This window comes from Silurus meridionalis, chromosome 13 (genome assembly GCF_014805685.1).
Source record: "Silurus meridionalis isolate SWU-2019-XX chromosome 13, ASM1480568v1, whole genome shotgun sequence".
Taxonomy (NCBI): Eukaryota; Metazoa; Chordata; class Actinopteri; order Siluriformes; family Siluridae; genus Silurus; species Silurus meridionalis.
This window is the reverse complement of record NC_060896.1, coordinates 18677212-18780399: the sequence shown is the minus strand read 5'-3', so window position 1 is coordinate 18780399 and position 103188 is coordinate 18677212. Positions and strand designations below refer to the sequence as shown.

Sequence of the window (103188 nt, the reverse complement as noted above, 5' to 3'; positions counted from 1 at the left end):
TGACAATAATAAAAAAAAAAACTTAATTACAATAGAACATCCTTTATTTTTATATCTTTAATTAAGGTGGTAATATATTCTGAGTTATACTTGAACTTATCTACTAAGGCAGTACCCGTAATATATTCTGATATTGTTGACCCATATTACAGATACCCATATTATATTCTCATTCTGAGAAATAAGCAGATTTTATCAGACTAATGTGACCATTTTGAACCACTGTAGGTCAATCTGAGTAGGTACCATAATTATACCAGAACACCAGTCATCTCTTTTTGCAAGAGCAGTGCCATTTCTAATAGAATTTGCTGATCAAAAGGTGCTGATCACTGCATTGTGATCAATACTTGTATTTCAATCAAAGTGTTTCATCAAAATGGGTTTTATTGTTATTGCTCAGGTTAACTTGTAGTAATTTAAATTCAATGTTTTTTTACGAACACCAAAACATGTGGTGCGAAACATAATACAAAATTATAACGCACTTATACTGTAGTTCATTAGACAAATAAGACAAGTACCATATGATCCGCTGTGGCGACCCCTAATGGGAGAAGCCGAAAGAAGAAAAAGAAGAAGAAGAAGTTAAAGTTGAAGTTTCCAGTTGTTTCCAGTGGTGTAGAAACAGTCTGAACTCACACAATGCACAGAGCAGGGCAGCGTTACAACGCCATCTACCGGACATAAATAGTACTGACACTTAGGCTTGAGTTTGCGCATGCGTGGCCTACTCTTTATTAACAGCGGGTGGGTGACGTCAGCACGCTTTTAAGGCGGTTTAAGGCGGTTTTGCCAGAGTGAAGTTTTAAAATAAAATAATCTGCTTGATTATATTAAGTCATTTATTCACAATAACATGTATTCCTCACCTACATAACCGTTATTTATATATTTAACCGTTATTAATATTTAAGGGTAGATCCTAAAAACTGCAAATAGAGCTATATTAAAGGACCGTATGGGTCTTTGAAAACGGCTTTTTAAAACCGGAAGTATGTCACAATTGGGAGCTATTTTATAAATCAAAATCTGATAGTCTATTATTAGCTAACCGTCAATGATGCACGCTGGCCTTCTAAAGTCTGTTGTGATTGGTTTGAACTTTGAGCCAAAAACCCCTTTGTGCTGTTGACCACACCCATTTACGGACATTGGATAATCGGTAGCGTCTCTATGAGGTATTAGCCAATCCCAGCAAGGAGGCGGAACTTGTTGGATTGGAGACGGGAACGAATTAGCGGGGTCGGTGGTGGGCGTGGCTTGTGTATGTGAAGGCGGGGCAAGTTTTCTCAGGACGAGAGGAAAGAGAATAAGGGGGCGGGGCAGGGAAAGGGCAGGAGGGGAGAAATGGCTTACTGTAGCATGGACGAGCTTTAACCGTTAATGCCTGAAGTAGTTTGCTGCGATTCGAGACACAGAGTTAAACTCGGGAGACTGCTTTAGGAGGAGATGGAGGTGTAGATGGGAGTCTAAAGACTAGTTCTACACTTGTATACTGTACTATTCAGGGCGCCGAAAGCGGTTAAGATAGCGGGAGAGATCCGGGGGTGAGTGGCAGATCCTGATTGGAGTTGACAACCTCCACTCTTCCAGCCCCTTTTTTCCCCTCCCAAACCAGGAAATTGAGTTTGTACAGCGAGAAGAGAATCCCGTTCAGCCCTTCGGTGGCAGGATAGATGAGGAAGTGCTCGTTATCGGCATTGTTTTGTTCACTTTTCTCGCTTTGGGACTCGGAGCAGCTGAACAATGAGGTAAAGCAGCTGAAGTCGACTTGTGTTCTCGCTTGTAATTCCTGTCCCCGTTCACACACAGCGGAGTTTGTTCTTCTGCACAAATAACACACACTTTCATCCGAGTTCAATCCGTCTGTCGTAGAGTTGCCCTTGTATGGAGCGGAGAATTGGGGAGAAATCTGAGAGTGTAGACTGGATAACAGCGTTGGGTTTCACGGCTCCAGAGTGGCCACGTCCCGAACTACTGCACTTCTTAATGTTTACGCTTAGCCATGGAGGTTTTAGCGTGCTCTTTTGGACCGTAATGTAATTAGTAGAGAAACCCGGGCTTTTTTTGTTTGTAATTTATTGTGAATGTGTGTCTGGTGGTTGGACGGTTGCTGTTGAACTTTGCTGCAGAAAGACTCGGGTGGTAAAGAGAGAAAACAACCGGGCTTTGATTTCGAATTTTTGCTTAGTTCGGCGTTTTATCGGGACTGGCCGGTGATACAAATTATTACTCGGGGTTCATTTAAAAAAATAAATATACTTAAACAGTTTAGTGGCGTGTTTTATATTTTATTTTATTAGAATAAATCGTTGAGCAGGTTTCTAACTGCAGGTAAGTAGTTACCTGTAACCCTCTTATCAGTTCATGGGAGTGGCTGAAACTCGCCTCGAGGCTGCGCGCTCAATCTGTTTGTCTGCGCATGTCCGGTGCGCGCGCGCTGTGCATTCCACGTCTTGTAGCGGCAGCGCGCGCGATGTGTAGTGACAAGCTCCGCTTTGGCTCTCCCAGGTGCGCGCGCGTGTGTGTGTGTGCGCGTGCGCGTGTGCGTGTGTGTGTGTGTGTTTTTAGGCAACCCATCTCTTCTATCACCCTTTGAATTCGCTATATGATCATAAGTGAGTTTGACACATTATAGGATCCAATTATTAATGTAATTATTACATATATGATGAAAATGTATCTCACAATCTTGCAGAATCAGTAGGAGCTTCGTATATGAATGCATAGAAAAAACTAGCACTTGTGAAAAAGGACATTTTTAGAAAAAGGTCTTTTTTTCTGTGCGGCCCCATGCTAAATGATCCACGACCCAATACCGGCCTGCGGCCCAGTGTTTGGGGACCCCTGCTTTAGTGGACAAACATATGATACTTTTAATTTATTTAATAGTAATATTTATTATTCCAATTCATACACTAAAAAACCTATAGAACACACCACTTCCATTCCTCCATTCCATTCAGGGACACAGTACATGTGGAGTATAACCTGAAATACTTGTTGCAATTTATGGATACACCGTACATGAGAAACCAATCAATCACTTGGTATCAGATGCTCTTTCATGCCTAAGGACAATTTATCATTGCCAGGCAACCTACTGGCATATTTTCTGGGAGGTGGGAGGAAGCCAGATGACCCAGAGTAAGCCTGAGTGTACATGGAGAGAACTCGGTACAGACAAAAACCTCATGCTCAAGCCTACCTGTTGACCTAAGCAATGCCATCTATGCTTGTGCATGTTTTTTTTGTCTACACGGTCAGAACTGATGCTCACTGGACGTTGTATTTTCTCCCATCATATTTTGTGCAATCTGTAGCGACTGTTGTGTATGGCATAAGAGTTTAGATCAGAGGTGCCCAAACCCATTCTAACGAATGGCCGAAAATCTAACTTGCTTGAGGGGATAAAATTCCAAAGGTAGAAATGCCAGTACTTTCAACAAACCATGAATAAACACTTAACGCATAAGGCAATGTGGTCTTTGTTTGTCCTACAAGCTTCATATCTTCGGAGACATATTTCTCATGCCAGCACGAAAATAAAATCCTCCCACTTGTTTGACTCGGTTAGATGCCCTGTGAACCTTTGTGGAAAAATGTGTAAAATAAATAAATAGAACGAATATCTATATACACACACATACATTTAATATGTATAGCTAAAGGTTCTTCTGACAGTGTGTGCATTTTAAATATTTAATTCTAGTGCCCTGTTTGGTGTTCTAATAACTTCGTCTTCTCCGGTAAAACTTTAGATTGTCGCTGGTTCTCCTTGTCTCAAGAGCGTTAATGAGGTCACGCGTGATTGTTGGGGTGCAGTCGATATTCGGTAGAGTTGACGTCAGCGCAGGTCATTCGAGTCTTTCCACTTTGGCGAATATTTTCTTTATGGACCTCGCTTTGAGCACACTGATTTTGTCATGCTGGAACTGGTACAGGAACAGGTTTAAACTTTGTGGCAACAGTCCAGCGATGAACCACATGGTTTTAATGGTTGGGTGTCCACATACTTCTGGATATATCATGTATATACAGTCATTGAGAAAGATTGAAGATAAAGAAAGAAAGAAAGAAAGAAAGAGCACAGCTCTCTGTTGCACTAGTTGGCTGTGATGATGAAAGCACCTACTCACACACCCGCTAACAATATCAGTGAGTTTCTGCTTGGTCCATGTCTCATTAGTGCCCTGCGTGTGTGTGAAAGGCGTGTGTGTGTGTGTAAGTGATGCTGGTAAAGAAGTGTTGACTTTTTTTTTTTTTTTTAATACAATAGCACACTGTTTAGTCATCTAACGCCCATCATGACCTGTGAACACAATAGAACACGTCCCATTCCTCCTTGTTATTGAAATCTGAATAAGGTGAACATACACAGATCAATCTGTTGTGTGCTGATATAAAACTTTACTACAGAACTGTAACTTGTGGTGCAGTTCACAAGATTTTTTTTGCTTGTACGAGCCTTTAGCTTATGCTAAAAAAAAATTTGGAATGTGTGAGATGGAAATGTGCCCTCACATGCTCTCCTTCAGTTTGTAAAGCCCGTTTCTGCTATGTTTCTTTGGGCTATTTTCTGCTGTTAGTTTTGGATAAGTCAGTTGTTTAGCAAGATATTTTGAAGTAGTAGATTGTGAGCAAAAAAAATAAAAAATAGACAGCCGAAACACTAGAGCTGGTAGCATTCCCAGAAATGTGACTGTAGGTGCGCCAGTTCAGATGTGCCACAAGCAAAGCCACCCTATGCTATTGAGAGCATGTCCAGTTTTTAGCCAGTGCTCTACATTAGCATTAGTAGATTTAGCACACAGCACCCTAGGAAACGCTCAATATATATTTTTTGTTTTCAGCACTGTAATCCCTATCTTTTAGTTGTTGTCAACATACTGTTTGTATTGGCATTAAGCAACATATGCATGTGCGTACGAAGAGTATTTTTTTGTGGCCTACATAAACATGTGTATACGACTTTAACAAAATAAGTGTAGCGATTGGCTAAAATTAGTGTTTGGCCTTTTTATTTTTTATTTTGTTTATTTCAGATTATACGAATTTAGAAAAGGCTGCACTTGTTTGCAACATGAAACAAAAATTAGCTACGTTACAATAACATTGATTGTATTAGCACAGCACACAATGTTTATTGTTTAATACATAACTTCCACCACTCTTTGAATATAGTAATAGCAATGAACTTGATTAATGATTTTGGCTGTGACCACATAGAGCACTGTTATATCTGTTCCATTCAGAAGGCCACACAAGGAAAGCTGATTTGTCTTTTAAACACACGCAGACACACACACATTTTATATATATACATATATCATATCTGAGAATAGAACATTGTTCAGAGTTTGTGGTTACTCAGTCATCACATCACTGTGTGTGTCACCCAGGAAGTGTGTGATGTCTAATCACTGATTGTCTGAGTCTGTGGCGTTATCAGCCCAGTCCATGCTGGAAACGAAACATCCCCTATTTTCCCTGTTAATGAGTGTAAATGAGCCTTCGTGAGTTACTGTACAGAACCCATACATTTGCATAGTTGTTGCTGGTTCATTTTGTCTTTTTTACAAAGATGTTCCTAGGTTTACCTTAAGCGCTCAGAATCAAGCTTTTAAATGCATCAGATTCATTTGCACTGTTTTTTTATTTCTTGATAAATTGGTGATTAGTCAATAGTGTATGGATTTTACATCTGTTACTTCAAGCCAAAAGCCTAAACCACAACCTTCTCTCTTTCTCTTGTGCTCAGCACATTTACAACCACACACATGCAATCACAATCATTTTAGTTTTGTCTGACGAGGATTACGATTTCCAAGATGAATTCATTTAATGGCTCTTGAATCATGTTGTCCTTGTTAAAATATCACATTACTTGAAGCCAAACAAATTTTAGAGCGTCACTCTCGAGCGTTTAAACAGAATGGTGTCAAAAGCAAAAATCTGCATTGAGCTGCATATCTTGGTGAAAATGCTTTGTTGATAAGAAAGGCCAGATGAGAATGCTCTGAGTGGTTTTGCCCTGTGTCTAAATGTGGTGAACTGATACGTGTCACTGAATTTAAAGATCAACAGCAGAAGATTGTTTGGTTCTACTTCTTTCAGCCCAGAACAGGAATTTGAGGTTTTACTGAGAACAGGCTCAACCACACTACACATTTCAGGATTGTAGATACACTGTGGCAGTTTCTGAAATAATTTGGCAGCTCTTCTGGCCCTAACAAACACATCATGTTCAGAGTCACTTTGTCCGGCGTGAACAATCATTGAAGCGCTTTAGCCGTAGCCGCATGTTTTCATGCATTTTCCTGTAACACGATTGGCTGATTTTGTAATTGCATGACACTTATTAATGCAGCTGATGAGTGTATATGTTAGTAATAGAGCCGAGGACTGACTGATTTAATTAAAAATACATAAGCTACATGTTTGGATTCTAACCAGCAGAGGAAATGGGACAGAAAACAGAAAAAGGTTAAATGAGGTGAACGCTTTGTGTAGCCTCTATCACTGGCTAGCTGAATCACAGCTGAAGTGCAAAATGCACTCTGTGTATTTTTAGTATCCAATTTGTGTTGTCTGTGTATTTTGTAATTTGATCCAGCGTTCCCCACCCTGGCTTTTAGGTAGCTCATGATGGCCAGGTGGATTGCGAGCATGAAAAATTGTAAAGCCTGAACAACGTTGATGCCTTTTAATCTGTATTACATACACTATATGGCCAAAGTATGTGGACACCTGATCCGCACGCTGACACATGGGTTTTCCCCAAAATGTTGCCGCAAAATTGGAAGCACAACATTGTGATCTACAAGGTCTTTGTAGGCTGTAGCATTACAGTTTCCCTTCACTGGAACAACAGGGCCCAAACATGTTCCTGCTTGACAATAGAGGTTCACAAAAAAAACCATGGCTTCCCAAGCAGGGTAAGAAACCGTGACTCCTGCACAGAGCCCTGATCTCAACTCCCACTTGAACACCTTTTGGTTAAACTGGAACTCTGGCTGCACCTCAGGGCCTCCTTATGACTTGCTCTTATGGCCAAATGAGCACAAATCCCCAGGTTCTAACTCTCGACTTCCCACGAATGGTGGTTATGAAGGAATCGAACGTTCAGCAAGCGCATATTAGTGTGATGGCCAGGTTCCCACTTTCTTATGGTAATATAATGCATCTCTGATGTCAGATGATTTATGTAGGCATTTGAAACCCGATCCAAACGGTATTCAAACCTGACCATAAATTACTGTTCCATGCTTGCAGAAGCCCAGGAACATTATGTTCATACCATTGAAGTCTCACTGAAACACACGCAAAGAGATTGTGGCTGTGAGGATGCCAGCATGCACAACTTGGACTTTGTGTATCTGCTTGTTTGTGTATTTTTGTGTGTGTCTGTTTTGCATGTGTCTGCCTGTGTGTGTGTGTGTGTGTGTTGCATGTGGCTGCCTGTGTGTGTACTCGCACTTGAGCCTGCAAAAGGAATTAAGTAGAAGAATCGGTGCACTCGTTCAACAGTCCAAAAAAGGAAGTGGAGGAATGCTGTTTACGCTTCTAGTGCACTAACACTGCGGGAGAAACCGTGTAGGGCACGAACACCAAGGGTTATAATTATATATCTGAACAAGTATAATACTTTCAGAATGAAGTATGGGATGAGAATGCAGAGTGACTAAGAGGGCTTTGATTTTTCGTGTTTGTGAGTAAAGTATGGCCTGCAGCCCCAGCCGATGCAAGCTCAGACACGTCAGAAGAACGAAGGAGAGAATAACAGAGGAGAAAACGGAGGAGTGTTAGTCACAGCACTGCAATTGAGTATTACACTAGAGCAGACCGCCAGTTCTGATTCACATGCTGTGTAGTTAAGGTGTGTTAACAGGACATGTCTCAATCCAACAATTTGCACTTGTTCATGTTTGCAGCGAAGTAACCCCCCCCTCTTCTGCATCTAAATGCTATTTCATATACAGTCTATTTGTACTATCTGTATATGTACAGACAGACAGATTCTAAACAGTACCGTGTAACTGTACACACACTCTCTGGCTCACCTTTACTGTGCATAGTATAAGAGAGTGAGACACAGGAAGTGTGTGTGTGTGTCTGGAATTTGTTTTAGAGCCTTATTAGGAATTCCTGGCAACAGGAAGTGGGTAGCAGGCACAAAATGATGTCACAGGAAGTGGAAGATTGGGTGATAAAAACTATTGGGCGACTGGGAGATAGAAGGAATGAGGCAGTAAGTGTGTATATGTCTGTGTCCTTATACAGTAATTTCTCCAAACACTCCACACTGCACTTCCTGTTAACTCTCAAATCACCCGGGCTTTCATTTGTCAAATGGGGAATTTGTGCTTTCACGTAAACTCTGGATAAATCCTTGTTTGAGTGCTCTAAATACAGTGTGTGTGTCCTAAAAAAAATAAAACAACATAAAAAATGCCCATTGTGTATAGCCAAGCGTTTTTCTTTTTTTACAGTGGGTTTGTGAAAGACCCAAATCAAAACATTCTTCTACAGGGTAAAAAACAAAACAAAAAAACAACGAAATTATGCATTTTGTGTCATCAGTATGGATACCAATAGAGGGCACTATGGTGGCACGGCGGGTTAATTTGAGCTCTTATAGGTTCAGGGTACTGACTGGATTCTGAGCTTGGGTTACTAATACTGCAGTTTTCCTGTGTGTGGGTTTTATTTTTCCTCCTTGAATTTCCACCCATTTCCCACAAACATGCCAATAGGTTGACGGTCTACTATAAAAGGCCCCTAGATGTTCGTGTGTGTGTGTGTGTGTGTGTGTGTGTGTGTGTGTGTGTGTGTGTGTGTGTGTGTGTGTGCATGCACAGAGCTCAACGTTGGACTTGTATTCCTCTTCAGGGTATATTTCCACCTCACACCCAGTGTTTTTGGGATAATCTCAGGCTCCACACCAAACCTGACTAGGATGAAACCAAAGCAGAATAAAAGAATCGTGTATTATTGTGTGTGCGATGCAGGGATGTGTAGGAAAGTGTGTTTAATGTTTTTGTGTCAAAACAAACAAACAAATGCAGAGACGATGTACAAATGATGGGCCAAGCACTCAGTGAGCAATGCCGATATGACTTTCTTGTTTCATTGTAAAAGGAATGCTTTTGGGTGGAAAATGGATGGCAGCTTTAATATTTCTGTCACATCAGAGCCCAGGGTTTCCTGAAAAGCTGTTCGGAATTATGTAATGAACTGGGGAAGTGATGATAAATACCTGTGTAACAGCCTATAATGTGCTACAGACATTTCAGAGCAAACATTGAACTATTCTGTACAATCTACTAGAAACGAACTATTAGAAAACTGCAGGCAGTGGCAGACTTTGTGATGCCCTTTTTGAAATGGCAGCCTATATTGTTCAGCCATATAGTGTACCTGCAGTGTGTGTTGTGAATATATGTATGGTATACATTATGTAGCACTCTGCACAGCAGGAGCCTGGATTAAATGCTTTCGGAGGTAAGAATTCAGGCATGCTATTTATTTTCTTGGAACGTCCCCGTAATTTAGGTGAGGCATTTTATTGTGTTTGAAGGTAGTATGCGATTGCGAGAGCTGACAAGATGGCGCTTGAGCAAGGCAGAAACTCTCTTATCATTCCAATATGATAACTCTCATTATATGTCTCTCCCTTTGTCTCACGTTTTTTCCTCTGTATTTCTCTGCATGTCTGTTTCTCAGTGAGCTGAGTGTATGCAGCGCGAGGGCCACAGTGATGGTGTATGATGAAACTGGAAAGCGCTGGGTGGCGGCTGGCACCGGCGCTCAGGTGATCAGTCGTGTTCAAATCTACCACAACCCTACCACCAACAGCTTCAGGGTAGTGGGGAGGAAGATGCAGCCTGATCAGCAGGTACACCGTGTGTGTGTGTGTGTGTGTGTGTGTGTGTGTGTGTGTGTGTGTGTGTGGCGTGCACGTGCAACATTCATGTTTACTACTGTGAATGAGCAGTTATGACTGATGCACTCGGTCTCTAGAAGAGGCAGTCATATGAAACAGTTTTTACAGCTTTTTAATACACTTTTATATATATTTACAGGGCGTGTCAAAAAATGGTCAAAAAATGGTCTTTTATCGTTTTTGGGACACATGCATGTTTCTCTTTTTTATATGCCACAAAGTAAGTAAAAGCCAAAATCACACAAGAACTGGATAGTGAATGACTGGAAGAATGTTTCTTAAACATATGAGTCAAAGTTTGACATTGTTGGCTCTAACACAAGAGCTCATGCAAGACTGAGAACAGGAGAGAAGATGTTAGCAGACTGCCTCACACCCACAGTCAAATATGGAGGTGGAAGCTTAATGGTTTGGGGTTGCTTTCGGGCAGAGAAGGTTGGAAACTTATTCCAAGTGAAATAAAAACTGAACCAAAATGGCTACCATTCCATACATACAACACCACGCAGTTTCGTCTGGATTTCAGATAATTGCAACCAACTTCACCATACAACAAGACAATGACCCGAAGCACATGTACAAGCTCTGTAAGAGCAAACAGTTGGCTGGACTGTTGTCTCTAATAGAATGGGCTGCACAGTCACCAACCTAAATTCTGACCGGGATCGCAAGTTCAGAATGAAATGTCCAGCTAATGAAGAGTACCTTTTGGCGAGTTTTAAAAGGCATGACAAAGTATTTCAGCTGAGTGCTTGGAGTGTGAAAAGATGTAATATCTGTACATTTTTTTATATGTTTGGTCAAAGTAAATCTTTATATGGTGAAATGACCTAGCTTGTTGCATATAAACAAAAGGAACATACATGTGTCTCTCAAAAACGATAAAAGGCTAGGTGTTTCCAAACTTTTGGGAAGCACTCTACATGACTTCCAGGATTGATTATAGGAATAATAGAATAAATATTAGAAGATAACACAGAGATAATTATGCTAAAATAAAATAAAAAGTATAAATCAAGTGAATCCTTACTGTAAGCATTTCATAGTTATTCTATATTTTTAACAATATGAGCATGTTTTATAGCTGAGCACTTCAGTTTCGCTGCAGGTGCTTTTAAATATTTATTGGTTTGCTGTGGTGTTTGTCACCTTTACATCACCTGCACTGTTATCCAGAGTCTGTTAGATACTGCTGGATTAAAGTGCTTATTATAATGAAATACAGCTGTTATATATCTGAAATACAGCAAAGCCTCATACTTTATATAATAGTTATATTAACACATTATCTCGATTTATATTCGACGTAAATAAATCCATTATACAAGAATGGGATCACATGAACCTGTGTGAAGCAAACTCAAAACATTTTGACTGTGGTGTTGGGGGATGCGCTAACCAATTAGCATTCTCTCAACGCATAGCAATTGTGTGGATAGTTTGCTTGTGGGAGGATCCGTACACTAATAAGCCCTTGAGCATCCTACTGTAGAGCTTTACCCTCAACATTACTAAAATTACTTGGAATAAAGTGGAACCAGTCAGTACCTGACTTTACTAAAACCGTTGTGAGTGAAGGACCACAAATCTCCACAAGCACACTCCCAAATCTAGTGGAACATCTCAGAATAGTGGAGGCTATTATAACTGCAGAGACAACGTGGAATATTATGATGAAAAAAACACGCATGAATCTTTTAAACGGGTGTGCACAAAGTGAATACGAAAAAAGTATATGCTAAGAACTCCTTTTTTCTTGTTACAGAAATATCAAAATACAACAGCAGGTTTCAATTTTGTCTTTTGATATTGTGATTTGTGGTGAGAGTAGGGAGCAGGTGGAGAAGAGCCTGGAGAGGTGGAGGAAGGAGCTGGAGAGAAGGTGAATGAAAGTCAGTAGGAGAAAGACAGAGTACATGTGTGTGAATGAGAGGGAGGGCAGTGGAGTGGTGTGGTTGCAGGGAGAAGAGGTGGAGAAGGTGGAGGAGTTCAGGTACCTGGGGTCAACAGTGCAAAGTAATGGAGAGTGTGTTAGGGAAGTGAAGAAAAGAGTGCAGGCAGGGTGGAGAGGGTGGAGAAGAGTGATAGCAGGAGTAATTTGTGATAGAAGAGTATCTGTGAGAGTGAAGGGGGAAGGTTTATAGGACTGTGGTGAGACCTGTGATGATGTATGGTTTAGAGACAGTGGCATTGAGTAAAAGACAGGAGGTGGAGCTGGAGGTAGCAGAGCTGAAGATGTTGAGGTTTTCGTTGGGAGTGATGAGGATGGACAGAATTTATTAGAGGGACAGTGCATGTAGGACGTTTTGGAGAAAAGGTGAGGGAGGTGAGATTGAGATGTTTTAAACATGAGCAGAGGAGGGACATGGGGTATATTGGTAGAAGAATGCTGAGGATGGAGCTGCCAGGAAGGAGGAAAAGAGGAAGACCAAGGAGGCGGTTTATGGATGTGGTGAGGGAAAACATGCAGGTAGTTGGTTTGAAAGAGGCAGATGTAGAGGACAGGGGTGGTATGGAGACAGATGATCCACTGTGGCGACCCCTAATGGGAGCAGCCGAACAAGGAAGAATGCATGTATTCATTTTAATTTATAATTAGCAGAACATCTTACATAAATTGTTGTTATAATTTCATTGTTTAAATAACTACATTTTTCAGAAGTTGAATAGGTATGTGGTTGCTAAGCCTCCATGACTCTAACCTATTGGAGAGCCTGTTAAACTTTGTTAATTTGTAAACTAACAAAAAACTTTGTAAAACGTTTTTTATTTTTGTATAATTAGTTTGTTTGGCTAGTGCTTAACAGTTTTCCAGTAAATCCAGACATGATCAAGTGGTGCACAAGATGCTATATAGATCACCAGACTCCCCCATGGATCACTACCGAAGGGTGAAAAACACCAACAGTGTTATACACTTTGGACTGCCTCATTTTTAGTGCCATGAGACAACTTTATTTATCGAGACTAACCCTGAAGAGCATGTTTTGTAAAAATTGACCTTAGAAGAATATTTATATCACATTTTTTAACAAATAAACTTAAAGGACCATTTTTTAAAAGTTAAAATCTGTATAAACATTTGTGCTTGCCATTAAAAAGCTACTGAAGAGGATTTGGTTAATTGTTGTGGTAGCATGAATACACCTAATGCACAGCTACATGCAAAAATATAACTATTTCACTAACTTCTAGTTTAACTTCTTTTTGTCTGAACAATTCAGTTATAAGTTTTTTTTTCTTACCACTTTAATCCTTGTTTATGTTTTCAGGCAATGACATAGGGATTTAATTAATCTGGGTTTGATTAAAAACACTTTTGTCCTCACTTCAGAGTATTGAGTTTTACTTAATCCAAAACTGACAGTGATGAAGCTGGTGTTACAGTCAGGCTTTTGCTTGGGACGCAGTTAACGGAATACTGTGCCCCATTTCAGCTAAATGTCTATCTCATCTGCTGCTTGTGGAATCCACACACAAACAGTTTTGATGTTCTTTCCTGTGATAGGAAAAAATAAACAGTTAACTAAATTTTAGTTATAACCGTCTGAGGGCAATTTACTAATCTTGTTAGTTTCTATGAACAAATAAAAAAAAGAACAATATTAAAGAGAAATTTATATTTATATTATGCAGTGAATACGTTTAATTTGTGGCATCAGAGATTGAAGCATATATTCAGAATATAATCAGTCATTCTTTAGTTTTTATTTTGCCATTCAGGTCAAAATGGTACTCCATAGACAGGGAGTCCTATGTAATTGCATTTATGCTAGATGGAGGTTAGATTAAAATGCATGAACAGGTTTGTCTTAATATTGTGATGTCAGACTGCCCAGTGTGTGTTCAAAATAACCATACAACACTCACCCAGATTTCTTTTAGTATCTTTGTGAGACACATTGTTATTGTTAACAGGTAAAGGGGGAAAAAACTTAATTTGTTGTAAACATGCTCTTTCTTTTGTGCGGATCAGCCCAATGTCCTTAGGAACTAAAAATTGTCATGTGTTTGTATTATTACGGGTTTAACACCCACATACATTCCTAACACAAAGGGACAAAAACCTACACACGCTATGTGGCACAGACATACACACAGTGCTAAAGGTTTAAACACTAATCTCCAGTCTGGCGATAACCAGGTCAGACCCATGTCAGTCTGCTAATACTGTAGAAGTAGACTAGAGAAGATCAGTCAGCAAGGATCTCCCCCCACTTTTTTCTCTCTTATATTTGAATCTCTCTCTCTCTCTCTCTCTTTTATTTCCCCAGAGATCAGCATCTATCTGTCCTAAAGTGGATTTTGTTTCCTGTAATCACTCACTTCACTTCCTGTTCCTGTTAGGGAATTCCCTCCATCTTCTTATTCTCCAGACCCTTTACCACCCTAATCTCTCTACCTGGCTTTCTCTTTCTAACAGGTTCCAACTTGTTTTTTATTTTATTCTTCCTGCTCAGCTGGACTGCACTGCTGTGGGTTAGAAATAACTCTCTCTCTCTCTCTCTCTCTCTCTCTCTCTCTCTCTCTCTCTCTCTCTGGAATGCAGAGTCGTAAAACAGAGTAAACAGAAGTGAACAGTCAGCATATTACAAATACGTTGCTCATGTCTTTGTCAGTGTCTTCTCTTCTCTCAGCTGTAGTGCTGCCATCTGCTGGTTGACTTCTACTGTGTCTTACTCCAGTTGCTGAATCTATAATAATGAAAAGAAAAAAAAAACATTAATTGGGCACTGCTTCAAGCAATGAGTGCCAGATCATGATCAGAGTGATTCATCCTTCCAGGTGGTGATGAACTGTCCAATTGCAAAAGGACTGAAATACAATCAGGCCACGCCCAATTTCCATCAGTGGCGAGATTCGAGGCAAGTTTGGGGTCTAAACTTCAGCAGTAAGGAGGATGCTACACTCTTCGCCAATGGCATGATGCATGCACTGGAAATGCTCAGTGGAGACGGAGGTAAAACATATACATTGACAGGGTTTTTTTTTGTGGTAGCTTCACAGAAACCCACACTAGTAATTTGCTGGAACAATATTCTATTTTTATATTAGTATTTACAATACAGTCAGAGTGAATGGACAAGGCTTTAATGTTAATAAAGCAGACAATCAATTTATCTTAAATATATAATCTCCTTATTTGATCAAATACAATTAGTAAATCCAGTGAACATTGTACTTCTGTGCCCAAAGGTAAAATTTAACTGACGTGTTTGAAAGCTGTGATACAGCTGGAAGATGAAACATCATCTATTTTGATTATGGCCCGAATCTGAAAAATAATAATGTATTTAATGGAGAAAATGAGCCTGATTTATTTATGCAATATCCTCTTATTTTGTAACAGCTTAGAGGTATGTGCTGAGTGAAATAAATGATATTGCTTGAGACTTCAGTGGTGCTGTAACTTCACAGATACTGTATAGCCAGAATCTGTACTACTCATTCAGTTATTATGAGAGGTTTGGTGTAGCTAATCTTTTGAATGAATCAGAACACCTCATCTGCTTGACCGTTTTTTGCTAACCCATTGTAATTAGACATTCATATTTGGTGTATGGTGCAGGCTTAAACTATTGTTCTCAAATAACTAGGAACCAGCACTCTTAAACACATTTTAATTATTTACCGTGTAGCTTTCGTGTGCAAAATAAATACATGAACACTTTAAAACTATACCTCGATAATACTAATGATGAAATTATACTTTCTGTAGGATTTTCTGCAAGCCCTCGTATGATGTCAAATGGACCGACACAGGAGGAGCTGGATCAGCAAAGAAGGTAGCTTCTATAAACTAAGATGGATTGACACAGTAATGAGACAGACAGTGCCTTGCATACCCCCCAGAACTTTTCAACTTTTTTATTCTTATAAATACTTATACTATAACAAATTAATAATCAGTCAGACTAGTTGTATTTGGAAGGGAGTCAGTTAATATAAAACGTGAATGAGTGTTTGACAGCAATAGCATATGTTGTCATTAACACTGTAGCCTATATTGTTTTGCTATAAACTATGTAATGTACAGTATATATGAAAAAAAGCCCATAAAAGTAATCAGTATTGATAGCAAAATTATTGACAGATTTGTGATTGTATAAGTATTTGCACTCTGTGATTCCCTGTAAACTAAAGAAATTATTCAATCAAGAAACTATCAAACAAGGTTCTGGAAAAGTCAGTTTTGGTTTAAAACAAAAAACATTGGAGTATCCTAGAGAGCACCAGTAAATCCATCATTAAAAATGGAAAGAATATTCCAAAGCTTACTCTCCAGCTTAGAGAGATGACAAAGCTTTGCTTTGAGGATGACTGTCTATGGCTTTATTGGATAAATAAAAAAAAACAGATTTAATTCTAAAGTTTAAGACTCAGCAAATGTGTGGAAAAATATTCTATGTTCTGCTGAATTCAATCTTTTGGCCAACATTTGATGAAAACCCCCAGACTCCCCTTCACACTGAGAACATCCAATAATCTGAATGTTAGAATTCCACAGTCACAGCCCTGAATCAAATTAATGATCTGTGGCAAGACTGTTCGGCAAAGTTTAATTAACAAGCCAAGAAGATTGGGTAGCAACATCAGAATCTACAGAACTGAGATGTATCCAAGAAGAACTGCAGCAGTAACTCAGCCAATAGTTTTTTCAAAAGTATTCACCAAAGTTCATTCCTTATTTAATCATTGACTTTTTTTTATCCAAAAAATAATAATTACTAACGTTATAAACATTATAAGACACATTTCAATCGTAAAAATGGTAAAAAAAAAAAAAAAAAATAAATCGCAATTAAGTCAATTTCAAATGGCCATTTAAAAACTGCAAAAGTCCTGAAACATAATGTTTTATAGAACGAAGCGTTCATGTACGTGTGTGCGCTTCTCTATTGTAATACCATGTTCTTCATATGCAGATTGGAACAACAGAGACTGGAGCAACAGGAAAGAGAAAAACTAGAAAGGGAAAGACTTGAAAGAGAGAGACTAGAGAGAGAAAGACTGGAGAGAGAGCGACAAGCTGCTTCAGGTGAGTGTGAATTTGGTGTTTCATTTCCATTGGATTGGATTTGCAGTTAGTTGAGGGGCAATATTACACTTAATTTGTTTTTGCTTTAACACATGTTTAATGTTCCCTTCAGTCTTCCAATGAACCAAGCTAACCCATTGCTACTGGCCTGTTCATTTTGAGTGTAAGATTTAGCATTCGTTTTGGATGTAAATAGTATTTTGCTGACAGCATGGTGTTAGAATTTCCCTATGATTTTTCTGCTGGTTTTGTACATGGGCATTTTGGTTTTTTTGCTATTGTAATTTATATAAATGTATAAATTAATCTGATAAAGACACACCAATCATGTAAAAGCAGAATAGCTGACTTTATGATGAGATGTGTCTATGTAGCTCTCTGCTCGATTTTGTAGCTGTAAGCAGAGCACCTTTTTTAATCGTATAAAATCTTTTGGCCACACACATTCACTTTGTTGGCAGTTACTTCATTTATATTTCCAACCATTTTTGCTTCTGCTTATGTCACCCAACTGAGGATGGGTTCCCCTTTTCAGTCTGGTTCCTCTCAAGGTTTCTTCCTCACAACATCTAATGGAGTTTTTTCTTCCCACAGTCGCCACGGCTGCTCATCAGGGATAAATGCACATCGTTCACCTTAACTGTTAAATTCTGTAAAGCTGCTTTGAGACAATGTCTGTTGTAAAAAGCGCTATACAAATAAACTTGACTTGACTTCTCTGTTTTGCTTTTGTGGAATCCGAACACCTGAGGTAGATATTAATACCCAGAACCCTAATCGCTTTTCATTGTGTTTGTTTCACAGTGATGATTCCTCCTGCTCCTCCTCTTGCACCCGGAGGCCCACCAGCTCCTCCTGCTCCACCTCCTCCACCCGGTCCCCCTCCCTCTTTTGGAGGTGCACCCCCACCCCCACCAGGGCCCCCACCTTCTGGTGGAGGTGCACCACCTCCTCCAGCACCACCCCTACCCTCTCCTTCAAGTGGGGGAGATGGAGGGGGTTTAGGGGGAGGAGGACTTGCTGCTGCTCTTGCTGGAGCAAAACTACGCAAAGTCGCCAAGGTATGCACAAAATTAGAATAATTTTGTAATAATTAGGACAAGATGCACTGATATTATGACACTCTTTTACAGCGGGTGCGGTTCTGTTCAGCGTTCGCTCTGTATTGTACTAAATTGTGTGTGTGCGTTTCCCCCAGACGGATGAAGGTGGTACAGCAGCTCCTGCTGCTGCTCCTGCTCCTGCTAAACCTGATTTGAGCCGCTGTAGTGGGTCTGGGTCTAGTGGAGGAGGTGGAGGGCTGATGGGAGAGATGAGTGCCATACTTGCAAGACGGTAAATAAGACACCAAACATGGCAAAAGGACACACATCCTTCACTTAAGTAGAAGTACAGATACTCATGTTTTAAAAGACTCTGGTGAAAGTTGAAGTACTGACTATACTTTTTCACCTTAAGTTAAAGTAAAGTACAGTTTGGGCTCTGATATGTACTTAAAAAAGTAGCCATTACTACTACCTGTTTTAGTGTAATGCTGGTAACTGGACCTCACATCATATTAATATATTAATACAAAACTAATTTAAAATGTTGTTAACTAATGAATGTATCCAGGCTGAACATCCATCATTTAGAACACAAGCAGAGAAAAGATGATCACGTGATCAGGAATGTCTCTGTTCTCAGTCATGTTTACATCGCTGACTCCCTCTGTCTCATCCACATTAACCCCATACTTCTTGTTGCCTTCTGTCTTGCTCGTTGTTAGCTTCGTAAACTCGCCTACATCTGTGGTGTGTGATAACTGGGAAATGATACACCTGTGGTAGATTGAAAAAGCCGTCCAATGACAGGAAATCGGTTGATGGACTGAAAACGGTGCACAACCAGAAGTAAAAAAATATTGACATTTTACCAAATAGATTAAAACGAAAGTAATGAGCCTGTTTTGAAAATGTCTTTCCCTTTCGGCTGCTACCATTAGGGGTTGCCAAAGCGGATTATCCGTCTCCATACCCCCTTGTCCTTTACACCTGCCTCTTTCAAACCAACTACCTGCATGTCTTCCCTCACCACATCCATAAACCTCTTTTTTGTCCTTCCTCTTTTCCTCCTTTCTGGCGGCTCCATCCTCAGCATTCTCCTACAGATATACCCCATGTCCCTCCTCTGCACATGTCCAAACCATCTCAATCTCACCTCCCTCATCTTGTCTTCAAAACGTCCTACAGGCGCTGTCCCTCTAAAAAACTCATTTCTAATCCTGTCCATCCTCGTCACTCCCAACGAAAACCTCAACATCTTCAGCTCTGCTACCTCCAGCTGCACCTACTGTCTTTTACTCAATGCTCACATACCTCTTACCTGCTGCCACATCTCCTTGTACTCCTGCCTACTTTTTTTTCATCATTCTGATTTGCCAACCTCTTTCTCCTAATGCTATCCTGCACTTCCGCATTCCACCACCACGTCTCTTTGTCTTCCTTTCTATTTCCAGATGTCACACCAAGTATCTTTCTAGCTGTCTCCCTTATCACTCCTGCAGTAGTTGCCCAATCATCCAGCACCTCTTCACCACCACCGAGCTCCTGTCTGACCTCTTCCCTGAATCTCACCCTACAGTCTTCCTCCTTCAGTTCCCACCATCTTATTCTTCTTTCAGTCTTTACTCGCCGCCTCTTCTTCTTCACCTCCAAAACCGTCCTATAGACCACCATCCGATGCTGTCTAGCTACACTGTCCCCCGCCAACACCTTACAGTCTCCAATCTCCTTCAGGTTGCATCTCCTGCATAGAACATAGTCCACCTGTGTGCACCTTCCTCCACTCTTATACGTCACCCTATGATCCTCCTTCTTCATAAAATAAGTGTTCACCACTGCCATTTCCATCCTTTTAGCAAAATCTACTGCCCTTCCACATTCCTCTCCTTAAGGCCACACCTACTATTTACCTTCTCATCACCTCTGTTCCCTTCACCTACATGCCCTTGTTTTTAAAAATGTAAAAAGTAGAAAGTACAGATTTGTGTAAAAAAAAAATGTAATGAATGAAAGTAAAAAGTTGTCAGAAAAAATAAATAGTGAAAAAGTACAGTAAAGAAGTATTTATACTTCATTTTCTCTTTCCACGTTGTGTAGATAGCAGTTAGGAATATTTCTCTCAGGTCTTTTGATTGGGTTTTTTTTGACAGTTTTTCCTGCTCAATTTATTCATTTTTAAAGAATTGTATTAATTGTATTTAATGCACGTATGTTTTCAGGAGGAAAGCGGCAGACAAAGGGGAGAAAGCTCCTCCGGCCCCAAAGGCAGAAGAGCCCAGTAATGTGAGTGTGCAATTTTAATTAATGACTGTAGTTAATGACACTAGCATGAGCGTGGTTTATTTTTTATTAATTAATTAATTTTTTTAAAGATGGTAAATAGGCAGGCAGATTTAAAACTGCTGAATCTCTCTGTAACTGTTTATAGCAAATTTAAGTTGAAGTCTGCAGTAATGTTTCAGCAAACTTGTTATTGATCACTCTTTACTGCTTTTCCAGGACGATTCCGAGTCCCAAGGCCAAAGCGGTAAGACTAGTATCTTGGTGTTTTGTTATATGCAGCAAGATAAACTTTGTACACCCCCCAGCTTACTCTTACCGTTATGGCTTCACTATGCATTTTGTCTTAACAGACACGTTACGGAGGCCGTGGGAGAAGTCTGCCACCATCCCCAGGTGAGGCAGAATTCCCTAGCATTCATTACCGCTGTAATTTTTTACTAAATGGATTCTCAATAGGGAACAGAGGAATTTAAGTGGCTCACTATTTGTTGTTCTAATGTACAGTATTTCTAGTTAATGAATACATTTTGGTGAAAGTTTTGGAATGGTACCTTAAAGAAAGGCAAACAGTTAACAACCTCCTCATCCCGTCCCCCGATTATCGTTTAAACGTGTCATATATATAAATATATATATATACAGTCATCATATATATACACAGTTTGTGTTTCATACAGGAATAACTCTGTTACCCGAGGTCTGGAGTCACCTGCCTTCACTGCTCTGACTCCCAGGTACACTAACAACATGTTAAAACTCCACACAGACATATACGCAGTTGCCCCTTACAGCTTCGCTAAAGTATATCATCAGCCTGGTGTTTACTTTTTGCTGTATGAGCTTCTCCTCGCTGACTAACAAGATCTTTGGGTTTTTTTTTTCCCTGCACTGTGTATTTACGACTAACATTATATACTACTTTTATTTCTGATGGTACAGGTCATACTGGGTTACGGCGCTCATCGCTGGTTAGCTACGTTTGTTGGGTGCTCATTGGTCTTTCTTTTTTCCGCAGTTGCCCGATGTGCCATCTGGAATTACCCCATTAAATTATGATGGTGTGGTTGTCAGAAAAACCCATTTCAGAGTCGATCTGATCACAAAACATTTTTTATCATGCGGTAACGAAAACAGGATTTACCCGTTAATTGTGGACAGTATTTTCGACCTAACAAATTAAAATATAGACAGTGTGCTCAAAGGGAGTGCACTATGAACTATGGAGACAACAATTTGTTTAATCAGAGGTAAAACAGAGTCGAAATCATCATTGAAAATGTCAATAGTGTATTTTTATTAGTGTAAATCTTGGTTCCAGTCCAAATATGAATTGCTTTAATTTGCTAAAGTCTTACTCAACCATTAAAAATCTGCAGTGAGTCAAAGTTACAGAGAATAAGATAAGCATAAATGCATGAAATAAACAGATGAATGTGGAAATTACATCATCTTATATTAGTAAATAGGATCTTCTGCACGAATTGTTCTAATCGCTTTTAGATGGGTTTATCCGAAGCAACGCTTTCCTGCTGTTTCTGTAATGCATTTATTGGTGGTTGTTTTTTGTTTGTTTTTTTTCACCCCATCTCTGCATTCCTTTCTGCATTCTCATGGTGACTGTTGTTTTTCCTTCATTCCTTCCTCTCCATCAGGCTAAAAGCAGGCGTGTCATCGAATGAGGCTGAGAGTGGAGATGATTCGGAACTGGATAGAGTCAAACAGGTCAGATTCTAATCACCATCATGACATGCACAAAAGACAGTTCTGAATAACATTGCTGACATTATTCTATACACAGTGATGTGACCCCATGAGTCACATACTAGTTCCTCTCTGTGCAGTAAAATGAACGATTGTCTATATGTTTATTGCGTTGTGGTGAGACTTGTGTTAAGTATCCGTGCAAAAGTTGCATTGCATTGCTTTAAAAGTCTGACTAAATGACAACTATTACCAAGCATTGACTCATAGTATATCAACTCTTCTGCTAGGGTAATTCAGAATGTACAGTATCTCACAGAAGTGAGTACACCCCTCACATTTCAGCTTGGCTGCATGTTGAGTTGTTTTTTTAGAGGACAGTAAATCTGTACTGCTATACAAGCTGCACATTGACTACTCTAAAATATAACCAAGTTCCATTTCTATAGTATTGCCTCTTGACATGGTGTAATAAAATGGTTTGTGAGGGGTTTACTCACTTTCGTGAGATACTGTAACTATGTTCGTAGGCAAGGCAAATCTGTTTCAATCAAAATTCAGTTAAGCTGAATGATTTGGTATTTCAGCTGGTTTTTCTAAAGGGTGTATTGGATCTTGTTTATGCAGCAATAGCATCATGATGCCTGACAAGTCTGTTAGATACAAGTACTGTTATTAAACATCACCGTCGAATGTTGATTGCACCACAATTCTTGCTGTATTATGGCTGGTGCAATATTAATAAAAAAGCATTTTACATTTTTATATACAGAAACATGTTTACAATTTGGGCATACGCAGAATGATTATATACAGAACATTTCCATTCCAAGGAAATGTGTGCTGCTAGAATATTGGGGCTTCAGGTTTCCACACTCAGTCACATATTTGTGACTCTTACAGGTAGAAGAACATGTTCATATCCTTCAGTCAGTGTTACACTCCGATTACACACAACTATACAAAGCTGGGGAGCATTACCCTCTTTTAAACTGCTGACAATATAATCTTTTTGTTTGTGTGTGCTGTAGGAGCTGCTGGAGGAAGTGAGGAAAGAGCTGCAGAAAGTCAAGGAGGAAATTATTGGAGGTACATGCACAAGTATAAAAGTCTGTTAGAATTCCTGTAACTGGCAGTCGCGAGGTGAAGAGTATGAGTGCGAGGAAAGAGGTGTTGGTGGCTTGGTCCGTTATGGGACATTTATGAGAGAGAGACATCAATTTATTACACAATCCTGGTGTCTCTAGCTGTTAGATATGACAAGGCCACTTGCTCAACAAGGCTGGAGTGCTAGAAAGAGGCCAAAGAGTAGAATGGTGAATTGCCTGTCTTTAGAAACGCATACAGTTGTGTTCAAAATTATTCAACCCCCACTGAAATTGATTGTTTTGGTCGGTTTGACATTGATTATGATCATTCAGTCATCCTGCTTACAATTAAATCAAAGAGGCACGTGTGGGTCAGACAAATATAACATAACATTTATAATGAAATAACCACAAATGTCTTTTCTGAGCTCACATCATTATCAGTTTTATTCAACCCCCAAGTGACATTCAATCTTAGTACTTAGTACAACATCCTTTTACAGTTATAACAGCTTTTAAACTTGAAGCATAGCTTGACACAAGTGTCTTGCAGCGATCTACGGGTATCTTCGCCATTCATCATGGGCAAAAGCCTCCAGTTCAGTCACATTCTTAGGCTTGCGACTGCAACTGCTTTCTTTAAGTCCCACCAGAGGTTCTCAATCGGATTTAAGTCTGGTGACTGCGATGGCCACTTCAAAATGTTCCAGCCTTTAATCTGCAACCATGCTCTAGTGGACTTGGAGGTATGCTTGGGATCATTGTCCTGTTGAAAGGTCCAACGTCTTCCAAGCCTCAGGTTTGTGACGGACTGCATCACATTGTCATCCAATATCTCCTGGTACTGAAGAGAATTCATGGTACCTTGCACACGCTGAAGCTTCCCAGTACCTGCAGAAGCAAAACAGCCCCAAAGCATGATTGACCCCCCGCCATGCTTCACAGTAGGCAAGGTGTTCTTTTCTTCATAGGCCTTGTTCTTCCTCCTCCAAACATAGCGTTGATCCATGGGCCCAAACAGTTCTAATTTTGTTCCATCAGTCCACAGAACACTATCCCAAAACTTCTGTAGTTTGTCCACATGACTTTTGGCATACTGCAGTCGACTCTTCTTATTCTTTGGGGACAGCAAGGGGGTGCGCCTGGGAGTTCTGGCATGGAGGCCTTCATTACGCAGGGTGCGCCGTATTGTCTGAGCAGAGACTTCAGTACCCACATTTGACAAATCCTTTTTCAGTTCCTCAGCAGTCACACGGGGACTTTTCTCCACTCCACGCTTCAGGTAGCGCACAGCAGTCGAAGTCCTTGTAGGATTTCATTCTGAATACAATTACAAATGTACACTAAATTCCCTAAAACCATTTACAGCTTTGGGGGTTGAATAATTTTGAACACAACTGTATGCTCTGTGGAACGGATCTCCTGTAGCTGCATGGCACTAATTATAGTTTGTTGTCTTAGCGTGTTTAGACCTTTAATAAATCTAGAATCTGACTAAACCCACTGTCCTACTTCTGGAACTAGAAAGTATGCTGGAAAAAAAAAAATAGGGACTACCTTCTCCAGAACAAACTTCTTGGATTCCAGTGAGTCTTTTGTTGGGTCTGACATGGAGTTCTGAGAATTTTATGGATGTCTTTGACAGTGGTGTTGGACCTCTGCACTTTTGTCCTCGGGATCCACTAATCTGATGTAGTCACTACCTAATAGTACTTCCCCTATGTTTTATTCCACCTGCAACATTGCTTGATAAGTCAGTCCATGTCATTATCATCTAACTGAGAGCATCATTAAAGTGTTATGATAAAGCAAAAAAACAAACAAACCACTAGTAGACATGTGGGAAATAAAATTGCAGAGGGAGAACTAAGGGACCCGACATGGTCTTGCATTAGCTGTGAAGCCACTTTGTGACCATAGCATGATGGAAGGAAAGCTAACACAGCAGCTCAGTGGGCTAGTTAAATATTGGCAGAAATAAAACTGGAATTAATTCTTGTGATCAGAAAGTGACAATCACTCTATTAAGCATATTAACTGATCACTAGCATTTGACATTACATTTTCTTTGTTGTTTTTTTGCAGTGTTTTAATGTTTGTGTGTTGATTAAACATAATATTAATAATGTTTTTTTTGTTTTCTTTTTGTCTCCATAGCAATCATTCAGGAGTTACAGAGAAGAAGCACATAGTGTCTCTCTCTCTCTCTCTCTCTCTCTCTCTCTCTCTCTCTCTCTCTCTCTCTCTCTCTCTCTCTCTCTCTCTCTTTCTTACACACACTCTCTTACAAATGCAAATATATGCAGGGACTTAATCCATTTAGCCTCATTTTCATTTGAAATCATCCAGTCTTTATTTTAATTCCCCCATTGTTATCTTATCAACGCTGTCATTATTATCATTGCCATTTCTCAGAAAAGTTTACACATCGTTTTTTTGGGTGTTAATGAAAAATTTATATAATTAACACCAGTTACTGTAAAAGCTCAGTGGGTGCACACACACACACACACATACACACACAGCAACAACACCAGAGTCGCACTCATGTGCAGGTAGGAAGTAAATGCACGACTCATAATCACTCTAACTGGGTCTGTGTTGTGCTACAAATTGAGGTGTACAGCCAATTGCAAGACTGCGTACTGCTCCTAAAGAGCACCACTAATTTCTATGTCCTGTAAATATGCGTAGGCATCAGTGCCGTAGTGAATTGTTTTATGGAACTAGCAAGCAGGTGAGGTAGCTTGAGTTAGAAGTATTTCCTCAGTTCAGGGTTCAAACTGCGCACTATGCACTCTATTCTTACACTATGTAGTCCTTTTATCAGGCAGGAACACAAATCAAACACTAGTGCTTCCCACTAAACGTGAATAACACTTCATGATGCTAAGCTGTGCCGGAAAACAGCTGCACATTTTAAAACCCACCCCAAGTCTTTTCTCCTCCTCGTATGTGTGGCGTGATGGAATTTTTGATGGCCATTTATAAAAACTGTAAACCATAAAAGGCCTCCAATGGCTGTGCGTCTTCCACTGCAGAGAGCAGACTGCAAACCACCAAGCATTAAAAGTATGCAGCATGTTGTTTCTGATCAGTCCTAGTACATCGTTCAGGTATTAATAGTACACTACATCTCACTGATGTTCCCAGTGTGCACTACGCAGTACACAATCTTACATTTGAAAAACCACAGATTTCTAATGAATAACTATATATTAGTGGCCTATTGGAGTAGATAGATATTATATAATAGTTGGCCATGTAGGCAGCCTTGGAGGGTAGTTTTTTTTACATCACTGTTTGATGCAGATACTCAGTTTGTGTAACTCGTGGCCTAAAATAGAGTTTGATACTCTGATGAGCCTGGTGTTTTCTAGACAGACATATTTGTATAAAGTTGAGACTGTTTGTCTTTGTACAGCCATTTAGACTCTCAGGATAGTGATATGATTTAGTCTTTACATATTTTCTTTCAGCAAACACTTCTATCCAGAGCAGCTTAGAGTGACACGGTGAACACTAGAGGAATGATAAGAGAGTCCGACTTGTGTCGAGAGATCAGAGGCAGCGTGTAGAAACAATCGCTGGAGTACACAGAGGGTTCTAAATTTTTGTCCCCTAGCAGTCTAGCTAGACAGTTCTCAAACACCAACAATAGTGGAGTAGGTACACTGTTACTCTAATGAGTTGATGGATAGAGACACACACCCACACACAGTCGCTCTGGGATTTATTGATTGAATTACATAAAATAAACACACTAAACCAGGCACCTTTTGCCTCCTGAGCACAATCGCACAGTCGCTATGCAAAGCTTCATTCAATTGTAATCGCAAAAAAAAAAAACAAAAAAAAAACCAACATTTCAAAAGAACCAAATTTAAATAATCAATTGGAGTTGACTCCGATTCCACGTGTTGAAGGAGTTGTTCCACACAGTCTTTTTGGTTGCATGTCTTTGACGATGAACTCGAGCTTTTTTTTTGTTTGTTTAATGCTTGAATAAACTTACGCTAACATTTACCTATATTTAAACATGTACCTGACTCTTCTCAGCTTATTTGGGTGGCCAGGTTCAAGGCATTAGCATTGGCAACATTTTGTATTACAAATCTGACTTTTTTTTTTTTCCTCTCTCTCTCTCTCTCTCTCAAGTGAAATACTGCCAGACTACTCGTGAATTTGCCAAGAAAAGAGGCATTAGTCCAATGTTAACAGTTGAATAGTACATGTTCTTGCACTATGTCCTGTGTAAATTTGAGTTGAAACTTTTTAACGTGTGGAATTAACTCGAAATCAGTTTTGATTCCCGATGCCTGGAATTGGGTAATCAGCTCTTTTTTGGGATCAACTTCCAGCTCTGTGAATGGTTATAAATAATCAACTAGATATATATAATGGTAATTCTGTTTAGACCAAATTGCCTTTGATATAAATGTGTGCAACCAGATATGCAGTGTGAGTGTAAGGATGTAACTATGTGTGTACACACACACTAATATATATATATATATATATATATATATATATATATATATATATATATATATATATATGTGTGTGTATATGTATATATATATATATATGTATATGTATACACATATGTACGCACACTGATCTTTTGGTGGGCAGGGTTTGTGATTATTGACTTTCTTCTTATTGGGTTTTTGTTTATTTCTAAAGTGCTTTACTATATTTGAAACTTTTTTTTTGAAACACTGAAACACACACACACACACGACACACACTGGAGCATTGCCTTTATACCCAAATACAGCTGCTGCTGCTGCATCATCATGCCTCTGTGTTATCTCTCTGTGTGTGTTTTTGAAATGTCTGTGTTACAAAAGCATATCCTGTTAAATCACTTGACAAAATCATTCTAACCTTTTTTTTTTTTTCTAAGATTAATTATGTATTGCCTAAAGGTGCTGCCTAAAGATACGTTTTTGGACCATTAATGAACATCCCATATTTGTGTTCACTAAGAGTATGACTTTTTACTCAGGCTGTTGTTTTATGGTACCATGACATTACCACCGACCAGATATTATTTATATGAACTCTTCTCAGCAAATAATGGCGCTGGCATGAGTAGTTTTGATAATGATAACAAGAAAAATAAACAATATGAAAGATTTTTCCAAGTGTGTGGCAACCTGGGAATACTATATACAATTCTGCAATTTATAGGCTTCTTCTTGGAGGATCAAACATTTCTTTGTCCAACATTTCAAGCTACCAAAGTTTTATTTACTTTCAAATGTTATTAAAAAAAACAGTTGTTTTTGGTTGCATATTACATTAATTCTTGGATTATTATATCATGCTTTTGGTGTCTATAACCCAAACTTGACATTTCTTAGTCTCTGCTGATGAAAAGCTACCACCACCTTGTTTCACTACAAGCATGGAGTTCTCACTATGCCCTCCTACCAAATGTAGCATTTCATATCAAAGGTCAAATTTTTTTTTTTTTTTTTTAAACAATAATCCATGCTTTTCAGGTGGGATGAAAAGTGTATGCAAAGACAGTCAGCAAAGGTCAGGATTGAACCTCGATGTTTAAGCAGCAACAGCGCCCCCCCCCCGCCAAAAAAAAAAAATACATCCTTGCCTTCGGAGGCAATTTTAGGTGTTGGAAGTCACCATGTGTCCTTCATAACTGTAAACATCCAATATGATGCACAAAAAAAAGACTCAAACCACTTATGAATCTATTACCAGAAATGATTAACCAAAAAGATTTCACATGACACTTGAACTAAATTATGGCTGGACAGCTATTTTAATTTGATGTGGAGTTTTAAATCTTTTCCACAAAGTGCCATTGTGGGTGCAGGTTTTCATTCCAACCAAGCAAGTCTGCACCAAATTATACCGCTTTAACTTTCATATTTTTGATTTTCAATTACTATCAGGTGTGGCCCTTAATTGTATGGCATGAAAACCTGCACCCACACTGGCCATTTGTGGAAAAGATTGGACAGTTAGACAGTTCCAATCTAATTTACAATGTACCCAAAAGTCCAAACATTTTTATTTTTTTCCGATGTCACACAGTTAGCACAGTTACATTCTTCCTTCTCATATTCCAGCTGGTTAAAAGCTGGTGTCAAAGTGCAGGATCAGCTATCATACCGCACCCCTGGAGCAGAGAAGGTTAAGTTCTGTGCTCAAGGGCCCAACAGTGGCAGCTTGGCAGTGCTGGGGCTCAGACTCCTGACCATCCAATCAGCAACTCAAAGCCTTAATCAGTGAGTGACAACTTCCCCAGCCTGTATTATAATAAGAACATTGACCATATACAATTTTACAATCAGTGAACTATTTTTTTTAAATAAAAATGTATTTCATAACTGTGGAGTAAGGTTCAAGGTTTTTTTTCTTTAAGAGCATAGCGGTATTTTGGGAATAGCCTGCCACTGCATTTTTTCCAGTATTACTGCGTGTGTTCAAGACCGAGGAATATGTCCTTATTATTTTCTGATGCTCAGTTCTAATTTTCTTTGACTAACCCGTAACGCTGTTGCCAAGAAAAATAAAAAAGCACAAGTTTTGGAAACCTGTCTGTGCTTATATGATTTCTGTTGCAACTGGAGTTAGCAAGCTCTCCCATGACCCAGACTCAACGTGTTACAACGGCTTGTCATTGTTTCACAACTACTTCTCTCGGGAGTTTATCTTTTGGCATCGTCATGCGTTTAAAAAAACGTTTTTTCTCCGGATGCCATGCAGCTCAGAACACAGGTGAGGTGCATTTTTTCGTTTCCGTTCGGAAATTTCATTGGTCTAATGTTATGGGGTTCAGTTTTTTGGCTTGAAGTTTGTGAAACCGGGAAAATCCCAGGAAAAATTCATAAATAAGCCGCGGGGTTCAAAAAGTGAAATGCGAAAAGGTTGAAGAGCGAATTTAATTATCCCATAAGAAATAATGGAAAACCAATTAATCCGTTCCCGCCCTACACCGAAACCCATTTATTAACAATTTTTGCCCTGTTTTTAGCAGTATTAATACAGGTACATAAATAATACTGTATATAATTGTTATGCAGCGTAATGAGCGGAGGCAAAGCCGGAGCACAGTTCGCTTTGGTTTAACGAAAACGCACACACACACACACACACACACACACGGCAGTCCATAGAATCACGACAAACAAGAGAGAGATATCCGTGGTACGCCCTGGAGGGGCGAGGTCCACGGGCGAACGCACAGGAGGTAAAAGGTAATCTTTGGTGCTTTAGAAAGAAAGCGCAGCCGTAGAGAGCGCGTGGAGTCCGGAAAGGAAGAAACGCATAGGAATACGTGTGACAGGGAAAACGCAGACAAACATGCACCAAACACCTTCACATATCAACAATAGTCGACAAGGAGTGTGGATGAATGAGGGGTTTATATAGCAGCTGGGGATGAGTGAATAATAAGCCCCAGGTGTGCATTGTTGAAGCCGGGGGCTTCAGGGAAAGCGGAGGTTTTGACAGCCGCCGAAGGGGACGTGGCAGGTGGATTTCTGACAATAATACAGTAAAAAGTATGAATTAAAAACATTACAAAAGTAACCAAAAAAAGGTCGATAAGCGGGCATTTGGTCGTTCGTCGGGCGCAAATTTCAGACGAAAAACTGTTCACTATGAGAAAAGGTCGATGTCTGAGCCGGTCGATAGTGTATATATATATATATATATATATATATATATATATATATATATATATATATATATATATATACACTCACCGGCCACTTTATTAGGTACACCTTACTAGTACCGGTTGGACCCCTTTGCCTTCAGAACTGCCTTAATCCTTCGTGGCATAGATTCAACAAGATACTGGAAACATTCCTCAGAGATTTTGGTCCATATTGACAAGATAGCATCACACAGTTGCTGCAGATTTGTCCGCTGCACATCCATTATGCGAAGATCTCCCGTTCCACCACATCCCAAAGGTGCTCTATTGGATTGAGATCTGGTGACTGTGGAGGCCATTTGAGTACAGTGAACTCATTGTCATGTTCAAGATACCAGTCTGAGATGATTCGCGCTTTATGACATGGCGTGTTATCCTGCTGGAAGTAGCCATCAGAAGATGGGTACACTGTGGTCATAAAGGGATGGACATGGTCAGCAACAATACTCAGGTAGGCTGTGGCGTTGACACGATGCTCAATTGGTACTAATGGGCCCAAAGTGTGCCAAGAAAATATCCCCCACACCATTACACCACCACCACCAGCCTGAACTGTTGATACAAGGCAGGATGGATCCATGCTTTCATGTTGTTGACGCCAAATTCTGACCCTGCCATCCGAATGTCGCAGCAGAAATCGAGACTCATCAGACCAGGCAACGTTTTTCCAGTCTTCTATTGTCCAATTTTGGTGAGCCTGTGCGAATTGTAGTCTCAGTTTCCTGTTCTTAGCTGTCAGGAGTGGCACCCGGTGTGGTCTTCTGCTGCTGTAGCCCGTCCACCTCAAGGTTTGACGTGTTGTGCGTTCAGAGATGCTTTTCTGCATATCTCGGTTGTAATGAGTGGTTATTTGAGTTACTGTTGCCTTTCTATCAGCTCGAACCGATCTGGCCATTCTCCTCTGACCTCTGGCATCAACAAGGCATTTGCACCCACAGAACTGCCGCTCACTGGATATTTTCTCTTTTTCGGACCATTCTCTGTAAACCCTAGAGATGGTTGTGCGCATGGGCGTAAATCCCGGGGGGGACGGGGGGGACATGTCCCCCCCAAAAAAAAATTTATTTAAAAACATCGCACTCTTCATTATATGTATTCACTATTATATGAAAAATATATGTATGTATACCTAAAATAATTGTGTAAGTAGGAAAAAAAACTGCAAAAATGCATTTAGAAACAGTTGAGTTCCCCCCTCCCCTTCCTCACAGTGGTCAGGTGTGTGTCTGCAGCGCAACTAATTTTCATCTCCATTAACTAGGGTATTTTATTCACTTTAAATAAAGCGATTCTCTTTAATGTAGTTGATGCAGACTCATTCATAAATTAGTTGCGGCAAAAATGCTGATCAGCGATGTAATTTTCCATGAATCTGCTCTATTAGCGATTAAAATATGACTTATCTAGTGAACGTTAGCTTGTTTACAATAGCTTGTAGCATAGAGCACTGACACTAACACGCCAAAGCCGTTTCCCATGCAGTGTTTTATTTGGGACAACTTGGTATAATGTTAATTTAACATTAACACACAATTAGCATTTATTGTTTATCTGTGCATTTACTAAATATGCACTGTGCTACATCTGAACTGACACCACTGTATTTTTATAATCAGTTTCTATTCTGTTCTTAAGTGTCTTCATTAATTTGTAAATAAAATGTTAAACATTTTTTTTAATTCCTTGTTTTTATTGTTGCGATTATTTTTTTATGATAGTTTTACTTTATTTACGTAAAGCGCTTTGAATTACCATTGTAATTGACGCAGTCTCTGTGCTACAATAATAATGATAGAAACAACGTTTTTCACTGTGGGGACACTGTGTCTTTATACTGTTAGTACAATTTGACTGTATTATTTGTGTCCCCCTTCAAAAATTGCTCATGAGAAATTTTATATGTATTGTCCCCCCCTACTCTTAAATGAAATTTACGCCCATGGTTGTGTGTGAAAATCCCAGTAGATCAGCAGTTTCTGAAATACTCAGACCAGCCCGTCTGGCACCAACAACCATGCCATGTTCAAAGTCACTTAAATCACCTTTCTTCCCCATTCTGACGCTTGGTTTGAACTGCGGCAGATCGTCTTGACCATAGATTTTCTATGGGATTGAGATCTGGAGACTTTAAAATGCTTGTTACAAAGCCACTCCTTTGTTGCCCGGGCGGTGTGTTTGGGATCATTGTCATGCTGAAAGACCCAGCCACATTTTATCTTCACTCAAAATCTCACGATACATGGCCCCATTCATTCTTTCCTTTACACGGATCACTCGTCCTGGTCCCTTTGCAGAAAAACAGCCCCAAAGCATGATGTTTCCACCCCCATGCTTCACAGTAAGTATGGTGTTCTTTGGATGCAACTCAGTATTCTTTCTCCTCCAAACACAAGTTGAGTTTCTACCAAAAAGTTCTATTTTGGTTTCACCTGACCATATGACATTCTCCCAATCCTCTTCTGGATCATCCAAAAGCACTCTAGCAAACTTCAGACGGGCCCAGACATGTCTGGCACTGCAGGATTTGGGTCCCTGGCGGCATACTGTGTTACTGATGGTAGCCTTTGTTATTTTGGTCCCAGCTCTCTGCAGGTCATTCACTAGGTCCCCCCGTGTGGTTCTGGGATTTCTTGTGATCATTTTGACCCCACGGGGTGAGATCTTGCGTAGAGCCCCAGATCGAGGGAGATTATCAGTGGTCTTGTATGTCTTCCATTTTCTAATAATTGCTCCCACAGTTACTTTCTTCACACCAAGCTGCCTACCTATTAGAGATTCAGACTTCCCAGGCTGGTGCAGGTCTACAATTTTGTTTCTGGTGTCCTTTGACAGCTCTTTGATCTTGACCATAGTGGAGTTTGGAGTCTGAATGTTTGAGGTTGTGGACAGGTGTCTTTTATACTGATAAGAAGTTCAGACAGGTGCCATTAATACAGGTAACAAGTGGAGGACAGAGGAGCCTCTTAAAGAAGAAGTTACAGGTCTGTGAGAGCCAGAAATCTTCCTTTTTTGTAGGTGACCAAATACTTATTTTCCACCATAATTTGCAAATATTTTTTTTTTTAAATCAGACAATGTGATTTTCTGGATTTTTTTTTCTCATTTTGTCTCTCATAGTTGAAGTGTACCTATGATAAAAATTACAGGCCTCTCTCATCTTTTTAAGTGGGAGAACGTGCACAACTGTTGGCTGACAAAAAACTTTTTTTTCCCACTGTGTGTATATATGTATATGTATATATGTATATGAATATACAATTAAGCAAATGTAAAGAGTGAATTTTGTTTATCTGCAACTATACATCTAAATAGATGTAAAGAATTCGCTGGTGCAAATATACATCCAAATATATGTGAACATTCTGAAGTTCTGAATATAAGACACTTGTAAGGTGCAAGACAGAGAGCAGCAGTATGAAAGTAGTGCAAAAGACTCGTGTGTAAAAGTGCAAAGTGTCGGAGTCAAAGAATTTGTACATCTAAGGTTTTTTTAAATAGGTGTTTGCACACAGTTAGAGCGTATAACATGCCTTATGTGCAACGAAAGAAGTGTGGGGTGAGCTGTCGATTTTTAAAGTTCAGGAGTAGGTAACTGCAGTGGGATAGTTCACTGTGTGAATCACATCTGCTCATCACACTGTACATGCTACATGTATGACATGAACAATTTCACTTCTTAGGTCAAAACAAACATTATAATTATATAACATTATCATTTTATACAACATGCACTGATGTTTTAGAAAGTGAGTGTAGCTCTTGCAGGATTTATTTCTGCAAGCAGAGCAATAAAAATCAACAAACATATGGCCACATGACATCCAAACTATCAGTTAATCAATATTCATTTCCAGTATATAAAACAATATTGCACTTGCAGTTGGGTTATTATACTAAATAATGGCACTGCTGGAATTGCCTATTCACATACCCAAATCACAGCCATAATTATAGTCTGTATAATCTCTCTCTTGCTCTAAATAATCTCTACACTCTTGCTCTTGTGATATTACTTAATTATTTCTGTAAAGCTGGAAAAAAATATATAAGCGTTTTAATTTATTTTTTTCCAGAGAAACTCTGCATTAGTTATTAAACAGCCATAAGGAGTTCTCTCCTAAAATTAAAACATCATCGGTATTGAATCCTTTTTCCTCTTGACACTTTGTTTCTTTGATTCTACACTTTGACTCTTGTTTACATAATTTCCACTCACACGCTTTCCTGATTGGTTTCTAACCACCTGCAGGTTAGTCAGACTTCTTTCATGCCTGTTTAGGATGTGAAAACTTTTGATGTATCTAAACTCATGTTTGATGTCTGCACATCAATTTTCTGCCAGTTGACACTCTTCACCACTGACTATTTCACAATTGTTATGTTAGCACAGAAACGTCATGTTTGATCAAATACATGTCTCTCATAACCTAATCGTTTATATATATATATATATATATATATATATATATATATATATATATAAAAATCATTCAAACTCTAGCACTAACAGCCTAAGGCAAACCTATGCCCACTTTTGATGCAGATGTTCTGTCTAGTTCTCTGCTCTGACAGAGTTTTGCTCATATGACTACAGAAACCTTGACATACGGCATCTCATTGCACATAAAAAAAAAATTGAAATGCGTCTACTTTTTCTAACATTTCTGTGCAAAAGTTGTAGGCAGGTGTGAAAATGCCAAAAAACGCTTTCAAAAATAGAAGTATTAATAGCGTAATTTCATCAATTAACAAAATGAAAAGTGAATGAACAGAAGAGATACTCCAATTAAATCGATAGCGAAGGAAAAGCAGCCAACAAACACTCAACACGTCTTGGAACTCTGCAAGATTGTTGGGAAAGCATTAGGCTGCCTGTGTAAATGTGCATATCTGAAAGTGTGCAAAGCTGTCATTGATGTAAAAGATGGCTGCTTTAAAGAATCTAAATGATAAAAACATATCCTAGGTTATTTGACAAGCTTTTTCTTTATTACTTAATTCCAAGATGTGTTCTTTCATAGTTCAGATGTCGTCATTGTTAGTGTACAATGTGGACTATATATATATATATATATATATATATATATATATATATATATATATATATATATATATATAATAAAAATAAAGAATATACATATATATATATATATATATATATATGTGTATTAAAAAATAAAGAATATATATATATATATATATATATATATATATATATATATATATATATGTGTATTAAAAAATAAAGAATATATATATATATATATATATATATATATATATATATATATATATATATATATATATTTTAAATTTACCGAATTCCATATAAATAAAAGAAGCAATAATAATAATAGTAATAATAATAATAGTAATTCCGTGAGAAAGCGGGGTCAGTTTTTATTGTTGTTGACGTTGACATGACGTCACATCCTGTTTGTGCGCTAGTGAGGAGCTGAAGGCCTGAAGCCTAAAAAAACTCTAAAGAAGGTTGATAAAGTAAAACTTAGAGCAGAACGGCGTGGAGGAGTGTTGAGCTGTGGTGAGTGGCGTTCATATTAAACAGTGTTGATGCTTCATTCGAGTTTAATTTATATGTGTATATACAGAAACCCAGCAGTGGGAATCCGTTGTGTGTGTTTGCTGAGCGCAGGTTCCATTAGCTTTTAGCAGCCTGCAGCTAACACACACACACACACACACACACGCCGTTAGAAGTGAAGTATACTGAGCCCAGCCTGCAGCACCAGCACGAGGTTAAAGCTGGAGAACTGGGAATGTAAATGTAAATGTCAACTTCTGCTGAAGTCTGGTTATTTCTTCCCGTGTGTGTTAAGCCCTGAAACGAACCCAGTGGCCTCCATTTTAAATCGGGGAGCTGTGTGTGTGTGTGTGTGTGTGTGTGTGTGTGTGTGTGTGTGTGTGGGACAGCTGCTAGTATGTTACCAGAGCTGGAGCACTTACAGCCAAGCAGGTTCACTTTCTCAGCTGGAGCAGACACAGGTTTAAGGTTGTATAGATAGCGTCCGGACTGAGCTTGAACAATTTTACGACTTAAAACTTAAAAATGTCTCGCTTTGTTCTAAACATGTGCAAAGAAATCTCATGTAAAGCTGCTCACTTTCTCTTCTGTTAGCTTAGCAACCGTAGCCCGCACTTTCCTGACAGAAGTTTTCACGCTGGACTATGCTATTAAATAATAAGCGTAATATCGTTTAAACGAGTATAATTTGAGATTTATGCATGTTTTTTGTTGTACTTTAGTTGAGTTGTGCAGACTTGTGAAGGTAATGTGATGCAGGAGATAAGCAGATATGTGTTTCAAGGTAGAGAGTCGTGACGAAAAAAGTACATTTTATTTGTTCAAGAAATTCATTTATTTGGCAAATGAAATGCAGAAAAGTATAAACACACAAGGCAAAAACCCTTAATTAGGCTTTAGATAACTTTTTTAGAAAGTCAACTTTTGTAGTCAGAATCAGAAACGATTATTCATGTTGGCATGAGATAGTATGGGTATAGTAACCACACACTTTCTGAGGAAACTCTATATCAGGGACGGGCGATTTGATATCGATATCTGAAATATCGCAAATTTCGATACTAGCGATACTTTAGTTTCTAGTATAGGAAGAATATTCTTCACATAGGAAAATGAATTCTGTATTAGTATTAAAAGCATTGTTAGCTTGTTAGGAAGCTGGGGTCAGTGCACAGGGTCAGTCATGATACAGCGTCTCTGTAGGGCATTACAGTTAAGGGCCTTACTCAAGGGCCCACCAGTGGTATTTGGGCTTGAATCAATGGTTAAAGCCTTAACCATTGAGCTACCACTTCCCATGTAGAGAGAATCGATTCTCAGGCTAAAATATCTACAGCTATGTGGGATATATATATTTTTTTAAACAAATCAAGTGAGTTTAGGAGCTATTTCCTCTTCCACTGTACAACCAAACCAGCATTCCATCACCCAGTCCCATTTTTGGATCACTGCATCATTGCATGAGCTGTAGCAGAAAAGTTGTTCAGTCTAAGAAGAAATGGACTCAAAGAGAAAATGTCACCATTCTCTTGTTACTTCACAAGAATTTATAAAAGGGGAAGGAATGTAGTTTGTCTGAATAATGATGTTTTGTAATGAATGTAACCAAAAAAGAAGTTCCGCCTGCTTTAGTCTATTTAATATTAATAATGGTGGCTTTCAAAAAACACTGGTGTTTGGTTTTAGGGATTCTGCCATTGAAAGTACTTGGCATTGGGCTGAGTAGAAATTAAGCGGTATCGCGCGTCTCTACGGTACGTATTTGATGTTTTTGGGTGTCATTTAACTCGCACCTATATTATTATATTATATATATATATATATATATATATATATATATATATATATATAAATATTTAATGTGCTATACTATTTGCTTTAGTAAGAACGTAGAGAATCAGTACTGCATTGGAAAACATTGTTTTACTTTTATAGTAAAAGAACATAAACCTGCAAAGGCTACTCGGGCTCAGAATAGTGCGTGAAAGCTATATATTTTTCCACATGAATGCCTTAAAAAAAAAAAAAATGTAAAAAAATTCTGCCTGGACTAACGTAACTGTTGTTAGTAAAGGTTATCGATGGCGTGACCACAAATGTGCCCTGTATGAATGAAAGCTGAGACAGCGCTTTGATGACAGGCTTCAGTGCCTTCTTCACAGTCATTGGATAATCTTTGTTAGTGATTTTTCTTTTTGTCAGGACATTTTCCATCCATTTCAGTTAATTAAATTTAGAAACTTTATCTTGAAAAAATTTAATTATAAAGACTAGTTTTTTTTTTAAGCCATCAATTTCCATATCATCTTACGTTGAAGGGACTAAAATCTTGTGACTGCAACACCAAGTGTGACATCGTGTCACCCTACTGCAGATTAAAAAATATATGAACAAATTTCACCTGTCCATCTGTTGCCATGCTCAACTAGTGCTGGGTCTAAAGTTGCACAGTGTTGTGCAAGTCTAGAACGTTATTGAGCAGCAACATTAACTGGGTTTCCTATTACAGTTAGTGTTTGAATTCAACTTCTCATATCACTTTCAATCACCTGCTTTACATGCCAATCTTCTGGATTTTCTAAGTCCGTGAATACTTTTGAATTAAGGTCAAGAGTTCTGATTTTCAATCTCAGCCAATGACAACAATCACGACAGCTAGAAAATTTCAACGCAAGTTTGTCGACGTTTAACAAAGTTTTTTACAGACCGACGGCGAGTGTGTGAATAATAATGACTGGTTCTGCACACGTGCGTGACATCGCGCTTCAAGTGTAAACCAGGCTGCTTTGCGTTGGGCCGAATCACACTACTGCGTTAGGAATATTTTTTTCTCTAACAACACTTAGTAATAGACCTTCTGTTACATTCACGCATGTGTGTACGTTACAGAGGCTGTATAGAATACATAAAAAAAATGTTCAGAGAGAAAGACTTGTAATTGACAAGAAAATAATCATGTGAATTTGCGGTTGTTTGCACATCTAGGTTTAAGCACCCATGGTGTAGGGAGACGGGTGAAGTTGGATAAAGTTTAAACACTTTTTTTCTGTAAATCTATACAGCAAGTGAAGTGCAGATTGTAGAAACCATGACTGTCATTAGAATTTTTTTTTTAATGAAATTCACATTTGCATACGAGGAATGATAGCGTATAATAGAGTATAAAGTGACAATGCGGAATACAAAAGCCATGCTGTGTGTAGGCTTGTGCTGTATGAGAACTGGCTTCCACTTCTGTGTTCATTTGCCATCCAGCATGCTCGCGTGCAAGTAAACATCTCTACCTGGGGGAAGTAAGTGAAAAATTAAACAGAAGTCATGTATTTTAAATGGAGAACAAGCAAACGTGTGGACGCGATAAAACCCTGAGTTTCACTACTTCCCATCAGCAAAATTACGCAAGCAAAAGTTTTGTTACACTGAATATCTGTGATTTACCTGTCGGTGTGCTTCCACTGGTCAACTGAAGTAGGTCAGCGTTGAATTATTTGATATAACCACTCAATCGAGTGCGAGATTGCTCTCGTACATTAGTTCTATCGACTGATGCATTTCAGACACAATACAGTATGGCCAAATATATAGTATAGCACGCCCGCTAAGCTCATGTCGGTCTGTACATTCCAGTTAAAGGTGTTTCTGGGAAAATTTGCGCCCCTTCTGCCTTTTCATTCTTCACTGTTTGCTGTGTCTGCTTATGTCACGTACTCTACTGTAGTATTAGTTTTAAGCTAGAAAGTGGAATGGTATGTGGTAAACACAGAAGAGCGGTACACAGTGATACACATTGAAACGTTCCAGTGAGGTTGTAGGAAATCTGAGTACTCGTGAAACTCCGCTCGAACAGTTGAATAAGTGGACCTGGACTAACCGTTGTATAAAACTCTTCTTGTTGGTTTGTTTTTTGACAAATGTGTTATATGACTCTCTATAAACAGGAAATCCGATATACATAAGCGTTGCTCTCAGAAAGAACGAGTTCTTCTTTGGTCCGTCTTGCAGAAAAAGGCACCACACCATCGCCTTAAAATCTTTCCATGTATGCAATCTCACACACCTCACCTAAGATTTGGAACGAAGCATGCTTGACACATCATTTAGATGTCGCCTATATACTGTTGAATGTTTGATAGGGTGCACACACCTGCATGGCACGCTTATCCATAAAGCCCCCTATTCTGCATCATGAAGGGAGTCTGCGAACACGCTTCAACGCAGAAGTATAATCCAGCCTTTGCACATCTCTCGTTCAGCTGGTCTAGATTGAATGAAAGTCTAACTGTTGTGCAGCATTGTGAAAAATAGATTCAGGAGCATGTCTGATGTGGACTGGAGTTCAGATTGGCGCGATTGTCGAAGGAAACGGCTATGACTGTGTGCCCTGAGACTATGCCTGTGCAAAGATGACTAACCTTGACTTAAAACCACTCATCATTCAAAAGGATTATTTTAATTTATGAAATTTAAGGCAATTTTATATGAAACGTAAAATTTAAATTGCTTATTGTTATTTATTTATTATTTAAAATAAAGTTTGCGGTTTTTAGAGGAAGCTTTATAATACAGTGGTCCCCGGAAAATCTGCAAAATTTGGACGCAGCCCTTATGGTACTTTTAGTGAATTCATCTAGACATTGTTACTGTTACTTTAATACAATAATTTGTGTAAAGAAAAAGGAATTTGTTATTGAAAACAATGTTATTCCTAACATTCCAGAACATTCTGTCCCGCTGCGGATTCCCGTGAATTTTAGGATAATCCGCAACTTGCTGTTAGTCAGGTTTCAAATGAGAACACACAAATTTTTCGAGCGCCGAGTTCCAAACCGCAAATTATCGGGGTTTGACTGTATTTCCATAAATGTACGAATATGAAAAATAATGAAACCTAATCAACACATCAGAAATTAACAAAAGAAATGCTGCTGTTTAAATGGAGGTTAGGATGGTCTGTCTATCTTGGTTTAGTTTAGTCAAAACATGTTTGTTCACCTTTGCATATAAACCTGCATTAAAATAAACATTGCTTATGTATATATGTAAAAAATATCTCCTTTCTGTCTTTTCTTTTTCCATTTAGCATTTTTTTTTTGTTTCCATTTTTCCAGAACTTATTTAAATGGGCTGTGATATAAACACGTCATGCTCTTTCAGAAGGCATGTAGAGGAATGAAGAAAACCAGCATTTGTGAAATTTTTGAGAACTGCCAGGGAAATATGGTTCCGTTTGGCTTACACTGGACCGAACATGATACGGTTTGCCATGTTGGGCCAAGACAGTATACTCTCCTCTCTAACTTCCTTTTAACTGTAATCAGAAGCTGTTATAGGATATAAAATCTTGCTTATCCTAATCATTCTGCTCTTCATAACCTAATGCTCTAGGTTGCTGTCTAGTTTAAATACCATTGCATCTGTAATGATGTCATAAAGATACACACACTTACTTCCTCTGCTGCTTTAAGACATTATTTCCCAATCGATTTAACAGAAATCACCATGGTAAATAGGAAATGCGTAGCTGCAGATAAAAGGTTCCGTAAACCAGTGGCAGGCCGTGCATTTCACACCTAGACCTTCTCTGCCTTTTCGAGCTGTGACTAGTGCGCTGTCTGACCACCCAATCAAAGGACATGAAAAATGCCGACGTTATCGAAAGCCTGATCGATGGCCCACATGTCGCCAACTCAAAATCTGATTGTTTTAAGCAACATGTACTTTACACTACAGGTGCCCACACTGCTGATTCAGGCCTCACAGCACATTCCTTTGACTCTGGAAACATGTGATGTGTTGGCTAGAATATGATTGGATAGAAACATTTACTCCTTGAAGCAGTGCCGATGAGAGAAAAGCTGTGAAATTATGCAAGAGAAATTAGAAAGAGAATAGACTATATATTTAAAACGTTCAATGGCCAAAAATATATATATTTAAAAAATGCAAGTCGTGATTTGAGAAGGCTTCAAAAACATGTTTGAGACTATAGGGGGATGCTTGGGTGGGGTAGGGTTTTATTTATTTTGTATTTTTATTTTTTTAAAATGTGCTGAACTTCAACTGCTTTTTATTTTTCATTTTATTTTGTATTCTTTTCCTCTTTAATATAGTTGATATGTTATATGCGAATGGGCAATAGGCATTCATGATCTAGCATATATGACTACCTTTTTTGCTAAATGCTTCAAGATTTCTCAGTCTTATGACAATTTTTTCTTTTGATTTTAAGACTATTCTATTTTGCACATTTAAAATATAAGCTTAAAAGAAGAATAACAGACACCTTATGGAATCCTTTTCAAACAAATCTTAATAAAATGCGTTTTCCGTCAAAATGCGAGAATTAAAACCAATCATGCTTGCATAGTGTATTTTAAAACGCCATCACCTCTGCTAGTGTGTTTAGCATTTAAATGTGCAATAAATGGAAGATGATTGACAGGGTAGTATTTAATAATGTAATATTAGTCATATCAATATTGTTGCATATGTATTGTGTAATGAACATGTATTTCATGTGTCTTTCAGGTGCTGTGTGCACATGTGTGTCTTTGTTGCTGGTTGTGTTCACTCATCTCACAGTTGCCTGCTGATCCTCGACACCTTCGCTCACAATTGTGCACACAGTGACACACAGACGCACACTGAGACACACACAAACACAGCATGAATGAGGTTAGCGTGGTCAGAGAAGGTTGGCTCCACAAGAGAGGTGAGTTGCGAAAGAATGTTGCGAACTCACCACTGACTCGGTGTAAACCTGAATTAGAACATATGTCTGTACATAAGCTTTAATCTGTACAGTGTTGTTGTTCTAGAGATTAATGAGGTAACTCATAAACTATATATACAGTGGTGTGAAAATATGTTGACCCCTTCCTGATTTCTTTTTTTTTTTTTTGTGTGTGTTTGTCACACTAATGTTTCAGATCATCAAACTAATTTAAATATTAGTAAAAGATAACACAAAGTGAACACAAAATCTGGAAACCTGGCCAACACTTTTTCATACCTGTGTGTGTGTGTGTGTGTGTGTGTGTGTGTGTGTGTGTGTGTGTGTGTGTGTATGTATGTGTATATGTAATCTTGTCTCTTCCTATTAGGTGAATACATTAAGACATGGAGGCCGCGGTATTTTATCCTAAAGAGTGATGGGTCATTTATCGGTTACAAGGAGAAACCTGATGTGTCCGATCCCAACATGCCCCCACTCAACAACTTTTCTGTAGCAGGTGTGTGTATGTGTGGCTGTTGGTATGCAAGATAATGAATGGAGAGGTGGTGAATGATTTAACATCAAATCACAATTTCAATAGATTATAGTGTGTACAGTTTGATCTGTTGTTGCTAGCTGTTATCGTGTATGTATGATTTGTCCTCTTTCAGAATGCCAGCTGATGAAGACCGAGCGGCCACGTCCCAATACCTTTGTAATTCGCTGCCTTCAGTGGACGACGGTTATTGAGAGAACGTTCCACGTGGACAGTAATGCTGAGAGGTAGGGTACAGAACTATAAAGACCATTTTCCAGGGTTATTTCTGGTTGATTTTTACCCTGTACACTTGCTTTAATTAAATTTTTTCACAAAAAATCCGACGTACCGTAAGTGTACGATTGGACGCGCAACACTAAACAAAGTGCGGCTGCTTAACCGTGTATTTTCAACATGCGACTGTCTTAACTTTACTTGGGAACGAGTTCTTCTCTGCTCGCTGCCATGTTGTTTGTGTATCTCTGTGGCAAACGCGTGGGGGAAGGGGGGTGGGGGCTGAGTTTGTTCCAAACTATGGAAGCCCAGAGGAGATCGTCGGCGGACATTAAAGAGAAAACCGATTTTTATTCAAACAGATCGATGTAAACTACACATTCGAGTTAATCGATAAAATCGATTTATCGCCCAGCCCTAGGATGAAGGCCAGGTAGCGTAACTGTAATGGAGCAAGGAACTTATTCAAATAACAAACGAAGTTACTGGCATGTTATGCATAGGTAATGTACTGTGACCCTTCAACAGTGTAACACCTCTAGTGCACAGACCAGCCTCTTACCCATGGACGCATCACATGTTCCATTCATTTTGATAGTCTTTTACAAATGGTAAATCTACAACCCTTCATGACAGTAATCTTGTATCAGTTGATTCGCCGGTTAATCGGTACAGGCTCATATCGGGTCTCTGGTAAAGATATTGTCGTTACCTTTACATCTTATTTTCTCTGAAATTTAAATGCCACCTTCGTAAACCGAACCTTATCTGTTCTAGTATGAAGCGTCAAGCATTAAACCTGGTGTACTGTCACAGATCAAAGTAATTGATGGTTAAAAACCAAATTTGATTGAACATTCAGAGATATATAATTACCATTACGATGTTTATTGTTAATGGTTCTGTGTGTTTAAACATTTGGGACACAACCATTAACCATGCTGATAATTCCAGTAATTATCAAGTAATACATTAATAGTTTTAAGACCCAGACTAAACAATTTTACTTTTACTTTTGTTTTGATTATTTTTTCCTCCTCTCATTCTCTCAGGGAGGAGTGGATTCGGGCAATTCAGGCTGTAGCAAATGGACTGAAGACGCGAGAGGAGGAGGAACCGATGGACATTAACTTCAGTTCATCAGGAGACAGCAGCATGGAGACATCTTCAGGAAAATCACGCAGCAAAGTGGTTAGTCTCTTACTCATGCACAGAGAGATGAGTGTTCTTGATAAAGATTTAGTGAGCATTAGTGCTTGACACTATTTACATTTTATGTAAAATGTTTGTGTTTTCCCGCTCTGTAGACAATGAGTGACTTTGACTACCTGAAGCTGCTGGGTAAGGGCACATTTGGGAAAGTGATCCTGGTCAGAGAGAAAGCAACAGGTGTGCATTATGCCATGAAGATTCTGAGGAAGGAGGTCATCATTGCTAAGGTGACAATACACACAACTGAATTTGCACATTACCCAGTTTTTGGTCTTTTAGTCTCAGTACCAATGTAATATCAAAGTGAATCATTTTTGTCCTATAAAAATCATTACATATATTCTGGAGCTGCTCTGAGCGGAGATGACAGAGAGGTAGTAGTAATTCATTGTGTGTCAAGAGTTTCGGGTTGGAATCTTTTTACATGTAATACGATATGTTGGATAATGCATCAAATTTAATCACTCTTCGACTTCAGCCAAGTCCTGAAGACAATTAATATGTTTTTATTAGGCAAGATTAAGATCTCTATTCTTAAGAACGTAGATCAGAAATATTTCAAAACATCATTACCTGGCTGTGCTGGACACCTGCCGATTTCAGCCATGACTAAAATAATCATTTCCACCATGCTCTACATATCTTTCCAGGTTAATTTTTGATTATTAGCCATGTTTTTATGATGTAATTAAATCATTACCCCAGTATTTTGAACGCCTCATTGATGTAAAAAAAAATAGTTACAATATTTAAATATATTCATAAAATTTTCTGTAGATATTCTCACCAGTGATGAGTGGTGAATGCTTGTCTAATCAGGCAATCGCGTGGAAGTTGTGCAATGCCGAAAACTCTGCAGATACAGGCCAGCAGCTTCAGATAACCCACACATCACCCATCAGAATGGGCTGGTGTATGTGATCTCAGTGATTTGACCAGTGCATGATTGTGTGTGCCTGATGTAGTGTTTGAGTATTTCTGTAACTGCTGATGAGTGGTGCAATAAAGACAAGTTTTGCAGATGACCTTGCTGATTAGAGAGTTTAAGAGCGATTCGCCAAGCAAGTTTATGCTGACAAAGTCTGCAGTAACTCAGTTAACTACTCTGTACAATCGAGTTTAAGAAAGCATTTAAGAATGTACCTTTTGAACATTGATGTGGATGGACTCCAATAACAGAAGACTCTTGGGTGGGTTATACTTGTCTCAGCCAAAAGAAGAAAGCTAAGACGTCAGTGTGCACAAAAAACTGGCTCGCCAATACCGGACAGTTAAAACGTAGAAAAACATAGCCTTGTCTGAACTGCATTTTTACGCTGAAGCACACAGAAGCTAGGTTAAACTTTTTATGCCAACAGCATGAATCCGTGTACCCAGCATGCCTCGTTTCAACAGACCAGACTGGTTATGGTGGACAAATAGTCTGGAATGTTTTTCTGCTTCTCAGTAATATCCAATCAATGATTACTTAAATGCTACAGGCAATTTAAGTATCGTTGCTGACCATGTGCATACCTTAATGGCCACAATCAATTACGGCAACTTTCCAGCGTGATGATGCACCCTGTCACAGAGTAAAAATTGCCTCAAACTTGTTCTGTGAAACACAACAACGATTCCAGTGTTGCAGAGTGGCTCTGACAGTCATTGTATCTGAATTCAAGAGAACATCTTTGGGAGGAGGTAGAATGGCAGCTTTTGTAGTATGAAAGTGCACATTAAAAATATGTAGGATCTGTGTCATACAATCATGTCAACATGGACCACAATTGGTGCATTACTCCATGGACAATTTGCGGCCATCATCATATATGCGGTTTACAACATAGCGTGCAGTTGTGAGAGCAACCTTTGCTGTGAACAGCACACGCCATGTTATGGAAGTTTCTTCCTCGGGTAGCTCACAGTAACATTTGTTTTACCAGAGAAGGTAAAATCGCACAGTCCTAAATCATGCAGCTTTAAGGATTACAATAATTATTCGGAATTGCAACCATTATACTGGTAAACGAGATGTACTTAATGCATATACAGTGCATCCGGAAATTCACATTTTCCGCAGTTTATGGCCTTATTCCAAAATAGATTAATTATTTTCCAAAATTTTTTACAAACAATTCACCATAATGAAAACGTGAAAGATGTTTGAAATCTTTGCACATTTATTAAAAATCAAAAACGAAAAGAAAAAAAAAAAATCACATGAACATAAGTATACCAAACCCTTTCAAAGACACTCAAAACTGAACTCGGGTGCCTCCTGTTTTCACTGATCATCCTTCAGATGTTTCTACAACTTGATTGAGTCCACCTGTGGTACACCTGATTGGACATGATTTGGAAAGGCACACACCTGTCTATATAAAGGTCCTACAGTTAACAGTAGATGTAAGAGAATAAACCAAGCCATGAAGTCCAAGAAATTGTCTGTAGACCTCAGACAGGATTGTATCAAAGCACAGATCTGGGGAAGAAAAATTTCTGCAGCATTGAAGGTTCCAGTCCGCACAGTGGCCTCCATTATCCGTAAATGGAAGAAGTTTGGAACCACCAGGACTCTTCCTAGAGCAGGACGCCCGGCCCGGCCAAACTGAGCGATCAGGGTAGAAGGGCTTTAGTCAGGGAGGAGACCAAGAATCTGATGGTCACTCTGAAAGAGCTCCAGCGTTTCTCTGTGGAGAGAGAAGAACCTTCCAGAAGAACAACCATCTCTGCAGCACTCCACCAATCAGCACTGTATGGTAGAGTGCCCAGATGGAAGCCACTCCTCAGTAAAAAGGCATGACAGCCCGTCTGGAGTTTGCCAAAAGGCACCTAAAGGACTCTCAGACCATGAGAAACAAAACTCTAACAAAAATTCTCTGGTCTGATGAAACAAAGATTGAGCGTCATGTCTGGAGGAATCCAGGCACTGCTCATCACCTGGCCAATAACATCCCTACAGTGAAACATGGTGGTGGCAGGTGACATCCTTGATGAAAACCGTCCTCAGAGCGCTCTGGACCTCAGATTGGGGTGACTGTTTATCTTTCAACGGGACAACAACCCTAAGCACAAAGCCAAGATAACAAAGTAGTGACTACAGGATGATTTTGTGAATGTTCTTGAGTGGCCCAGCCGATTGAACATCTCTGGAGAAACCTGAAAATGGCTGTGCACCGACGCTCCCCATCCAACCTGATGGAGCTTGAAAGGTTCTGCAAAGAAGAATTTGAGAAACTGCCCAAAGATAGGTGTGCCATCATACTCAAAGACTGTAATTGGTGCCAAAGGTGTTTCAACAAAGTATTGAGCATAGGCTATAAATACTTACGTATGTAATATTATTATTTTTTTTATTAAAATTTTTTTATATATAAATTTGCAAAGATTAAAAAAAATAAATCTTTCATTTTAAGGTATTGTTTGTAGAGTTTCGAGGCAAATAGTCAATTTAATCCATTTTGGAATAATGCTGGAACATCATAAAATGTGGAAAAACGTGAAGCACTATGAATACTTTCCGGATGCACTGTCACTAACCAAAACCGTCCTCTAATGTTCTAAGATCAAATAGATAGTTATTGTTATAAAACACAAAACCCCTATGCAGCTGCATCCGCTTTAGTGATAGCGATTTAGTGATAGTGACATTCGACTGATCTCACTGTAACTGTTACACTACAAAACGGTTAATAATTAAAGCCAAAAATAGCGATTAAAGTGTTTTTGACTGACACATTTAACACGTAGACCTATGTTGTCCTGATATTGAAATGTGGAATAGAAGGTTTGTGTTTTTCGTATACTGCAGGATTATTTACCGTACATAGTGGTGGGTTGTGGATGACCGTTGTTTTGTGTTTGTGTGTTTTAGGATGAGGTGGCACACACGGTCACAGAGAGCCGGGTGTTGCAGAACACCAGACACCCCTTCCTTACGGTAAGACTTTCTGTATACACACACAGACCTGTCAGTGTTGTAATAAACCCACGAGTGTGCCTGTGCCTCATGATCTGACGTTTGTGTGTTTTTCTTAGACACTAAAGTATGCGTTCCAAACACACGACCGACTCTGCTTTGTCATGGAGTATGCTAACGGAGGCGAGGTACAGAAAACTACACACTGAACATTATGTACATACCTTAATTTTTACACACCTATACACCTGACCCTCTCCTGGTCCCTTTTTCCATCCAGCTTTTTTTCCACTTGTCCCGTGAACGCGTTTTCACGGAAGATCGAGCACAGTTTTATGGAGCAGAAATCGTTTCTGCGCTTGAGTATCTGCACTCACGAGACGTGGTCTACCGAGACCTGAAGGTCACACACACACACACACACACACACACACTCATGCTCATGCTCGCTTGTTACATTACTGAAGGATTTTTTTTGCAGTGCCTCTTTGTTTTCAGAGAGATATGAATCAATTAATGTTAATTTGTGTGTTTTGTAGCTGGAGAATCTTATGCTGGATAAGGATGGACACATTAAAATCACAGATTTTGGTTTGTGTAAGGAGGGAATTACCAATGAAGCCACCATGAAGACTTTCTGTGGAACTCCAGAGTACCTTGCACCCGAGGTACACATATGCACTTCTTTCCTAATGTTCATGCACTTGCCACACAGTATTGTCTTGGACTAGAGTTTTTCTAATTTTCTCTTATCCATTTGCAGGTACTGGAGGATAACGATTATGGGCGGGCAGTAGACTGGTGGGGTTTGGGTGTGGTCATGTACGAAATGATGTGCGGTCGACTGCCTTTCTATAATCAGGACCACGAGCGGCTGTTTGAGCTTATCCTAATGGAAGAGATCAGATTTCCCCGGAACCTGTCACCTGATGCCAAAAGCCTTCTCGCTGGCTTGCTCAAGAAAGACCCGAAACAAAGGTCAGACAGAAACCCTGTACTGTGAATAGCGATAGATATTTTACCTCTTTAAATCTTTAATATCTGAAATCCATAAATAAACTCAGCATAGAAGGTGTGTTTTTGAAATGCGTAACCTCGATGTGAGTCGATGTTTTGTAAGCGACACTTGTCTTTTCTCACTGAGCGAAGGTTGGGAGGAGGTTGTGAAGACGCCAAAGAAGTGATGAATCACAAGTTTTTCTCCTCCATCAACTGGCAGGATGTACTGCAGAAAAAGGTGAGCGGTAAACTAAAAACGGGAGACAGTGATTGGAGGGATTTTCTATATTTGACAATGTAATGAATGCTTGGGACAGATATTCTTTTAGACTCTCCTAGTTCATTGAAAGGTCTGAGGAGTTTTCTTTTTTCTCTTCTTTTTTTTTTTTTTTTTTTTTTTTTGCGGTAAGGCAACAGCTGTTCGAGGACACGGGTGGCAAAAAAATGCATAGCTTTTTGCAGAGCTGTCAGTTTCACACCCAGTGCTTAATGAATTACCCCTCTGCACCAATGAAGCATATCTATGCATATTATATAGCAGATTAACATAACTCATCCGTTCAGTTTGAAATTAGATGTTAGTTTGTAAGAGTCAAAATATCAAATCTTCTGTGCTCCATTGGAGTAGGAGCAGAATATTTAAATCTAGTTTTCTTCCCCTTTTGCTGCGGCAGGAAACCAGGTCTACTTGTGTTTGAAAGACATGCAAAAGAAAAAATATCAGGAAAGCCTGTAGTTTTCAAAACTATATATAGTGTTGAATGTGAGCTATTCATCATGCGCAATGTTTTCCCAAGCTGTAGTTCATATAACAATCTAAATTATATCTTATAAGAAATTCTAATTATGTTGTGATTGATTTGGAGCTTCACAGAATATACCCTAAATGGGATGCCAGTGTAGTTGTTGGCATCATACACTTTTACACCTGCAGACTATTTATCATAGCCAGTGCACCTATTGGCATGCTTTAAAGAGGTGGTCTGAAACCAGAGAAACAGGAGGAAATCTATACAAACTTTAAAAGAACATAAAAAAAAAAAGAAATTGAGCTGCACCTGTATGGTCTCAGTTGTATGGTTCAACTGCTAATGCTCCCAAATATGGTAAAAGTAATAGGTAAATAGCAAAAAAATATATTTTTTAGTTTGCACAATTAGCCATCATTGTTCTTTATTCTAACAGATGTTTCATGTTCTCTGTCTTCCATTTTTAGCTCACGCCTCCTTTCAAGCCTCAGGTAACATCAGAGACCGACACTCGCTATTTTGACGAGGAATTCACTTTGCAGACCATCACTGTCACACCACCTGACCAGTGTGAGTATATCAGCTGTGTGTTCGTGTTATATCTTGTTGCAAGACAGTGTGTCTCTCTTTAAGATTATTGTTTGAGAATATACATTTAGATTGGGTGTCCATGTGAATTTATAAAACTTCATGTATTGTGTCTGCTAATCTATATAAGAATTTATTAATAAATTCTACTTTATTTATATATAAATTAAATTTATACGATATTGCCAAAGGTATTTACACATCTAAACAGGTGTATAAAATCAAGCACCTGGGCTTGCAGACCGCTTCTACAAACATTTGTGAAAGAACGAGTTGCTCTCAGGAGCTCAGTGAATTCCAGCGTGGTACCGTGAGGGGATGCCACCTGTGCAATAAGGCCAGTCGTGAAATTTCCTCGCTACTAAATATTTCACAGTCGACTGTTAGTGGTATTATAACAAAGTTGAAGGAAAGCAACTCAGCCACGAAGTGTTAGACCACCAAAATTACAGAGCAGGTCAACGGATGCTAAGACGCATAGTGCACAAAGGTCACCGACTTTCTGCAGAGTCAATAGCTACAGATTTCCAAACCTTATGTGGCCTTCAGATTAGCTCAAGAACATACATAGAGAGCTTCATGGAATGGGTTTCCGTGGTCGAGCAGCTGCATCCAAGCCTTACATCACCATATGCAATGCAAAGCATCGGATGCAGTGGTGTAAAGCACGCCACCATTGGGCTGTAGTGCAGTGCAAACGTGCTCTTTGGAGTGACGAATCACGTTTCACTGTCTGGCAATTCGATGGACGAGTCTGGGTTTGGCAGTTGTCAGGAGAACGGTACTTGTCTGACTGCATTGTGCAAGTGTAAAGTTTAGTGGAGGGGGGTTATGTGGGGTTGTTTTTCGGGAGTTGGGCTCGGCCTCTTTGTTCCAGTGAAAGGACTCTTCATGCTTCAGCATATGAAGACATTTTGGACAATTTCATGCTCCCAACTGTGTGGTAATAGTTCGTGTTCCAACATGACTGCGCACCAGTGCACAAAGCAAGGTCTACAAAGACATGGATGAGTGAGTTTGGTTTGGAGGAACTTGACTGGCCTGCACAGTCTTGACCTCAACCCGATAGAACACCTTTGGGATGAATTAGAGCGTAGACTACGATCCAGGCCTTCTCGTCCAGCATCAGTGTCTGAGTTTACGTATGCGCTTCTGGAAGAATGGTCAAAAGTCCCATTAACACACTCCTAAACCTTGTGAAAACCTTCCTATTAGAGTTGAAGCTGTTATAGCTGCAAAATGTGGGTCAACATCATATTAAACCCTATGGATTAAGAATTGGATGTTACTCAAGTTCATTTGAATGTGAAGCAAATATGAGCAAATACTTTTGGCAATATAGGGACAGACAGACAACATCTCACGAAAGGTTTTAATATGTTCTTAAGGGGCAATACTATAGAAGTGAAACTTGGATATATTTTAGAGTAATTAATGTGTCACTTGTTTGTATAGAAGTACAGATTTACTGTCCTCTAAAAATATCTTAACATACAGCCATTATTGTCCAAATTGCTGGCAACAAATTGGAGTACACCCAAAGTGAATGTAAAATTTTGTGTAAGCACGGTTGTTATCTTGCACTGTCTTAATCCTTCTGGGTATGGAATTCACCAGAGCTGCACAGGTCAGTGCTGGGATCCTCTTCCACTCCTCCATTATAACATTACAGAGCTGCTGGATGTTAGTCATGTGGTGCTTCTCCACCTTCCACTTGAGGATGGTCCACAGATGCTCAATAGGTTTTAGGTCTGGAAACATATTTGGTCACTCCATCACCTTCAGCTTTCTCAGCAATGTCATCTTGGCATTATGTTTGGGGTTGTTATTATGTTGGAAAACTGCAGTTTCTGAAGGGAGGGCATCATGTTCTGCTTCAGAATGTCACATTTGGAATCCACGGCTCTCTCAATAAACTGCAGCTCCCCAGTACCAGCAGCACTCTTATCTTTTTTTATTTTAAGTCTCATCAGACCACAGGAAATGGTTCCAGTAATTCATGTTCAGGGACAGCTTGTCTTCGGCAAGCTGTTGGCAGGCTTTCCTGTGAGCCAGCTTTAGAAGATGCTTCCTTCTGGGACAATGGTGTATGGTCTGAGCACTGACAAGCGGACCTTCCGCTTATGCAACCTCTAAAGCAATGCTGGAAGCACCCCTGCATCTGTTTCTTTAATCCAGCTTCTGCACCTGACGCAAAGCACAAGGACTCAACTTCTATGATCGACCCTTGCGAGGCCTGTTCCGAGTGGAACCGTCTTGGAAAACCTCTGTATGACTCTGTAACTCAGGGTGTTACCTAGGCCATCTTTGTGGAGATCAACAATTCTAATTCTTAAATCCTCAGAGAGTTCTTTGTCGTGAGGTGCCATGTTGAACATCCAGTGGTCAGTATGAGAGAATTGTACTCAAAGCACCAAATTGTAACTGCTCTGATACAAGATACACAAATTTGTATGGTCCTGTCAAGTAGACAAAAACATGAACATGATGAATAGGACGTGTGGCTTTGCAGTTATACGACATACAGCTGTCATCACTTAGGGTGTACTCACATTTGTTGCCAGCTATTTTGACAATAATGACTAGTTGTTTTTAGAAGACAGTAAATCTGTACTGATATACAAGCTGCACATTTGACTTCTTTTGAAATATATCCAAGTTTTATTTCTATGGTATTGTCCCTTGAGAAGATATACAAAATGTGGGGATGTACACACTTAATTGGATGAAATGTGACCTCTGGCCTGCTTCAGAGGGCAGAACTCCACACAGTATAACCACTGGCAAGAAATAGTCTTAGTTTCATTGCAGAGAGGCACCATTTGCCGGTCAGCAGGTGTAACAGAAGAAATCATGCAAAATTAACCGCTCCAGTGTAAAATCGGCTACGGTGTACCACATCGTAGTTCAGGAAATTGAACGGATGTTAGTTATATCTTAGTGCTTAGTGTTTAAGTCTTTGTATTGTAAAGAAGTGTGTATGTCTTAATAATGCTGGTATTTCAAATGACGTTTGCCAAGTTAAATGGAATGATGAATGCGTGTTTATAAAACATTATTTTGTTATATATTATGTGAATGTTTCTCTGTTTGTGCAGATGATAGTTTGGATGCGGAGGACTCAGATGCGCGCACACACTTCCCTCAGTTCTCTTACTCTGCCAGTGTACGGGAGTGAATGAGAGACCTACACAGACAAACACACACTCACCAGCAAACCAGATATCGTTGCAGCACACACATGTACACACACACATGCGCACACAAGCACACATATTGCCTCACCAGCAACCTGGACACCATGTTAACACCCATTCATACACAAACTGTTACCAGCAAACTGGAAACCGTATACATGCACACACGCACACAGTCACCAGCAAATCAAACATCAAGGCAATGTACTTACTGCAGTCAGCAGTCTGTTGACCACTGAAGGCCTCATTAAGCTGCGCCTGCTCCAGATTGGTCTTCCTGGCTGTCTGTTACACTACACACTTCACATCTTTTGAAAAAAATGATTCATTGGCTTATTGTGTTGAACACCTCAGAAAAAAGCATATACTGTACACACACACACACACACACACACACACACACACTTGTATGCACGTTTTAACCAAGTTTGAACAGAACTAGAACTTCAGATTGTTACAGTTTTTAAATACAGGGAAAAAAATGCACGCATGAAGCCATCCTGCAGTGCAAGTGCCCTTTTTATGCATTCACTTGTTACTGTGGTGTTTCTACAACACATACTGCTGATTGTGTGTGTGCGTGTATATTGGTTTTGTGTGTGTGTGTGTGTGTGTGTGTGTGTGTGTGTGTGTGTGTGTGTGTGTGTGTGTGTGTGTGTGTGTGTTTTCTGAATGTACATCTTTAACTCTGTGTGTGTGAGTTTTGATTCGATTTTGTACAGGAACCATAAGGGCGGGTGGGTATGTATGTGTGTGTGTGTGTGTGTGTGTGTGTGTATGTATGTATATGTATGCACACATACAAATACAGTAGACGTGTAAAGGGAAAAAAAAGCTCTGTGGATGAGTGTATGTGTGGAGTGTGTCCAGTTTGTGCACCTGTAAGGCTGTCATCACTGTGTAACACAGTACAAGCACTGGGAAGATGTAGTCTTAGTTTTGTTGCTTAGAGATACCAGAGGTGTCACTCAGCAGGTGTAGCAGAGGAATCACTAAACCGTGTTGTGCAAACCTCTGCAGAACTTTGCACAGCTTTGCGTGACCACACCCCACAAATGCAGCCGACCTCCTGTTGTAAAACACCCAGTCACTCAGCTGTACAATTCTGCAGGCTTTGATGTAAAGAGATTTTTATTAAATGAATTTGAAATGTGTGGCTCTCACTCTCTCTCTCTTCTCTCGCTTTCTTGCTCTTCTCTCCCTCTTCTCTCGCTCTCTCGCTCTTCTATGTCTCTGTGTTAATGCTGGTTAATGATTTCAGTTAGGATGAGAGCTGATTGTGTGAGTGAGATGGAGTGATGTTTTATGTGTTTGTTTTTTCTGTTTGTTTCCTGAACAGATCAGACATTTGACTTTTTTTTGTTGTTTTTGTTTCTCAAATCATCCTGATGAGATCAATATAAATATAATCTATTCCACCAGCTGACTGCTCCTTTGTCCTTTTTTATATACTTTTGTGTGTGTGTGTGTGTGTGTGTGTGTGTGTGTGTGTGTGTGTGTGTGTGTGTGTGTGTGTGTGTGTGTGTGTGTGTGTGTGTGTGTGTGTGTGTGTGTGTGTGTGTGTGTGTGTGTGTGTGTGTGTGTGTGTGGAATCAGAGGTTATGCAGAACATTACACTTTTGGTGATGTTATGTTGGCTGGCTTTACAATGCCAGGGCTACCACTGACAAGGATTGATGGCTATGACCATTAGTATGTGGACACTTTGCTATCGCTACCACATTCACATTAAATTTGAAAACAATTGTACAGGATGTCCCCTGTGTGAATAAAAAAGATCTATAAAGACAGGTGTGAAAGAACTCAAGTGTAGTCCTGTGTAGTGCTCTGATATAAATCACTTTAAATGACTTCCTTAGGCTTCAGTTTACTGAAGCTCATAAGTGAATGGTCCAAAATTTACAAGAAAGCTTTTCCAGAAAATTAGAGGCTGTTCTAGCATCAAAGAGAAGTCAAACTTTAGAACAGGATATTCAACAAGCAAACATTCGTCTGATGTTCAGGTGTCTACATACACATTTTGGCTTTGTAGTGTTGATTCATGCATTAAGCCATTTAGAATTAAATTGTGTAAAATGGAAAAGAAATGAATGGTCAGGTTTCTCGTAAACTCAAGCTTATGAATGGGAACAAAGTACCAAAATATTTTTCATTAATGCCATTCTTGAATAAGCCAGAATGAAATCGAAAATAAATGGTCAGTAGTTAGACAGAAAATACCTGCACTTACAAGATTTCCCAACATTTTCTCCCCTGGAGTTTTTTATTTATAAAGCATCACATAAAATTATTTGTGAATCATTTGCAGGGTCACTTACACAGTACATTTGGTATTCATAAAAAAATTGGATCCATACTTGTACTCCCTAGACTGTACATGCACACATAAGATTAATATAAGGAACTGGTAGCGCAGTGGTTAGGACTTCTGATTGGAAGGTCATGTTCAAACACCTTCAACTGCTCCCTTGTATAAATGGCATCGATTAGATTGTAAGTGGCTTGGGATAAGGACATCTGACAAATGCTATTCATGTCAATGTAAATATACACCTGATCAAGTTCAAACCATTTACAGTATCACACAAAATTGAGTACAACCCTGATATTTCAGGAACCATCATATAATATCTTCTCAAGGGACAATACCATAGAAATTAAACTTTTAGATATATTTTAGAGTAGTTAATGTGTAGCTGGTATAGTAGTATAGATTTACTGTCCTAAATAACTTCACATATATCCATTATTGTCTATATAGCTGGCAACAAAAATGAGTACACCCTAAGTGATAACAGAATAGGACATGTCCTATTCATCATGTTCATGTTTTTGTCTACAAATTTGTGTATCTTGTATCAAAGCAGTTAAAATTTTGTGCTTTGAGTACAATTCTCTCATACTGACCACTGGATGTTCCAACATGGCACCTCATGACAAAGAACTTTCTGAGGATTTGAGAATTAGAATTGTTCCACAAATATGGCATTGACTATAAGGAGTTTGGTAACACCCTGAAATTGAGTTACAGTACAGTGGCCAGGGTCATTCAGAGGTTGAGTCCTCATACTGTAAGTCAGGTGCAGAAGGAAGCCTCTATTGAGGCTGTCTCACAAGAAAGCCTGCAAAAACTTTGCTGGAGACAACCTGTTTAAGAGCAAGATTTACTGGAACCATGTCCTTTAGTCTGATAAAACTGAGATAAACTTGTTCGGATCAGATGTCTTGCGACGCCCTGGTGAGAAGTACCAAGAAAATTGTGTCTTGCCTACAGTCAGGCATGGTGGTGGTACCATCATGATCTGGGGCTGCAAAAGTGCTGCTGGTAGTGGGGAACTGCAGTTCATTGAGGGAAACATGAATTACATGATGCCCTCCCTTCAGAAACTAAACCGAACAGCAGTTTTCCAACATCATAATGACCCCAAAAACACTGCCAGGATGACAACTGCCTTGCTGAGGGTGAAGTGCCCAAGTATGTCTCGAGACCTGAACCTTATTAAACACTTAAGGGGTATCCTCAAGCGGAAGGTGGAGAAGCGCCATGTGTCTAACATCCAGCAGCTCAGTGATGTCATCACGGAGGAGTGGAAGAGGATCCCAGCAACAACCTGTGCAACTCTTGTGAATTCCATGCCCAGGAGAATTAAGGCAGTGCCAGATAACAATGGTGCTCACACTATATATTTACACTTTGGACACAGTTTTGACATGTTTACTTAGTCTGTACTCACATTTGTTGCAGCTATTTTGACTATAATGGCTGCATGTTAAGATATTTTGGAGGGCAGTAAATCTGTACTGCTATACAAGCTGCACATTGACTAAAACATATCAAAGTATAATTTCTATAGTATTGTTCCTTGAGAAGATTGACTAAAATGGTTGCTGAAATGTGAGGGGTGTACTCACTTTTGTGCAATACTGTAAATTGAGTTATTGCACCTTAATATAAAGAGTACACTATCATGTTTATATCACTTGTCATTCATACAACTAAACTGGACAAATTGCGTGAAACCCAGTCAATTCATATTAGTGCGGTTAATTATAAAGAACGCAAGTGACTATGAATACATATATTTAAAACAATTAAGATTGGATATTTAAAAAGAAAATGCTGCTACATAAATAAAGCAATTATTTGCTCCAATGGCTCATCATCTTTTAATGCTGTGTGATAATCGAGCTAGAAGTAAGGCCCCTTTCACCCTATGCAGTAACATGTCAAGAGTGATCTAATTGTAATTGGAAAGCACAATGTCCAATGAGTCCAATGTGTTTCAGAGATGAATTCTGATCCAAACACTGAATTCACTTTTAGAGCTGGTTTGGGATTAATATGGCCTCATTACATTTGGAGTGTGAACACAAAAGTGCTTCAATGCATTGCGAACAGCAACAAAGCATTACCTAATTAACTGTGTCATTGCCCCAGCCAGAAAGTACTTAATCATTGTGAGGATAATGCTGAACATAGGAACTCTCCACCTCTAGGCTAATGGATAAAATTGATGTTATAATGGCTGCTTTAAATAGCTCCTTTATCCTTTCTTCTTCTGCAGACTATTATATGAAAGTGTTTGAGAGCCAATTGTGCCTGAAAACAAATAGAGCAGAAGACACGTTAAACATGCAACAGTCTCCAGCAGAAAAAAATGTATGAGATCGGATCACTCGGGAAAGCATTCAAAATGCCATGTGTTAATGGTTATGCATTCTGGTTGTCCACGTTTAAACACCTAAAGCAGATGTTAACAACAAGTGTGATCAATGCCTAAAGGACCAATAAGTGACCCATCTGGTATGCATCAATGCATGTGCAATGTATTTAATACAACCTAGGAGATGTTTTCTGTATTAACTTGGAATCAACTTAGACTTGATTCCATTTGTACTACATATAGTAAATATCGTCTTTCAGTTTTTATTTTCCAACATGATAATGTTGCACAGTTTCTGCAAATGTATTTATTTACAGTGCACAGTACAGGTAAATTAGAACATAATTACATGAATCCGTTCAACATATTTTGTCTCATACTTGTGTTACTAAGGGGAAAGACAAGGCTTGAAAGCCTATAATATTATATAACTAACATTGGCACAAAGAAAAAAGGCCAGATATGTAGTGAACATGATGTCCTAGCATTGACTCTTCCGAACACTGATCAATGGCTACGCATTATCGCTGAAGCATACTCCAGGAATCAAATCTGTTTTAGGGTTTTTTTCATGTTATGTGGACACAGGGAACAGCAGACAAATTCTTTGTAGTGTTTCTACAATATTTGTCCATAATCTGTGCTCAGATTGAGATCTGGGGAATTTGGAGGGAGACTAAACAATTTGTCAATTTCCTCATGCCTTTCCTGAACATTTTTTTCCAATGTGTCAAGGCATATTAGCATGCTAAAAGAATCAACAAAACGGTGTTATTGGTCTGCAATAATGTTTAGGTAGCTGGTACACTATATGGACAAAAGTACTGGGACATCTGACCATTCCTGCCATAATAAATATAATAAAAGTTTGTGTTCACTTGAACTTAGAAAAGCCAAATCTGTTTCAGCAGGGCAACGCCCCTGTGTATAAAGCAAGCTCCATGAAGATAGAGTTTACATTATTTGGAGAGGAAGATCTTGAGTGGCCTGCTATAGAGCTCTGATCTCATCCCTACTAAACACATTTGTGATGAACTGGAACACAGAATGCACACCAGACCTCCTTACCCTACTTCAGTACCTGACTTTACTAAACACCCTTGTGGCTGATGAACAATCAGCCACAACAAATGTCCAAAAGCACACTCCAAAATCTATTGGAACATCTTCCCTAAAGAGTGGAGGAATTATAAGAGCAAGTTGGGACTAAATGTGAAATGCGAATCTCAAAAAGCACATACCATACTTAAAACCAGGTATGCACAACATGGCAATATAGTGTGTGTGTCAAATTAACATCTATATGACTGCCAGAACCAATCACACCAGTCTGCGTTGTTTTTTTCTATAATGTATCCTGATACAAGTAAACAGAAATGTGATTTCTCAGGATCTGATTTTCTTCTTTTGTTACCCATCTATTGCAAGTTTCAATATTTTGACCTTGCTAAAATAGATTTCTGCTTATCACAAGTGTTTTTTAGCCAAGCCCAAATAATCATTATCCTCTAATCTCTCTTTATCAACGAGACATTTCCATTCACAGAATGAGTTTGTATCCCTTTTACGTTTACTGGAGTAATATTTTACCTAGTATATCTCTGCTTAACTACATGGTTTGTGTACTTTGTCCACCACTGGTGTTTGTGTATTATATGATTATAATTATTCATTTAATTAATACATAATGAAAATATAACATCTAACCATAATGCAGAATCAGCGCAGCCTTTTATTGATCGATTAATTAAAAAAACAACAACTTTGAAACAGAAAAAACAAGAAAACATCCTGCAGATGCCAAAAAAACAATAAAATAAAAACTAAACAGATTTTTATTCTGTGTGGCCCGGTATTTGAGAAACCCCCGAACTTAAAGTTTAAACGTCATGGGTCCATTCGAAGTGAAAAAAAGTTCCGGGTTTTATTATGACACGTGGCCGCATTACGCGTGAGCCGCCGGGCCTTAATTGCCCCCTCACGTGAACTAATTAACGTGCTGTTTATTTGGCAGGGGCGCCTGAGCAGGTTTTCTAGTGAGCGCGTGTTCGGTTGCATCATGGCCCGAACCGGATTATGTGATTCCAGAACGCTGCTGGACCGCAAGGTAAAAAACAACAAAAACCCAAACAAGTTTGAGGAGCAGAGGTGCCATATCTTCTTAACTGTTGGATTAAAAGTTTGTTTTTCTGCAGACAGAAGAAGCCCGAGTTCCTTTGCGCGCATGGGCGAACGCATGCGCTGTGCGGGAGCGCGGGGTACTCGGTGTACTCGGGGAAGGAGACGAGCAGAAACAGCAGCACAAAGCCGACAATACAGAGCACCGATGGGTAAATATGTGCGAGCTCTCGGACTCCAGCTAAAGTGTGAGACTGTGCTGTAAAACGCTGCTGCAAACACGTGCAGATCAGTTTTCTTTGGTAGTTCAGTGTTTTCACACATACGTCACTTTAAATGAAGCATCTCCAATCCTGTTAATGTGTTTGTGGCACCTTGTATTATTTCTTTAAGAGTTCACACCACTTGTTTAGTAGTAACTAACACTGAACATAGAAATTGTGCATCTTGAAATTTAAAATCATATCGACTACTTTTTTCACACACAGAAATTGTGCAACGACTTCAATCTTAAATGTCTTAATAAAAAAATCTAAAGAATCTAAGCAAACTCAGTCCTGTTAAAAAATACAAGGTGCCTCAAATGCATTAAGATTTGACACACCACAATGCCTTTAGTTAAATTGTAACTAACAACCTAGGAATTGTGTAATTTTAAAATTAAATGAAATCCCCAGTAAAGCAAACATTTCCTACTGTTTTTATAATGAACATGGTTAAGTTTGCTTGTGAAAGTTTGCTTAGGTATATTATTATTTATTTTTTTTTAATCTGTAAAACCAAAACCAGGCTTTGAGCATTTTGTTTTAAGGAAGCCTAAATAAAATCAACCCCCCCTGTGAAGGACATCAGAATACTCTCATTTTTGTTGCATCTTAGTCATTGATATGAGATCACTTGGATCATAACTGACTTATGCTATTGGCTACTAGGTGGTGACTAGTAACTAGGTAGTTCTATTAAGTAGTGTAAAATCTACAACATAGTCATCCAATTTATTGTCTTGCTAGTTGCTCATCATCCTGTTTAACTCAACCACTGTAAAAATGTTGCCAAAACATAAACTCAACTTGTGAGCAAATTTACAGGCATTGCATTACTTAGATTGTGTACCATTTCCATTGATGCATTTCCCACAACAATGGAAAAGTCTTCATAAACAGAAACAGGTTTGTACATGGAACACTTAGTAGGCTATTCAAACACTTTTTCATTTTGTTCAAAGTAAAGTAATATTGTGAAAGTGGTTGACGATCAGTCTCCAGCACACTCCTGACTACGGGCTTTCAGGAAAACATGCAAATACCATATGTGAGTGATTGAAAAAGTATTTTAATCAGTTTATTTATATTTAAGACTTCCTTAGAATATAACTGATGCCAATATATTATCCAGTGTCCATTTTGTCTGAGCCTCAGTATTTATTTTATTATAATTATGTACACTTTGAGGTTTTAACCTGAAACAAACCTTTATGAATGTTCTGTGACCCCATGCCTTGACCACTTTTGTTTTTGTTGAGTTTATTTTGAATTCCTGAATAACATTTAATCTTAAACTTACTTTAACAGCAAGTGTTGTGGTTTAGATTTTATGCACTGTAATATTAAACACTGACAAACTCCCTCTCAACTGTTGTAATGGGCTGCGTATCAAATCGAGGCAAAATTCAATAGTATTCAAATAATGAAATTTGGATCTTTGTGATCAGGAACTGGCTTTGCCACCATTTTATCCTGGTCTCAGACAACACCTGTCACATCCAGTGGATCTTTCACCTCACAAGACCAACACTGGGAACCATGCACACTTAAAATTTGAGGCAATTTATCTTTAGTCGACCTGAAGGGAGGAAGCCAAAGAACTCAGAGAAGGCTTGCACAAACACTGGTAGAACATGCATAGACAGTAAGCCTTAAGCATTTAGTAGCACAAGCAACTATTGAGTGGCTTAGAGAATCACTCTTTAATAGGTCAGTTTAATGCCTATTAAATGTTTTGTATTGCCTGTAGGTGTGTTCCAGTTTGCTGTTGTCTTGTCTTCTGCAGGTCCAGCAGTTGCCAGTATTTGCAGAAGATGGAATCATTATGGATTTTGTTCAGCAGAGTGGATCAGGTCTGAGGCACTTGCACTCACATCTTTGTTACCATGTGACCTCATGTTATCATTTAAAATAATTTTTCCTGAAGGGGTTCCCTTGAACCAATTAGTCATCCAACTCCTGACATGGTCTTAAGAGACTAACATTTACAGTATCTTTCAAAAGTGAAACCCCTCACATTTCAGCAACCATTTTAGTATAACTTATCAGGGGACAATACCATAGAAATGAAACTTGCATATATTTGGGAAGTCAATGTGCAGCTTGTATAGCAGTACAGAAAATAACTAAATAAAACGGCCATTATTGTCTAAAAAGCTGCCAACCCTAAGTTATAACGGCTGTAGGCTGTTTAACCCTGCAAAGCCACGTTTTATTCATCATGTCTTGTCTGTGCGACACTTGTGTATCTTGTATTCGAGCAGTTAAAATTTGGTGCTTTGAGTACAATTCTTCCATACTGACCACTGGATTTTCAACATGGCACCTTATGGCAAAAAAAAAACTCTGGTGAGCAACAATTCTATTCTCAAATCCTTACAGCCGAGGCTGTAAGATCTGTAACGCCTTGAAACTGTTACAGTACAGTGGCCAGGGTCATACAGAAGACCGTTTCCACTTAGAACAGGCTTTGCAAGGGTCAATCAAAGAAGTTGAGACCTCATGCTGTGCGTCAGGTGCAGATCTGGCTTCTACAAACAGACATGAGTGCTGCTAGTATTGCTTTAGAGGTTGCAGAAGAGGAAGGTCCGCTTGTTGGTGCTCAGACCAAACGCACAGGAAGCCTCTTCTGAAGCTGAAGAAGAAAGCCTGAAAATTGGTTTGCTGAAGACAACTTGTCAAAGAGCCTAAATTACTGAAACCATGTCCTGTGGTCTGATGAGACTAAGAGAAACTTGTTTGGCTCAGCATGTGTGGCGATGCCCTGGTGAGGAGTACCAAGAAAATTCTTGCCTACAGTCAAGCATGGTGGTAGCATCATGGTCTTAGGCTGCATGAGTGCTGTGGTACTGGGAAGCTGCTGTTCATTGAGGGACACATGGATTCCAACATGTACTGTGACATTCTCAAGCAGAGTCTGATTCCACCCTTTAAAAAAACTGGGACAAACGGCAGTTTTTTTTTAACATATAAACGACCCCAAACACACAGCCACTCAATCACTTTCAGCAAGGCAGTTGTCATTTTGGCAAAGTATGTATACAGACCTAAACCCTTTTGTGCACCTGTGAGGCATCCTCAAGCAGAAGATGACGTGCGATGTGGCCAACATCCAGCAGCTCTGTGATGTCTTATGGATGAGTGGAAGAGGATCCCAGCAACAACCTGTGCAGCTATGATAAATTGTATGCCCAGGAGGATTAAGGCAGTGCTAGAAAACAATTGTGCTCACACAAAATATTGACACTTTGGACACAGTTATGGCATGTTCTGTTAGGGTGTACTAACTTTTGTTGCCAGCTATTTACACAATAATGGCTGTATGTTGTTGTTTTCAGAGGACATTAAATCTGTACTGCTATACAAGCTTTACATTGACTAATATATCCAATTGCTGTAATATTGTCCCTTGAGAACATGTACTATAATGGTTGCTGAAATGTGAGGGGTGTACTCACTTTTGAGATACAGTACAAATGTATGCATTAATCCCCCCCCACCCCTCAGATGAAGGAGAATTTGGTATTTGCACTGTGTGATGGAGTTGTGTTGTGTTAGTTGCTCCTGCAGTGGAGCATTATGAGGAGGAGGCTGTGCTGAATCACCTTCATGGTCTGCAGCTTGCACCCACACTAAGTGATCTAGTTCCTGTGCTGGTGCGCAGAGAGATAGAAGTAGCAATGAGTAAACTCGGGCTGCTGTTTGACCGCTCTTACACATGGGACATCTTTTCTGATATGATGGTAATGTTGAAGCCTTCATGCTTTCATTAAGACCAATGCTTTAGTTGTGTGTCTTTTTAATGATTTTATGTAAACCAATGTCTGTTTTTAGAGAAGCCAGCAGCACTTTGCTCTGTCAAACAGCGAACTGCCAAAGCCATTCACAGAATCAACACGTGCCATTCTGGTGGACTGGCTAATTCAGGTTCATGTGAGCGACAACCTTTAATTATCTAGTGATTTTATAAAAACCTAATAGCTGCCATTAACATGCTATGAGTGAAGAATTGCAGTGCCACCGTTCTCTATGACCACACAGGACGCATTTAACTTCTCGGAGGAGACGCTATATTTAGCAGTGCACCTGCTGAACCGTGTGCTCCGGCAGATAAAAATTTCCATCTCCAGTTTACAGCTGCTTGGTGTCGTTTGCCTATTTCTCGCTGCAAAGAAAGAGGAGTGCTTACTGCCGGAGGTAATGGATATCTGCTTTATTGGATGTTAAATGCCCAAAATAATGATTCAATGAGTTGTATACAGAAGTACTGCCTACAACTGTAGGACAGACAAGTGTTTCACCTACAACACATTAGTGCTCTGCATGGTTAGCTGTGTGTGTGTTGAATGGGGGGGGGGTTTGTCAGGTATCTGAGCTGTGCTACCTGATGGCGAATACTTACAGTAAGAAGCAGCTGCTGCGGATGGAACGCAGGGTTTTGTGCGCACTTAAGTTTGACCTGTCTCACACCCCACCTATTCACTTCCTGCTGCTGTCGGCATACATCGCACGCTGTGGCGAAAAGGTACACCAACATTGTTACACTGGTTGAATATTGTAATGTGAACAGTACTCTGGTTTATACGTTGTAACATTTGTAGGTGATTTGCATGGCACGCTATCTGTTGGAGCTCTCGCTCCTCGAGGCGAAGTGTGTGTGTTTTTTCCCGGTTCAGCTCGCTGCTGCTGCTCTGCGTCTGGCACGCCATTTTATTCAGGAGCCCCACACACCCGAGAGTGAGGCGGCCTGGTGTATTGCATCCACTATATACCTGGGCAGGTATTTAGGAACTTTTATAAACACATACCTTAGCTGTTATGCTACATGTTACTTTAACCATTAATCAGATTCATAAATGTAGTATTAGCTGTCTTCTACAAAATCACTGCTTCTGAAAATACCTGTTTTCAGTTTATCATGAGCCTCTGGATTTCTTTTTCTTCTAAATTTATATTTCTGCCCGGGTTTAATGCTGTTCCAACTAAATCCAGATTTCTCCTTTCACTGTGTATGCAGCGAGGCAACACTCTTCACAATCATGCACATCATGGCCACTGCTGCAGCGAAGGCTCACAAACAAGAAACTCGGGCGACGTTTGTCAAATTTTCTACAAAGGAGACTCTATATGCGAGTCTTCATCCTGCACTGAAGAGTGCTCCCTGCCTCCTGAGCCTCCAGACATGAACTATGTTAAGTGTGTGACTAAATAGTTGTATCATGTTGTTTTTTTACATCTTGTCCAATTTGTCAAAAAAAGTTTACATGTTTTTGTATCCATTTTAAATATTTGAATTAAAAATGCTTGTTTGATAATATTGACTATGTAAACCTTCTTATGGAGGTCCAGTGGATTGTTTCTAAATGTTTTATGTGTAGGATAAAAAATGAAATGCAAAAAAATAAATAAAGTAAATGAGATTTTTAGTTGGTGTAAATGTTATTTCCCCATGCTTTGCATAGTGTTAACACTAAGTATCTGGGTGGAGGAATATAACTTCAAACTTGCCATTAGCTTGGCTGTGTTCACAATACACCTATTGGAGCATCTAATTAACCTACCCTTCCTGAGCTGATCGGGTGTGTTGGGAGCATTGTTAGTAAAAATTGCAGGACAAGGAAGGGATGTCTGAAAACATTGTACTTTGTAGAGGCAGGAATTTTAAACTGGATCCACATTATGCATATTACTTTTAATATTTCCTTTTAACAAAATATGTATGTACAGAATATGACCTGACAAACGCTTACCACACGTGGATCAATTATTCATAGCAACTCTGGCTGTAAAACTGAAAAGCTTAAACTCTTCTGTTTGGAAGAATTTCTTGCAAGGAAGATTTGCAAACAACCATGATGTTATAAAAAATTCATACATGAATGTTAAATAATTGTCTTCAAACAAACCTGACATCAATTAATATGCACCTTTTTTTAAAATTTTTGTTCTTGAACCATTTGCCATGTACACAGACTGCTATTATACAATAATGTTATAAAAAACATCAATGTATTTCTAATTTGGATAGAGCTATTGTCCTGTGTGGTTATACAAATGTAATGCAGTAAATTCTGATCAATCAGATTGGAAAACATAACTATTCTGTGGTAATATATTCATTCTGTAAATGTTTATTTTAATATTTGAAAATGTTTTGTCATACAGTATAATTCAATAAATTGCTGGTTAACCCGCAGCAGGTGGTGCAAATGCACCCACTGTTTAAAGAAAAAATGGTTTAATTCTCAAAACTGCAATTGGTGATTCATTTCCAGAACAGCATGGACCTGAAAAATGTGAGTGTTCTATGATGGGTTTATATTAATTCACTTGTCTCCATATTATTCCTATCACAGCTCATTCACAGAAACATGAATGCTGGATACACCATGTAATTTAAGCCTACTCATAAATCAATGAAAATGTGTTAAAGTGCATAATCATTGATGGGGTGAAGTCTCGCGTATCAGCATTGTCTTCTGGGTCTAGGTTGCTCCCATTAGGGGTCCCCACAGCGGACTATGTCTTCATATTTCATATTCATATCTGTCCTCTACACCTGCCTCTTTCAAATCAACCAATTGCATGTCTTGCTTCACCACATCCATAAACCTCCTTGACCTTCCACTTTTTATCCTGCCTGGTGGTTCCATCCTCAACATTCTCCTACTGATATACCCCATGTCCCTCTTTTGGATGTGACCAAACCACCTCATTCGTGCCTCGCTCTCCAAAACATCCTACCAAATCCCTCATTAAAAAAAAAAAAAAAAAATATATATATATATATATATATATATATATATATATATATACTATCAAGTTTTGCAATACATTTTATTTATTTTTACATTAGCCTGCTAATGACTGTTGTTTGGGGGATTTCATGCACTAACGACTAAATGTTTCATATCACTGTAGATAGATAGACAGATAGACAGATAGATATATAGATAGATAGATAACATCATATAATTATATATATTTTGCATTTTTCGAATTACAGCAATAACATTTTTTTCAATTATTTTTAAGAAGCCCTGAGAAGCTCTGCTAGCCTCCTTGTCGATTCTCTGCATGTTTCTCCCAGTGAAGCGCGCACACTTTAACACGTCTCCTAACACGTGAGTTTGCAGTAGCCACGCCCTTAAGTTCCCCTACTCACGTGTACACGTGGACTTTTGTTCCTCATTCGCAGAAGTCAGACCCCCTACACCACCACCCCCCCCCCGAAGGGCAGCACGTGGACCACGACCACGACATCTTTCACTTGTTCATCAGCGCCTGTGATTTGACTGATAGATTTGACTGATAGCAGGAGCGACAGTCGCTCCATTTTCTGCTTATGTAAATTCTCTACTGACGCTAACTGAAATAACGGATGACATCATACACTCAAACACGTGGTACTGCTCAGAAAACGCACCCGGACCCGTCTGTATGTGAATGTCATTCATTGTACACGGAGCTTTCGGTTGTTCATCGCCTGTCCCTTTACTCAACTCCACGTGCTTTGTTACGCAGCAATACCATTGCGTCACTCACGTCGGAGATTGGTGCATTCCTATTGGCCTCTGTAGATGTCGCTCAGCAGCAGAGATTCCCAGCTCCCACATGAAACTAACGGGTGCGTTAACGGAGTATAAGTTTAACACAGGAGACAAACCGGTCAGTGTCCAACAGATTACAAGAACACTGCAGAACAGCGCCACCTCAAGGTTAGTATGAACACTGTTCATCGTGTTTTTCACCACTTCATTTTTATCACCTGTTGCAGATCGGGTCGTTTTTGTGCTTCTAGTTGAATAATTAAATATTTTTGAGCAGGATATCTCTGTGTGCGCGCGCGCGTGTGTGTGTTTGTGTGTGTGTGTCAGAATTTCAGTCTTTTCCTTTTCAGGCCAAGCTGTAGTATTACGTAAGAGGTGAGGACCGGATTGAGTTGTTTTGCTGCTATCTTGCTGCATGGGCAAACTATATCCTGCACACTGAAGTAAAGGAGAAACGCTTGAGTATCTACAGGAAGAAGTAAGTCGATACCCTTTTCAAATAGAAGCCCCCATTTCCCCATCTTACCTGGATAATGTTTTGGCATGAAGGATGCATTGATGCAGCAGTGAGTGGGGCAACATCACTTATTTAGTATAGGCTGGATCTGAAAAAGCATTTAGACCAACTCTTAAAGTCAGATAGATCCAAACTTTAGACCAGACACAAGTTAACGGTGGGACTTTCATAGGTGCAGATGTCACTGATATGAACCTGCCATCCACTTTATTAGGAAAACCTGCTCATACATACATACAGTTATCTAATATGTCATGTGGCAACAGTGCAGTGCAAAAAATATCATGTAGATACATACAGGTGACTCACTTCAGTTAATGATTACATAAAACATCTTAATTAAGAAAAGTGTCTTGGATTATGGCATATACAGTGTTGTGCATACTTTTTAGGTACGTGTGTTTCACCTGAGTCTTTCGCAGAACTGCAGCGATACCAATTATTATTCTTTTTTTTACATTCACATATTTACTGTTCAGAGAAGTCTGACCATAAGTGGTCTTGGAAAAATTGTGGTAAAAAAAAGCGCCATATTGTACCTCTGATATTTAATTTGATTTCTCTTTTGTTTATTTACTTTTTATTTTGCAAATGATAAAAATAGACTAATAATACTTCCATTGAAGGCATTCTTAATTTACACTAGGGCTGCAACTTTATTTTATTCGATTATTATATTTTTAAATTAGATGTGTTGCTTTACTATAACTATATAAAACCATAATTCAGGGTATTTATGTATAAAAGTGTACTTTTAAAATATGCAAAAGCCACATATTGAGTTTTGACTTTCTTTAATTTTAACATTATAAAGCTTATAGTGGCTGCTTGTTGAGTGCATGTTGGATTTCTCCTTTGAACAAATTCACCCATTCTGGGTTGTTTCTTACTTTCTGTACTAAAGCAAAAAACAGCATTTGACTATGCAAGGTGAAGCAATTTGTGTAAATCAATATGATTAGAACCTCATCAAACTTCATCAGGTTGAATGGGGATGATCTCTCCAGAGATGTTCAAGTGTGGGCTCTGGCTGGGCCACTCAAGGACATTCACATAGTTGTTCCATAGCCACTATCTTGTTATCTTGGCTTTGTGCTTGGGGTCATTGTCCGGTTTGAAGATAAACCGTCGCCCCAGTCTGAGAACCGCTCAGACTGTGCTCTGGAGCAGCTTTTCACCAAGGAAACATTGCTGTACATTGCTGCATTCGTCTTTCCCTTGATCCTGACTAGTCTCCCAGTTCATGCTACTGAAAAACATCCCCAAGACATGATGCTGCTACCACCATTCTTCATTGTAGCAGATAGTTGTTCTTCTGGAAGGTTCTTTTCTCTTCACAGAGAAATGCTGGAGCTTTTTCAGAGTGACCATCAGGTTCTTGGTCACCTTTCTGACTAAGGCCCTTCTTCCCCGATCGCTCAGTTTTGCTGGGCGGCCTGTTCTAGTCAGAGTCCTGGTGGTTCCAAACGTTTTCAAATTACGGATGATGGAGGCTACTGTGCTCATTGGGACCATCAATGCTGCAGAATTTATATTTGAACCCTTCCACAGATCTGTGCTTTGATACAATCCTGTCTTGGAGGTCTACAGACAATTTCTTGGACTTCATGGCTTGGTTTGTACCAATAGAGAATGGAACAGAGAAACACAAGAAGCTAACAGGCTTTATTAAAAGAAAGGAAAAAAGAAATGCATTGGTGTACAAATGCATAAACATTTGCTGAAAACCACAACAGTGACTAATAAATGCAATTGTTCACTGCTTCTGTTATCTGCTGTATTTAGATTTAGTGTTTGTTCGCACCGGTTTAATTGAATCCATCACTGTGTCACACACGAGCTGATTGTGAAACCTGATGTTTGCGAGTCACAACAGAACAGATCCAGTGCGACTGTCCCGAAGTCACAAACACACAGTTTACACAATAGCACTTTGTTAAACTTTACCATTTTCACATGATGAGGATTATACAGTTTTTTTTACCGTGCTGATATTTCACCTTCATCTGTGACACCAGTGTGTTTTCTATTTATGTGCATCACTGTCGTACTTCAATGCAACACAAGCTTAGCTTTGCATAAGTTGCAGGTTTCAGTCTTGTTTGTTGCCTTGGATGACTTGGGATGCACACTTTTTCCTGCTGACAGTTGACCTGTACTCTACACCATTTTGCAAGCGGCTGTGTTATCTTGCCAACAACTTTACTTGACAACAAATTTTGTTTTCGATTATTATTGATTTTATCAATTAGTTGTTGCAGCCCTGATTTACAACACTTTTTTTATGAGTGCCTAAAACTTTTGCACATTACTCTATGTTGGTACCAGAAGGGATGGTTTGAGTAATTTAAAAACTTCTGACCTTCTGGAACAGTTAACACAGAATGCTAGAAAAAAAACATTGCACAAGAACAATTATGTCACTATGAACACTTTTTTTAAAGAGTTTAGAGGAAAATGAACAGGTTGAGTTGAAAGTTCTAATGAAAGGCTTTGGCAGTAACAGGCTGCCAGTCTTTACAGGACTGAGATGGAGAAATACTATCCAAAGGGTTTGTAGTTCTGTAATTAATAATTTCAGAAATACAAAGTGTGTTCAACCATTAAGTTATTCAGCCTACACTTTCCCTGCATTTATAAAGCATGATAATCATATTTGACTGGTTAGTCTCATTATGAAATGTGTGAAAAAAAGTCCTTGTGAAATAAAATCTGTGATATTGAAATAAAAATGTATTCAAATCTGAATGTTTTTGCGATTTATAGTAATCACTTTAGTTTGTTTTATTGTTATTTATTGATTCATTACTTAATTTGCTTGTTTATATTATAGGCATATTAATCTATGAAAATATTGATGACTAATTTGCTTTCTCCTATCAAAAAAAGGTAAACATATGCTTTCTTTGAGATGTGTAAATCCAGCCAGCTGCATCTTTTTTTTATACAGCGGCTCATGCTACATCATGGGGCAGCAGAACATAAACTGAGGAAAGTACGGTTCACTTTTTTCTGCATTCATGAGAAAATGCATCAGATGCCTGGCAATGATTGGTTATTGTCATTGTGCTTGACTGGGTAGAAATTATGCCACATATGCCATGGCCAATTTTGCTTTCATGGAGTCTTATGGATGGCTGTGGCATCATTTTATTCACAATGTCCAGACATAAGGGTGACTGCTTTCTTGTGCCATTAGGGAGCCTCCTCCCTCCTAATACATATAAAGACTTATTTGTAAAACCCGATATGTAGTTTTGTGCTTTTATTAAATAACTGCAGGGGGTAATGCATGTGTGAAGGGGTTGAAGTCTTTCTGCAGGGGTAAGAATGTGTGAAGGGATTGAAGGTTTGTGTCTGTCAGAAGCTGGCTCACGATCATGTGGATACGAGATTCAAATTTTGTTGACATTATAGACTCCACTCTGCCTCTCTTTTTGCCTTCAGTACCCATAATGCCCAAGGAGCTGAGTTGTGTGGGTAGGTGTGCTGACCTTCCTGGCAGTAAAAAGGCCAAGGACAAAAGCAACTGCGCCTCCCTGTTGTCCAGAACAAAGGTTCACACAGCGCAGGTCATGGATGGACGGAGTTCTCGCTGCAGTTCTGAGAAAGACTCTGGATACTCGGGTGAGACACACGTGTTACACATTTGTTTCAGGAAATAATCTGAGCAGTAATATTAAATGAGACACAAGCTGTCATCTCAAGTCTAAAATATATTTTAAATGGTCATACAGCTAAATTAGGAAGTACAGACACTCAAAACCACATTACACTCTGTCTCTACATGCAAACACTGGCAGGAAAAAGCAGTATGCATTCAGTGGTTAAGAAGCTGGCACTCAAAGTTACAGTAAAGTGTCAATCAGGATTTAGTTATGAATATATCCCAACTTTTAATTATATAGAACCATTCAGTCTTTAAAATATGGAAAGAACATGGCACCACTGCAAGGGCATTGTAAAGCTTTTTGCCAAAATTCAGTAACTTTGTTGGTTAATGGAAACCATCGATTCAATTCATTTTAATTGTATAGTGCTTTTTACAGTGGACATTCTCCCAAAAGCAGTTGTACAGAGATAAAAGGCTTATGAACTTAGAGTTTAGAAGTTTAGTGCCTATAAGTGTATCCCTTATACGTTTTTTCCACATGAGAAAGCCAGTGGTGACCGTGGCAAGGAAAAACTTCCTTAGATGGTGAAAGGAAGAAACTTAGAGAGGAACCAGACTCAAAAGGGACTCATCCTCATCAGAGTGGCACCTAATGTCCATATATAATAGTTTTATCATTGTTGAGGTTTGCTGTTCAGTGATGCAAAATATTCATTTAAACTGCGGTCCTAAGCCATTGTAGCAGACTGTTTATATTAATTGCAGCCCAAGTGCAGCCCTAAGGGTGCTGGAGAGATCCATAGCTCAGACAGGAGCAGTTTTCTTAAAGGAACATAGTACAGACACAAAGCTGGCTTTTTAACGTAATGTGGTAAAAAGAATGCCATTTAAAAGAAATGTACATGAAATCTTATTTGGTAGACCAAAATAAGACTAAAATCAACACAAAGGACTACATTTAGTGAAAACCGAATCCTGATCATGACCTTAATAACACTATCCTTACAGTGAAGCCTGGTAGTGATAGTGCCATGTTGTATAGATGCTTTTGATCTTAAGGGACTAAGAGAGTTTGGATGTTGCCATATACAGTGCAATCCTAGAAGAAAAAACAATGTTAATTTTGTTGTGTAAATCAAATAGAAATACCATTTAAGTCTTAAATCTTAATTTTAATTAAGTCTTAAGTACTGTTTCTAACCAAGGAATTTTTTGTATATGTTTTAGGCAGTCCATTGGAGGAGAGTTTAGTGCTAAATTAATTGTTACATGCTACTCATCTGTGATTATATTGTCTATAATCAACTTTTGCAGCTGTTTATTATCATGTATTACTAAATTTGTTTCTTTTTCAAGTGATTTAATCCTTGCTTCTTTCATGTCACTAGGAATTCACTGAATAATAATTGACAGCTGTTTACTGGAAAAAAGCAATTTTAAAACTGAGATAATTAATCAGAGCTGTTGCACTAGCATTGAAAATAGCTGAAAATAACAACAACAACAAAAAAACCTGGCATGGAGAAAAAAATGTTTTAACAAAGATTCTGCAGAATCTGTAATAATTTAATTTGAAAAGGTTTTGTTAAGAAAAAAAAAACATGCAAGCCATCCTGATACAGGGTAGCTCAGCTTTAAAGTGATACAGGTGAACTGTCTTTCCTCTCTGAGATCAGATATACCATCTGTAATAGAACAAGAGTGTGCTAGATGGAAATAATAATAATAATAAAAAACAAGAATAGAATTTGAACTACAAACAGTGGTGTATAAAAATGCCACTGTTACACGTTCCAAAATCAGGTAAAAGAAAACACTGAAATGAAGTGGATTTTAAAGAGTAGATGATATGGAAGGATAGATGTCATTCTTCTTGTGTCAGTGTTGGAACAACAGGCACATTTTGACTTTTGATCTAGTTTTATTATTAGATTGAATGTTTCAGCTATTAATGTATAATATACTTGGGTTACTTTAGGTGTTACTGCCAATGTGGTTGCAATAGAACAACTAACATCAAAAAACGTAAAATTGTACTGTGTTGAAGTTTAGTAAAGATGTTAAAAATTAAACAAGTAAAAAAAAAAAGGGATGAAACCACTGGTGTACTAAAGCTTATCAGTCTACCATCTAGTGGATGTAGTTTTATGACTTTGACTTGCATGGCTAAGCTTTATTTGATAATTAACATAATGTATATTAGTAGCAGCTAAATGAAATTTGAAGTTTGCAGGAGTCTTATGTCTGGTGATGTAAAGAGAAATGAGTCCAGTCTAATTAGGAGGAACTGCAGAAATTACCATGCAAGTTTGGAAAAGCATCACAATCTGACTTTTATACCTATAGAAATAAAGGACTAAAGACTAAAATTCTTTTTTTTTCTTTTTTTTTTTTTTTACTTTTATTAGCCTGTCTTGATTCAATACACTGACTATTTAAAAATGCTTGATGACTGTAAATATTTTAATTCATGATATTTTCGTTATATCTCCTTCAAAGATGCTGGATCTGACTATCAACAGACAGATGTAGATGATCAACACAGTACTGTGACTGAGCTCAAAGGCTATAAACCTCAGAGTACAGCAGATCAGGGGAGCCACAACCTGGTATCGGGTCAAACTGAGTTCACTCCCATGTTTATCATCAAAAATGTAGTTTTAAAACAGGTGAGGTCAATGTGGAGGATAGAGACACAAGAATACAACTTAACAGTTTTTACTTATTAAAAAAATAACCCATGTACAACACCAATTCCAAGAAGGTGGGACTCTGAAAAATGTAAAAATAAAAAAACAGAATGCTATTATATGTAAATATCATAAACTCATATATTATTTATAATAGGACATTTAAAACATATGAAATCGTTAAACTGAAGAAAAATTAATTTTTAAGGGGAAAAAAAAGGTAATTTGAATGGACAGGGCCGTGTTTACGACTGTATAGCAGTTCGTATACATCTAGAAACTGAAGACATCAGTTGCTGGAGTTTTGAGAGAGAAATGTTTGTCCCATTCATGCCTAATGCTGGATTTTTGCTGCTTAAAAGTTCCAGATCTTTTTTGTCATATATTTTGTTTCATGACATGCCAAATGTTTTTCAGTTGGGTAAAGGACTGGACTGTAGTCAGGCATGAAGCCATGCTGTTGTAATAGATACAGTATGCGGTATAGTATTGTCTTGTACGGATATGCAAGGTGTTCCCAGAAAAAGACATTGTCTGAATATTGTTCTAAAACCTGTGTATACTTTACCTTTTTAGCATTGATGAGGTAGTTTGCCAATTCCACAGGCACCCTGTACCATCATAAATGCAGGTATTAGAACTGAACACTGATAACAAACCAGATGGTTTCTCTCCACTTTAGTCCAAAGGGTGCAGCATCCAATCCAATCATGTTATTCACCTGTTGTCAATTAAAGTATTTAGTGGCAAAATGTTCCTCCATTTGTTTCTTTTTAGTAACACTTACTTTTCCAGACTTTTGTTGCCCTGGTCCCAATTTTTTGAGACTTGTTATAGGCATTAACCTCAAAATTAAATGTTTTCCCTTAAAATGGTTTCCTCATTTTAAACATTCAGCATGTTTTCTATATTGTATTATGAATAACATATAGGCAGAGGTGGAAAATAAAAAAGTAAAAATATTTTATTACTTGTAATGTACTGTACTTAAGTAGATATTTCTGGTATCAGTACTTTACTTCACTATTTATTTAAACTTTTTTCTTTCACTTATAACATTTTTTACACAAATATCTGTACAAAACAGGCTTATTACTTTAGTTTAAATCTCTTTGGTAAAATGTCAATATTCTTCTTGTTGCGTGCCGTTTTCAGCCCGTCAACAAATTTCCTGTAATTGCGTTTTTTTTCTTTTTTTCAATCTACCACTGGTGTATTTTTCCTGGCTATTTTTTGTGGCACTTTTCCTTATAACACTGAGACAAACTTAAATTGTCTAAAAAAAATTACTCTGTTATTATTGATCGTGCAGATTAGAGCAATACATCATTTGATTTAATAAAGGGTCTACTTTTATTTGTATACACTCATAATAACAACAAAACTCGGTGCTTTTGTAAAATAAAGACAACAGACAAGGTGCGTCCTCTGCCGTCTCTGTCATCTCCCTTCACAGACAAATTAATAAAACAACCTGAATCTCACTAAATACTTGACTCGCAGATATAATGAATATATGAATAGAAAGCTTGAAATGTCTAATTTGAAAAATCCCAATCGAAAACCAATATTCTCTGATTATGTAATCCGTATGAAAGTTAGAAGAGGTACAGATTCTTCGGTATCACCTCATTAACTGTCTGTGTGGAAACATAGCAAAGGTTCCGTTTGGTGTCCTGATGATTTACGTAATTTAAAACACCATAATTACTTTAAAACATTTACAAGAATGTAAGTAATATAATTACTTTAAAACATTTACATTTGCATAAAGCATCAATATTTGTCCATGCCCATGTTTGAGTATAAAATACTTGAAAAGTATAAATTTTAGGTAAATTTAGAAAAGATAATGTGCGATTAAGATTAATCGTGAGTTAACTCGTGACAATTTAAAATTAAATGACAGCCCAAATATTAATATGATGTGAGGTCCAGTTACCAGTGTGACACTAAAACAGGTAGTAGTAATGGCTACTTTACCGTTCTTACTTTACTTCCATTGTACTTTACTTAAGTACATGTCAGAGCCCAAACTTCTTTACTTTAACTTGAGTTAAAGAGTAAAATCAGTACTTCAACTTGAGTGAAGCATGTGCACTTTTGCCACCTCTGCATATGGTTTTATGAGACTTGCAAATCATTGCATTCTGGTTTTTATTTTCATTCTACACAGCAATTCAATTATTTTGAAATTGGGGTTGTATGACTGTGAACAGGTCATTTTGAAAATCATTATTTCATTTTCTGTTTTTATCTGTGTGAAGACAGGACAGTCAAGACAGAATCAGGTTTTCCGGGCATTGTGGGGATCTGAGGGCACTAATGCTCAAAGTAATCTTCTGTTGCTGCAGCAGTCAGGCATAACCACGGTCTCTCCACTCCATGTTCTTACACCACAGCTACAAAGCGCTAAGAGCAAGAACAAAAAGGGCAAAAACACCTACCTTCCCATCCTTAACTCGTATCCCAGGATTGCTCCTAATCTGAGCAAAGAAAAAACAGAAAACGCCCCAGAGGGTTGTTTAGAGGAGCACAGTGTAAGGAAGAGAGTGTGCACTGAAGAAACAAAAGAAGTATCTATCACTACCCAAGTGTCTGAGAAGCATTTAAACAAGCAGCTGCAGAGCCACTTGAACTCTCACACCCATTCTGTCTTGCATTCACCCTCAGCCAATACTGATGTAGCACAGAGGAGTTCAGAACCTCCAGGACTAAAGATCATGAGCACATCACAAGCCTTCACAAGTCTTAACTCTGTTTCCAGTTCAAATCCCACTTCATCATTTCCATTTTCATCTTCTTGTTCTGAACCTGCAGCACTTTTGCTCAACAACAATAAGGTCCCAGATGCTTCCATTGGCTTGACTCGGCACCGCCGCTTCCTTAACACAGTGGAGATACTGAGTCAGTCAGGACTGCTGGACATTACACTAAGAACACAGGAGTTGCTCCGCCAGAGTGCTGCTACAGAGCAAAATATTGCTCAGCTGCGTCAACATACACATCTGCTGTGCCAGGCTGTCAATGCAGGTTCCAACATGCCCAATTTCGAGAAAATACACAAGGTTATGGTTGAATCTGGTTGCTATCCAAATCTCAGAAGCTTGCTTTTTATGGGCAGTGATGATGGAGAGCTGGAGGCTGACATCAGCTCCAGAATTGATGCTATGATCACCTACAGATGTGGGATTAATGGCTCCAGAGAAGCACCTCCCACTCCTCTTCTCACTACTGAGCCAGTCAGGGAAGGCAGAGCAGGTCAGGAGGACTCAACATTTGGTATGGAATGGTCAAGGGCCTATGGGAAGCACCCTCCTCACAAAAAGATACTTGTACCTCTAGAGAGCTTAACTTGTGCGGTGGCTGCTGTAGAAACTTACACAGAATAACACAGTCCCTGAGTCTAGAAGTGTAAGTAAAAACACAAATTCATACACCCATGGAGTGCTCGTGAGTCAGTGAGTGCTGACCTTCACCATGGAGAAACATTTTTGTGTGACATGTTTTAGCAATGGTTTAATTTGTAAACCAAACAACCTTGATGACAAACATTACTTTTGTCTTTTCACAGTTTATGGTATCTCAGGGTTTTCACAGTTACTGCATTTCAATTATTTTTAATAATTTTCAGTTCAGTTTGTTTCCAGATTGTAATGCCTATACATCTATTTATTGGAATCATTTCTTTCCTTTGACATAAAATAATACACTCAAGCCTGGACTGGCTATGGGGAGACTCGGAAATTCCTGTGGATTGGCCAGTCTTGTGACTGAAATTTTCCTGTTCACTAACTGGAAAATGCTGTATTTCTTAGAAATTATGTTCTGTCCATATAGTTAAATTCAAACATAATGTTTAGGCTGTATTAAGTGCAAAAAATAACTTTTACTAAAACAGAAGGCATTTCAACAAGGCTGCAAATATGTAAATTATAGATAGTTTAGAATAAAAGCTGAAAGTAGTAGCCAAAGTTGATGATCAGTGACTTTTAGCTATTTAGCAGTTAGCTTGCTCAGAAGGTAGGCTGACAGTTTACAATCAGCCAAGAACACAAGGCAAACAGAAAGAAAAAGATAGTTCTCTGTTTTCAGGCGCTTTTTGCTGACAATTTCTGAAGAGTAGTTATTTATGTTACTGGACATTCTTGCAATAGTTTGTACCATTTCTTTTGACCTTTCATCATCAGTGCATTTTTATTCACACTAGTAATGGGTTTTTTTTTTTTTTTTTTTTTCTTTCCAGTGGTGATAATTTTCTTTTATGTTATGTTTTGATCCATGCTAATAATAATCTGTGCTGATACATAACCTGCTGTGCATGTGATTTGTTTTTTTTTGTGGTTGTAATATTTCAGTTCTAAAGTTATTTTCTTCAATTATGAACAATCATATGTGATTATAAAAGTCTTAGTATGATTGGTGTTTTATATGGTCATGTATTTTGTTCTATAAATTCCTAAGCTTCTTTTCTCTATTTGCTGTCAAATTTTCATTTAGTCCCCTGAAAGTTTTTGTATAAAAAAACAAGTATTATGAAAGTATCAAGAATTGTTTTGTGCTATACTTTAGTCTTTTAAGATTGATGAGATTAATAGATAAATAAAAAATGTAAGACCACAAAAGAAAAAAAAAAAATCAGAATTTCAGCTTTCATTTCCTGATATTTACAGCATCGTAGATATGGCACCACATTAAAATTAATCACAAAATTTTTCACATTAATGAAAACAATATTATGAAAAAAGTTGAAGAAAAAAAAATCAATAACAGACCATTGGACATTAACATTACTAGAATTTGTAATGTCATGAAAGAGAAAGAAAACACTGCTTTATTATTAAACATATGTATAATTATTTGATTATTTACAAAGCATATACATTTTTAGGATGTGGCAGCACCAAGGAATGCACTGTGTTGTGAAGACCTCTAGTGGCTAATTCAGAAATGACAGAAAAGAAACAAACTAAATATCCTGATTAAAAAAACGATCTTTATTCCATCTCTTACAAAATATGCATACATCTGTACAAACTATGCATACATTTAAATCCAGATTTGCCTGCAGCATTTATGAATGTATATAATGTACACTTCCGTCACTTCATCTCTATTGCGGCTCTGGCACCCTTGGGTTGCGTAGGTTGCTGATGACCTCTGAAAGCATACGGTTGCACAGAGCTGCATAAGGATTTAGACTTACAGCTTGTTGTCTAGCAAACGTGCTTCCCAAGGCTGCTGCCCGCTCAAAGTCAGCCCTTGCCTCATCATCCCTTTGTGTCAGTCTGAGCAATAGGCCACGCTGAACAAGAGCCTGGCAGGCTGTGCGGCCTGTGCCCCTGCTCAGTGAAATGGCCTTTTCCAAGTCTGCGATTGCACCTTTAAAAAAGGTTATACAAATACATACAGATTACTTAGACTGGGATGAATACAGGTCAAGACAGAATTATAAATAAAAAAAAAAAATATATATATATATATATACAAAAAAAATTTACTCATCATGGAGGTGATCATATTTTTAGCTGTTGTGAATTATTTATTAGTTTTATTTATTTGATATGTTCTAAAATAAAAGTGCCTAGACTATTTCTAAAAATTACAATTAAAATTTGATTTTTTTTTTTTTGGAGAAGGTTTTAATTTTAATGTATTTTTATTATTTTTTGTTTCATTATTTGGGTTTCATAAAGGACTACCGGTAAGTGCTAATAGTAGTATAATAGTTTATAATGTTTACAAAATCTGTTAAATATGTCAGTCAATAAAATATAAGGGTCAAAACACTATTCAGCTAAAAAGAATAAACTTACTGTCAGTATCTCCCTGTAGACGCTTGGCCTGAGCACGATTATTGTAGGCTGAAGCTCTCATGGGAAGTATTTGGATGGCTTGGTTAAAATGACTCAAGGCTGTCTTTAAATCCCCAGATTCAGCAGCAGAAACTCCCTGCAGCTCCAAATTCTTCACCTGCTTTAGCAGATTAGGGTCAAAGGCAGAGTCTGGAGAGAGAAAATCAGTGTTGAATACAAAGAAATTGCTGAAGAAATTCAATTACTACTCATAATTAAATATTGACATAATGCTTCCAAATAATGCTTTTAATTAAAATACAAAATATTGGTTTGTAAATGGCATGCATATGTTTACATACTTGTAAAATGTTGACATTGTACAACAAACCCTGTACATACCATCGTCTGCAAGTTCTTCCTCTTGATTTAAACCAGCAATATCTCCAAAAGGGCTTGTAGGATTAAAGATTGTCCAAAGAACTGCTGTATCATGTTCTGATGCCATTGTATTGGTAGCTAGACTGAAAGCGATTCACAATTCCAACAAATGTATTTAAAATACTATGTCATTTTATGTGAGGCGTTCTTTTCCTAATGTTCTCCAGACTTTACTGTGGCCAATCAGAGTAGGGGGTGGAGGCAGGACTTTGAAATCATGCACATCTGTATTTAATTAACTCTGCTAAGCTGCAGGGTGCAAAAACAAAATACACCTCTTGAAACAATTTTAACAAGTCTATCTGGTAGAATAGAAATCATGTTGAATTTAAGCATTATTAACATTTTACAATGATATACTTTAATACATTTAATAAATACACAAAAAAACAACACATACAGCATAGCAGTCCTGTATATTTACGAGGTGGGGACTTCATGGACATTATTTCTTTTTGAAAACATCCCACGAATGCTTGATTGGACTGAAATCTTTGGACTTGAGATGCTTTATCATATTTCTCAAAAAAATTCCTTAATTTTTTTTTTTTTTTTTTTGCATTGTGGCTGTTAGCATTATTTTGATGAAAGAGGCCCCAGGCAAATCTGGATGTGTAGTAATTTAACCCAATTATCAGGGTTGCACAAGCCAGTGCACTCTTGGTGCCGGTCCCAAGCGCGGATAAATGGGGAGGGTTGTGTTAGGAAGGGCATCCAGCGTAAAACATGTGCCAAATCGAACATGCGGATCATGAATACAAATGATCCGCTGTGGCGACCCCTAATGGGAGAAGCCGAAAGAAATTTTATCAGTTAGTTGTTTGATTAATTAAGAGGGCAATCACTTTTTCACACAAGGCCGCTTGGTATAGCATAATAATTACTAACAAAAACAATATATAAAATATTATTATAATTTAAAAACATTTTTGCTCAAATGATAGTTTGTCGTATTTAAAAATATATATTTCTATGCCGCTGAACGTTTAGAATAAAAATTAATTACCCATGCCCAAATTCTAATACATTGATGATGACAAATGAACAGAGAAAAAGAATCACCTTTATCTGTCCTTTTAGCCAGTGAGGTGCCAGACATCTGCATATCACTCTGGCATGAATTAACATATATTTACATTGTAAAACCTATTAAATTGAATTATGTATTCAAAGTAGGTCAGTGCTTTCCATTATTATCCCAGACCGTCAACAAACTTTGTAGTTTGCACTTGAAACTCATTTGACAGCTTATTAGGAACACTTACCTTGTACGCACACTCATTAGGCACAGCAGTATACTGGGGATTTTAAGCATTTGATTTTCACTGATAGGCTGAGATTTGTCTGCCACCCAAAATGCCGACAGCAGTCCTATGGCCAGAAACTGACCACTGGTAAATTGCCAAAAGAGGATTCACACAAATAACATGTATTTGTAAAAAGTATTTTCAGACTGTGAATTTTTAAGAATTAAAGAAAGAAAAAAAAACATATTTGGCATCATTTGATGACAATAATGATCTATAAATATTGTTTCAGATTTGGTTGTTATATCACTGAAAGCTCAAAAACATTTGCTGGGCACATTCTCAGAATGTATTATAAAACTGGAATGCATTTCCAGTGCTGCTGTTAGTCAAAATGGAAATGAATCTGAAAGTGATATTTTATTACATTAGATTTTTTAAGGAACATTTTCCTAAATACAGGTAGTCCTATACTAAAGTTGAGAGATACGTTACGACGACCCCATCGTAAGTGAAAAATATCATAAGTCGAAGATGGTACTATGACTGTGACAGTCTTTCCTGCTTCATGCTGATATATAATTTTTATTTTCTGCTCTAAACTAATGGCTTTCCTCTTCTTTTTTTCACTAGTAGCAGGGGACATACTTGCACTTGGAAGAAATGCTTTTATCACTAAAATTGCTGTTTGAAACCATTTGAAAGAGAAAAAATACACTCTGAGCAAACTTTACTCCGTTGAATGCTAGTGAGAGTGGGGCATCTCACAGGGCGAGAGATACGCTCATCCCAGCTGCGTGTCCAACGTACACTGCTGCCTGTGCATCGTAACCCGGGTTACCAATGACCACCACAAGTATTGTAGCCAACATAGCTACTTTTGTCCAAAGGAGGAGAAGGAAAGGGGGAAGACGTCTGTAGAGACCGCAGGGAAAGGAGAAGTGTAGGAGACTGGAGGTGAGGGTGGGCACTTCACAAGGGGGGTTTATGACTGGTAAAGGGAGAGAGGGAGCTGATATGATGGAGAGGAGGATATGAAGGTAGATATGCTGTGTGTTCAGGAGACCAAGTGGAAAGGGAGTAAGACCAGGAACATTGGAGGTGCGTTTAAACTGTTCTATCATGGTGTGGATGGAAAGAGAAATGGTGTAGGGATAATCCTAAAAGAAGAGTACAGTAAGAGTGTAGTGGAGGTGAAGAGAGTTTCTGATGGGGTGATGAACATGAAGCTGAGAGTTAAAGGGGTGATGATAAATATCATCTGTGCCTATGCTCCACAAGTGGGTTGTGAAATCCCGGAGAAGGAAAAATTCTAGATTGAGTTAGATGAAGTGGTGGAGAATGTAACTGATAAGGAATGAAAGATTGATGATTGGGGCAGATTTTAATTATCATGAAGGTGAAGAGTTGATGAGGAGGTGATGGGAAGGTATGGCTTTAAGAAGAGGAATGTGGATGGGCAGATGTTGGTAGATGTTGCTAAAAGGATGGAAATGGCAGTGGTGAACACTTATTTTAAGAAGGAATAGGAGCATAGGGTGACGTATAAGAGTGGAGGAAGGTGCAAACAGGTGGACTACATTTTATGCAGAAGATGCAACCTGAAGGAGATTGGAGACTGTAAGGTGTTGGCGGGGGACAGTGTAGCTTGACAGCATCGGATGGTGGTCTGTAGGATAGTTTTGGTGGTGAAGAAGAAGATTAGGAGAGTGAGGACTTAAAAAAAAAATAGATGGTGGAAACTGAAGGAGGAAGACTGTAGTGTGAGTTTCAGGGAAGAGGTCAGACAGAGGTTCGGTGGTGGTGAAGAGGTGCTGGATGATTGGGCAACTACTGCAGAAGTGATAAAGGAGACTGATGAAAAGGTACATCTGGAAATAGAAGGGAAGACAAAGAGATGTGTTGGTGAAATAAGGAAGTGCAGGAAGGCACACAGAGAAAGAGGTTGGTGAAACAGAATTGAGAAGTGGCAGCAGGTGAAGAGAGATGTGACAAAAGCAAAACAAAAGGCATATGAGGAGCTGAATAAGATGCTGGACACTAAGAAAGGAGAAAAGAATTTGTACCGATTGGCCAGGCAGAGGGACCGAGCTGAGAAGGATGTGCTGCAAGTTAGAGCAATAACGTAATGTGTTGACTAGTGAGGAGGGTGTGTTGGGTAGATGGAGGGAATATTCTGAGCAGCTGATAAATAGAAAAAAACAAGAGAGAGGTTGGTTGGTGTGAAGATGGTAAAGCAGGAAGTGGATAGGATTAGTAAGGAGGAAGTGAGAGCAGCAATTAAGATGATGAAGAGTGGAAAGTCGGTTGGACCAGATGACATAGCAGTAGAAGCGTGGAGATGTTTAGGAGAGATAGCAGTGGAGTTTTTATCAAGACTATTTAACAAGATTTTGGAAGGTGAGAGGAATGGAGAAGGAGTTTGCTGGTACCGATCTTTAAGAATAAGGGAGATGTGCACACCACCAGTCACTACAGGGGAATAAAGTTGATCAGCCACACTATGAAGTTATGGGAAAGAAAAGTAGAATCCAGACTGAAAGAATTTGAAGTAAAATATTGTTTCCGACACAGTATGGTGCAACACATAAGAATACATGAGACAATGCAGAGACCCAACAGTGTGAGATGAGTGCAGAACAGAGAATACATAGTCTAAAAATAAACAGACTTCACCCTCAGTTCTTCTAAAATATTTTTATATAATTCCTTGAAATATTTGATGTATATATTTTTGTCATTTGAGTGCTAGGGGGCGCTAAAACTGGAAACATCAAGTCTGATGTCACCTGATTGAGTTTTTGTCATTATGCAAAACAGAAAGTTTGGCTGTATTTCAGCAAAGAGTTGACACTTCTGTATCAAACTCAGCAAGATAACACAAGAATGAGGTTTTGGGAGTTAAATAATTCATAATTTGTCTCGTTTGACTGCTGTGTGGTTCTATAATAAGCATGAATGAATATTTCCATTACATAATGCTCCCATTATTTTTGAAGTGCTTTAAAACATTTGTTTTTGTCTGATTACTTGGAAGCTTCTAAGATCACTTAGAAGTGTGTCGGGTGCATTTTCCTTCCTAAAAGAGGCCACTGCCATTACTACTCGAGATGCACCAGTGTTATGGTATTTGGTATCTGTCAAAGTAACATCTTAATGCTAATGCCCAAGGTTTTCTACCAGAATATTGCCTGGAGCCTCACACTGCTTCTGCTGACATGGTTTCTTTCCATAATGCACCTTGGTGCCAGCTCCTGATTAGGTAAGCAATGTACATGGATACAGCACAGAAAAGCAATGCCAATTGTCCCTACTTGGACCAGCTTTGGTAAATTTTAAACACTAAAGACTGGGAACACCACACAAAACCTTGTTTTGGAAATGCAATGACTCAGTCATCTAGCCATTACAATTTAGCCCTCGTCATTGATGTTTAGATACTTATGCTTACCTATTTTTCCTGCTTTCAGCATCACTTTAAGAACTGACTGGTAAGTTTACCGATGCCTTGTACTTTCCACCTTTGATAATTAACAAGATAATTAATATTATTTGCTTTAGCTGTCAGTGGTTTTAATGTTATGATTGATCTCTGTATCTAACAGTGTTTACAAGCACTACAAACACTTCAGTCAGTTATTATCCATGTTGATAAACACAATACTTACAAGATTTAAACAAAATACTTTCAATGAGCCCAATGTCGTGTTATATAATGTGGGGTTCAAACTCTCAGACCACAATAAAAAATCTTCCATTTTTTTCCAATTTAAATTGAACAAAAACAGAAAATATTTGAATTCTAAAATATTTAAAAAACATTACAACATAAATGTTCCAGATGTGGAATAATGACTATTCAATATACTGCCCTATTTTTGGCCAGATTTTTTTTTTTTATTTTCAGAATGCCTTTTATTTATAAATCGTTGAATCTCATGAGCATGTGTTCAGACATATACTCAGATGAATTTGATTTTAAATATTGAACAAATTTGTGTCCATGCCATAGAAATATATATATACAGTGAGGAAAATAAGTATTTGAACACCCTGCTATTTTGCAAGTTCTCCCACTTAGAAATCATGGAGTGGTCTGAAATTGTCATCATAGGTGCATGTCCACTGTGAGAGACATAATCTAAAAAAAAAAATCCAGAAATCACAATGTATGATTTTTTTACTATTTATTTGTATGATACAGCTGCACATAAGTATTTCAACACCTGTCTATCAGCTAGAATTCTGACCCTCAAAGACCTGTTAGTCTGCCTTTAAAATGTCCACCTCCACTACATTTATTATCCTAAATTAGATGCACCTGTTTGAGGTCGTTAGCTGCATAAAGACACCTGTCCACCCCATACAATCAGTAAGAATCCAACTACTAACATGGCCAAGACCAAAGAGCTGTCCAAAGACACTAGAGACAAAATTGTACACCTCCACAAGGCTGGAAAGGGCTACTGGGAAATTGACAAGCAGCTTGGTGAAAAAAGGTCCACTGTTGGAGCAATCATTAGAAAATGGAAGAAGCTAAACATGACTGTCAATCTCCCTCGGACTGGGGCTCCATGCAAGATCTCACCTCGTGGGGTCTCAATGATCCTAAGGAAGGTGAGAAATCAGCCCAGAACCACTCGGGAGGAGCTGGTCAATGACCTGAAAAGAGCTGGGACCACCGTTTCCAAGGTTACTGTTGGTAATACACTAAGACGTCATGGTTTGAAATCATGCATGGCACGGAAGGTTCCCCTGTTTAAACCAGCACATGTCCAGGCACGTCTTAAGTTTGCCAATGACCATTTGGATGATCCAGAGGAGTCATGGGAGAAAGTCATTTGGTCAGATGAGACTAAAATAGAACTTTTGGGTCATAATTCCACTAAACGTGTTTGGAGGAAGAAGAATGATGAGTACCATCCCAAGAACACCATCCCTACTGTGAAGCATGGGGGTGGTAGCATCATGCTTTGGGGTGTTTTTCTGCACATGGGACAGGGCGACTGCACTGTATTAAGGAGAGGATGACTGGGGCCATGTATTGCGAGATTTTGGGGAACAACCTCCTTCTCTCAGTTAGAGCATTGAAGATGGGTTGAGGCTGGGTCTTCCAACATGACGATGATCCGAAGCACACAGCCAGGATAACCAAGGAGTGGCTCTGTAAGAAGCATATCAAGGTTCTGGTGTGGCCTAGCCAGTCTCCAGACCTAAACCCAATAGAGAATCTTTGGAGGGAGCTCAAACTCCGTGTTTCTCAGTGACAGGCCAGAAACCTGACTGATCTAGAGAAGATCTGTGTGGAGGAGTGGGCCAAAATCCCTCCTGCAGTGTGTGCAAACCTGGTGAAAATCTACAGGAAACGTTTGACCTCTGTAATTGCAAACAAAGGCTACTGTACCAAATATTAACATTGACTTTCTCAGGTGTTCAAATACTTATTTGCAGCTGTATCATACAAATAAATAGCTAAAAAAATCATACATTTTGATTTCTGGATTTTTTTTTTAGATTATGTCTCTCATAGTGGACATGCACCTACGATGACAATTTCAGACCCCTCCATGATTTCTAAGTGGGAGAACTTGCAAAATAGCAGGGTGTTCAAATACTTATTTTCCTCACTGTAAATATATGTAATTTAGGCATAAATTTAACATATATTTTTCTTCTGTTCTGTATTTTGTGAAAAAAAAAAGAAAACATGCAGTTTAAAGACAAAAAAGGCATACAGACTGACAGACAGACAGAGAAGCAGACAGATGGATATTAACATATGATGTTCTTTAAAATTAACAAGCTCAGAGGTTACAGCAGCACAGAACTATTAAAATTCTGTATAGCACATCTCATGCTGAAGCATCCTGAGTTATGGAAGGAAATTTAAAATTCAGAGGGTGATAATGATATCTGCGGAAACACCATTTGTCATAGTTAAAGTTGCTTTAGTTGAAATAATGCTCTCATTATTCAAACTTTTCTATGTTCAAAAAATCTAATTATGCAAATGGACATCAGCTTTAATGGATGATCTTACATTGTATGAGAACACTGTTTTACCAGGCCCAAAGAAAAAAATTGAGAAGAAGCTATTTATAACAATAACTCACCTTTATGAATAATCATTTGATACACTTTATTAAAGGTTTGGAGAGGCATACTGCTTATAAGAAAATTTTTTCCGTGATCTATCCCCTTTACCCTTTAACTGATATAAGGATGAAAACTTGCCTACTCTGAGTTTTATGGATGATTTTCTTTAGACAAGTTCATTTAAGGCTGTCAGGAAAGCCTTCTAACAACATTCAGTGAATTCATTCATAACATTCATATTTAAGCCTAATATTCTGAACATGGAACCATGAATCATCTCATCACAGAGACAATAATGCATTACATATATAATGTAAATGTTTGCATTTGTCAGCTGTTCAATATTTTAATTGTAATCTTCTTTCTTCCATTATGAATGATCAAATAATTTGGCCACCTCAAGTCAAGTAGGTTTATAATGTCATTCCAACCATATACAGTGCAGTACATAGTGAAACGAAAACCATCTCAGAAGATTGGAGGCTATTATAACAGCAAACAAGGTGATGAAATTTAGAATAGAATGTTCCAAAAGCACATATTGTAGGGATGGTTGGGTGTGTCAAACTTTCACAGTTTCCTATATCTGAAATATTAACACATCCACTTTGCTAAATTAGCTATTTACATCTATTTATTATTTTCTGTTTCACTCCATCTCTGCCTTGTTTATCAGCAAAGCAATAGATGGATAACAATACATGACACTTCAAACAATACATTTCATGAACAGATGTACTTACTTACTTAAAACCAAGACTTTAAATAACAAAAACAGAGGAAATATGAATCATGACACAGAGCTGCTGCCACAATCACATACATGGCTATATTTAAATCAGACATTTACATTAAGATTTATATTTGATATCTTAATATTCAAGATTTATATTTACCATTTTACATTTAACATTTAACATTTACATTGATATATAAAATGTACACTAAAACCTTCAATCAAAGTGGCCTCAAATGTTAAAAAGAAATCTTAGTGAAAGGTATGACTTCTTCATACAACAAGAAATACTGCAGGTTTGAAATGTTGGCAGACCTAAATCAACAAAGCAAATAAACCAGTACATTATGTAAGCTTTAACCTTTTGACAGAAATCATAACAAAGAGCAAAGGCATCAAACATAAGATAAATTGTACAAAAATATAGACAAACATGTACATTAGTGGTAACTGATTTATTTAGTTAGCTAGTAAGATTCTGTTTTTGTTAAAAATGTTCACCTGCCTCAGCCTCTGAGAGGACATCTACAAAAATCTAACCCTACATCAAACAGTATGAATCTTCGTGCATCAGCTCTCTGCAAGTCAATGTTTACATATTATGCAAACCTGTCCCCACAGATGAGCTGAGTCCCAGATTGCATTAAGCTCAGATGAGGTTTGCAGATAGAGGAGGATCGTTTGATGCGATGCATCTGACATCCTGGAACTGATTTATTTGCTCACAGTATAGAACATAATGCTGTGAAAAAATATTGTGCAGATCTGTATGCAGGCCAAGCAACAGGAAAAACAAACTGTTATTGTCGGTTTTAAGCTATATATTTTTGTATAGAAATTCTTGTCTTTGTGTAACTGACACAGTATGGTCAGACAGCAGTAGCTCTACAAATCATATCAATACAGCTAGGCCTAAATGTATGAGTGTCATTTTAATAAATTGTTAGACTATGAAATCAATTATAATTGATATGCCATTTATAATAGTTGGCAGAAAAAAATTATCAACATATATGACAAATGGCTTTGGGGCTTAATTAAATGGATTATCTGGTAGTGTAGAGGCAAGACCCTTTTTGTAATATAAAAGTTAATTTAACAAAATCTTTTTTAACAATATGTCAATTGCTATTTATTTACAAGGACTTTGCTTAAGGGGGAGGCTTGCCAATTGATGTTTTTTTTCCAAAAGCAGAATAAGCACTGTGTTGAATACCACTGGAATTTTAATGTTATCACTTCATAATAAAGAAGGTTTATAACCTCTTTTGTGTAAAAATCTGAATTACTAAACACAACCTTCATTCACATGAAAGTAAGTACCTGGAATGCTAATGCAGTTGTTTGTAAATAAGAAAAGAATGCATACATTTTTTTAAATATATATATATATTTTTTTATTGAGTTGTCATTCCTGACATGGAAACATTTGAAAGATTTTAACAATATTCTACTGCTGATCACAGAACCATGACTTTGCTTAATAATTTGTCTTTCAGGTAGAGTTAGCTCTAATGCAGACTCACAGGCAACTCAGCCAAGATAAAAAAAAAACTCCACTTGTCTGGTTTCTCCTAAGGTGAACCCTATCAAAGGAGAAGGAGTTGAAGGTATAAGGTTCTAAATACATAATGAGTATAACCAGACTCACCTGCCACCTCATTTTAATTAGCAATTTTAACATGGGAAAGATAGGAGAATTTCCAAGTGGTTCCAAATTAACTTTAGCATATAGCATATAACTTTTAAATATAGCATACCAACCATTACGGAAACTGTCTGGAAATTTAATCAATTGAAAAGAGCATAAGGAATACATAATTCCTGGAAAACAATGTACTTTCCTGATGTTGTGGTTTAATTACTGACACAGTGATTTTTTTGTTCCATTGAAATTTTGTTTTTGTAACAATAAAATCGAATAGGAAACCTACTGCACCTTGTTACGTTGTTAGGTTCACCTCTAAAGAAAACAAGGCAGGAATGACCATTCCACATGTTGAATGTCCATTTGAAATATTTGTAACCACACTCAGCAATTTATTGTTGAGGTCTCTCAGTTTTCTAAATCCCATAAATTTAAACAAGGCTCAATTCCAGTGAATTTACTAATGACACCAAATATTTCTTACCTGTTTTTAATGCTACAGTATATGCTCATAGAATATTCCTGAAAATTTTCAGCATAAGCTAGCAGACAGTGGTGAGGCAATTCTTGTCTGGAGTAAAGACCTTCAAATCAGAGTCCCAAATGTCCAATTTTCCAGCATCTGTAGGTGTTTCTCTGATTTATGGGGAGACCTCCCTTATTCTGCCAGAAATATAATGGTAAATAAATCCTCTGCATCTGTTTACATCTAATCTCAGGTAACAATTTCTCAGAATTTATAAGTGTGATAAAGCTGACATTTGTAACACTGCTCCCCTTTCAGGAACTCGAGCTGTGTCGGAACGCTTTGGGAATGCGACTGTGTTGTCCATGCTCTAAAACAGGTGAAAACCTGGCCAGAAGGAGCTACTTCTGCTCTTCAGGACTGTTTTGAGTGCACTGACTGGGACATGTTTAGAGAGGCTGCAACCAATGGCAATTCCATCAACTTGGAGGAGTACACATCATCAGTGACCAGCTAGATCAGCAAGTTCGTTGATGATGTGACCATCTCCAAGACAATCACTACAAGCTCCAACCAGAAGCCGTGGATGACTGCAAATGTGCGTGTACTGCTGAAACAAAGAGACTCTGCCTTCAGAACTGGGGACAAGGCGGACTTGAAAACAGCAAGGGCCAAACTGTCCCGTGCCATCAGAGAGGTAAAGCGCGCACACGCAAAGAAAATCCACAACCACTTCCAGGACATCGGAGACACCAGGCGCATGTGGCAGGGCATCCAGGCGAATTACAAGACTACATCACCTGCTTGTGACCGTGAAGCCTCCCTCCGAGATGCGCTAAACGACTTCTACGCCAAGTTTCAAGACAACGACCATCATTCCTGTGCTGAAGAAGTCTATCATATCCTGCCTCAATGACTATCGTCCTGTCGCACTCACTCCCATCGTGATGAAGTGCTTTGAGAGGCTCGTCATGAGGCACATTAAGACCCAGCTTCCACCCTGCCTTTGCGTGATACGCCTCTTGCGTGATACGCCTTTGCGCGATACGCCTCTGCATAACCCCATAACAAGGATTTACATGTACAAATGCTGTTCATTGACTTCAGCTCAGCATTCAACACAATCATTCCTCAGCACCTGATTGAGAAGTTGAGCCTACTGGGCCTGAATCCTGGACTTCCTGACTGAGAGACCTCAAGCAGTACGGATCGGGAACAGCATCTCCAGCACCACCACACTGAGCACTGGGGCCCCCCAGGGCTGTGTGCTCAGTCCACTGCTGTTCACTTTGCTGACTCACGACTGTGTAGCAATGCACAGCTCGAATCATATCATCAAGTTTGCTGATGACACGAACGTGGTTGGTATAATCAGCAAGAACGACGAGTCAGCATACAGAGAGGAGGTGCAACGGTTAACTGCCTGGTGTGGCGCAAACAACCTGTCTCTAAACGTGAACAAAACGAAAGAGATGGTTGTGGACTTCAGGAGAGCACAGAGCGACCAATCTCCATTGATTATTGATGGATCCTCAGTGGAGATCGTCAAGAGCACCAAATTCCTTGGGTTTCATCTGGCGGACAACCTCGCCTGGTCACTCAACACCAGCTCCATCACCAAGAAAGCCCAGCAGCATCTCTACTTCCTGAGAAGGCTGAGGAAAGCCCATCTCCCTCCCCCATCCTGACCATGTTCTACAGAGGGACCATTGAGAGCATCTTGAGCAGCTGCATCACTGCCTGGTTTGGGAACTGCACCGTCTCGGACTGCAAGACCCTTCAGAGGATAGTGAGGACAGCTGAGAAGATCATCGGAGTCTCTCTCCCCTCTATTATGCACATTTACACCACACGCTGCATCTGCAAAGCAAACAGCATTGTGGATGACCACACACCCGTCACACACACTTTTTACTCTCCTGCCATCAGGAAAACGGTTCCGAAGCATTCGGGCCACCACATCAAGACTGTGCAACATTTTTTTTCCCGCAAGCCATCAGGCTACTTAATACACAGAACTGAAATGGAATTCACACACACACACAAACACACACACACACACACACACACACACACATACTCACTCAAATGTGTGTTACCGAACTGTACAACCTGAAACTTAACACAAACTCATTACTCATTACTCATCTTAATCTCAATCCATTCCACCATTATTTATTTATTATTATTTATAAAGTGGTACCTTGACCTACGAGTTCATTAATGTACGAGTTTTCCGAGTTACGAGCGGTCACTCGATCGATTTTTTGCTTTGTTACGAGCAAAAATTTAGTCTGACTCGAGATGCCGCTGCTAGATGGCAAAACGAAGCCAGAAAGTGAAGATTGTGACTAAAATTAAGATAAGCAAAGAAGAAAAAGTTAAAAAATTCAAAGTTTAGGGATACGTAGTGTACAGTAGTGATAGAGAGTAGCAAAAAAACGAGTTTTCCCTCCTCCGCCGCTTATTTTGTGTCTTATCTTGTGTTGTCTGTCTGCACTGTCTGCACTGTTTTTTGTCTGCACTTTTTGCACTAGGTTGCACTCGATGCACTTTACCTAGCTTGTGTTGTAGCTCTATGTTGTTGTTTAGTGTGGCACCAGGGTTCCGGAGAAACATTGTCTCGTTTTTACTGTGTACTGTGTACCACTGTGTATAGTATAAATGACAATAAAAGCAACTTGACCTGACTTGAGATGAAGCCTGGTGAAGATGAATACCGAGCAGACCGACACTGAACTGATAACCAAAACACCTCTGTTTTAAGTTAATACCTCTGTTATATGGTGATATTTTAGCTTAAAAATTACCAACACATAGCAGAGTGAGGTACAGTGCAAGATTTGCTTAATTAAAGTTGCTATGGTAACCTGGGCACACTCGCGGATTGGCACACCTTTACCTGGCACCCTTCGCTTTTCCACAGACATATCCATACACGACGTCAGCTCTGCGCAGTATATATATATATAGTAGAGGCGATAAGTGGAGGAGGAGGGAAAACTTGTTTTTTTGCTATTACTACTGTACACTATGTATCCCAAATCTATTAGTTTTTACTTTTTTTCTTTGCTTATATATTTCTTTCTCTCTCTCTCTCTCTCTCTCTCTCTGCACATGCGCAGGGGAAGGGTGAGCATGGCGTGTAGACGCGGTTGGCAATTTTTGAAACATCTAGGAACAATCTTGTGTGAGTAAGTGTTCAGCATGGTGTCTCCGATCGTGAGGCTGCGTGTGAGTTTGACTCGCCGGCACGGTGTGCGGGTGGTGTGCGGGGCGAGTGTAGAGGAGTGTGTGTTAGCGGTTGGAAATGTGGTGGTGCAGGAGAACATTGTCTCTGTCTCCCGGATGAACAGTGCAATTGTGGATTTTTCAAACAGTAAGAAAGTGACTAAACTGATCCAGAAAGAAGTTGTTGTTAATAATAAATGTATACTGGTTTCTCCCCTCAGTTCTCCTGCAAAAAAAAGTATTGTTGTCAAATGTCCCTCTTTTTTTTAGTGATGAGGCAATTCTGAAAGAGCTGTCTCGATATGGGCGAACCGCCTCCCCCATGAAGAAAATCCTCTAGGGCGCGTGAGTCCCAAGCTCAGACTGTAGACCAGAGGTCCACTAACGACATAACCACCCAAGAGAAGCGCTGCTTGGCCGAACTGGACCAGGAGAAGCCCTGCTCGGCTGAACTGAGCCCAAAGAAGCCATGCTCAGCTGAACTGGACCAGGTGAAGCCCTGCTCTGCTAAACCAGGCCTGGAGAGGTCTTTGCGAAACTGAAAAAGTCACAGTGGTCTCTGGAGAAGTATTGGAGCTTCCTGTGCTGGCAGAGGCAGGCACAGGGGTGCAGAGATGGGGGAGACGTGAAATTTGTTGACTAAAAGAAAGAAGTGAGGTAAGGGACAAGGAAAAAAGCAGGCAAAGAAAGACATGAAGGTGGAGGAACCTGAATCAGACAGTGAAGATGCAATGTCTGATTCAGTTTTTAATCTAGACTCTCAGGAGGAACTGTTTAACGTATTATATAGTGCTGAGAACAAAAAAGAGTTTTTAAAAACCACCAAGTGGTAAAAGCACGTATTAGTTGAGGAGTTTTTCCCGGACCGCAAACAGTTTGTCAATGACATAAAGCACTTTAGAAGAGAAGGAGCTTTTACCGATCAGGAAATCTTTAGATTAAAAAAGATGATAACAAAGGTCAATAGGGAGAACTCTGATAAAGACAGATAGAGTGTGTCATGTGTTTCTTTTTTTTTCTGTTCCTCTTTTCTACTTTTATTTAATTTTGAATGAACGGGATTCAAGTTGCGAGTTTTAATATAAATGGAGCGAGGGAATATGGAAAGAGAGCAAAGGTTTATGAGCTTATAAGACAGAAACGTGTTGATGTTGTTATGCTACAGGAAACCCACAGTGACAGCAGTAATGCTGCTGATTGGGTGAAGGAGTGGGGCGGGTTGGTGATTTTAAGCCACAACACCTCACTTAGTGGTGGTGTTGCCTTGCTTTTTATTCACTTAATCGCTTTAAATAAATAATTTTATTCCTGTTTCTTACATGGTAAAAGAAATTTTAATCGGGAGGCTTTTAAAAGTGAGCGCTTTTTATGAGAATGAGGTTTTTGTTTTTATCTGTGTGTACGCTCCCACCGCACTGGTGGAGAGAATAAGTTTTTTAGACAAACCCAACGATGTTATTTTAAACTGTAACACTGCAGAGTTTTTAGTTTTGAGAGATAATTTTATTTGCACAGCAGAAAATATAGAAAGAAATCATGCAGAACCTCATTCAGCTTCTTGTAAACACCTGTGGGAGATGGTGGAGGCCCATGATCTCTGGGACATATGGAGAAATCTAAATAAAAAACAGAGACAGTACACATGGGCTAAGTCCATAGACAACACACTATCCCTGGCGAGATTAGATAGCTTTTATGGTTTTAAGCATCAACTGACTTACTTTACAAAGTGTTTTATTTTTCCAGTAGGCATCACTGTATGGTACAGTGTACCATCAGTAAGAAAAACATAAAACCTAAAAGCACCTACTGGCATTTTAACACCACACTTTTAGAAGATGCTAATTTTAGAGTCTTTTATTTTTTTATGGAATAGTTTTAAACTGGAGAAGGCAGGTTTAACTCCCTACAGCAGTGGTGGGATGTGACAAAAGCACAAATCAAAGAATTCTGTCAACAGTACACTCTCAATGTCACAAGAGACATTGCCAGATCTCTGAAAGCTCTGGAGATAGAAATAGTGGCACTTCAGCATTTGGAGGCCTCAAAAGCAAAAAAGCCTAAATGGAGACCTGCTGAACACTACAGCACGGGGGCGCTGGTCCGCTCATGCTTTAAAAGCATCACTGAGATGGATGCTCCTTCTAAGTTCTTCTTCAGTTTAGAACAAAATAATAGACAGAAAAGATTCATGCATGCTGTGTGAACAGAATCAGGGGATCTTGTGTCGAGCCTTCTAAAATTTGCCAACAGACAGTCAGCTTCTGCTCGAAGCTGTATAGCAGTGAGAGGTCAGGGGGACAGTTAGTGGAGGAGAGCTTCCTTAAGGACCTGCCAAAGCTCACAGAGTCAGTGGCCAAGAAGTTGGACCGGGAGCTGACACTGGCTGAGCTTCAGAAGGCTCTCCATGGCATGGAGAATGGGTGGGAGCCAGGTATAGATGGTCTCCCTGTGGAGTTTTTCAAGGCATTCTGGGCAGTAATAAGGCAGGATGTGCTGGAGGTCCTACAGGACAGGGTCAGAGGTGGTCAGCTACCACTGAGCTGCAGGAGAGCCATCCTGACCTTGCTGCCAAAAAAGGGACACCTGACCCACCTGAAGAACTGGCGCCCAGTGTCACTACTGTGCACTGACTGCAAGCTGCTGTCAAAAGCATTAGCATCGAGACTGACGAAGGTGATGGAGCAGATCATTTACCATGACCAGACGTACTGTGTGCCTGGCAGGTTGATATTTGACAATATATACCTAATTCGTGACATATTGGATGTCTCCAGGCTGTTGGGCTTAAAGACTGGTCTGATTTTCCTAGACCAGGAAAAGGCTTTTGACCGGGTTGAGCATGAATACTTGTGGAAGGTGCTGGAATGCCTTGGGTTTAACCCTGGTTTCATAGCCTATTTCAGGGTGTTGTACAGTGAAATTGAGAGTGTACTAAAGGTTAATGGTGGTTTATGTGCTCCTTTTAGAGTGTACAGAGGGATCAGGTAGGGCTGTTACCCTCTCAGGTATGTTGTACTCACTGGCGATTGAATCTCTTTTAAACAAGTTAAGGAGTCATCTTTCTGATTTTAATATTCCACATGTTAATGACCCCATATGCTTGTCAGCTTACACAGATGACTTGGTAGTCATGATAAACACACAAGATTATGCGAAGTTTTTAACTGCCATTTTAAAGGACTTTCTGATTTTATCTTCTGTCAAAGTCAACTGGGGTAAAAGTGAAGCCATTTTAGTTGGGAAGTAGGGAGGTGGGCAACCTTCACTGCCAGAAGTCTTAGCATGGAAAAGAGGTGGTTTTAAATACTTGGGTGTCTACCTGGGGAGCAATGAGTTTTTACATAAAAACTGTGAATGTTCTGTAGAGAATGTGAAAGGCAGACTGAGCAGGTGGAAATGGTTAGTCCCAATATGTCCTACAGGGGGTAAACGCTGGTCATCAACAACCTCGCCGCGTCATCCCTCTGGCACAAACTAGCCTGCTTTGATCCTCTACCGAACCTGCTGGCGAACATCCAGGCCCTGCTGGTGGATTTCTTCTGAGACAATCTACACTGGATTCGTCAGAGTGTTCTCCATCTGCCGAAAGAGAAAGGAGAGTACGGGCTGGTCCAGCTGTCCAGCAGAGCTGCAGCATTCCGCCTCCAGTTCATCCAGAAACTCCTCACTGGACCCAGAGACTTAGTATGGAGAGCAGCAGCCAGTGGATTATTACACACAGTTGAAGGACTGGGGCTGAAAAGAGACTTGTTTTTAATGGACACAAAAATGCTGGACATTTCTGGATTACCGATGTTTTACTGGTGATTTTTTAAATCCGGAACGTTTTTAAAAAACAGAGCAAAGGCTGTCGAACACTACAATAGTTGCTGGAGGAGCCTCTGGTTTATGGCGGGTGACCGGACATCTTCAGTGTGACTGTTCCTGCACTGTCCAGAACTCTAATCTCCTTGGGCATCGTGACGCTCCGGGAGCTTGTGAACATCACGGGGTCAGACTTGTCAAGGGTAGAGGACCTGGCAGCGCGTATGAGACTGTGTTGTCAATCAGCTCCTACACCGCTGGAGATCTATCAACACACAGAGGCTGGTCCTGCAGAAGATGAACCCTTTCCCCAGCTGAACATTGCTCCTGACCTCGATGGGTGCGAGGGCCCCCTCCTGGAGTGCCGGGGCGAAGGGGAGATGGACTTTGGGTCAGTGACAGGGAAGCTGCTCTACAGAGCGTGTGTTAAGGTTTTGAATAAGAAAAAGATGAGTGGGAGGGTAGACACCCCATTGAGAAGTGTTTTGGGTTTTAATGCTGATATTAAAGCAGAGTGGAAGCACTGTACAAACCGCCGTTACTAAAAAGAGCTGCCGACCTCCAGTGGAGGATTTTATATGGTATTATCTCTGTGAGCTCTTTTATTTCTTTTTTAAACCCTGATATTGCACATGACTGTTCTTTTTGTTTACAGAGAGAAACAGTTTTTCATGCTTTTATTCAAATGTGTGTGGTGTTGGGAGAATGCTTTGTGCTCTGTTAAAGAAGGAGAACTAAACTTTACACCAAAAAAAAAATCACTCATGTTTTACTCAATTAGGAAACCATCTTAACACATATTTATTTATTATTCATTTATTAAGTCTCTCTCTCTCTCTCTCTCTCTCTCTCTCTCTCTCTCTCTCTCTCTCTCTCTCTCTCTCTAACCCTTGCCTGCCTTTTGGAACCCTGGGTCAGATTCATATTGTCATCCCCCATGGCTCTGCCCTCCCACCACAATGCTCCACTCCCACAACATACAAATCATTAGTAATCTTTCAAAAAAAGGTTAAACACATTTATTATTAATGATTGCAAGATTGTCTAAATTCAAGTATGTATACATATACTGTATTTTAAACTTCAGCAGAAAAACAGGTAAATAATTTAAATGGACCAGGGCACTGGCAAGGGAGACCCTGTTTCTTTGGACGAAATGTTTCAAATATCTTATTTTTGTAAAAAAGATTTTTTTTTATTTATTATTATTATATTATTTAGTTTTATTTTGCAATCGCATATCGCAATATTGATCACAATAATCGCAACATGACATTTTCCCTAAATCGTGCAGCCCTAGTTCTAAGTTATCCAAGGCAATGGGAATATTTTATATTATATTCAACAAAGAAGACTATAACCTGCAAGTTATGAAAAGCTGAGCTTGTGGGGATGGAAGTACCACAGTGATGCATGAGCAAATGAAAAGAAAAAAAAAGGTTGTACTGGATCTGTTCTGTCATGACTCACAAGCATCAGGTTGTGCAATCAGCTCACTCGCGACATAGTCATGGATTCAATTAAAATGGTGCAAACAAACACTAAATCTAAAAGCAGCAAAAAGCACAAAAACAGCAGCAGTAAATTATTACATTATTAGTCACTGTTGTGGTTTTCAGCTAATGTTTATGCATTTGTACACCACTGCATATTTTTTCATTTTTTTCAAATCAAGCCTGTTAGCTTGCTGTGTTTCTCTGTTCCATTCTCTTTTTATACTACAACAGTTTTCAAACGTGATTGACTGCGGCTTTACTACGTTCAAATGCTTGTTTTCAATATTTGAATATTTAATTTTTGCATGTATCATTGAATTATTATACAAAATTTAATTAATTATGTATTCTAGACACTTTTATCTTCACAACTAAACAAAATGTGTGCATTTTATAAACAAAAACAATGTTGCATTATATTTTATCTTGTTTTTTAAACATGGTTGTCAACTTGCCATCTGCAATATCATTAAAAACATACAAATGTTGATTTACAAAAAATGCTTCATGTTTTTTTTTTATACAGGAATAAACTACCCAGCATGAGTGAATTTGTTCAAAATCCCCCATGTACTCCTCAACAAGCAGCCACTATAAGTGGCTAATTGTTGTTAATTTGTGGATTTTGCAGGTCATGGAAGGAGGCTGCCCCTGTCAGAGTTTTCCCCCTGACATCAGCAGGTTGTGGATATCGGGCTGAACATTGCCCCTTAGGTTTGTGCAGATCATTCAAGGTCTCGACATTGCCTTGTTGAGCAGTCAGGTGATGCAAAGAGAGGTCATATTACCCCCTGGCTTGGGGAGATGTTGGAGGAGGCCTCAATGTTGCCCCCTGGTTTATGCAGGTCATGGAAGGAGGCCTTGATGTTGCCCTTGTGCTCAGCTCAGGCTTGCATTTCAGCAGACTCTCAGAATAAACTTGTTATTGAATAAAAAATAAAAAATAAAAAAAGTTGAACAATGCCCTGATACCGAACTGGGGATAAAAAAAACCCAAAACACTTGTGCATGAAGATCATCCTGTGCTTACTCGCTGCATCCATGATGTAGGCAAAGTAATGTGTTATGTAAAGTATGCATGGTAGTTGGAGCAGCGGCAAGTACAGGTAAAAATGTTTATTGAAACAAGAATATAAATCCAAATTAGCAGGCATAATTTGTAAATAGGAAACAGACAATGGTGGTGGGGGCAATTAGAAAACAACAAAATGAAGGCAAAACAAGAGCATAAAAACTCCAGGAAAATATGAACATAAAAAGAGAAGTGAAATGGCTTGGTAATAAGTTACTTTGCAACAAGACAATGAAACAAAGAAGTACAGGTGCATTTGAATAAATTCAAATAGCATTAAAAAGTTTATTTATTTTAGTAACTCAATTCAAAAAGTTGTTGAAGATGTTTAGGTTTTCGTTGGGAGTGACGAGGATGGACAAGATTAGAAATGAGTTTATTAGAGGGACAGCCCATGTAGGATGTTTTGGTGACAAGGTGAGGGAAGCGAGATTGAGATGGTTTGGACATGTGCAGAGGAGGGACATGAATTATATTGTTAGAAGAATGCTGAGGATGGAGCCACCAGGTAGGAGGAAAAGAGGAAGGCCAAGGAGGAGGTTCATGGATGTGGTGAGGGAAGACATGCAGGTAGTTGGTGTGAAAGAGGCAGAAGTAGAGGACAGGGTGGGATGGAGACGGATGATCCGCTGTGGCGACCCCTAATGGGAGCAGCCGAAAGAAGAAGAAGAAGAATTCAAAAAGTGAAACTCGCATATAGATTCATCACACACAGACTGATATATTTCAAGTGTTTATTTCTTTTAATTTTGATGATTATGGCTTACAGCAAATGAAAACCCGAAAATTCAGTATCTTAGAAAATATTTTATATTACTTAAGACCTAATAAAAAAACAATTAAATAAAAAAGAACAGAAGTGTTGGACCACTGATAAGTATAAACATGTACCTAATACTCAGGGCTCCCTTTGCATCAATTACTGCAGTTCCATGCGAGGCGATCGGTCTGTGATGCTGCTGACGTGTTATGGAAGCCCAGGTTGCTCTGATAGCAGCCTTCAGCTCTTCTACGTTGTTTGGTTTGGTGTCTCATATCTTCGTCTTTACAATACCCCATAGATTCTTCAGGGGGTTTAGTGTGGGCAGGTGCCAATCCTGTTGGAAATTAAAATCAGCATCTCCATAAAGCTGGTCAGCAGAGGAAAGCATAAAGTGCTCTAAAACTTCCTGGTAGACGGCTGTGCTGACCTGATAAAAACACAGTGGACCAACACCAGCAGATGTCTCCCCAAAACACTACTGACTGTGCAAACTTTACACTG

At 38.9% G+C, this 103188-nt stretch overlaps 5 protein-coding genes and 1 long non-coding RNA gene across 16 annotated transcripts; 4 read left to right on the top strand and 2 right to left on the bottom strand.

The window, feature by feature from the left end:
- The first annotated feature begins 1324 nt into the window (after positions 1–1324).
- Positions 1325–27145, top strand: vaspb (vasodilator stimulated phosphoprotein b). 3 transcript variants are annotated; one of them, XM_046864380.1, is made up of 14 exons: positions 1326–1754; positions 9730–9901; positions 14735–14909; positions 15669–15735; positions 16876–16988; positions 17793–18049; positions 18187–18323; positions 20251–20314; positions 20531–20558; positions 20665–20707; positions 20992–21048; positions 21967–22036; positions 23047–23104; positions 25261–27145. In XM_046864380.1, exons 1-14 carry the CDS (start codon positions 1750–1752, stop codon positions 25293–25295), a joined length of 1281 nt encoding a protein of 426 aa, XP_046720336.1. In that variant the 5' UTR covers positions 1326–1749; the 3' UTR covers positions 25296–27145. The 3 variants fall into 3 exon arrangements, 2 of the variants coding, with proteins under 2 accessions (XP_046720337.1, XP_046720336.1); XR_006927659.1 differs by lacking the exon at positions 25261–27145 and having other exon boundaries at positions 1325–1754; positions 20976–21048; positions 23047–23068; XM_046864381.1 differs by lacking the exon at positions 20992–21048 and having other exon boundaries at positions 1325–1754.
- A 92-nt stretch (positions 27146–27237) lies between these two features.
- Positions 27238–29539, bottom strand: LOC124395668. Its single transcript, XR_006927660.1, has 2 exons — positions 28859–29539; positions 27238–28805 (listed from the first exon to the last, which is right to left on the bottom strand). It is a non-coding gene; the product is annotated as an uncharacterized LOC124395668 (long non-coding RNA).
- Positions 29540–36193: 6654 nt separating this feature from the next.
- akt2 (v-akt murine thymoma viral oncogene homolog 2) lies at positions 36194–55637 on the top strand. 2 transcript variants are annotated; one of them, XM_046864378.1, is made up of 14 exons: positions 36194–36341; positions 42870–43053; positions 43445–43573; positions 43728–43839; positions 44881–45019; positions 45136–45267; positions 48897–48962; positions 49061–49129; positions 49222–49344; positions 49481–49609; positions 49705–49919; positions 50091–50178; positions 51157–51259; positions 54376–55637. In XM_046864378.1, exons 2-14 carry the CDS (start codon positions 43008–43010, stop codon positions 54453–54455), a joined length of 1431 nt encoding a protein of 476 aa, XP_046720334.1. In that variant the 5' UTR covers positions 36194–36341; positions 42870–43007; the 3' UTR covers positions 54456–55637. The 2 variants fall into 2 exon arrangements, with proteins under 2 accessions (XP_046720334.1, XP_046720335.1); XM_046864379.1 differs by lacking the exon at positions 36194–36341 and adding an exon at positions 36673–36809.
- A 5447-nt stretch (positions 55638–61084) lies between these two features.
- Positions 61085–66939, top strand: LOC124395353 (cyclin P). 2 transcript variants are annotated; one of them, XM_046863781.1, is made up of 9 exons: positions 61085–61245; positions 61334–61468; positions 63306–63372; positions 65078–65262; positions 65354–65452; positions 65561–65716; positions 65886–66044; positions 66121–66295; positions 66537–66939. In XM_046863781.1, exons 1-9 carry the CDS (start codon positions 61198–61200, stop codon positions 66668–66670), a joined length of 1158 nt encoding a protein of 385 aa, XP_046719737.1. In that variant the 5' UTR covers positions 61085–61197; the 3' UTR covers positions 66671–66939. The 2 variants fall into 2 exon arrangements, with proteins under 2 accessions (XP_046719737.1, XP_046719736.1); XM_046863780.1 differs by having other exon boundaries at positions 66121–66299.
- Positions 66940–68760: 1821 nt separating this feature from the next.
- Positions 68761–80366, top strand: si:ch211-132b12.7 (uncharacterized protein LOC564531 homolog). 7 transcript variants are annotated; one of them, XM_046864966.1, is made up of 5 exons: positions 68761–69237; positions 69420–69547; positions 73034–73213; positions 75699–75868; positions 78157–80366. In XM_046864966.1, the coding sequence occupies exons 3-5, from the start codon at positions 73042–73044 to the stop codon at positions 79279–79281; spliced, it is 1467 nt and encodes a 488-aa protein (XP_046720922.1). In that variant the 5' UTR covers positions 68761–69237; positions 69420–69547; positions 73034–73041; the 3' UTR covers positions 79282–80366. The 7 variants fall into 7 exon arrangements, with proteins under 7 accessions (XP_046720922.1, XP_046720917.1, XP_046720918.1 ...); XM_046864961.1 differs by having other exon boundaries at positions 72537–73213; XM_046864962.1 differs by having other exon boundaries at positions 69397–69547; positions 72537–73213.
- A 499-nt stretch (positions 80367–80865) lies between these two features.
- ttc36 (tetratricopeptide repeat domain 36) lies at positions 80866–82309 on the bottom strand. Its single transcript, XM_046864968.1, has 3 exons — positions 82087–82309; positions 81706–81894; positions 80866–81271 (listed from the first exon to the last, which is right to left on the bottom strand). The coding sequence occupies exons 1-3, from the start codon at positions 82190–82192 to the stop codon at positions 81003–81005; spliced, it is 564 nt and encodes a 187-aa protein (XP_046720924.1). The 5' UTR covers positions 82193–82309; the 3' UTR covers positions 80866–81002.
- Positions 82310–103188: the final 20879 nt, after the last annotated feature.

Coding starts and splice junctions, on each gene's coding strand:
- LOC124395353 (XM_046863780.1), top strand. CDS start 61,198: ATGGCCCGAACCGGATTATGTGATTCCAGAACGCTGCTGGACCGCAAG. Junction 61,246..61,333: donor GAACGCTGCTGGACCGCAAG/GTAAAAAACAAC, acceptor GTTTTTCTGCAG/ACAGAAGAAGCCCGAGTTCC. Junction 63,373..65,077: donor TGTTCAGCAGAGTGGATCAG/GTCTGAGGCACT, acceptor GTGTTGTGTTAG/TTGCTCCTGCAGTGGAGCAT.
- vaspb (XM_046864380.1), top strand. Junction 18,050..18,186: donor AACTACGCAAAGTCGCCAAG/GTATGCACAAAA, acceptor CGTTTCCCCCAG/ACGGATGAAGGTGGTACAGC. Junction 20,315..20,530: donor AGGCAGAAGAGCCCAGTAAT/GTGAGTGTGCAA, acceptor CTGCTTTTCCAG/GACGATTCCGAGTCCCAAGG.
- ttc36 (XM_046864968.1), bottom strand. CDS start 82,192: ATGGCATCAGAACATGATACAGCAGTTCTTTGGACAATCTTTAATCCT. Junction 81,895..82,086: donor GGAAGAACTTGCAGACGATG/GTATGTACAGGG, acceptor TTCTCTCTCCAG/ACTCTGCCTTTGACCCTAAT. Junction 81,272..81,705: donor TCTACAGGGAGATACTGACA/GTAAGTTTATTC, acceptor CCTTTTTTAAAG/GTGCAATCGCAGACTTGGAA.
- akt2 (XM_046864378.1), top strand. CDS start 43,008: ATGAATGAGGTTAGCGTGGTCAGAGAAGGTTGGCTCCACAAGAGAG. Junction 43,574..43,727: donor CAACAACTTTTCTGTAGCAG/GTGTGTGTATGT, acceptor GTCCTCTTTCAG/AATGCCAGCTGATGAAGACC. Junction 48,963..49,060: donor CCAGACACCCCTTCCTTACG/GTAAGACTTTCT, acceptor TGTTTTTCTTAG/ACACTAAAGTATGCGTTCCA.
- si:ch211-132b12.7 (XM_046864961.1), top strand. CDS start 72,967: ATGTGGATACGAGATTCAAATTTTGTTGACATTATAGACTCCACTCTG. Junction 73,214..75,698: donor GAAAGACTCTGGATACTCGG/GTGAGACACACG, acceptor TCTCCTTCAAAG/ATGCTGGATCTGACTATCAA. Junction 75,869..78,156: donor AAAATGTAGTTTTAAAACAG/GTGAGGTCAATG, acceptor ATCTGTGTGAAG/ACAGGACAGTCAAGACAGAA.